The 144,179-nt window shown below is 40.5% G+C and overlaps 1 protein-coding gene across 8 annotated transcripts; it reads left to right on the top strand.

Moving 5' to 3' along the window:
• Nucleotides 1-16,033: 16,033 nt before the first annotated feature.
• On the top strand, nucleotides 16,034-104,507 carry TBC1D32 (TBC1 domain family member 32). 8 transcript variants are annotated; one of them, XM_048492058.1, is made up of 35 exons: nucleotides 16,342-16,821; nucleotides 18,098-18,241; nucleotides 22,088-22,242; nucleotides 24,030-24,191; nucleotides 27,512-27,689; nucleotides 30,711-30,782; nucleotides 32,192-32,317; nucleotides 35,131-35,209; nucleotides 35,315-35,418; nucleotides 35,507-35,568; nucleotides 36,088-36,232; nucleotides 39,444-39,503; nucleotides 41,247-41,346; nucleotides 41,675-41,812; nucleotides 42,426-42,515; nucleotides 42,717-42,859; nucleotides 44,311-44,441; nucleotides 46,363-46,564; nucleotides 47,131-47,204; nucleotides 49,040-49,178; nucleotides 49,497-49,584; nucleotides 50,364-50,482; nucleotides 52,299-52,415; nucleotides 56,564-56,652; nucleotides 61,972-62,094; nucleotides 62,881-62,989; nucleotides 64,679-64,772; nucleotides 71,551-71,676; nucleotides 74,162-74,245; nucleotides 85,299-85,365; nucleotides 89,760-89,875; nucleotides 90,519-90,673; nucleotides 92,109-92,249; nucleotides 97,355-97,543; nucleotides 103,817-104,507. In XM_048492058.1, exons 3-35 carry the CDS (start codon nucleotides 22,088-22,090, stop codon nucleotides 103,934-103,936), a joined length of 3,897 nt encoding a protein of 1,298 aa, XP_048348015.1. In that variant the 5' UTR covers nucleotides 16,342-16,821; nucleotides 18,098-18,241; the 3' UTR covers nucleotides 103,937-104,507. The 8 variants fall into 8 exon arrangements, 6 of the variants coding, with proteins under 6 accessions (XP_048348046.1, XP_048348035.1, XP_048348026.1 ...); XM_048492041.1 differs by having other exon boundaries at nucleotides 16,343-16,821; nucleotides 47,131-47,213; XM_048492049.1 differs by having other exon boundaries at nucleotides 16,343-16,821; nucleotides 18,202-18,241; nucleotides 47,131-47,213.
• The last annotated feature ends 39,672 nt before the right edge of the window (nucleotides 104,508-144,179 follow it).

Raw genomic sequence — 144,179 nt, forward strand, 5'->3', positions numbered from 1 at the left:
TTTTTGTGGGCCAGTAATTCAAAAGGTAGGGCAGAGATGTTAATTCAAGCTGCCACCCAAAAACAACAGCCAAACAAAATGTGGGACACTGGGGATGTTTGCACATGCATGGATACACTTGCAGTGTAAACAGAAAAGACCTGGGCTCATGCACAACAAACTGGAGTATTTCCTCTTGGCCTTCACTTGATTTCTTCACAGAAATGGGCAGCCATGCAAAGGGAGAAACAGGGATAAAATAGACTCGGATTGGAAGATACTGATTATAACCTGGTATAATTGTGCTGTGTGGAAACGACTCTAGTTAATTTACCGAATGTTGTCCAAACCTTTTGTTCCTAGTATGTATATTCTAAAAACTATGCCAACTACAGATGAAAGTAGACCAGGCAAAAAGGAACAGAATATCATTTATTAGCAAGACAAAGAGAAATCTGAAATCCTTCTAGGACTAATTGCAAAAATTGCTCATTCTTGAGTTCTGCACTACAGGCTGAGTAGGCTTTCATCATCTACTGATGCTGATACAAGTGACTGATCCTAAACATGGTAGAAAAACATAACTTTGCAAACTTGTCAGCAATAACTTCAACTGACCTTTATTAGGCATAACAGTAAAAATAAAACAAAAAACTGGACAGAGCGGGTGTTAAAACAGGACATAAAACTGGACAAAGCACGTAAGGTTGATACAGAGGAGATGGTCAAGCTTCCATTATGTCTTTGACTTGAGCACTTCTAATAAAAATTCAGCGTTTTTTCCAGTTATCCTGACACTATTATTCAGCAGGTAAATAGTCTTTGTATGCTCTGAACAACTTTTTCTATTCCCTAGAGCCGGGACAAGTAGGGAGAGTCTACGTAACGCATACCTCGGGCAAGAAAACATAATATGCTCGAGGGTCTCAACAATATCCTGCTTGTCAGCAATAGATCACATTGGTTTTAAATGGTGTACGGCATGCCTTTTCAAGCAAGCCAACACATTTTAATTGTGCATCAGCAAAGACTACCTGGCCTGCTCACTAACTGAGGGATTGGGGTTCAGAGGTAGAGCATCTGTTTTTTATGTACAAGGTGTCATGTTAAGTTCCTGTTGATTTAAAGGGTTAAGTAGTAATTGATGTGACAAAATTCCAGCTGAGACTTGGTGTTTTCTACATGGGGGTTGGGATTTTGAGGTTTCCCCATTGTTGGTGTAGCTGCAGATGAAGGTTAGCAGCCACAGGATTTCCACACAACAGTTTCTCTGTCCCAGTCTCCAGCAACAGCTATCTCCCTCTTCTCGGCCACCAGTGCTTTGTAATTTTTTTAAGACATAATGTTTTGCGTTTTCTTGTTGTTTTTGTTGTACACCGCCCAAAGCCCTTCGGGGGTGGGTGGTCTAATAAGTTTAATTAATTAATTATTATTATTAATAAAAATACATTGACATTACTATAAGTGTCACCTGTTCTTTGAATTCCCAACTTTCACTTTTTAAAAAGTCTCTAGCCCCTTCAGTTGCAATGGTATGCCCTTTTCCTTATATTTCTGCAAGTAAAGGGGATAGAGACGTAAATAAAATAGCTGAGAATTCAGAACATCTACTACACCTATTATAAGGGTATATTTATATAATGTTATTTTAATGCTGACTTTTTAAAATAAAAATAAAAAGCTTCCCAGCAGTTGGGGGAAGAAATGGCTGGTGTGGGGACTGTCAGGGAGAATGGTTTTCATGTGGGCTGAAAAATCCAAATGTCCCTATCCACACTTTACTGAAATCTGATTATTTAAACATCAGCCTTTGGCCATGTCATACATTTAAAGCAATAGAGTATTTCCTGATGTGTCCTCCACATGTAAAGAGTGTGTGTGGGGGGGTGGGGTGGGGTGAAGTTCTGTATCAAATGCTTACAACACTTCTGTTCTCAGGCCAAAATGAAAAACCTGCAATTGCACCTTTGCGTTTCAAAGCAATCTGACTTACAATTTCAATTTCAATAAGCCTTTATTGGCATACAGAACATACAATATAAATACAGTTAAAATTACTAGATAAAACTTCACACTGGATCATAAGTTCAGCTTGCAAACCTCAGCCAGAAACTTTGCCACTGCGTATATCAACAGTCAAGGTCATTTTGTAGTTTAATAGCATATTTACTTTATCAAGCCTCTGTCAGGGTTTACATAGAGTCAATGATTTGAAACAATAAGCTGGATCTTGGTTTCCTGGGTGTAGAAGTGGGCAGCGGAGGATATCGTACAGCATTTGAATCTAACTGCCCTCACAGCAGGGGCAAAGCCTTTTATCGCTTATATGCATCTCGAGTCTCCCTCTATGGAGCTGGGATGGCATAATATTAAACCCAGCCATCGAGTTGTGAGGCTCTTCTATATATTGGGTTGTTTCGCTTTATGATATAGTAGGATGGGGTTTCTGGGTAATAAAATGGAATTGCCACGCTCATTGGCTTACAGGATTTGCTTTGCCAAGCTCTGGCAGTTGCTGATAATCCATCGCTAGGCAGTCGCATTTTCGATGAGTAAAATGTCCTGAAGTACTGGTTAGCATGTTCAGAGAGTCACCGCTATCATAGCCCAATTCCGCAATCTTTGTTATAAATCCGTTGTTAAATCTCATCTAGAGTGATGTGAGTTCCTCTCACAGGTGAGTTGCCCAGTGAGTTTCGTCGGAGCCTTTGATAGCGAATATGCAAGCCAAATTTTAAGGATAAGTTTAACTGTGATAGTGGCCTTCAAAGAGTATTAGCTGATTCTAGACATAGGACTGCATATATAATGCAGTTTGGCACGCCAAAATATTTTCGCTGTATGTAGGAATTTCGTGGAATGATCTAATGGCACTGTTGTTGGGTACATGGCCAAATGGGCACTCCATAAAGCAGTTGTGTTCTCACTCGTGCTTTGAAAAACTTGCAGAGCTGGCATTGGCTGCCTCCCTAGAATGATAAAACCTCCTAGTGGCATTTGCGTTTGACTGGGCCCGAGCCAATATATATTTTTGATGAGTGGACCACGACAAGTTATTGCTAAACCAGAGTCCTAGATATTTGAAATTTTTCACTTGCACAATGTAGTGGCCCTTTATCTTCCAGACTTGTTTTTTACTGCTTTTTCCAAAAACCAGGATCTTAGTTTTGTCATAATTCACCTGCAGATCATTTGTCTCACAAAAGTCAATGAATCCATGCAGGAGTCTTGTTAGACCCACACGAGAAATTCAATCTGACTTACCTGCACTCAGTCAGGGATGTCAGGTGGGAGGGGGGAGTCTTACTCCTCTTCAAGAATCATCTTTAGATCATGTTCTTGATTGGCTTAAAATGGTCAGGAGTCAGTATTCCTGTTTCCTTTAAAGTTAGTGTACAACCATCTGGCACAAGTTTTTTCAAGCATAGGGCAATAATAATAATGGGCCAGAGGTTATCTTGCTGCATCTCTTACCTGCTGCTTTGGTACAGATGCTGATTAGATGTTCTAACTTTTCTGTCTTCATGTCTTTAAGTGTATATTAGGAAGCTAGTTTTGTTATTTTAATTATTCATACTTATTTCTGTTTTATGATTAAGCCTGAATCTATTCTTTAATCTTTTCACTAATGTCTGTTGCTTTTATTGCTGTGTTCGACCAAGTGTTCAAGAGTCCAAACTCAGTTTCAGTTAAACTATCAGAAAGCAATTTGATCCAGTGTCCTTGAATTGGGACAAGAAAAGCAAATTTTCCTTGAAAAGACATGGTGGACCAGAACCGTTAGTTTTTGACATTCCCAGAGGTATATGAATGCACCACAATGCTGTGGGGAAGCAAGAAAAGCATTGAGCTTGGGGCACATAACCAAATGCAAAAGCCATCCTGGAGAAGTACTGTCAGTCAGAGCAGGCAGTGCTGACTCAATCAGAAGCATCTTGAGAAAGGTCTGATTTAATAAGGCAACTCCATGTGGAAGGATAATGCTGCATTGCATAGGGTAAGGCTACTGCTTGTGAACAAATCTTCTAGGCAATCATGCGATATTTGACTAGAACAAAAAATGGCTCAGCAGTAGCAAAGAAGGAAGGATGCTTTCAGAATACAAGCCATATAAGGCTTGTTGCTTTAGAAAAGGAATGGATGATTTTAGTATTAAAGAAATTCATCCTATGATAGGAACAGAGAGGTAGCTAGAATACCTATCTATCAAAGCTAAAATGAAATAAAATCAGAGGCGTATCTGGGCCAGATTGCACCTGGTGCGCACTCTGCATTTTCTGCCCCCGCCCCCCCTTACCTTAGTTCAGTCTGAAAGTGCAGGTTGGAAAAAGCGGCCTGTTCACGTGAGGCTGAAAATGGCCTGGTGGGAACTACGCTTTCCAGGAAACCTTGGGGCTTGCAAAGTCTCCTGGGAAATGTAGTTCCCACCAGGCCATTTTCAGTCTCAAGTGAACAGGCCGCTTTTCCAGCCTGCACTTTCAGGCTGAACTAAAGTAAGTGTGTGTGGAGGGGGACGGGGGGAGCTGTGAGGGGTGCCATGGGGGCAGTTTTGCACCCCATCATGCTCCCGGTGCAATGTGCACCCCCTTCCCCCTAGCAGCTCCACCTCTGAATAAGATTCAGGTCAGGCATATCACTGTCATGAAAATCAGAGAGGCAAAGGGAGTACAAATATAGGAAAAGAAGGAAGAGGGTAGAAGTTCCCTGGGAATAGCAGTCTGAGTAAACAAAGACACAGCAGCAGAATGGACAAGAGCACAGGTGTCAAACTCGTGGCCCTCCAGATGTTATGGACTACAGTTCCCATCATTATGGGAACTGTAGTCCATAACATCTGGAGGGCCGCAAGTTTGACACCTATGGACAAGAGGAAGGATACAGATGAATCTGACCTTCCCCTGTGGGTTATGTGCTTGGCACAAAAAAATACTGCAAAGTCCTTCATTTCCAAGAACAAACCAAGTTAAAATGTCAGACAATTTCAGTGCAGTTTATAGCATCCTCCCTTGCAAATTCTTATTGAGCATCATGTTCCTCATTTAACTAATTCACCATAAGTTTAAATTTGCCATTGCCGAACTACAAAGGAATAGTAGCAAAGAGTCTGAGACTCAGCAACAGCAACGGATCACAATGCAGGGATTACTTCTTGGCATATACACACTATGAAGTAGGTTCTTCCCTAATTCAAGCATTCCCCCCTCCTTTTACCATTAATAAGGGTTTTAGTCATGAAGCCCAAATGCTATAAACATTTGCTTTCCAAAAGAATTAATGGACAGGCCTTATGCTTGCTTTTGAGGTGGCTGGATTCAGTTCTGAGCTTCTGTGGTTGAATGGTACTTTTGAGTTAATACAAGTAATGCTTTAAGGCACATTGTTGTGTTTTTCATTAAAATGGTTTGGTACAAGAACATGACAAGAACAGGAAACATAACAAATACACCTCAGACTCACTGTTGGAAACCACGGCTAATGTTTGTTTCTTCCATTCAAACCACTTTAAGCCTACTGACCAAATACTTGTGTAATACACTACGAGAAAGTCTAGCAAACTTCCTGATAACCAGCAACATTAGAAGGGTAACGTTACACAAAAATTATGAATTACTGCTTTGCAATATTCAATTAAAAACTCTAACTGTGCATATGGCTGAGAAATTATGATTTCTTTATGGAAATTATGATTCTACAGATTTCTCCAGTTTAAAGGAAACCGTATTTCCTCACAAACTTAAAAATGGACTGAGGCTTCACATTATGTTTCCTAGATGCTATCTGGCATTCAGTCAAAGCCTAGGATTACCAATGTCTTAAGGGTTGCCATATGGATCTCTCCTATAATTCCACTTCATCCTCAAGAGACATGTGGCAATTCATATCTTGGCTCTCCCAATACATAAACCAAAAGATAGTTGTAAGAACGGAACCTGAGACAACGAAACCCCCATAACACAGCGTTAGTACATGAGGTGGAAATCACCAACTGTGTATTGTGGATAAGGTTTGATTTGGACTGGGGAGATCTAGATTCTAATCTCTTATACAGCCACTGAAATCACAAGTTGATTTTAAAACAAATAGAGCTGTCCATCTCCAGAAAAGACCTGGTATTCTTCCAGGAGTACAACTGATCTTCAGACTCCAGGAATATCCAGGAATTTTCCAACTCAGAATTGGCAACCCAACTTACAGTGTTGTTATAAGGATAAAATGCGGGGCATGAAGCCACCTAGAGATAATAGTAACAGTAACAATAACGACAGCTACAATGCTTTAAAGGCTGTAGGGCAAGAAACTGTATTTATTTGCAGCATATCATCCTGATAAATCAAACTTGTGAATGTCATATTGAAATGAAAAGACCACATAGTGCCCTGAGAATAATGTCCAAATCATCTTGAACACTAGATAAGAAGATGTTTAATGACAAGTGTAGACCAGTTACCATGACTTCCAAACCGATGTGAATAAATAACAGAAGTAGCGTATAACGTGTGGTTCCACAATTGCTATCTACTCTATCTCTTATGGTACATTATACTTTTTGTGCATTTCCATAACCCTAATTTCATGCTTTAATTTTTGTTCTGCCTCTCTTTTCAGGCTACTAGGTCTCAACCATAATCATGCTTGGATAATGGTGCTGTGCTGTGGTTTCTGGAATCTGGCTCAGCATTTTTTCACTGGCTAATCTTTATTCTCAATCAACAGTAACTGTGTGTCTAATGCAAGAGTATATTGCTATACACTTGGAGTATATAGCAATTTCAGACTACTGAGGTTTGTTTTAAAACAAGCAGCATTTGTAGACCTATTCGGTCAGTAAATGTATTGTTTCCTGATTTAAAATGGAGTTTATTTAACAGAAGTCACTAAAAAAATTCCAAATTCAATTCTGTTTATTCTTTTGAAATTGGCATAGCTCAATAATTTAAAGGTATTGAATATAAAAAATCAGGAATGCTGACACATTTTGTGTTTAGGCTGTGAATCTTCCTAACACAAATGGATTCATCCCAAACCTCTGAACAGTATATTCAAAGTTAAAATTTAAGCAGCATATACAAATACATACTTAGACTCTGCACACAGATCTTAGTAAAAATCTTGGAGTATAAAATGATGGCTTATACATTTTTGATCAACCAAAGATATAAACATTTTTGATCAACCGAAGTCATATGATCTAAAAGTTTCTCTATTGAATCTCAACAAACATAATTGTTAAACGTACAGTATAGGACAATTTTAAACTTTCTGCTTGGTGTTAATTTCTAGTAATACGTATTCAGACATCAATTTCAAACAGTTCCAATGAGGAGAAAAAATGGGATGTGTCTAAAGAAACCAGGATGGATGTCTAAAGAACTTTCAACTGAGCTAAGATTTAAAAGGGATATGTACAAGAAATGGAAAAAGGGAGAAATCACCAAAGAGGAATTCAATTAGCCAGCATGTATAGAAGAAAAGGAGTACTGGTAGTAGTAGTAGTAGTAGTAGTAGTAGTTTGGATTTATCTCCCTTTCTTTCCTGTAAGGAGATTCAAAGGGGCTTACAATCTCCTTTCCTTCCCCCCCCCAACAAACACCTTTTGAAGTGGGTGGGGCTGAGAGAGCTCTGAAGAACTGTGACTAGCCCAAGGTCACCCAGCTGGCATGTGTTGGAGTGCACAAGCTAATCTGGTTCACCAGATAAGCCTCCACAGCTCAAGTAGCAGAGCGGGTAATCAAACCCAGTTCTCCAGATTAGAACACACCTGCTCTTAACCACTCCCCAAGCTGTAGAGTGCACTTGCTCTTAACCACTCCCCACGCTGCTCTTAACCACTCCCCATGCAGAATGAGCTCAGACTTGTTAGAGAAGTTAAAACAATATGAAGGGCTTTTTGGGTTGTGTCCATAGCAAAAGAAAGAACAAGGAAATGGTAGGATCACTGTGTGGAGAAGATGGCAGAATGCTAAGAGAGGACAGAGAAAAGAGAAAACTACGCAACACCTTCTTTGTCTGGGTCTTCTCCCAAAAGGGAAACAATACTAAACCTGGGGAAAATGGAGATGATGCAATATGGGAAATCCAGCACCGAATAGATAAAGAGATAGTATTGGAATACCTGGCTACTCTAAATGAATTCAAGTCTTCGGGGCCTGATGAACTGCATCCCAGGATATTAAAAGAACTGACAAAGTAATCTCAGAACCACTGGCAATTATATTCAAGAATTCCTGGAGAACAGAAGTCCCACCAGACTGAAGAAGGGTACATGTTGTCCTCATCTTCAAAAAGGGAAAAAAAGAAGTCCCAAACAATCACTCAAATCTAATAAGCCTGACATCAATACCAGGAAATATTCTAGAGCAGATCAATGCACAAACAGTCTTTAAGCCCTTAGGAAAAAAAATGCCGTGATTACTAAAAATTAAAATGGGTTTCTCAAAAATAAGTCAAGCCAAATTAACCTACTCTCTCTCACTCAATCTCTTTTGGATAGAGTGACAAGCTTGGTAGATGAAGTGAATGTTGAGGATGTACGACCGCATACCTTGATTTCAGTAAGGATTTTGACAAGGTCCCCCATGATATTCTTGCAAAAAAGCTAGTAAAATGTGGGCCAGACAATGCTACTGTTAGGTGGATTTGTAACTGCTTGACCAACTGAACCCCAAGGGTGATCACCATTGGCTCCTCTTGATCCTGGAGAGAACAGACTAGTGAGGCAGCACAGGGTCCTGTGCTGGGCCCAGGGCTATTCAATATTTTTTATCAATGACTTGGATGATGGAACAGAAGGCATGCTAATCAAATTTGCAGATGATACCAAATTAGGAGGGATAGCTAATACCCCCAAAGAACTGGGTCAGAATTCAAAATGATTTGGACAGATTAGAGAGCTGGGACAAAACTAACAAAATCAATTTCAGCAGGGAGAAATGAAAGGTACCAAACAAAGGCAGAAAAAAAATACACAGATATAAGATGGGCAACAGCACATGTGAAAGGGATCTGGGAGTGTGATGTAGCTGAGAAAACCAGTGTGATTCTGGGCTGCATCAACAGGAGTATAGTGTCTAGATCAAGGAAAGTAATATTGTGGAATGCGCTATTTGGAGGGATAACCAATTTGTTGGATTATTTTTTTAACTTCTAGACTTTGCTTGAGCTGCTTCTTACTGCAATAGTTGTCATTATCTCCTTTGGAGAATGTAGTAGTCCTGTTTCTGTTAAAAGGTATTGCAGGTCATAGGGCACATGTTATCAAATTGAAAATTCTGGTAATCCTTTTTCCCATTTTTTAAAGCCACAGAATAGCAGTATGAGGCTCAGTGGGGTTCCATTGGTCTCTCACAGTTGTGTGAATCTGTAATATATATGGATTTTAGTGGCCTTCATTCAAACTTACATGGAGTCATTAGAAAGACATCAATTGATGCTGACATGCAGTGTTCTTGAATAGCAAGCAACTAAAAGATTAATCTGTCATAGGCTGATTTCCTACAAGCACTCTGGCATGTGGTGGGACAGAAACCCACTGGGGCAAGAAATCTTGTCCCAACATGCTTCCTCTTTGAGGCTCTCTGAGGTATGAGATGTGTTGGGGAAAGATTTCTTGTCCCAAAGCACATTCTCTTGCCCCACATGTGCTTCACACTTTCCGCAGGGCTTGTAATGAACATGGTGTTTTAAAGAACAGGCTGCAGTAGGTAAAAAGCTGATTTATGAAAATTGAGGATTTGTTTCTGGGAAGTAAATTTATTGTGCCGGATGAGCGGCCAGCGTATTTATTGTTAGCCCATGTGATGTATCCCTCTCTTCCATAGCCATAATCTCAGTATTGAAAAGCATTAATTTAAGAAATCAACTTTTTCTCTCCTCAAAGTTATCAATAATGTTACAAGGTTTTTTTTCATTCAGGTGGTATCTGCACTAATTTTTCAACTACTTCATACAATACGCAGTTTGTACTTAATCATGTTTTTGATTTCTCATCCAGTGTATCTAATGCTAGACTAGCTATGAAAGAATGAGCCATACCACCAAGGCTAAGAAGCTGGCAGCCAGTTAGGAGCCAATGGGCTTACAGTGGCTTCACGGCTGTGTCATTGGCAGGTCCCAGAGATGATGGTTATAAATGGCCTCATTGCAACAATGCTGGAAATGCCTGGATACTTTCCCCAGAAGCCACAAGGAAGGAAAAGGGTTCCACCTGTAAACAACAAAAGGAAACAGGGTGACTACTTGTAAGTAAAGAAAGGGAAATGGCAATTAGGCATTACTTCCAAACTGCAGATAGAAGAGGGAGATACTGAATAGTAATCCCTCTTTGCTTTGTCCTGTGCTGAAGAGAAAGCCAGACAGGCATCTGAATGATAATTCTGTGAAATTATTCAGCTCACTAACTGGTCCATTCAGCTATCCAGCTTTAAATAATGTTTTGCAAATTAACAAGTATCTTTAATGCATTAATGATTGATGTTTTGTCAAATTGCTTGCTATTACATGTTTGAGATACCATCAGAAAGAGGCATCATGTTAGGCAATCCCTTAAATGTAGAAGATTAGCTGAGGCTCACCCCTCTTCCCTCCAAATTACCAAAACTAAAGATAATGCTGTGGATCATATTTAAAGAAAAATGAAAAAGGGGGATGTGAACTTTCACAGACATCTATGGGGAATGGCAAAGTGAGTCTGAACTGTCAGAAAATTTATTGAGGATGTAAAGATGCTTTGCAAAGATGCTGTGTATTTCATCTTATTCACTAGAGTAATAAAAATGATTTAAAGTTTTGGAAAGGAGGAAGGAAGGGGACAATGGCTGGGATAAAAGAGACAAGTCATCCCACAGCTTGCTGACTTTGCTGTTAAGGTCTTTCAACAAACCACTGTCTTAGCTGAGGTTTCTAGCTTTCTTTTCATCACGGAGCATAGTACTCTGGATAATCTTTAGGTAATTTTACAATGTGGTACATTTTTCCGTCCCAGGTCGTCCTGAGAGATCCACTGTCCCATCCAGCTTTTTATGGATGATAATCTGAGGCTTAGAGTCATGGAGCCGCAAAAATCTAAGCGAGGGCTGCATTCAGTATTTGCTTTATGAACAATCATCTCTTCAGGCCCACAGCTAAAGGTCTTCAGTCCGATTGGCCCAACATGATTAGATGCACATCCATTGCAACTGTTATATTTTATCCCTGTTTTATACATTATGTCTGGGCAAAAGCCTGTGGAAGTAAGAAGGTCTGTAAAAAGAAAAAATAACACCAGAAGAGGATGTGGGCTGGAGCTAAATCCAGACCAACATTCCATTCTCACTAGAGATGTTTCTGAAGTCTGCACTCCTTTTGGTTATAAGATTCAACAGGTTGGAAAGCCTGTCCTCAAAGTGAAGGAGTCTCAGTTGCCAAATTCTTCTCTGGCTTGAATGGTAAATTGGAACCAGAGAAGAATTCCCCTTCCCTTCCCTTTTCCACCCCACCCTAACATCTCTGCCCTGCTGCTGGCAAGTGATTGAAGAAATTATAAAATGAATTGATCAGATTTTCAGTTTCTTTTTGGGGTGTGGGCAGGAGATGCCAGGGAAAAGAGCAAAGAAGCCCCAGCAGGGAGAAGGAGCTCCAATGGCAGGTGGGAACAGCATGGGTGGTAGAGGCAACCTAAGCGAATGCCCCTCCAGGCCGCAGGTAGCACCAGGCACCTTAAGAGCAGGGGCAGGCAGCGACAGCAAGGGTGGTAAAGCGCAACTGTTTCAGCAGGGGCTGCACCACATGGAGTCTCGAGGGCTCCTCTACCATCTAGTGGGGATGGGGGAGCCTGCCCAACTCGAAGCAGGACAAAGCCAGCAACATCCAAGGAGCGCTCTGCACAGGCCCCCGTGGCCTGAGCACCCGGCGGGAATAAGAGGGCCTCCCTGGGTCAGGGGGAGGGGCATCAGCCAAGGATTCCAGGGCCTCCAGATCCCAGTGGTGCCTCTGCAAGCAGCCATTAGTTAGAGATCTTGAAGGATGGGATCAGTCAACAACCATCAGCCAGCTCCAAGATGCTTAGGCCCCAGGCTCCTGGTGTCCAGTTACGGGGGCAGCCCCAGAAACCAAGCCAACAGTTAGGGTCTTTCCAGCAGCATCTGGGGGGAACGGGAGCAACAGGTCCCAACCCAAGCAAGGCATTGGGCGTACCCGACCCATGTCGCTCTTTCCTCACTAGGAAAGCTATTGAAGGGTAGAGCTGCTTGATACTGCTTCCCCATGATAGCTGCAGGCCCATTATCCTAGTCATGATGGCAGGCCTGTCCAGTCAGTTGTTGAGTATCTGCTCCTCCCAGTTCAAATTAAAGCTGTTCCAGGCAGCCTTTTCCTTGGCCTTCTTTGGGGCTTTTCACTGCAGTGAATTGGTGCCCATGTCTCAGGATGACCATAGCGGCAGGGCCCTTGTGCTGTCGGACCTATGGCTTTGTGGTTCACATCCAACTTCACCAGTCAAGACAGATCAGCATGCATGTGGGACCATGGTGGTCCTTGGGGCTTCCGCCTCAGGGCACTGTACAGTCACAGACACAGCCAACTGCCTTTCCATCTGGCCACCAACCAAGGGCCCCTTCCTTATACATTCTGACGGCATATGCTTATCACATTTCCAGTTTACCAGCATCATTTGAACTTGTTTGGGCCACATGGAGCTCCTGGCATCAGAGTTTGGCCCCCACCACTGCAGCACACCTGCGTTTGCCTGAGGAGCAGATCTGCACCATTGGGCACTGGCACTTCCTGGAATACAAGGGATATGTTTGTCCCTGGTTTGAGAACTAATGTTTCTCATCTTTCAGTTCTTTCAGGCGATCGCAGGACTATCTAGAATGGTCAGCCACAGAATTGTCCATTGGGCTGCCAAGTATGCCTCATCTTCTGGCTGGGGGAGAGACCTTGGCCTCGCCAGCCACATGACCATGTTTTGGATGATGCGTTGATTGGCTGTTTGCTTTGGAGAAGAAGCATGTGGGCATTAAGAACAATACTGGTAAGCATTGTGTTGGGGATCACTAGTCTAAATCAATCTCAGCTCACTACTGACTTGTTGAAAGAGGGAGGGTGATATACAAGACCATGCAATATGCTGAAGTTCTTGATAATGTTATTCTTCTATAACTTTATGAAGACTACTATAACTCTCATGACTAGGGATGTACCCATAAAATCATCATCTCTTTTAAATTCAACTTGTAAGAAACTCTGTGTGGGATATGTAGTTAAAGTATAGTTCCATCTCTAGTTCTTTTTGTGGATGCACGGTTTATACATTTTTTGTAATCAGAATATTTTCTATGTTCTGTTCTTCAGGAAATATTAAAGAAGAAAAATCCCCCCTTATATTTTGTTTATAACTCAACATACAACGCAGGCATCTGTTAAAGTGATAAAAATCAGTGACAATATTAAATTGAGTTATGTGCAATCTATTAACTGAGTTACATACAATCTAATATCCAAAAGCACCATAAGGTACATTAAACCATGAAATAACGAAATACAGAACTGATGTAATTATTCTATGATTTAGTAAGGAAATGAAAGGGTAACACACACAGCATCTAATGACACAGAATGTAGAGGGCCAGGAGCCTTTCAACTAAAATAGCAGCACATTTAAAATCGAACGCTTCTAACTTCTTGATGACTGTATTTGTTTTTACTATATCTGATACCCAGGTGGCAATAACAATAACTGTGCAAACAGTAAAGACTGTCCTCATAGTCTGAAGATCAGCTATAATTCTGGGAGATCTGCAAGTCCCCTGGAGGTTGGCAACCTGTTCCCAGGGCTAAAAACAGTTAAAATTCTCAAAAGGCACAATAAAAAATAGGCTGATTTACTTGGGGTGTTCTGAATCAATAGCAGCAGCCAAGAATGTAACCGTGCTGCTTGTAGACTGCAAAATACATTTGCTTATTTAAATAGCTAATATAGTGTGACATTCATTTATTAATGTCTTTTTGTTAGCATCTTAGGACCCAAACGGTTTTTTTAAGCAAGCAGTCTCCTCTGGAATAAAAATGTCATGTGAAGTAAAGCTTACTAAATGATATTACATACAGCTAAGGCATTTTAGAGGAAATGAACCTACCACAGAAAAATCCATGGCCTAACTATTGCAACATAGACAGTCCTAGGAGAGGATACCGATAGGAAGAGGCTGTCTGATGAGCTTTAATGGTACATAGGTATCATAGAATTATAGGGTTGGAAGGGCGCATGCAGGCATCCCGTCCAATCACCAGCTCAATACAGGATCAGACTAGAGAACCCCAGACAAGTGTTTGTCTAGGCACTGCTTAAAGACTGCCAGTGAGGGAGAGCAATCTAGTCTCTTGGCAGCTGATTCCACTGTTGCTCAACTGTAATCCCCCCCCCCCCCATAATAACCAGTTGGAACATTTCTCCAGAGGAGGAGCTACCAGGGGGCGGGGGTCATGCATTGCACTACGTGCATGCCCGAGGGGACGGAAAATCACCTCCCCTGTGGTGCACCCCCCCCCCCACACACACTTACCATAATTCAGCCTGAAAGTGCAGGCTGGAAAAGCGGCTGAAAACAGCCTGGTGGGAACTGCACTTCCCAGAAGACCTTGTGAGGGCAGGGTGGGGGCACCACCATGGGGAGGGGGGCAGAAAGTGCAGAGTGCACACCAGGCACAGTATGGCCCAGCTATTCCTCTACATTTCTCCCCATAATTTATACCCATTATTGCCAGTCCTATTTTCTGCTGCCAACAGGAACAGCTCCCTGCCCTCCTCTGTGAGATGTGCTTTGATGAGTATGAGATCTCCAGGCTGAGAATGACTTTAAAGGTAATCAGCACTATGAATGGAGTCTCTAAGCACATAGATAATGAGTGTGGCTGATGCAGCACTAAAGTTACATGTTCCAAGCAGCAGATTACAGGCAGGAATCTCAGCTCCTCAATTTGAAGCTTCTGAGATGTCTTTAAATGCAGCTTTACTGCATACTATATTATATGCTACATTCATTTATTCTGCATTAGCCTTCCCTCTTTCAATTTAAAAGTCAAATTTGGAAAGTTATGGTCACTTTAGCTATAGGCACATTTTTATGGCTTCTTATCCTACGTTATGCTTCAATAGTTGAAAATGTATTCTCAGCATCTTCCCTGAGAGCCAATGTAGTATAGTGGTTAAGAGTGTTGGACTAGTACCTGGGAGATACAGGTTCAAATCCCCACATGTCATGAAAACTTGCTGGGTGACTTGGGTCAATCACACATTCTCAGCCTAATCTACCTCACAGGGTTCTTGTGAGGGTAATATGGAGGAGAGGTAAAAGATATAAGCTGCTTTGGGTCTCCACTGGAGATAGATGTGGAGTACAAATGAGGCGGGGAGTCACCCTGACACAAGGTCAGTCAGTTCACTGTCAGGTCTAAACACAACACAGTCAGCCAGGGGAAGGTCCAGGAAACAGAGTCAAACAGTCCAGAGAGTCAAATAACATGGTACAGACAAACCAGGAGGGGGAGAAGTGGAGTAGTTTATGGCCCGCGAGCAATGCTGGGTTGCAGTCAAGGTCAAAGCACCATCCAAAACAGTCAGAACAGTGGCATGCAGGAGTTGTTGAGGAACACGAAGGCTACATCCACCCTTGTAGCTCTCTACTAAAGCTCATTATGCTTTCTGGGCTGCTTGCTTGAGAAGGCTTACTTGCAAGCGAGCAGAACACTGGTCTCTCTTTCAAGGCCACTCTCAGTCTCTGCTGGCAACACTGTGTTACATCTGAGAAATCATTACAGCTATCATTCTTCCTGTTATTCCAGATAAGCCCTAAACTGAGAAGCTGTAATTCTTCTGCTTCTGCTGACATAACTGGCATGGCTCTGTGAGGCTCAGGCAAGTCTTCCTCTGACGAACTGGGGGGGTGTGTGTGTGCGTGTGTGTGTGTGCGCGCGTGCGTGCGCACTTAAGCTACTTCCGAGAACTGTCATTCGACTCGGGAGTCTGTTATTCCAGAGCCTGTTTATATCACTCCCAAGAACTTTCATTCCTCTCTGAGGGCTGTAATTCCAGTACCAGAATGCTCATTTCTAGGGAGCATCTTCTAATTTTGAAGGCTGTTGTTCCAGTACCAGAGCAAGGATCCTACTCCCAAGGACAGTCTTTCTACTCTGCTGGCTTTCATTGCTGTACCAGAATAGCCCAAGGACCATCATTCTACTCCAGGACTTTCATTCCCAGCCCAGAACAGATTTCTTGAAATCCATTCCGCATTTTCACTCCAACTTTCAACAGACTCCATGCAAGTCAATCGGTATTCGTGCCTCCCATTATACCCAATGGGCCTTCAGGGATCTCAATTGGCATTCCTGTCATCTGTTTTAAGTGCATCACACGGAATCCTACCAATACTTTTAAACTACCGGACTCTGTGCAAATACTTATGGAAACTTATTTAAAAAAAACACACACACAAGCCGTCTCCTGGTTAAAGCAGCTTCCACCATCTGCGAGTAGAATTACATTTCTTTCCCAGCCTCTTTCGCACGCCATTCCACGTGCCTCCTCCGTTCGGGGTTTTCTCCATCTCCCCGCCCCCTATCCCAGCTCACACCGCGTCGCTAGTAGCCGCCGTTGCTAGGAAGTCTGCCTGAACGAGTCGGTTGCTAAGGGCCGCGCTGGACGAGATAACTCCGATCAGAGGTCCTGGAAAGTGGCGCTTGTTGGGTAATCGGTGATTTTCCTGCTCCTCGGTGTTTGGAATTAAAGGAGCAACTACGAAAACGTCTTCAAGAGACTGCTCTGAATTCTTTCTTTCAGCTCGCATTAAAGCTTAAAGAACAAAGGTAAGCTGTTTGGATGCATCTCGCATACTAAGTTACTTGCATGAGCCGGTTGGGATGTACAGCCAAGTGTTTTGTAGGGTTACATAGAAGTGAGGCCCACTGAGCTGGATGGAGCGCTCTTCAAAGTAAGTATGCCTAGCTTGCCATGCTAGGTACATTTACTTGGTATCGAACCCTCTTGAACTCGGTGGAACTGGAGTAAACATACCTGCAACCTGGTTATATATCGGGTACACAGTTGGAGAGCATGGGTGCTGGTTGTCTTGCTCCTAACTTTTCTGCAGAGGTGGGGTGGGGGGGGGAGAGAGAAACAGTTCTGAAAAGCGACCCCTTACCTCCCCTGCATCTCCAAATCAGAAAGAAAGCACCTGCTTAGTCCGTTTACAGTAGGAGGTACCTGGCCAAGGCTGCTGGGCAAAGTGGACCTGTCCTTTGCTGGCTGAAGGGAGTCGGACTGGGATAGACTTGCCAACCTCCAGGTAGGGACTGGAGATCTTGTAGAACATAGGTGTCAAACTCGCAGCCCTCCAGATTTTATGGACTACAGTTCCCATCATCCCCTGCCAGCATGATGCTGGCAGGGGATGATGGGAACTGTAGTCCATAACATCTGGAGGGCTGCGAGTTTGACACATGTGTTGTAGAATTATCGTTGGTCTGCACCCTCTCTTGCCCAAGTGAGGTTGGGGTGGGAGGCCGCAATCCTGGAATAACAGCACCGAAGTGGTTGATTGAGGCCCTGCTCGGGGGTAGGGGGTGGAGTGGGGCTGACACCAGAGACACAGTGGTGAGGCTAGTGGACCAGTCCCTGACCACGGAAAAGAATGGAAAGACTGGGGCTTTTCCTGGTGCCCTTAATAGCCAATGCAACCCTGTTAATCATCCAGTTTACATTCTCTTGGGGCCCCCAAAGCTAAAAGTTTTGTAAACAAAATCTGTGCAAGGGATTTAGGATTTGATGGGAATCATTGAGACCAGGGGGCAAAGGGTTCTCATAGAATATTTAATTTTAGACGTATATCTGGGTGTATGTCTGTTACAACCAATAGTACCATAATTTTATTCTAGTGCACATTTTCATGGTCTAGAACCCATTTCTTGTGGCATAATAAATTTTGTTAGTTTTTAAGTTACCTCTACATTTCTGTTTATTTGTACATAATATATTTAGAACTCTTTTGCAGTTGCACTGCACATGTACTTATGCACATGTACTTATGCATGTTTGTGCACTTGCAAGTATCAGCTGTACCTGGTGCTTCTGTCCACATTACAGGGCTTCTGTGCATTTGATGGCTGTGCAACAGCCCTGAGTCCACTGTTTGCGAAGATTCTCACCTGTTATCTTTCTACCCTGTGTGATCTCTCTCTGTGTGAAAGGAACAGGAATCTTATCAGGAAAAAGGTGGCAACTTTGGAGGTATGTTACCTTTGAACTATATGGAATTAAGCGCCTCATTTCAGAATTGTCTTTTGTAATTAATGTACATAAACAATGGTTTGTAATTAATGTACATAAACAATGGGTGTAGGAGGTTAAGAGCTCGTGTATCTAATCTGGAGGAACCGGGTTTGATTCCCAGCTCTGCCGCCTGAGCTATGGAGGCTTATCTGGGGAATTCAGATTAGCCTGTACACTCCCACACACACTAGCTGGGTGACCTTGGGCTAGTCATAGCTTCTCGGAGCTCTCTCAGCTCCACCTACCTCACAGGGTGTTTGTTGTGAGGGGGAAAGGGCAAGGAGATTGTAAGCCCCTTTGAGTCTCCTGCAGGAGAGAAAGGGAGGATATAAATCCAAACTCTTCTTCTTCTTATACATGGGGAATTTTTCACACAAGGAAACACATTAGAACAACATGGAGGAAGATGGGTGTGCCCATTGTTGTATCCCCTGGACTCCTTAAAAAGTAACTCAATATGAACATAAAGAATCACTCTATAACTGGTTAACTGAATGGAATTTAGTTGATCTTACTGTCCTTAGGCATGAAACTGAAAACAGTTAAGCCTAGTATCTGCCCCTCCTATTTTCAGCATAAGCAAAGTAAATCACTTAATGAAGCATTAATGTATTACAGTGAACATTATAGTTTCTGTATGATATATTTTACCTGGTTGACGCAAAGGCACGTAACTTTTGGTACTACATAAGCGCAAATTTCTGCCAGTCATTAAGCTTTCCTTGTATGAGTTTCTGCCAATCATTTTTCTTTTTTTCTTTTGTCCTATACAGAGATGTCTATTAAATGGGCTAAGAAGGTCCTTTGTTTTTCATTCTTTGTCAGTATTGCCAGATATATGAAAACTTTTGCATTTTTATAAAGGATCAGCACACTGTATTATTTCTCTATGTTTTTATATGCAAATATACAAGGAGTCGTTATTGCTAAATGCGGCATGATAGTAATAGATGTTGAATAATGATGCTTTGCTGTAGTTCTGTGTGGTACAACTGAAAGTTCTTGCTGTGAATCCCATCACTCCTGATGTAGTTTTCAGTTTGTCTGTGTTCATTGCAGGAACCTCCAGTGGGTTAGGAAAGGTTTTAAGAGATTGAAGGATTTCTGGTTTTTGTTTTCATTTTGCAAAGAAGAAAACTGCATACCTCCCTGAAACACTGTCCATTTTGTAGCATGGTTAGAAGATTCCAGAATTATTTAGTTTCTTTTGATGAGCAAGCATGCAAGATTTGTAATATTTGTTTATCTATTAGCTGAGCATAGCAGGAAGAAATAGACTGTTGCAGCAAACAGCAAAACTGTTGATACTGCATTAGATTCCCCCAAAAGTACTAGGACAGATCACGAGACTATTTGTAATCCAGCTCTTTTCAATTTAAAAACATCTCTCTGTTGAAAATCAAACTGCTGCTGTTTTCAGTACCTTTTCTATCATTTACTGGAGCCATGTTCTCAAGGCTAGAGAGACATTCTAAGATTTCAAATAACAATAAAAGCCCCAGTGTTCCATCTCTGATTCCCTGGTCCTTTCTGGACAGCACAAATAAGATGTCCTGGCGATGTCTTAAAAAAATTACCTCCACAGTTTTTGTCTGGACAGCATGGACAAAAAAGGTGTCACTGGAGAAAGAGGCTTTTCTCCCTACCTGTCATTTCCTCCCACCTGAGTTTAACACTTTTGCACTCAGCATTTTATGGTGCTTCAGTGATACTCTGTGCCTGCAGCCCCTTTGCTGAAGATTTCCTTGGATGTTTGCTGTGCAGGCTCTGCTGCTAGGTGCCTTTTTCAGCCCAAAAAGTACATGGTTGTACTCTGGTTGTCTTGCTGATTCCAGCAATGTATAGTTTTTCCTTAAAAAAATATTTTTTTTGACGAGCTGTCTTTGAAGATACACAGATACGATGGACTCTGAAATCGTGTCTGTGTATCTTTAAAGACAGCTCATCAAACATTTTTGAAAAGGGAAAACTATATATTGCTGAACTCAGCAGGACAATCAGAGTAGAACCATTTGCTTTTCAGGCTGTAAAGGCACCTGGGATTGCAGAGCAAACATCCTGGGGCAACCTTCAGCAAAAGGGCTGCAGGTATGGAGAATCACTGCAGCACTATAAAATGTCTGGTGTGAGTGGTGGAGGAAACTGACAAGGGAGTGGTAACAACTAGTGGGAAAAATAAGATGTCTTCTCAGCCTCTGAGCTCCACATGGCAAGCAGGAGATGATTTCAGGAAAAAGAGTCCACATTTTAGCAACTTAGAAAAAGACTCCTTGAGTTGAAATAAGGCATCCTGTCTTGGAGGAAAAAACTGTGTGGAATTCCTCCCCAAGACACTTTTTTTCCCCATTCTCAGGATGTATTATTTGTGCTGTGCAGAATGGGCCCCTAGCAAGTTTATCAAGCAACACCACAGCAGTAGGCTTATTTATGCTAATTCAGACTGCTAAACTTCTAACAAGTGTTAAGCAACAACTGATAAACCTCTAAAAGTGTAAGCAACAACTGATATTTTATAATATTTGGTATCTTAGAGAAAGGAGAGGGATACAGGAGTTTCCTCCCACTTCTTCACCATTGAAAGTTCTTAATAAAGAAAAAAATGAAGGTACTGTTGCTACTAAGTTCTCCCTAGACAGAACTTTTGATGACTCTTTATCAAGAATCAGCATACTTTTAGCGTGAAATATTTCACATATGTTTTAAGAAAGAACTGAGAGAGTACAGTTACAGGCCTGTTTTTCCTAAAATAAGGGTATACTTTATCTAGTGATCTTATTTGTGATGATTCAGCTGTGTAGTTGATACTCAGCTTGGCTCCATCCGTGGGTATTTAAATCTGTGAACTGGGGCCAGGAGGAAAGAAAGGAGGTTTTTCTGCAAACTTGGAGGACAGCCCAGGTTTGCAGAAAATCTAAAAGCTTATCAAAAGTGGATTCAGGGGGAGTTAATCCCCACTGCAATCTCATTTTCAGTGCCTGTGCAGAGCCCCACCATTGCTTCCTCTTTTCACTAGCCTCTGAGGTAATAGATATAGGGTCAGGGGGACCAGTGGCTGTGCTGCTGTGTGGAGGCAAAGATACATCTGCCCCTGTTGTTACATGTTTCAGTGTGTCCCATGGGACCAGTTGCATCATTATTGGTGTCAGGCAGCCTCCTGAAGTTGCTGCCAAAATCAGACTGCCCTCTGTGGTTGCTGACCATGGTTGCCGAGTCTCAAAAGGCTGGCACACTGATGAAATCAGCTTACTTTGTGGCTACTGCCATGCTGGGTCACAAAAACCTGATGCAGACCCCAGCAAGGGAACTAGTGATAATGGGACAGAGTGCATGGCTGGAATGAGTTGATAGGAAGGCAGGCTGCAGAAACTGGGCCCTAAAATCCTCCCCAGCTGCTGTAGACAGGCCCTGTGCTCGAGGCAGCATCTGCCCTAGCCAGATTCAAGCAAGGAGTCTGTCCCAGAAAACTCTTACCTGTGGCGTCAATTCAGCTCTAAGAATGTACTGGCCCAAGAGGAGGCCCCAGCTATAGGAGTGGTCACAGTGGGAAGTAAGGTGAGCGGAATGCTGTCATTCTGTACTCCTCACAGTTGCTGCCTCCCCCCTTCCCCCAGGCCTGGCATGATTGCTAGCATTGCTGCCACTCAGATCCTTCTCCCTGCCCCCTCCATTGCACCCCCCACCTCCCAAGGTCAGAACAGCTCACAAGTTCCTTTGTAGGTCCCTACTTGAAAATATTTAACAGCCAGGTAAATTAGAACTTAGAGTGCAGAATTATCATTGTTTTCTTTCTTTCTATCTTTCAAGATGTCTCATTTTTCTATTGAAGATGAAGCTCTTTTGCAGTCAATGCTCAGACAGTTATTGCAAAGTGTCAGAGAGAAAATTACAGGAGCGCCATCAGTTGAATGTTCAGAAGAGATTTTGCTGCATTTAGAGGAAACTGATGAAAACTTTCATAAGTAAGTTTTTGTTTTGTTTAATATAATTAGTGAAGGAATTGCGCTATTTGCCGATGTAGGAAGCTAGCTTATTTGTGAACATATGCATCTTTAGAATGCACTTAGAAACAACTCTGCACTTTAAAATTTTAGAGTTATTAATTATACTTATTCTTATAAAAATGAATAGCTATGGGAAAATTTGAAAAAAAAATGAAGACTAATATTTCTGGTTGCAGCTTGGCTTCATTTGCTGATATGCATAGATACAGTGGCGTACCTAGGCAAACTGGAGCCCTGGGCAAAACCTGAGTTTGATCCCCCCCCATGGGTGGCCACCCTCTCCCACAGTGGCCAAACAATGATTTTTTTTTCCACCAGGTCGTTTCAAAATCACCATCACATTATAGAACATGCCCCAACTCACAAATCTGAACACAGCAATGGGCCATGCCACACAGCAGAAATATTTTTGAAAACATTTTCAAAATGCTTTAAAAATGTTTTATTACTGCTATGAAAACATTTTATGGTGTTGTATCCAGTCCCACCAATTGGGGGGAACAGCATCACTTTCAATGTTAAAAATGGGGACCTCAGATTCTCCATTTAAATCCATGCCGAAGGGGGTGGTTTTAACAACAACAACAACAACCTTTATTAGCCATTGAGAGAATAAAAGAAAGAAAGAAAACAAGCATTGGCAGGAAGGGGGTGGATTTAAAAGGAGAATCTGGGGAAATTTAGGGGATGCCTGCTGTCAGGGATGCAATTATTAAGATAGCAGCACCAAAATTTCAGAGTATCTTTGTGAGACCCTACTGATGATACTGCCCAGGTTTGGTGAAGCTTGGTTCGGGGGGGGGGGGGGCAAAGTTATGGACCCTCAAAGGTGTAGCCCCCATCTTCTATTATCTCCCATTGGAAACAATGGGGGATGGGGCACTCCCTTTGGGAGTCCCTAACTTTATACTCCCTAAACCAAACCTCACCAAACCTGGGTGATACCATCAGGAGAGTCTCATGAAAAATCCCTGAAGTTTTGGTGTTGCTATCCTAAAAACTGCTCCCCCTGCAGGCCAAAAACGAAAAAACACTGAAAATACAAAAAAATTCCGCAAACGAACCTGCAGTTTTTGCGCCCCTCACAAGGGGGCGCCCTGGGCAACTGCCCACTTTGCCCAATGGAAGGAACGCCTTTGCATAGATAGGGTGAATCAGTTGATTAAAATCAAGCTTTTACATTTCAGCAGATGAATTTAAAAGAAATTATCACCTTCCAAAAATGCTTGGAATTCTACAGTCTTTGTTGGCATAAAGTTAGCATGAAGGGTGGTTCTGACTAGCTACTGGTCTGAAGGAGTTATTGCTTGGCCCATGTCAGTAAGCAAACTGCAGTGTATTTTGGCATCGCACAGGAAACACTCAGGCCCCTGCAGATTTCTTCTTTCCTTATGTATAATATCAAAAAGTTCTTCTGAGAAATGTGAAATAAGCCATCTGGCATATTCTCAAGTCTTGCTTTTGTGTGTGTGTGTATGTGTGTGTATGTTTTGTGCTGCCATTAAATGGCACACATTGCAGCCTTTATTAATTTATTTTGCTTCTAGGAAAGTGATTTTCCAGTTTCTTTCGGTCAGTGGGAGATAAATACTTATTGACCCAGATCTTTAGTAATTGTCTGTTGCTGCCTCTGGAATTAATTGAGGATTATAATAGAAGAGAAGTTATATGGTGATGATACTGATGATTTGAAATGCAACAGTGTAAAAACAAGTTACATTTTGGTTTCTGAATATTTGTTACAGCTATGAATTTGTGAAATATCTTAGACAATATATAAGCAGCACCCTGGGCTTTGTAATAGAAGAAGAAACAGACAAATGTACATCTGCACAAAATCAGGGTGAAGGATCTGGCTATGATACACTTGTGCAGCATGTTACTAAAAAGACTCGAGAGTCAAAAGAGTGAGTAGAAGTAAAAATTCAACTAAAACCCATTTTACAGAATTGACTATTTGCCAAGTCAACTTGCTGAACTGTTCTTGCTTCCTTCATTTTGACTTTATAGTTCCTGGTACCACTCTTCTAAAAGTGCATTGTCATTATCAGTCTCCAAGTTTTAATGCTTAATAATTTGTTCATCTGCAGTTTCTTAATGTGCACAGTTGAGGTATCATACAGAACTACTGTTTAATTTAACTGTTTGGTTTGCTATTCACAGTCTTAATCATGTTGTCTTTTGATATCTGAATGTGATCTCTGGCAACACCTTCCTCGGAAACAAAGGCAAGGAAATGAAATCAGCCTTTGATGATGAATCAGTTATCTGAGTGATTGTGAAATCAAGATTCCATAAGAACAAGCCAGCTGGATCAGACCAGAGTCCATCTAGTCCAGCTCTCTGCTGCTCGCAGTGGCCCACCAGGTCCATTCACAGACAAGCTGACTGTAGTTAAAATAAATCATGGTTTCACATTATGTCTCAATTGAGCCAATGTTATTAAATCAATATTTTAAGAAAATTGCTTACAATTGCTAGATCATTTTTGCCTTCACTCTGATCAGTATAGGTTCACATCTCTAATCTCATGCTATATAAACAGACCTGTTCAGGAGGGCATTTTTATAAAGGAATAGGACTGTAATGTATACAGAATGTTTCCGGAAGATCTTTCAATAGAATGGATGGGACTGTGGACTGTACCACTAATATGTAATCTGCCTAATGTGTTTACTTTGCTGTCTCTGCATTGTATTTCTGCTTAGGTAATATCATTTCTTGAATTGTTTAACATGTTACATTTAATACTTACACCTTGCTTCAAATTTCTGCAATCCTAGTCCTTACACTGTTTATTGGATGTCTCTTGCTCCTGTTGATTGGGCTGATTTATTTAATATACTCTGCTTTGGGTCTCAGTGAAAAAGGTGGATTATAAAGAACGTAAATTTTGAAAAAAATGTATTCACAGTTCTGCAGTAATAATTCCATCCTTTCAAAATAACTGCATCTGTGCTGTTTGGTAGAATAAGTCTGCTAGGTACTATAGAGAAATATCATAGTCCTTGCTCATTAAATTTGCAATGTAAAAATGCACGGTTTGCAGAGTAAATTGTGCGTTTAGGATTATCATGGGGAATGGTATGGTAGGGAATATGGTCTGCTGAAAACTAATCCAGTGGGATCCAGCTATTATGCTTTACCAAACAGTTTTTTAGCAGAAAAAATTGTAAGCTTTGCAATACATCAGGAATCTTTAAGAAAATGTGCATAAAGTCAGCAATTTAAAACAGGCAATTTATTGTATGCTAGATTCTTCAGAAATTGCCGTGCTACAACAGCTTCCACTTGCTGTTGACATTTGTCATCTGCACTTTTCTTGATTGTATTCGGAACACTAGCTGTCTAGTCATGATAGTATCTAGATTAGCTAAATTTTTATACTGACAAACATGCTGGTGTTTTATACTTTAGGTATGTTCGTAGTTCTCAGTATTTCATTGCTTTGTTGAAACATAATGGTATGGGAATATTTAACAGAGAATGAAGATAGATTTATGGAAACAATAGGCATTAAACTGGGGATTCTAGAGCTTTATGCTTTTATTTCACAGTGACTGAAATGCATCATTTGATCCATAACTGTGCAAAGATTCCAGTCTGAAACAAGTGTTTGGGTTCAGCCAACAATCCATAGTAGGCGTGCATACTTTCCCTGCTTCCTCTCTTTTCAGCAATCTTTTCTAATCTCTGGCAAAATTATTTTTGGAGTCATAAAGCAGACATTCAGGACAGGGGGCTGCGCTGAGGAGAGGAAGAAATGAAATTGCCCCTCTGCCCTCATCTGTAAGGACAGCTATGCAACCATTATTTTATGTTGGTGTGCCTTTAAAGATCTGTATCAGATTTCAATCCTTTGCATACTGAGTAAAGACTGATTAAAAATCCAATAAATAAACATAGTTAGGATCTATAAGAGTAATTCCAACTCATTTAAACTGAGATACTGTATGAGGATTACTATAATCTGAGGAACAATATTTCCAGGTTACAAAAGAAATGTTAGGAGATAACAAATGTAGGAATAATTTTTCTTTTGTCTATTTAGTTTGATATTAGTCACAACTCCATATCTATATACCTAATTCTCAGTTTGGCTTCATCTGCAGATCATGGCCAGGTGGATAGTAACTATAATGTTGATGGAACTGTTCATGCACTGTAATATTATGAGGATGGATCTGTCCTTGGGATTGGTCTGTGTGCGTGCTGATACACTTTGTGGAAATATCTATAAAAATTAGAGTACCAGATAGTAATGTTGGAAATCCTGGAAAAAATCCAAATTTTTGGAGCAGCAGTGGTGTAGAGGTTAAGAGCAGGTATACTCTAATCTGGAGGAACTGGGTTTGATTCCCTGCTCTGCCGCTTGAGCTGTGGAGGCTTAATCTGGGGAATTCAGAGTACATAGCCTGTACACTTCAACACACACCAGCTGTGTGACCTTGGGCTAGTCACAGCTCTAAGGAGCTCTCTCAGCCCCACTTATGTCAAATCAGGCAACTGTGAATTTGTATCAAACACACAATTATTGGAATCACTTGTACTTCAGATGACTCACTGAAAAAAATCTGGCATCTTTATGTTTTAACCTGCAGACAATGGAGACATACCATATGAGTTCAAAAGGTTTGTGAACCAGAAGGAACTGTTGTAGGAATTTGAGTACACCTGTAATGATGAGATCAATTTTAGGAATGTTTTGACAGTAATTTCAGTGATATGTGGAACAGCTTTGTTCTGTAAAGAAATTAAAAATTTTGCCATGGAAAACATAATTACTTAATCAGTGTTTAATTTCATTTATTATTTTATTTATTTTATTTTATTATTTATATTTATATACCGCCTTCCCCGAAGGCTCAGGGCGGTGTCCATCAACACTAAAACAATTTAAAACATCAAATACATAATTTACAATAAAATATTATATAAAATACTAAAACTACAGATGGCTTCAGCCCCTCCTTCCCCCTCTATGTACCCATGGGAGGTAAATTAATGAATGGGCTAGGGTTTTTTTAATGCCATTTATGTACAGCTAGGAGCAGCAATATCAATTTTGAACCAACTGTACACATATTCTTTTTATCAAGAAAGTACTGTTGTATTGAAAAGCACAGATATTATTTCTTCTAATTAGGCAGTGTCTAGGCACATGAGGGGTTTATTGAGGGTTCTGAACCTTTAAAATATTTATTTTAACATTTCCTTGACTCTAAAGGTACAGAGAAATGATGCATTCTCTGAAGAATGTCATGATGGTGGTTGTTGAATCTCTGATTAATAAGTTTGAAGAAGATCAGATGCGCTCCAAAGAGATGCAAAGGAAAGTGAAAACAGAGCAGCATAGCAGTTACCATACCGATAACTGTTCCGATAGTGATTCTTCCTTTAATCAGGTATGATTAAAAGCCCTGTTCAAGAAATTCTGCTTTCTGGTATGTGTATGTGATTATTCGTATGTTCATCACAGTCTTTAAAATAACAGTTCAAGGGGACAGCTGTCACCTGAGCTTTTGCTGTTCTGGCCCACTACTGCAAAATTTCCCTTTCTCCTCTTCACATACCTCTCTGTTGTCTAAGAGGCAGGCTTGAGATTGCTCTGTGTTTCCATGATCCAGTTCTAATGAAGGCTGTTTTCTCTTTCGGGTTAGTCTCTCTCTGAGGTTGGAAGACCAAAAGGGGTCAAAACAGCACTTGAGCACCTTTATCATAATTCTGTCTTTCCAAAGCTGTATGGCAGGTTGTTTCTTTTTTAGAGAACAAAACCAAAAGTTGCATCAAACTTTTTTATTAGGACCAAGTCGATATCACAAAACTGTGGGCAAGCTTTTGAGTTTTCAGGAACCCATCATCAGACTGGATGTTCAATACAAAACAAATACAACACTAAAAGGGCAGGGATGGGGGGAAATAGCTCTTCCAAGGCATGATGGTGGAATTCGCTGTTGTTAAAAATGAAAAACAGGATGTGTTGCTGCAGGCAAAATTGGATGGTATTGGGTGTAAAAAAGGGTTTTCAAGTTGCAGGGACAAAGGAGAGAATATATGGATATTGTGAATATAAAATATGTATCAATTGAAAAAGCAGCTGTTTGTGAAAAGTTCCCCCAGCACTGAGACACAAGGCAGAGAACTCAGGAGAAAAACATGGTGACCCTGCATTGTGCCTTCTCTGCTTTATAAATGACTTGTGTGTCTCGTTTAGTTCTGCAGAGATATTTGACTGCCTTTTGAACAGTAACCCCATCATTCAACTGGTGTCAATTTAGTAAACTGTTACAGTGTAAAACAGGAAAATGTTTTGGATAATATATTGTTCAGAGGCAGTATTGTTGGTGAACAACATTGTGATATGGATGGTGTAGGAACGGTTGCCTTTTTCTTACTGCTGTTTGGGTCTGATTTTATTGCTTGGGAAGCATAGGATTCCAAGTATTGTGCTTGTTTAAACTCTAGTGTAGTGGTGGCCCTTTTAACTGAGCTGTAGGATTAAGCTATTAAATAGAGATTCATTGTGAAGGCTGTGTTGTTGTTTTTCTTCTATTTCATCAAGAGAGAGAATGTGCTACCTTCAGACTGAACCTTGGATAAGGCACATGGGACTACTTTCTGGAAAGAGGGGGGTGGGGGAGGAATCAGCCCAAAAAGTTTTCTTTGATCTTCAGCAGATCTGTCTTCAGCAGGCCTGCAATCTGAATGCTTTACACTGTCTCAAACTCCCTTCCTTAAAGCAAGAATCTTCATGGCCAGCTAGAAAGATAGTAGGGTTGTTGATCTCTCAGTGGGGGCTGGAGATCTTGAATTAAAACAGTTATCTAGATTACAGAGATCAGGGCCCCTGGAGGAAAAAGCAACCTTGGAGGGTAGACTTTATGGTGTTATAACCCCTTCCCCTCCCTGAACCCTGGCATCCACAGATAACCAGGAATTTCCCAATCCAAGTTGGCAATCCAATAGGACAGTAATAATTCCATGTTAAAGCAGAAGTGCTTCAGGCACATAAAAAGAACATGGTGAAGGATCTGCTATAAGGGCATTCAGGCAAAAAAAGGCATCTTGTGGGTTCCCTCGAAAACCGCTTTCCTCCAGTGCTTTCAGTATTGGAAGACTGTCTGGGAGAAAAGTATCTGGGAGGAGCTGGTACGGCAGGACTGGAGGATTCCTGTCACCTACAACCCCTCTTTGCTTTTAAAAGTGAGGCAGTTTTGTGTTTTAAATATATGAAGCTGCCAGTGTAACATTGCTCACACAGCCTCTGATGTTCAGCTTGGAAACAACTTGTGTTCCCTTCAGAAATATAGTTCTTTATAATCCTCCTGCAGAATATTATAAGATACATGGAGTGAAACCTGTGAGAAATTGTTTTATCTGGCTTGAGCGTGGCATGAATCTGGTTTGTGTGTGGCTTGAGAGCTGGTGTGGCTTAGTAGTTAAGAGCAGTGGACTCTAATCTAGAGAACTGGGTTTGATTCCCCACTCTTCCACATGAGTGGCAGACTATAATTTGGTGAACTGGGGTTGTTTCCCTGCTCCTACACATGAAGCCTGCTGGGTGACCTTGGGCTAGTCACAGTTCTCTTCGAATCTCTCAGCCCAACCTACCTCAAAAGGTGTCAGTTGTGGGGAGAGGAAGGGAGAGGAGTTTGTAAGCCACTTTGAGACTCCTTATGGCTGAGAAAAGTGGGGTATAAATCCAAACTCTTGTATTGCCAGGCATATCACGGTCGTTTTTAAAAATGCTGTTGCAAAATCAATGAATGCAATACACTCCATGTAGGTTAAGGGCTAGAGGGTTGTTCAGTTTAATGGATCTGTATTTTTCCCATTGAAGTTCAGAATACAGATAACTCTAAGGGGACCATAGAAGCACAGAAAAGACCACATAGAATTATTTCACAGTTTATGGTTTCTCATTAACTACAGTATAGCAGTCATACAATGTCCATCGAGCACGTAGGAATACTTCAAATATTTCAATCAGTTGGGAGAGTGTGTGTGAGCTATATGCAGAGTTTTGGACAGAAATTACATTATTCAATTAATGAATCTTATATGAATACTTTAGTTTCTTAAACATGTACTTAAAACTTTCATGTATTTATTAGTAGCACCAACATGAAGTATTTTAATTTTCAGAATAGTCTTCTCCCCACCCACTCCTTCTTCCTACCAGATATTATGACAGACCACTTTATTCCTTTGAGACAATTTTATTTGGCATTTTATGAACAAATCAAGAGTTGCAGGGTTTTTTTTCCTGCACTTAAGCTGTTAAGTTTGCTAATTAAAAATATCCTCTTTAATATTTCTGTGAGATAATAAGAATCTCTTAAATTTTATGTTATTGGCTAATTATTAAAGCAATTAATTCAGTCCATAATAGACTTTACTTAATAAACATTTACAATGCATTACAGAGTTATACTTTCATGAATCAGGAACAATTGCTGCTGCTTGTAGAAAAGCTAGATCCAGCACAGCCAAAAGAGGTGAGTCTAAAAGTGTGTGTGTGGGGGGGTGGGGGGGTAGGGGGAAGGATTGAGTATAGTTGATTCTCTTCTCCAATTTCATACAGCAGGAGTCAGTCAAAATAAATCTATAGACCAGATGCAGCTGCTTTAAAACAAAAAAAGTTAGCCATTTGTTTTATTTTGTTGGAGTTATTTTTTTTAAGTTGGGATGCTGTTCTTTTCTTTTAGATGTGATGTCAGTGGAATATCTTTTCATTATGGCCTCAGGTGAAAATTTGGAAAGAAAAAAATCTTAATGACAAGTGTTGTGACAATTACATTTTTCTGTTGCCTAAAAAAGAGTTTTCCTGGGTCAGACCAGAAGCATTTTAGAACAGCATTCTGTTTTCAGCAGTGAACAGTTGTTATCTCAGAGCACTGAGCAGAACTCCATATCCTGGTGATAACAGTCGTCTACTTATTATCTGAGAAGATACTCTTCTAAGCAAAGAGGTTCCATTTAGCTGTCATATATAACGTGACCCAACCACCATACTTTGCCTAGTCTAGGCTGACCAGACGTCCCGCTTTTGGCGGGACAGTCCCACCTTCAAACAATTTGTCCCGCGTCCCGCGGGTTTTTTGGGGCGCTCCCGTTTCCCACCCTGTCACAGGTTTGTGGAAGTGCAAGCACTTGATGACAGCATTTGGGGATGCGCAGCCAGCACTTGCTTGACACTTGCAGAACTCTGCATTGAACAATAAGTACATTTGAACTGAACATGGTGAGAGCTCTTTCATAATGGCCTCATTGATGTAAGAATGTTACATACATCTTCATGCTGAGACCTAATACATGAGGTTTACATTGCTTATATTGTACTTTGTTACTCATAAGTAGTGTCAATTAGCATGGATTTTACTGAGGCATTGTAACCTACTATATAATTTAATCTTGTTTTCCTGATTGCCTTTATACATATTAGGGTTTTGTGTGTGGCCATTCAAAGATCCAGGCCTGTATGTGCCTGTCAGTTTCCAGATTACCCTTTCAACCAGGGATCCTGTTGAACATCAACTGCCGTGCCAAATAGTCTCCCAACCTCAGGCAGTAGTTATTCAGGGCAGGAGTAGGAAAGAAGGGGCTAGAAGACTTTGCGTGTGTGAGGTGTCCCTTGACTAGCATGTAAACTTCTATGCGAGTGTGGCAGTGAAGAATGGTGATGAACAACAAATCCACCAGGAGAGAAAAGAGATGGCATAGGAAAGGAAAGGGTGATTGTCAAGTATGTGTAATGGGTATGATACTGCTGTAGCTGTTTAATGGACAGACATGGAAGGTGAGTGAAGACGAAGCAGTAAAAATTAAATTCTTTGAGTACTGGTTAGGAATTAGGAAAGGAAGTGTAAGAATATTACACTGTAACATGTCTTTCTGCATGTTACAGGTACATCAGGATGCAATGCAGACCCTGTGTTCTGCACCTCCATCTGATATATTAAACTGTGAGAGTTGGACTAACTTACATAAACATCTTGCAACAGCCCTCTTGGATCCTGATCCCAATTTCAGTGTAAGCCAAATACTGGTTTTTAATTTTGCTTTGCCCATGTATCATTTGATTTGAATTTATTCACTATATTTGTCAGAAATCAATTTAAGGACCTTAAGGAAAATTTCGTATAGTTAGCAGGTTTCTTTTTTAAAAGGTGAAGTAAGTTCTGTGTATTGTGTGTGCATGTGAATTTTCTTTAAAATGGCATTCATTCAGTTATGTATGCCCAGCTTTAATTTTCTTGTTCTACAAAAACACATTTCTCTGTGGATAAGTAGTGCATTCTTATGTATTTGTTGTAAAGATTGAAATAAGGATTTAGGGATGTAACAAATCTTCTGGTTCCCCAGATGGTATTGGAGTCCTGTTCCCAGGCTGATCTGTCAAGGAATGTTTTTACCTTTCACTCACACTGAATAGTTCTAAATGTGATTTTCAATCTAGAACAGGGGTCTGCAACCTGTGGTTCTCCGGATGTTCATCAACTACAATTCCCATCAGCCCCTGTCAGCATGGCCAATTGGCCATGCTGGCAGGGGCTGATGGGAATTGTAGTTCACGAACATCTGTAGAGCTGCAGGTTGCAGACCCCTGATCTAGAAGTAGATACAATAAAATATCATAGAATCATAGAGTTGGAAGAGGTCATACAGACCATCTAGTCCAACCTGCTCCATACAGGATCAGTCTAAAGCATCCTAAACAAGTGTTTGCCCATCCACTGCTTAAAGACTGCCAGTGAGAGGGAGCTCACCTTCCTAAGTAGTCGATTCCACTGTTGCACAACTCTTACTGTAAAAAAAAATCCTAACCTTTTCTTTTTGCTGATTACCCACAGGTGGGTCTGCCTTGCCCTTGCCCCACTCTGGCACAAAAGTTGTGCCAGAAGTGTTCTTGTTTCCTCTGGGGAAAGTGAGAAGCACAGGTGGGTCAAGAAGAAGCGCATTGGGACAAGAAATCTTGCCCTGATTCTGCTCCCAGTGCTTCTGCTCCTGGCACACGCCAGCGGAAATGTGTGTTATGACAAGATTTTTTCCTCCTGGCGCGCACCAGAGAGGAAGCGTGTAGGAACAAGATTTCTTTCCCCAATGTGCTCCAGCTGCCAGCACTGGTGTAATGCCCATTGGGCAAGGTGGGCAGCTGCCCAGGGCATCACCTAGTGGGGGGCATCAAAATGCTGGGTTCGTTTTTGGGTATTTTAGTGGTTTTCCATTTTTGGCCTGCAGGGGATGCAGTTTTTAGGCTAGTGGCACCAAAATTTCAGCGTATCATCAGAAGACTGTCCCTATGCTACCCCCCCGAAGTTTGGTGAGGTTTGGTTCAGGGAGTCCAAAGTTATGGACTCCCAAAGGGGTGCTACCTCCTATCCCCCACATTGGTTTCCAAATGGGAGACTAATTAGGAGATGATGGGGCTAGCAGTTTTGGTGTGGGTCCATAACTTTTGGCCCCTAGAAACCAAACTGCACCACACTTGGGGGGTATCATTAGGGCAGTCTCCTGATGAGACCCAGAAAGTTTTGAGACTGTGCCTTCAGAAATGTGTCTCCCCCACAGCCTGGGTAACCCCCATTGACAGCAATGCAGAAGGGAAACCTCAAAAAAAATGCAGAAACAAAAGATTCTTGGAGGCAGAAATTTCTCTAGGATGTTCCTGCAGGGGGTGCATTTTTTTGGATGTATCAAGTAACTGCACTAAAATTTCAGGGTATCATCTGGAGATGATGGCACCCCCCAAGTTTGGTGCAGTTTGGTTCAGGGGGGCCAAAGTTATGGACCCTCAAAACTGTAGCCCCCATCTCCTATTAGCTCCCATTGGAAACAATGGGGGATGGGGCACCCCCTTTGGGAGTCCATAACTTTGGACTCCTTGAACTAAACCTCACCAAACTTGGGGAGTAACATAAGGACAGTCTCCTGATGATATGCTGAAATATTGGTGCTGATATGTCTAAAAATGCACCCCCTGCAGGCACCAATGTCCTGGTGCAAAAAAAAAATTGGTCGTGGTGGAGTGGCCGCCCATGGGGGGGGCATCCAACTCAGGTTTTGCCCAGGGCTACAGTTTGCCCAGAGCTGCCTCGTTACGCCCCTGGCTGCCAGCACGCAGCAGCTGCCCCTTGGGTAGTCGGCCTTTGTCACTGTATCACACTGGCTGCTCGTATTTAACTTACTGGGCACCCATACCTGAAGATCTTGTTCTCACACTCTGCTACTCAGTACTGTATCCCCCATCCAGTGTGCATGGTCTTCATTTTTGTTACCCAGATGTAGAACTCAGCACTTGTGCTTGTTGAATTGCATCTTGTTCTCATCGGCCCACTTTTCCAGTGTGTTCAGATCTTGTGGAATTCTCTCTGTATCTTCTGGTGTGTTCACTGCTCCTCCCAATTTGTTATCATCTGTAAAATTAATGAATAGTCCTCCAAACTTAATGAGTAGTCCAAACTCCAAAATTAATGAGTAGTCCTCCAAAATTATGAAGCATCTATTTAGTAGTAACAAGGGTAAAAGAGATAAGACTTTCTTTGTAATTGTGTCTCATTTCTTGTTGTCACCCTACCACTTCTGAAAGTTGGAGTACACAAAGCAAGTACACAAACGGCGATGGTAACTAAATTATGTCTAGTATTCATTTATAGATGTGCAATTACATCTGTGATACAATGTAACATTTGATGGACATGATTAATAGAGCAATCTTATGCCGATTTCAGTGGGTTTAGATTGAAGTAAATATGCAGGGGACAAAACTGTAAATTTTGTATGCACTTGGTTGGTATCCTACACATAAATTTACATGAATCTAGCTTTGTTTTTTTTCTTTTGCAGGACAAAGTTTTGAAATTTTATGCCAGGACATTTTCTTCCTGTCCCTTAAATATGACAAGAGAGCTGTACACAAGTTTAGGCAAGTTCATTAAGTCACACAAACTGTCCACTAATTAAATTTGCCTGTAAGTTAATGAAATGTACAATTACATTTGTATTGAAGCTATTATTTTTTTCTTTACAGCAAAATACTTAGAGTTATACTTTCTTTCTGAAGATAATTATGTTCCTGCCATATCAATGGGTGTTGATATAAGTAACCCAGATATGATTAGTTTACTTAAAAAGGTACATATCACCTTTTCCATAGTTCTTTTTTCCAAGTCAAAATGATTTTTTAAATCAAACCCATTTAAAAAATACTTTTTATTTACAGATGCGTTTGCTAAATGAATACCAGAGGGAAGTCCCATCATTTTGGATTCGTCAACCGGAAAAGTATTTTTCATTCAGCAATTGTCTTCTCTATTCTCCTTTGCCATTAATTGCTTCTCTGTGATAAGTTATAAATACTAGTAATTAGTTAATTTAGCACAACATATACTTTCCCCTTTGAACTGGTCTTGGTTACTTTTAAGCATGAACAATTACATTCTACTCGTTTAAAGTATGCTGCCAATTTAACTATTGTGTTTCCATTCATTCCCAATAAATCTTCATAATATTGTTCTGCAGATTGTTAATTTCATAATTTTCTTCTGAAGGTGACTTCATTTCAGTGGCTTACAGAAAAGAATAGCACATTTAGTTTCCGGTCTTTTTCAGCCTATTTTTTAAAGCCTTTGTAACACTTCTTCAGCATGAACAAAGTTAAAAGAATTTTATTTTTCGTTTATATTGTGTTTATCTGGATTATATAAAAAGATGAATTTTGTTATGGATAAGTTTAAAATGTTGATGTAATCAATGGAAATATTGGTTTATGAATTAATAGCTGCTTATTTGAAATCAATCTAGGTACATGGAAGAAATAATGGAGAGTACTCTTTCACTTTTGTCTGTAAAATCTGAACCAAGCCACACAGCTTCTTTAAAATCATTGGATCCAGTGTACTTCTTGGCTCTGGTTGATCTCAAAGCTGTGTGGTTTAAAAAATGGATGGTAAGAAAACTGAAATGTTTTGCTATTTGCATATGATTACTTTTGCTATGTTTAGGGCTGACTCTTCAAGGTCCTTACTGATAATGCCTTGAATTAACAATTCTTTTTAAGCCTCTGTTTTCAAGAGGCAGGTATTAAATTTGTTATTGCAATGTGACACAGTCTAGAATAAAAAAAACAAAGTAGCAATTTCTGATTGGTAGTGAAAAAGATTGCAGATTCTGTGTAGATCCTGCATGTATGGAGTTAGGGGAATTATGGATATGCCCTCCATTGCTTGCTGGGGTACCATGCTATGGTAGTACATGTGGCAATTCAGTTATATAGGTCTTTTCCCCAAAGAAACAACTGTATAATTAATTAAATGAAACCCTAGGTTGTTGTGCTTAATACCATAGTTCTGACTTCCTCTGATGCAACAACATTAGCAAGATATCTGTCCTGTCCCATGCATGTTGAAAATATTAGCCTCACTGCGTGGATTGATGTCTTTGTATTCTGGGAAACATGCATTCAGTAGTAAAAGAAAATGAAAATCACACGAGGTATTTCTAAAAGTAACATTGTGTGAGGGCTGTAGAGAGCTTCCATAGCACATGGTAAAGCACGATCACCAAGAGATAAACTAAGGTGGATTCCGCATGGGTCAAAAACAGTGGTGTGAAAATGGTGTAAACCCTTTTACACCGTTTTAAACCATTTTACACAGTTTTCACACCGCTGTTTGTAGCCCATGCGGAATCTTCCTAAGTGATGGGTTTATTGCACTGGACTTGATCATGCAGAATGGTCCTTAAGCAAGTGATGATATCTGTAACGAACTTGCCCCACCCTGAAGGGCTGGCGTACAGCAGGCCAAAGGGAGAAGGCCTTAGCAACAGCCAGAAAAAGAAAAAAAGGCTCCACAAGGAGAGAACCGACCTGATTGGCTGAAAAAGGTCCAGTAACGTTTGGCAAGAGCTAGGGGGAGCCAGTGGGCTTAGAGCACTGAGAGGAGAGTGGAGTTCTGATCGGAGTCGGTCAGAGAGAGAGCAGAGCAGAGTCTGGCAGAGAGGAGTCTGTCAGCTCTGGAAGAAAAGGATTCTGTCTCAGCAGAGTTGGCTGACAGAAGTCCAGTCCCTGTCTAAGCGGTGTATGCTTGACAGAGAGAGGAGGCCCTGACTGGGTGCAGATTGAAGTGCCCTTCAGGAGCCATGGCGGGTTTTAAAACCTTTACCCAGACCTATCTAGTCCAAAGACCCTGCAAGGGACCTGGGTGAGATTCACGCAGGGTTCCATGGGGGCCTGTAAGACTGTGTTGTTCCACCGGGCCTTTGGAGTGTCCAGCTGCTGACATGGTGCCCCCTTACTGCCCTGCCCCTAGGGCAGTTACATCAGGTTCCCCCCTCATAGTACGAGGGGTCCCTGCACATCAGCAATGGGGGTAGGTTTTAAATTGGGGTCGGACGCCTTTTATTATGTATTATGGTTTTTTGCTGTTTTATGAGTTTTAAGCTATTTTATGGGATGGAGCCTATGTGTTTATATTTGTACGACCACTCCTGTTGATGTTGTAGTGAATGTTGTTCACCGCCCGGAGCCCTTCGGGGATCGGGCGGTATACAAATTAAATAAATAATAATAATAATAATAATAATAATAATAATAATAGTCTGCCTTGCCCCTGGGTGTATCACCAGAATCACCAGTCTGGGAGAAGCCAGTCCAGAGGCAGTGAAGCCATATTAGGACTAGTGGGAGAGAGGGAGGCCAAGTGTGCCAGAATCTCCTGGGCTTGGACTGTGTGTTTGGGTGTGATCAGTGGGTATTGGAGCAGTGAGGAATAGTGTCTGTGTGCGTAAGGGAATTTATTAGTTCAAAGCTAAATCTTCCCTTAAGAAACACCTGCGTGTGTCGGTGTGCATATGAATCTGAAGTAACATCTTAAGACAAACTTATTCTGAAACCAACAAGCGTTAAACCTCTCCAGTTTACCTGAGAAGCCTTTGTTAAAGCCAGCAAATAAACGTTTCAGTTTTTGTTCATTATAAAAACCTCTCCAGTCTTTATTATTTGTCTGTGTGTCTGTGTTCCCCAGTCAGGGTGGTGACCTTGTGGAAAATCAGTATTGAGTGGGCTATATAGAGGAAAATATATTATTGGTGGCAGCGCAGAAAGTAGAACTTATATATGAGTGGCTTTTACATTACAATATCCACTGAAAGTTTTCCATAATAATACTGATCAAGCTAAAAAAAATCTTACTCAAGGGGTTTAAAGTGAAACCAAGTTTTAAGAAACCTGTAGTTATCCTATAGCAGTGATGGCGAACCTTTTTGAGACCGAGTGCAACCCAAACGCCACTTATTTATCGCAAAGTGCCAACCCGGCAATTTAACCTGAATGCTGAGGTTTTAGTTTAGAAAAAAACCGTTGGCTCCCTCTTCCTCTTCCTCCGCCTCACTCGCTCGAGTAGGGGTCAGCCTGCTCTAGCCTCCAGCAAGTCCCTCACACACCACTCTGTGTCTCTCTAGCATCTCTGCCTCCTCTGTGCCCCCACCCCCCCAGGCAGCAGCCACCCAGAGCACAAGCACCAGACCCACCGCTCACCGCGGAGTGCGCATGTCATACTCAGTGGCCAAGGCCAGTCTAGATGTGTGTGTGTGTGTGTGGGGGGGTGATTTCCGCCCCCCACATGACGAATTCGGTGTTTGCATGCCCACAAAGAGGGCTCCAAGTGCCACCTCTGGCACCCGTGCCATAGGTTCGCCATCACTGTCCTTTAGGAAACATCAGGAAGTAGTTGTGTAGAACTCTGTTGGGGAACTTGCTGTGCTTTCAAGTGAATATGTGGATGTTGTTTTGCTTTTAAACTAAGCAACTGTGTGATTGATCTTTTCAAAGTTAAATTCTTTTGAGTCTGATTGCTTTAATTGGGAAAGAGCCAATGGGGAAGGGCATTAAACATGCCTTTGTTTCTAGAATCTTGCTGAAGCTTCCTAATGTATTGTCTAAGCCTAGGGCTTCCTACTAGAGTGTAACAGTGTGTTTTTATTTGATTACCTGTAAAATAAGATATTTTCACTTTGGGCTTTGTCTTTTAAAGAAATGGCATTTTCAATGTAATCTAAAATGTAATTTTTGAAAAAGAATAGGGAAGATTTTTGGTTTTGCTATTAGTTATACGTAAAAGCAAGTGTTCTAATTGGCCTAATTTGTGTTGTAATTTTAGCACGCCTATTATAGCAGAGCAGTGGTGTTAAAGCTACTTGAAAAGAAATATAAATCTTTGGTAAGTCTTGATTTTTTAAAAAGTCTTTGGATGCTGCCATGAAAGAGGGAGGAGGAACTCTTCTAGGGCTTAGCATCATAGTATTTTCTGGCAGACTAGCAGTTGCTTTTCACTTTAGTTGTTCTCCCCCTTTCCCTGTAAAAATACAATGTTAGGGTTAACATTCATTGAAAAGTCCTAGAGAAGCCTTTGTCTTCCCTTCATAGTAAAAAGTATTAGCTTTGTCATACTTTCATGGACATTGTAAATATCACATGTGGCATCTTAAAGGGAAGGAAGAGTGGCCAATCAAGGGATGGCAGCTCAGAGAGAACCAAATAAGTGAGGAAATGAAATTCTGGTGCAACTGGATATACCTTTCCCAAACTGGCAGAGTTACAATTCAATTGATCTGACAGTTCAGCCTGTACATATGCCCAGTATCAGTGCTCTTACATGAACCAACGTAAGTGTGCTTACCCGCCACCTCTTCCATTTCTTTTGAAAAGACTGTGGTTCTGTCTTTCTCTAATGGTAAAATAATTTGATGTTGCTGTCTTGGTGAGATATGTAAATCCTATGTGGTGTAGTTTGATAGTGTGGCAAATGAAGTCAAGAGTTGAGCTTTTCCTTGCCAATTTAGGAAAAAACGATGTGTATATTAAAACAGCTCAGGTTAGTACAGTGATGGCGAACCTTTTCGAGACCGAGTGCCCAAATTGCAACCCAAAACCCACTTATTTATCGCAAAGTGCCAACACGGCAATTTAATCAGAATACTGAGGTTTTAGTTTAGAAACGTGTTACTCAGGAGTAAGCTTGGGGAAGCAACCATGCAACGCTTCAAATGGGTGAATCACGACCCTAAGACGGTTTACTTAGAAGCAAGCCCCGTTACTAGCAACCGAGCTTACTCTCAGGTAAATGATCGCGCCCAGGCTAGCCTAGATGTGTGTGTGTGGGGGTGTGTGTGATCTTCCGCCCCTCCACATGACGGACTCTGTGCATGCGTGCCCACAAAAAGGGCTCCGAGTGCCACCTCTGGCACCCGTGCCATAGGTTCGCCACCACTGGGTTAGTATCATCATCACCATCATCAGTATATCTAATTTTCAGCGTAGCCAAATGTAGATTGGTTGTTGGCGAGAAAGAGAGAAGGGAGCAGAGAAAGGTGAGGACGGTGAGGTTTGCAGAAGGAGGGGAAAGTGAAATAGTTTTGGGGAAGTGATGCAACAGAGAGTGAGGTACCTCCCAGAGGTTCACCGTGCAAGTGTGTCCAGCAGCTCTCAATGCACAGTTGGGCCTGGCAACTAGGCCATAGTTGTCCTTGGTAGAAGCTGTCAGAGGAAAAAAGGTGGAAGAGTTGAGGACAGAGGAGCAGATAGAAGTAGGTTGACTTGTGGGTGGAGAGGAGAGAAGGAAGCAGGATATAGGAGGGGGTGCAGGGGCTTTTTAGGAGAGAGAAAGAGGACATAGTTGGAGAGAGGGAAATCAGATGCTTCCCAGAAATCCTTTCTGGTCCCTGCTTGTAAGCTATTTATCAAATTGCTGAGAATCAGTGAAGCCCCTTGGAAGGTTTGCCTTCACAGTCTTAATATCATAGTCTGCAAAGATTTGTATTTTTTCATATAAACTTAAAAAAATGATTCTAGTAAAGGGCAGCCATCTTAAATGCAATTTGCTAATGAGCTGGAGATGATCCCAAAGAAAATTTGCACAATGCCTGGGATTTGCTGTAAAGCTTCATGCCATTTTATTTCTCAGATTGCTGCGTCTATTGAACAGTGTGTTTGCTACTTAGAAGCTTGTGAATCAGTAGTTCACAGGACTTGCAGGTGTCATTCTTTCTCCGAGTTGCATACTCGTAAGTAGTTTTTCTGTCTGCTAAGTAATATTTACTGACGGTATTTGAAAAGTCTCTTTTCTGTGCATGTTTTAAAATGTATGGCAGTGTGTGATCTGCTTTATGACCAAGAAAGTAAAATACTGTGTTCTAATCAAAACAGTTCTATCTTTTTCGTTGTGTGGATTTTCTCTTTTGAGATGACAAAACCACTTCTTGATATTAATTACATTTTATATTAGCTCAGTTTCCCTTGCTAATATTTTGCTCATTATTTTGTAGCAGTGATAGTTTTTTCTTTGTATAGGGGCAGCATTTTTATTGGCATATACTGTCTTGCTTTTTTAAGGCAATAAACAGAAGAATTTCTACACAGGAAAAGAATTGCAATATATACATTTTGTTCATTCCTTGAGCCTCTTGGGCAGACTACTGATATATAAACAAGGCAGGAAACTGTTTCCAATTCAACTGAAAAACAGAAAAGGTAAGGTTAGATTGCAAAAGATAGGGCTGTTTTCCAAACATTTTTTTTCCAGCTTGACTTTGTTATTGTACATGCCTCTCATTTTAGGAAAAGGAGGGGATTGCAATGTGGGAGACAGGGCCAAAGCATTCGTGATGAAGAAGGTAGATCTCCATCAGTCTGTAATGAGTGATGGGCCATTACACCCATCTGTGATGTGGATTGGGTGACAGAAAGGGATTTAAAATAATTTTGCTGATCCAAACCAGATTCCCAGAAGTGTCCCTAGAATTGTAGGAGGAAAGAAAGATGTGTTCTTAAAAACTTTTTTTGGGCAAGGGTGAAAGACAAGCTTATCAGAACTCATACAGATTGTAGTTGTGCAGATACATAAATATTTTATCAGGAAGTTCTTCTGTCCTCTGTTTCGTATGATTAAAAAATAAACCTTGGATTGGAGTGTTTTGTGGCGTGTTTTCAGCATATATCTGGAGCCACTCTCCTTGCAATGGCCTAATTGTTTAGTCTGATTATGTAATTGAATGAACTGCTGTAATCTGTGAAGTTGCAGAAACCTTAAGGAAAGCTGCATCAGTTTATATAAGCATTTTTTCTCTTATTCATATTTTCATAGATCTAGTGTCTGTAACAGACATTGTTATAATGTTTGTTCAGCTTATCTGCTGTTCCCCAAACTGCCCAAAGGCTCTTACAGTTCATACAGGTAACATTTACCTTTATTACTTTTAATTGGATGTACTGTAGCAAGCTATGCAATATGAAGGTTGATTTCTGGCTGTAATTTAAAATAGTAGCTCTGATAAGAAGGAAGAAATATGTTTTGTTAACTTGGATTTCTTTTCTCTAGTTGCATCAATCAAAATGTTTGCAAATATTTTGAAACAACTTTCATTTTGTTTCCCAGCCAATTATTCCCCAGCTGGCCTCATTACTGATGTGCTAAGAATTCTTTGTGATCGCAAAGAGTGTGCAACTGAATGTTTGTACACTAATACAGTGATAGAGGCACTTCTTCAACCAGTACATTTTTTATTGAATGAAAAAGAGGTATGTTGCTCCTCCTCTAAATTAATGTAAATAAAGCTAGTGTGGGAATAATCCATCTGAAGTAATGCACAGCAGGGTTCTTGCACATGAATAGTGGGCTGAGGAAGTTCTGCTCTGCATGGGCAGATAGATAGGGCTACTGTTTAAATGGGAAGTATATTGGATGTCTTGTTCTGGATCTATAGCAGCACCTGGTCTAAACATATGGTTCTTGTTCCAGCAAAGAACCCAGAACCAAGAGCCTGCATCCATCTCTGTTTTGAGTTGAGGTGTTTGACTATAATGGGAAAAAAACCCAACCCTTTGGGAATTTCAAAAGCAGGCTTGCATCTTCCCATGATCAAGATTTTATTTTGATTTCCAGATGCAATTAAATACTTCAAAGTGTTTTAAATACATTATATTTTAAGATACATGTACACTGCAGAGTAGCATAAATTATATTGTTGAAATGTAATCACCGTGCAAAACTAGTATTAAAAATGAAACATGTTTTTTTTTTTTTTGAGAAGCAGTATGGAGGGAGTCAGTTTCAGGAATGATTTTGCACACAAATGGACTTTGTTTGGGTGAGGAGGAGAAAGGATAGTTATTGACACTTACAATTACACTCCAGTCAATCTAACTTCTTTCTGTTTTAATTTTGTATTTGATTATTTTAAAAAGGCCTAAGAATTCTTTCCTGAAATTAATCCTGAAAAATACTCTTTGATCAATAATTATTAATCCTGAAAAATACTCTTTGATCAACAATGATAGTGTCAGTGTATCAGCAAAGGCTTTCACAGCCAGAACCATCTGGCTGTTGTGGGTTTTCCAGGCTGTGTGGGAGTGGTCTGGTAGTTTTTTGCTCTTCACATTTCACTGGCATCTTCAGAGGCATGTCATGGTGAGATGTCATTTAGGTGGTGTCAGTGTCATTTAGCTAGTGGAACTTTTACAGTTGTCTAAGAAAAACATTGACAGAAACATCCTAACTTCTAGTTATTCCCAATATTTTGGATTATAATGTAAGAATTCCTGATTTTGTTATCTTACATTTTAGTTATACAAGGGCTGTGGAAGAGATTCTGTAATACATTGATTGAGTAGTTATTTCGAGATTCGGAACCATTTAATCTGCAGTATCCATTCTACAAAGATCTTAATGACTTTAAGCAGTAATGCAGTCTGAATCAAACCATGTTTTTTAAAAACCTGTATTTGTCTGGAATTTCTGTACTACCCATCAAGTTGGCAGGTATCTCCTATGAGGATCTATGGATTGGTTGTGAATGATCATTAATAATTTTATCCTTATTCTGTTTAGGTCTATGATCATTTATTAGCATGCTTTACGATATATATATATTTGTATTAACTGGCCGTGTAGTATTTTATGAGTGTCTGTACCAAATACCTAATAAAGATTCTGGAGCTGGAGAAGACATTGATTATTGGACCTGTTTCAGGTGCATCTGAATTGCCGAGAAACTACTCTAATACATATAGCTGATATTTTGGCAAGGATTGCTGCTGTTGATGATGGTCTTTCACTTCTTCTTTATGGAGATGAAAAGCCATCTGCCAAGGACAATAGAAGGTAAGAGTTTATCCTGAAATAACTAAAACAATTTGATGAAATAGCAAGGAATACTGATGGTTTGCTGTATCAATAATAAATTTTGTATATGGATGCCATTATTGGAATCCATGAGTAAATTGCTTGAATACTATATTGCCTATTCAGATGGTCTAAAACTGGATCTATATAATATTTCAGCTTATTGTCTGTGTGATATCTTGTATCTCATTGGCCTTATTTCTGGAGCTCTAGGCTTTCTCTGTGTTCAGTGATTGGCTTTAAGATTGTGACTGGTTTTATTCTTTTATAATTCCTTTTGGTAGGCCACTCCACAAATTCAGAAGCAGGAACTGATTGGAGATTGTAATTGGGGCACCAGTTAATATAGTAAGATGTACTTCTTCAAATACGTGGAAGTAAATAGTCAGCAAAGTTACTTTAGATGTGAAGCGTTCAGTGTGATTCGTTCTTGTTAAGATAGGCAACCACATCATCACTGAATGAAGCTACCCTGATGTCTTTAAGGGCAACTTCACATAGAGTACCTTGTAGTAGTCCAGCCTATCCATCTTATCTGGATTGAGTTTCAGTTCCTTTCCCTTAGCCGCTTGAGCACAACTGGCAGGCACAATTTAGGACATAAAGAGCTGCCTCTGCACACTTAGGGAATGGGAATTTTGTAGCAGGTGTCACCGTCATGCTGATCATAGTTCTTCAAAACTACACCAAATGTAAATTAGCAGCCTGACATCGTGAAGAGCAAGGGTGAGAAGGTGGACTGTTGGAGAGTCACAGATTAAATCTCATGTATCTGATTTCATGTCCTTGGTGGAAATTTCCGAAGTCCTGTTGGAGGAAAAAAACCCAATCCCTTTTCTTTCCATACTGTTTTCTAAACCTTTTCCTTTCATGCTTTCTTTCCCTAATGGTATTGTGTAACCATAGAAAAGTTTTGATTTTTGAGCAATGACTTCAGTGAGAACAACTCCTCTTCAGCATACAGCATCCCATTTAAATCAGTCTTTTCATTATGTATTTAGTAGACCTTGTATGCTTGTCATTCTATACATTCAGCATCCTGTGAGGGAAGACCTTTTTGACAGCACACTAGAAACTTCTACTTTAAGCTCAGGCTTAATACAGGCAGATCAGAAGGTCATAGATTTTTAAGGTCAGATATAACTATATAACAAAACCAACAGTTCCAGGTCCAGACACCGACTAATGGAGAAACAGAAATTAACAGTCTGTACAGCCTTAACTGTTTAGCAATCAGTACTATTGGAGGATATGATCTGGATAGTCCAGGCTGATCCTGTTCCTTTCAGATCTTGGAAATTAAGCAGGGTTGGCCTTGCTCACTAGTTGAGTGGGAGACCACCGAGGAATAACAGGATTACTACATGGAGGCAGGCAATGGCAAACCACTGTTAGTTTTTTACCTAGAAAACCATAAGTCATCTGTAACTTCATGGCACTTTACACACGCACTATTGAATGATATCCAATGCTATGGCTTGTAAAAAGTCATAAGTATGCATATTTGTTTACTGAATTTTGTACCTTATACTGCATTATAACCTGCTTGCCTTGTACTAAAACTGTACTAATACTTGTATGAGACAGTGAATTGTTTTTCGATTTGTAGTTCCACTGACAAAATATTCCTGGTGTGGCGGATTTTAAAAATGACAGCCTGCTTTTTGCCAGTTAGGTGTTAAGTTTTATAAAATAAGCCATTGGATAAGGAAAAAAATGTTTTGATACTTTTGTTTCTAAAGTTATGGAACAACACTGCAGGCACTGTCTTTTTCCTAGACAAGTTTCAGTCATCTTGTATGAATGGATATATTTACCATTACAATGACTAGCTGAAAATGTTTCATCTGATAACAGTTTTACTGAGTCAATGATTTTTTATTTTTTTTATTGCTTGTAGCCAGAGCGGTGCACATACAATAGTTACATTTACAAAGAAACTTCTGGCTGAAGATATTTCAGTCTTGTCTGGGTCTGAGATGTTGCCAGTCCTCAAAGGTGCTTTTATCTTTGTGTGCCGTCAGATGTATAGTACCTGTGAAGGTTTAGAGGTGCTGCTACCTTATCATTTGCATGAATCCATAGTTGAGACTTGGAAAAAGGTAATCATATACTTAAATGTATAAATATAAAAAATGTATATTTATTCCTGATTGGCATTTCTAACCACAAAATTACAATGTTTTATACAATGGAGGTGATACTTTAAAACATACACTGTATTATGTGGAAGTTATAGATGTCCTTTCTGCTGCATGTATATAGTGTAAAGAACTTTTATAAGCCTTAAGCTCCAGCAGTATGAACAAGTTTATTCTTGCAAACTGTAGAATACTGGTGTGATTTTGCTGATAGAAAATGTAGAGATGCCTTTGTGTAGACACTGAACCTTGCATAATTTTGTGTGAAGATGTTTAATGAAGATTAATTTCCATACAACTTCCAGATATGGGTTTGGACCATACTGTTTAAAATGGTTATTGGTTCAGAGTTGTATAAAGAACTTTAAGAGAACAATATTTTTTTTTATTTGTCATACTTCTGAACGGGATGATTTTTTTTAATGACATGCTTAACTATCAGAAGCATGCTATTGTTTGGTGGGTAGATACTAATGTTTTTTTGATCTAGACTTTACTTGGCTTCAGTTTACTTTTATCATTTACAGGCTAGCTTACTTTCAGAGAGAATTCCTACTCCTGTAGCTGGTACAGAGTGTATTTCAACAGTAAATCAAGAATTGCAGAGCTTGTAAGTACTGTTTTATATCCAGGCATCTAAATTCACATGGAGTTAGAAAATATTTTAAAATTGAAAATGTTCTCTGATCAAAGTGTCTTGGTTATTACTACTTAAGTGGAGTTTTTTGAGAGCTTTTTAATTTTGAAATTGACCTTTTCTTTGAAGCCCCTTAAACATCTTCCATACTGAAGCTAATCCTAAATATGTGCTCATAGAATCAATGCATATTCTTTCCCTATTTATCCATCTTTTAAAAGATCTGTCATCATAAGCTGTTCTAAACAAGGTCCTTTGTACGAGGGTCTTTGTACTCTGTAAACAACATGCATGTAGATGGTGCTGCGTAAATAAAAATAACTTTATTTCTGGATTGCTGAAAATATTTTTTTAAACACCTGGCTAGGCTATGTCCTTTTTGATTGGTGACTGGCATAATTTTACAATAATTATGGTAATTTTACCATAATGATGACTTACCTTAAGGTGCAAGTTGCTGTCTGGGAGGGTGAGAGGAGGCATGTCCACATGGTGCCCATAGGGTAGAACAGTTGAACTGGCTGGTGCAAATCTGCTGGCTGCATCATCTGGGCGGGGACAGAGCTGCAGGCTTGGGGAAAGCTATAACGTAAGCCCCCACCAACTCCAGCCTCCTTCGGGTTCCATGAGACTGCTTGCCCACGCATGTTTTGTTTATTGTACTTGCTTTGAAATGTTATTTCTTGTATATAGTGTCTGCTTTTACCTTGTTACAGCTTGGTGGGTTGGTATTGGGATGGATCCTTTTGTGGGGGGTGCCTGCGTTCTTGCCTCCCCATTAACGGGGGCCCCCCATAAGGGGCTTTGAGTGTTATGGCAGGCCCCTAAGTCTCATGCCCATCCAGGGGCAGCTGAGTGGGCCTTCATCCCTGGTGGCAAGCGAGGGCCACTTGGACTCCCACTAACTTGCCACTCCATGGGTCTCCCCAAGCTGGCTTGCTGGGAGGTAAGACATCTAATTGGGTCAACAGGCAAGTTACCTGATGCTCAGGATCTGTCCCATACTGTCCTCTGATCCTGTTGCCTGCAACCAATAATCAGCCAGCAAATTTACCAACTTGATGAGTGCTGCAATTTTAATTAGCCTCTTCCTTTCCCCTCTTTGTATTGGCAACTGGTATTGTCCCGTCTCCCAAAATAGTATTTAAAATGTTCTCCACAACAATTTTTGTGTGTTTTTATCTGTGTCCACTCACTATTTACAACATGAAGTGAAGGAATACAGAACAGTGGCTATGTTAAAAATAAACTTTGAAGTAATAATCCTACAAAAGAGTTTTATGGTTTTATAGTTGTTAATATTTAAATGTATAGATATTTTGTTATACTTTGGTTGTGTGCCACCCTGAGCCCTTTTTGGGATGGGCAGCGTGGAAATTTTAAAATAAATAAGTAGTATTATATGGCAATAGATTTTTCAAATAGGTACAGGATCTAAAAGAGCTTTTCCATAGTAACAGCACTCATACCAAGGAAATGGCAGTTTAGCCTCTGTGTTTGAAGAAAGTGTTCCTAGCAGAGTTAACAATCCAGGAAAAGAACTTTAGATCTTCCGGGGAAACTGTTCCAGTATATAAATATACAGATGCTTTAATAAATGAATTAATTGCAGTCAGATTGTAGATTGGTTGGTGTAGGCAATGTGGAATAGAAAACATTTTCATAACAGAAATCATATACTGGTTTTAATTGAAAAACAGCCATTTGTGAAACTTCAACAATTTTTTTTATCATTCTTGTGAGTTTAGCTTACGTGGGACGGGATGTTCATTTCACTTTTTTATGGTTGTATTTTTCAGTGCTGTGCTGGAAGAGACTTTGTTAGATGACTTGCTAAATTTTGCTGCCACACCAAAAGGGCTTTTGCTGCTACAGAACACTGGAGCAATCACTGAGTGTGTGACCTTCATGTTTGGCAGATTTTCAAAAAACCTCCAGGTACATATAAGCATATTAAAGAATAATTAGAATGTAAACTCTTGAAATGTTCTCCCCACCACCACCGAAATTTGCTTTGCCTGAACAATCTTAATTGACTGGGCCATAATCTCTCTCTGTTGGAGCTTTATGATAGCATCAGAATGCTAGTTAGGATCTAATGATACGTTTGATTACAGAATTAATTGTTTGTTGTTTATAATAACCTGGGGTGTATATAAAGACTAACGAGTTTATTTTCTGTAAGCCATGTGCCACTGCAGCAGTCTTGTATTTGTGACCTTTACACTTAATGTGGGTTATTTTTATTTATGCCAGGTCAATGGATGTGAAAAGTTTGGCTATGGAGCAATTGTTTCACAAGTGGCAGCAATTGCATCAGGAGCTATAGCTCTAGAGAATTCTGGTAATTTTATCTTTTTGAGTTTCTTATAAGTGATCAATAGTTGAACAAACCATAGTAACAATTTGATTGTGTTTGTGATTGATGTCCCCAACTACTGATCGCCTTGTACTATACTATCAACCACACCTTTGCATAGCAAGTTCCACCCAAACACTTACTGACTGGTTCCCCACTTGGGGACATGACAATTTATACCCCACTAAAACATTCCCTTCTCACTAGACACGGTGTGTAACAGACTTTCCTCTGTGATACACCTCTGAAGATGCCAGCCATAGATGCAGGCGAAACGTTAGGAACAAGATCCACACGACCATGGCCACACAGCTCAGAAAACCCACCACAATCAGTTGAATCCAGCCGTGAAAGCCTTCAACAATACAAAGCCTTCGACAATGCTTTGTGCTTTGTTCTTCCTTTGGTCCCATGCTGTTCTTTGTGTGTGTGTGTGGGGGGGGGGGGGTGGTGGTGGTGGTGGTGCAGATACAGTTTTTTAATAATGGAGGAAAGTGTCATGAAGGAGCTTTCAAAGCTATTGTCGAAGGCTTTCACGGCCGGAATCACTTGTAGAACACGGCCATACAGCCCGGAAACCACACAGCACCCAAGCTTTCAAAGCTGTTTCTTGTGGGGTGGGGGGGTGGGGATGTCTAAATGTATTTAGTGAGTGATAGAAATTGTAGCTTCTGGCCAGTATGTCATGCTGTAGGTGCTGCTGTGTATTTTTAACAGAATGTGTATGGTAGAATATTTGTTAATAAAATAAATTATCTACTTAGGATTTATAAAGGCATTTGTTACTGAGCTGTGGGCTATTCTAGAATGTGGAAGAGATGATGTTAGAATTACTCATCCGAGATCAACCCCAGAAGATCCCATTGATCGAAGTTGTCAGAAAGTAAGAGATGATTCTGTGGAACTATGTTTCACAATTTCATTACTCCTAGGTTAATTTCTGTGATCCAGTAATGAAAGAAGTTCTTGCAGAAAGGGGGAGTAGTGTGGGTTGTGTATACAACAACAAGAAGGTGAAACTGGAAGAAATTGTAACTTACAGGAACAGTGTTTTGTTAAGTAGGGTGGACCTAATGAAGAAAGGATTTATGAAAGTGCTTATTACTAAGGAGTTCCAGAGGATGTATGAGGCAGTTCCATGACTTTCTTTTTCTGGGAGTGGGGTTCATAGAATCCAACCCATGACACTTAAATAAAGCAATAGTATTTGATAATTATTTCTTCAAGCAGTGCGTAGATTGACAGTTTAAATGTATGTGTTTGAATGTAGTTGAGTGTTAGAAATGCTATAAGGTAATTTTATAAGATATTTGCTCCAATCTGTGATTCCCTTAAGATTGTAATAGGGCTTTTCTTAGGTTAAAATATTTCCAAGTAAGCTTGATATCTCTTTAAATCAAATGAAAAAATGGTTCTGAATTGTGTAGAATTAACAAACAGATGCAAAATGTTTGAATCCATTCTAGAAAAAGTTATGTGTAATCACATAAGGGTATTTTCAAGTTCATTGAATGTTTTTTTCAGTCAGTTTTATTATCTCAGCCAGAGGCCATAACAACAAATGCAATTACTAACTTCTAAAATAAAGACAATTACCCAGAATAAAATCGTACCCAAATAAAAGGCATAGCCCATGTTTCGTACAAATAATCACTATTTCAGCAAATAACACTTTTGGGGGGAGGAAATTAAATGAACATATTTGAAAAAGAAGTGGTAAAGTGGCTGCTTGTGTAGTATATCGAGAATTGCCATTGCTTTGTGGAGCATTACATTCTCTCCTGCATTTTAGTCTAAATCTTTTTTTCGTTGCTATGGGATTATAGTTGTAACTTTCTTCACTGATTTTTATTGGACTAAGCTATATGTCACACACAGCAGTTTTTTTAAAAAAGAAAAAGTACTTTCTTCAGGATGAAAGAAAGGCTCACTTAGGTTATTTATTCTGTGAACAGGCTTTGATGTGAATGGCAGTGCCAGTGCTTGTCCTAAAGCAGGTGATGATAGAAGCCAAAAGGTGGTAGCATGACTAGATGTGTGGCTGGCTGTTCCTACAGTGTGAGTAAACAGGGGCTACCCGCTATCATTGGCATCATGCCATTATTCAAAAAGGCCCTGCTTGGATGACAGGGCAGTTCTTGCTCTTAAGTGAATTGCACATCTCTGCTTTGCAGATTTAAAAGGTGGGGAAGCATTCAATGTAACAGGTGCTAAAGGCAGTAGCTCCTGATGTAATTCTCCTCTGAGTTACCATCCCTCAGTACTGCCTTGTTTGATGCGCTATCCTCAAATCCCTGCCTTCTGATTGCTAAGCTTGCTAGGGTTTGGTTAATTTCAATAAGTTGAAAGAGGTTGTAGGCTGTCACATTGGTTTAAAACAATAAATTGTAATCTGTTTTCATTCCAGATGTTTGTGTTAGATCTCCTTTCTGCAGCAGGCATGCTACAAATAATTTTTTATCACTTGTAATCAGCCTTGGTTTATTAGATGCTTATAATGTTCTTTCTGTTTCATATAATTTTTTAAAAATGGTCTCAATGACTTTTGTTGGCCCAGTAAGAACAGATGCCTTGTATGTTGCATATTACACATTCTTGACTAGTAAAGTAATAATAAAACATTTTTACTGTAACTTAGATTTTTCAACAAAGCACCAGTAGACATTTTGGCTTCTGCATCACCCTGATTCTTGCCTTAGTTTTTTCTAGCTCTGATCAACCTGCTATCCTACCCCACTGCTTATGAACTGATAGGCCAGCAAGTGATTCCTAACAAACCAGAATATTCTCTTCGTGAAGTTCCCACAGGTATTATAGTAAGTATCTCCTCCCCCTTCTCACCTGTACAATGACAATTTTTCAGTGAATAATTTCCTACAAGCTAGTTTGATATTTTTGTCTCAGCCTGTGATACATTTTGAATACATTCTCAGCATTTTTCTTTCATGCAGCATGAGGGCAGTATATACTCGCTAAATTGAGTGTCATGTTTTTTCCTGCAATCATACAAAAAATGTAATAGTTAAATAATTTTTCCATGCTTATTTTTCATGTGTTCTTACAAATCTCTTATTTCGAGTATAAACCATAGATATGATTATAACATGTGTGCAAATATTGTACATTTTAAAAATTTATTGTTTTAATTTTAAACTTATATTTTTAAAAGAAAAATTTAAACAAACATTATGGCAAAAATGCACAAAAACCATAAATATATACTTTATATTTATACTGTCACACTCTAGAAAATAGATTAAAGATATTAGCTTCCATAGCAAGTACCATGAACAGCATAACAATGGTTATAATATCTAAAACATGTTTAAAAAACCCACAATAAACATTTTGTATGTACTAACTTCAACTCTAAAGTGCAACAACAAAAAAGCAAAGATTTGTCTTCATTATTGACAAGAGATTTTCACTTGTGAAGAGAAAAAAATCACAGTAAAAAGGGAGAAAAAAGCAAGCACAATTCGATACATTCCGTTATTATCATTATTTTTATACAACTTAAACAGGATTGTTAGTCTTTGTTCCAAATATCGCGTGAAGGTTTCCATGACTTATCAAAGCAAGATAGTGGAAGATCTTTCATATATGTGGAAAGTTTGTCTGTGTTCATGATGGTTCACCACTGCTTCAAACCAAGATCTACAACTAGGACAGTGGTGCCGAACCTATGGCACGGGTGCCAGAGATGGCACTCAGAGCCCTCTCTGTGGGCACTCGCGCACAGAGTTCATCATGTAGGAGGGGGTGGAAAATCACCCCCCTCCACACACACACACGTCTAGGCTGGCCTGGGCATGATCCTTTACCTGGGAGTTATCTCGGTTGCTTTCAATGGGGTTTGCTTCTGAGTAAACCCTTCTAGGGTCGTGATTCACCCATTTGAAGCATTGCATGGTTGCTTCACTAAGCTTACTCTTGAATAATGCGTGCCTCGTAGCCAACCATTTTTTCTAAACTAAAGCCTCAGTATTCAGGTTAAATTGCCATGTTGGCACTTTGCGATAAGTAAGTGGGTTTTGGGTTGCAATTTGGGCACTCGGTCTCGAAAAGGATCGCCATCACTGAACCAGGAGTTTTCCTGTTCCTCCAATTTTTGGCCATCTGGATTCTTGCTATCTTTAAGAGATACAGAAACAGGTTAATATTATCTACCTTGGAGTTATCCTGAAAAATGCCTAATAAGTAGTTTTCAGGTAGCATTTTAGATTTTTGGCCTAGAATCTTCTCTACTTTTTTATGAATCTTTTTTCAAAACTTTTTCACTCTCTTGCAACTCCACCATAGATTAAAAAAGGTGCCTATTTTCCCCCCACATTTCCAACAGTATGGAGATAATGTCTTGTCTAGTTTTGCTAATCTTTGAAGTGTTAAATACCACCCATGGAAGATTTTACCAAAATTTTCCTTTAGATTTGTATTTTGCGCAAGTTTATGATGGTTTTTCCAGGTATTTTCCCAGTTTGTATACTGTATATTTTTGCCAATATCTTGGGCCCATTTAATCATTGAATCCTTAATGGTCTCTTGTTCTAAGTTTATCTCCAGAAGCAATTTATATATTTTGCTTATCAGCTTGATGTTGGATTCCCATAAGGTTACATCAAGTTTATTATATGAATGTTCAAAACCTTTTGCACGAAGATTTTTCAGGAAAGCCTCTCTAATTTGTGAGTATGTCAACCAATGGCAATCGTCACTGCCAATTCTAATCCTCTCTGTAGGTTTTAAGACTGGGTTGTTTTTCTCCCATATCAATAAATCTTTGAAGGTTGGCCAATCTTTTTTTCCGTAGCATTGTTGGTTCTGGTCGGCTTCCAGCCGTGAGACCCAGAGTGGGAGTTTTCCATAGAGTTTAGTTTTGTACGTGTCCCAGATTGTAATTGAGGGTTTTCATATATCATGAGCCTTAAAGCTCTTCATAAGTTTTTTAGATGTTGGTCACAGATTTTCATGCAAACCCCAACGGTTGTTGATATAAATCCAAACTCTTCTCTTCTTATTCTCTAGGTTGTCAACTTGGTGCCATTCTTACTATGTAGTGCAAACTCCACTTTTCACTACTCAAAGCTGGTGACTTCAAAATAAACAGTTTTTATCGTTTCAGGGTCTGCTTATGTAACATGTACTATTCGCATCCCCAGGTTTAAAACACTAAAAGAAAAATATGTACAATTTTATTAGTAATTTTTTTTATAAAACAGTAATTAACACACATATTGTATAAGTGAACAAAGGTAATAAATATTACACATAGATCTGAATTGTTTTAATGATGCCTTAGACTGTGTCAGAATGTTGGTCCATCTACGCCAGTGTTGTCTCTTCTGACTAATAATGCTTCTAATGGGCCACTGGCAGGCATTTCCAAGTCCTTTTGCATGCAAAGTATGCACATTGCATTGAACCAGCATCTTAAACTAATGTGATTGTTTCTTATAGTAAATGCCATTGACAGGTCTGGAAGAATTCAGCGTGGTTTTCCCACCCATCTTTAGATTTAAACCACTACTTAGGACTATTAAAACCATCCCCCTCTCTCTTGTAGAGTGAGGACATATCACAGACATGTTACAACCGAATTAGCCATACAGTTTGCAAGTCTGCCTAGCAAACTGTAAGAGATACAAAAGGGGAAAAGGAAGAAGAGAATCCCACAGGAGATATGTCTTTTAAGCTCAGTTGTGAATTTCAAATATTTAACATGTTTCTTGCAGGGAGTGAATCCTCTGTCATGTTAAAAGCATTTGCTTCTGGAAAGGAAGTTGAAAAAATATAACCATTTGGGTGTAGGCTAAACTCCAAGGGATCAGTTCTTGATGTGATTCTATCCATTCACTCCCCCCTCCCACACAATCTGTAAGAAAGTGGCAGGTGTTCCTCTAGGCCCGTGGTGGCGAACCTTTGGCACTCCAGATGTTATGGACTACAATTCCCATCAGCCCCTGCCAGCATGGTCAATTGGTCATGCTGTCAAGGGCTGATGGGAATTGTAGTCCATAACATCTGGAGTGCCAAAGATTCGCCACCACTGCTCTAGGCTTCTATCCAGCCTGTAGCTCAGCAGAGCTGCAGCATTTGCGGACAGAGTTGACTATGAGCCATTTTGTGGTGTCAGAGTATTTGGATGTAAGTCTGACTGTAAAGAGTTTTAATATGCTGGCAAACTTCCATTTTTTGCAGATCCCTAGTCTCCTACATTACTGAATCAGCATAAATCCTCTTGTTGCAGGAAATAAGCAGACTTCCAATTAAGGAGAGAAGGCTTTTATTGAGAGTTGCTTCACTGTTTTCCCTGCTGTAAATGTACATATAAAAATAAATGTCCTGAGTATTAAATACACAGAAGTATCTGATAATTTATTTTTATGTTTTTTTGCATCAAACAATGACTTTTGGATTCGAGTAGCTAACTGTTAAATGGGGAGAAAACAGGGTTTGGGGGGGCTTTTTTTACACAAGAACCATTTGCTGTATTATTTCTGGTCAGTTTAATAACTATTTGCAAGGAAATTTAATAACCAAATCTATATCTCTGATGTGCTTTCTCTTTCTGATCAGGTATGTCAAAAACTTTTTAAAACACCCCCTTGAGGAGGGTTGTTGAGGATGATGCGGTATAATTCTCCAAATATTGTTTATTCCTGCCACGCTTTTGATGTTGGCTTTTAAGGGTTCTCTCATTGCTCTTAGGACTTCTTTATCTTTTCTGAGCTTTAATTCTGATAAGGGGTTTAATAGTTTTAATAGTTTTAACTGATGCTTTTATGACTGTTGCTGTAAAATAAAGTTTTATTTTGGTTATTTGGCTTTTAAATTGTAAAATGTATAATAATATACTCTGAATATGTTCATATAAAGTTAATATATAAACAGAGTGAATATTCAAATTGCTGGTAACAAATTTGTGAAAGACAGTAAAATGGTAAATATTTATTTATTTTTCTAGGATATCATTGACAGACTTATAATTGTCGATACAGATGCTAAAATTCATTCATTATTCAATTATGAGCAGTCACACATATTTGGTCTGAGGTAAGATTCAGTTAAGGTGTAATATTATTCTGTCTTATCTGATACATACTGTTCATCAACATTCATGAAATGAAAGTTATGAATCCTGTTAAGGGGTGTAGAGCTCTCCAGATTAGAGTCTATCACTCGTAACTACTGTCTTTCTCTGATCTCCATTACAAGTTGCTTACAGATTGCAGTATTATTTGATAAGGATGAAGTGCACATACCTCTTCTGAGTTCTGAACACATGTAGCTGACAATTGATCCATCTAGCTTAGGGATATGTTCTTGCATTGGCTGTCCAGGATTTCAGGCAGACAGAGATCTCTCCTGAAACCTGAAGCCTGAAAATCTTTAACTGGACATGCCACTTCCTTCTGTCCCTAGCCTACCCATATCCTTGCATTTTGGGTCCTCTATAGCTGTTTCTGGTTCTCTGAATGGGAAGGATGGAATTCTTTAGATTTTGAAGGTTCTTGATGGGAATTGTTTGAGGTATTCTAAACAGAATTGATTGGGATGGTATTTCACAGCTGCTGAGCCATGCATAATCCTTGATCTTATTTATTCCTGAGGTTGTCATGTCTTCTGCTTCCTGGTTTGACAAACTTCCAAGTAACAAATGGTTCTGGCCAGTGAGGAGTGGGAAATTTTCCCCCTTGCTCTTGTCTGGCTGTGTTCTATAGTCACTTCTGCCTTTTGTTGTAATATCCATCTGTTTCCTAAAACCTGTCCATCCTTTCTGCCTCGGAATGGATATTAATGTTACTGAATGGAGGCTTCTTGCTATTGTTGATTATTCTTTCTGAGTGAGACAAGCCCTTCTTGTGTCAACAACTCTTCTTGGGAAGATCTCATTGACAGTTGTTTGGTGGGATCTTTCTTATGTGTGCCTTCCCTCTGAGTTGATCTCCTTGGATAAAAGGGGCCAGATCCATCACTGAATAATACATGTGTAAAATTAGATTAACTTAATTATCATGAAAAAGTTTCCACATCTAGTTGTAGTTCTAATTTTTCTCTATTCAGAAGCAATGAAATATTTCATACAGTAGAATTTAGTATTTGTGTTCAGTTCAAAACATTTCATATTTATCACAGTAAATCACTTAAATGTTTATATGAATAATGATAAGTATATTAATATAGTTAAATATCCTCAAATCACAAACAATTTATGGTGACCCCTCAAGGGGTTCTCAAGGCCAGAGATGGTTTGTCTGCATGGCAGCCCTGATCTGCATGGCAGAGGTGGTTTGTCTGCTTTTGTCTGCATGGCAGCCTTGATCTTCTTGGGTGGTCTCTCATCCAAGTACTAACCATGACCAATACTGCTTAGTTTCTGAACTCTAATGAGATCATTCTAGTCTACATAATTAGAGTAGAACTCATCATTGTACTTTTTCTCTAATTTTTTTTCCCCAGTGACAGAATCCGATTATAAACTATACATTTCATTGATGGTTCTTGATTCTAGTGCACCGTGATTAAGATAATCAGAATGATCATAGTAAGTGTGGCACTCTCAAGTGGCAGGGCCACATCCTTCCCTTGTTCACCGGCGTGGTCATCCAGTGCCCTTGTCTTCCCAGAGGAGATCTCACTAACTGCCTCTCCCCTTGCAATCCCAGCTTTAGGAACTGCTGGATGGGTATTTCATCCTTGACACCTTTCCCTGCCTCTTATGTCATCTATACCTCCCCCCTCTCTGGTTCTCCCTAACCAGGACCTCAGGGTCAGGAGCAGGCCTGCCCTTCCCTCGCCGTGTTGGCCCTATACCCTACAATTCCTGCACTGGCTGTGCCTCCCCCAATACCTTTCTTTGGCCCCTCCTTCCTCTCGTCAGAAGCTGAGACTTGGTCCATAGCATTGAGGCCAACTCCCTAGCTGTTTCTGCTTTCCTGGCTGCCCCCAAACCCTGGCATGCCTCTCCCAACAATGTGGCTTGCTCCAATGGGGTCTGTTGCTTCTGGTGTGCTCGTGCCCACAGCCAGACTGCTGAACTCCACTGCCAGACTGCTTGTTGCTTCTGTCCTCTGGCTAGTTGTCATTAGCTTGCATGCATTCCTTTTAAAAGTTAAAAAGTGGTGCCATTTTAATTAGGACAAATTACACAAAAGAAAAACTGTCTAGAATATTTTTTTGCAGTTGGAAATTTAATTGTGCTACCATCTCTAAATAGCTGAGTAGACAGCTTATGGAAGGTTTAGCCCCATAACCATGGATTTATAAATTGAGTTCTATAAAGAAACCAAGATCACAATCACAATCCAATGTTTATGGATGAAATGTATTCAACATTGCTTCTGAATAAGACATACAGGTGACTTGTTTAGAAAATTAAGTGTGTATGATTTGAATCAAATTGGGGTTAATTGTAAAAAATTCCAGTTTGATCCATTTTGTCATATCTGCTTAATTTTTCAAAACCGGTCATGTGCATGTCTTATTTCTAAACAAATCTCAATATATTTCATGACATGCTCCTTTGCACTCATGCAGAAAACTAGTTTTCTAGACCTCAATTTATAAATCCATAGCTATAGGCTGTGAGCTTTTTGATAAAATGTCTACCCAATTTTTTAATAAGCCGAAACAATTGTGAACAATGTTGACAAATCTGTGTTTAATTTTAGGTTGTGCCTTAGGTGCTGCAAGGCTTTCTCTAAGTGCAGCGGGGATTTAAATTGGATCCTCTGCTTTGAAAATAGATTATCTGGATTAAAACTATTCTGTTCCAGTAATCTTTGCACCTAATATAGTTATCATAATTTTCCCTGTTAAGCATTTAAGCAGGTGAGACGGCTGTAATAAGAAACCTTCCTTTGCAGATCAGGGGAAGGGAGCTAGGACTCCTGTTAAGTTGTAAGTGTCCCAGAATATATTCATCTTGATCATTGGTTCTAGGGCTTTTGTTTTAAGTTGTGTGCATGGCTTCAGGCAAGGTTCAGTAGACTTCCAGAGGGAAATAAAAGAGAGGAAGATTGATGCTTAAAGATGGTGACTTTATTGTCCTAACCAAGATACAGAGTAGCAAGAGGAGAGCAGTCCAGAGTAAATTCATGCAGCCAAAATACCATAGCAGCTTGTTTCAGTGTCCAGTTCAGATTCATTTACTCCTATAATTAATGTGCCTTCCAATGTGACAAGACCAGAAGAAAATATATCTGGGAGCAGAGAAGGGTATGGGGTTGTCCCAACAGGAACATGAAAAATATGGAGGGTAGACAGAGGAAGGGGCTTGGGTAGATTTATGGAGGAGAAGTCGATTTATGGCTACCAATCTTGATCCTCCTTGATCTGAGATTGCAAATGCCTTAGTGGACCAGGTGCTCTGGAGTAGCAGCAGCAGAAGGCCATTGCTTTCACATCCTGCATGTGAGCTCCCAAAGGCATCTAGTGGGCCACTGCGAGTAGCAGAGAGCTGGACTAGATGGACTCTGGTCTGATCCAGCTGGCTTGCTCTTATGTTCTTATGAAGGAGGTCTGGATGGAAGGAAGGGATCTCTATATGGAAGTTAGGGAAAACTAGTGGGACCCAGTAAGCAATAGCCAGCTGGCTGAGAATGTGAAAGAGAATTGAGTAGGTCAGATCTAAGAAGCAGAGGGTAAGAGAGATGTATCTGGGAGGGCCAAAGGGAGAAATTGTAAAGGTGAGATATGGTTATTCTCTGCCTGTCCTGTAGAAGGGAAACTTATTGCATTCCTGTGATGGGAAAAGGTCTGAGAATGGAAGTCAGATCAAAGCAGGGTGTTTCAGGGAGCCCCTTATACACCATTTTTCTGGTTGATAGAAATGATTGGGTTTGTGAGAAATGATGACTCTCATGAAGTATTTTAATGCTGTTGGTTAAGACCTCTTGTAGGGTGGCTCAGTTGTCTACAGATGTAAAATTTCTGGAAATTTTGAAACTACTTGGGAAAAAAATTAAACAGGAGAAAATTTATTTAAAAATTAATTTTAATTTAAATATTCCACAGAGGAGACAGGGGGTAAGAGGGGACTATAAGAAACAAGCCAATAAGAAATGTAGATCCTTAGGTCGCTGGTTCGACTCTTGGTATGGGGACCCTGGTAATTACTCCCATGGGAAAGTCCAGGTGGCTTTATCTCTATCTGTCAGCAACCCTGGGCACCTAGACTCCTTTGTAACTCTGTCTTACACTCTCTGGGAAAACAGGAGGGGGGATCCTTTGGGGAATAAAGAGGGGTGCTGAAGCCAGGTCCAGCAGAACTGACTTCCTGTAATCTTCCAATAAACTCTACTGATCAACGGATCCAGAGTCTGTCTATTGTTTCAAGGGTTGAGACATAACACAATGTTAGCAAGACACACAGTGCTCAGCTCCAGTTGCTTTTTGGAGCTCTGCTCTCATTAGCTGCTGTGTGGCTCTTCTATTATAGATGTCATGAGTATAATCATGACAAGCCATTCCACAGGTCTGAAAGATGTCATTAAGGGTCTCAGTGATAATATGAATATAAATAATGAAGTCCACACCTGAGAGCACTCAGCCTTGAAGAAGACTGCAAGCAGGTTTCTATGACTGACTCTTCTCCTCCGAAAGTCTTTCCATCATCCACTAGTGCAGCAAATATCATTTCTGTCCCAAAAACAAGACTGAAGCCTGATTGAAATATGTCAGTGGGTGATTTCTGTACTCACTGTGTCATCTTTCGATTAGTAATTAGTGATACATTTTCCTAAGTGAAACTAGTGTCATTTGTGAAATAATAGTGAAGACAGACAGGCTAGTTAACATAGCGGTTGTAAACCTAATGAACAAGTGGAGTGTTCATATACATTTGAGGGCTTCTGATCTCCTTCCTGAATAGCTACCCACCATCTCTGAAAGTCATGGAAACTTCAAAGTACGCTAATGTAGTGTTCCGAGCTGCTATCAGGAAAAAGGGTGTTTACTGCTAGGTGATAGTTGTTCTAGTGATTATTTTATTACATTCATGTTCAAGAGGTCACCATATCATAAAATAAATGCAATTGTATGCAAAGGGAATTTAATGTTAATAAAGGTAAAATTAAAGTTGAGTTGTTATGATTTCCTAACACGTGTTTGTTTTTCATAAATCCATGTAATTGAGCTTATGTAAAAACCAACACATGTTCTCTTTGTCCAGCTTCTCCCAGTGAATAAAAAAAAATCTATTGACATTTATACCTGTTTAGGGTCATGCTAATATGCAAAAAAGACAAAAGTAATTGTCCACTGTTTCCTTGTTTTATAGCAATTTAGAAATAAATTAATTTGTAACAAAATAGATTTTTTTCAGATTAGTAACTAATATTCTGTAATTTCTTATTTTTTTGTGCCCTACAGGTTATTAAATGTGTTATGCTGTGATCTAGATATACTTTTACTTTTAGAATCTCAGTATAAAATATCAGAAGTGCTGTTAGATGCTCAAAAAGAGAATGCCATCACAATTTCTGATAACACTCGGTAAGTAATCATAATTTAAAATATTATTATAATCGCAATTTGTAACTTGTGTGTCCCTCATTCAGAGTTTCTTAACTCACCCATTTCTATTTGATGGACCGAAAAGTTCTGTGCTTTTGTCTAGAACCTTTAATGGGTGTCTTGAGAATTGTGTAACTGGAACTCTCCTTCCTTGCAAGGGATTACTACATGTGAAGGAGATGACTTGCTGCCTGTAATGAAGACTAGAACCCTATCCTTCAAGTCAGATGTTGTTTGATGGTGTTGAGTTTCATCACTTCAGCCATTCTAGAAAAAATTAATTGACAGATCACAAATAATTGTACATTTATGGCTAAATACATGCAATATGAAATGCCCTGGCTACATAGAAAAATCCTAAGTTTGATCACCAAAGAAGCTTCAACCTAACAGGAATGGAAGCACTTCTATATCCGTAATATCTTTCCAATGATGCTCTGTTTCACTTAATACTCACTCTTGGCATCTGCTATCTCTTAGAAGTAAGTGGTGATATATTTGCCCAGGTAACATAGTGCTCTCTGGTTCACTAAGGGTATCATGATTGTATTATATTATGGACAGCGGAGGCATGGAAAGGATTATGCATTTTGTATTTGGTTGCAGCTCCATATTTACTTCTTGTTACAGGACTTGGAAAAAATTGTCAGAAATATCTGTGTTAACTGTCTAACTACCCTGTGACTTACCCATCTCCTTGAGCACCGTTCTTCTTAAAGTTATTTCAAAAGTAATACAAAAGTAATTTATTTTATTTTATTGCAGAGAGTTTATAATTGATGGCTTATCCGTAGAAAGAAACCATATTCTTGTTAGAATAAATGTTCTTGGAGGACCAACAGAACGGAACTTACCTTCAAGAATACTGCATAAGGTTATATATATATGTTTTCCAACCTCTCTGCACGATACTGTTAAGAACTAATAATCAAGAATTGCCTTGAATTTGAGGAGATATAGCAAGATAGACATGTTTGAAATAATTAAAAAAACAAGTAAATATTTACAGCCTTTGCCTTCTGAATTAAATAAAATAATTGTATTGTACTATAGTGCTCAGTTTATATCAAATGCTTGATATTGTTTAGTTTTAGTTCCTTTTTCTTTTTTCTTCTAGAACAGTTCTGTTGATCATCTAGACTTATCGTTTTTATACCATTTGAATGTTATTGGTGATACCAGTCACCTAAAGATCTCATTAGCATTCCATTGATGAAACAACGTTTTAAGAGTTTTCCAGCACATTCCCAAGGTGGGGGGGGGGAGTGCTGTGAAAGTAACATCACTCTGGCATAAATGCCACTTGTGTCATCCCAAGGCGCATTTATGGCAGCTCCAGGACATATATGCCAGCCCTGGGGAGCAGTGTGGGAGTGCAATGTAGGGCAACTGCAGAGATGCCATGACAGCTCACCTTCAGCACAGGGGCTCATGCCAGAAGGGACATTCCTTGGGATTGGACTGTTGTTAGTCGATTCCCCAATCCCTTTTGAACTAAGAACTGCCATTTTTTCAATGTAAAGTTACACCAGCCAAAACCACGGCACAGCCTATAGAGCTGCGTTATTGGATTGCGAAAAAGGCCCCCTCATCTGCAAAGCTTTGCCTTGACTGCCACAGTCAGCTCTGGAACCTGACCCAAGTGGCTGGTCAATGCAGCAGTGGTGGAAGCCAACCCAGCTCCCGAGCAGCAGCCAATAGTAGGGCCCATGCCCTTCATAAACATCTTTCCAGACATACACACAACAAATAAGGTGTGTGGCATGGGATGCTGCTGCCTCTTCCTCTCATCTAGGAACCCCTTCACATGGGAATGTCAGAATGCCCCATGTTACCTTGGTGCCTTCACCATCTTGGTGCAGGTTGGGGGGGGGGAGGGGCTGCCAATGTGTGCCTGACAGATCTTTCTCCAAGAGCATGCTTCCCATGTCAACACAACTTCTTTCTAGACCTCCTGATTGCCTTGTGATTAGGCAAGTCCTTCATAGAGGGAGGGTTTAGCTATCATGGGGGTCTGAGTGCTGTTGTCTGGGGTATTATTTCCTTCACTCTGGGTTTTGGACTGTCTCCTAACAGTGCCACCTTTCCAAGTCTGGGGACTGGCCTTTTCCTTTGCCGTTCTGGAGCTGGCTGCAATGCAGCCAACTGCTTAGGAGGTGGCTCAGCTGTGCTGTCACTGTACCCCCTCTGGATTGCAGTTTTCTCCCTTGTCTGCTGCTGTGCTTTCCACAGATTGTCCCTGTCACAAAAATGAAATTGGAATTGTCAGTACAGTATGACTTGGCAAATCAGTGTACCCAATTTTAAATAAAGTATTTTTCTAAAAACAGTAGTTTTCCTGTAAGTGAAGAGGAGAAAAGTTAGTTAACTTTTCACTATTTATTTTTAATTACATAAAGTGTTGGCATTAACTTTTACTGCATAAATTCAGTTCGTTAGGTATGACGGTAACAGGGCTTTGTATATTTCCCTAAGCTGCAAATAGTGAGATTAATTGGATGACTGAATGAAATGGATAAACTCTCAGTACAGTATTAATAGTATTCTTGATTGTACCCCTTAGGGTGATGATCCATATCCCTGGCCAATGTTTTCATCATATCCTTGTCCAATGTGCTATTTTGCTGGATTTCCTAGAAAAACTGACGTGAGACAAGGTACAAATGTTGGTTTACTAGCATGATGGTCTGAAGAGTCCAGAAAATGTATAACATGGAATTCGATTGTTATCTAATGGATTTGTTAATAGTAGGCTTCTGTACTTGACAACTTCCACAGTTCTGCTTCCACAGTCTACTTTGTGCATTCATCAACAAAATTTAATTAATAAATAAATAAGTCTTGGGAAAGTGGAATGTGGGATTTTTTAAAATTTAAAAATAAACTTTATTCATCATATTTCAACAAGTAACAATGCCAAAATGATACAGTCACTAAAATTACATTAATTAACTTCAATTAAATAAAATGTTCCAAACTCGATTTCCCCTTTGGCTTTAAGAAACTAACGTATTCCTATTGTCTTCAATCCTACAAATTCCATTCATTACCATATTCCTTATTGATTAATTTTTTGATCTTTTTACATCCCCACCAAAGGTGAAAGTGGGAGCCTATCTTTTTTCCACATTTCCAACAGAGTTGGGAATAAGATTCTTCCACAAGATCTTGGAAAAAATATATTATATGCAAAATGGGAAGAAACGTGGAAGAATCATCAAAAGTATACACTAAGTATTGATTTAAAAGAAAACTTCAGTAAAGTTTTCCACAGGTGGTATTTAACCTTACTGGCGAAAATAGATAAATCTTATTCCCACTTTCATCTATAATGGGGATGTAAAAAGATCAACAAACTAATAAGGAATATGGTAATGAATGGATTGGAATGGGGAAAAAAATTCATATTGAAGTGCAAAAGATTCTGGGCCTAAAGTTCAAAATGTTACCTGAAAACTATTTATTAGATATATTTCAAGATAATGGACTCATTGAAAATATGAATCTATTTCTGTATTTGTCAACGGTGGCAAATAAACTTTATTCATCATATTTCAACAAGTAACAATGCCAAAATGATACAAAATGATACAGTCTCCAAAATTCCATTAATTAACATCAACTAAATAAAATGTTCCAAACTTGATTTCCCCTATGGCTTTAAGAAACTAACTTATTCCTGCCGTCTTCAATCCTACAAATTCCATTCATTACCATATTCCTCATTGATTAATAGGTCAACCAAGGATACACAAATCTTAGAATATATTAAACTGAGATCAAAAACAAAATCCTCTAAATGTATGACTACCAAAGATAAACTGATTGGTTATGCATTTTTTTTCATGTTCCTACTTCTGTTTTCACTGGAAGATGGGTATTGAGCAAGTATATAATGGTTTTGATATAATTATGCGGGAATCGAATCAGAAATTGATAAATAAGATATATAAACATTTATTGGAGAGAGCTCGAACAAAAGACCATTAAATATTTGCTGAATGTAGTCCTTGTTTTCTACAGGCTATATTTTTCCCCAGAGCAGATCTTTGTGCAAAACTTGTCAAAATTGTAGGTAACTGGGTCTATTGTGCTGCTGCTTATAATGTAAATCATTAGGCTTAACAATACCATCTTTGTTTAGATATTATCATCTCTGTTTACAGATAACTTTATGAGTGTTCCTTGAAATTAATCTAAGCAGTTTAAGATTTCCATAATAAAAGCAATCAGATATTCTATATGAAAATCAAATAGAGAACTTTGGGAGCAAATTAGTATTTTACAGAGAATTTTTTCAAAACTCAAGACTTGTTTTAGAAAAACTTGTTCAGTATGTAGTGGAATCTTTAATGTATCACCCTATGATACATCTTGGAAAGCATTGTAAAATCTTGGGAAGCATTGTAACATTTGCAAAAATAAAACAGAAAAGATATGTTAGGTTTTTTAAAAAAATATGCCTTATCTGTACATGAGTACAGATAAGGAGCTTAATAACTGGTTCTTAGCAGAACAGGTGGGGGTCTAGAATTTTCTAGTTTTATTATGTTAAGAAATCCCTTCCCACCCATCTGAGAACAGATGTGGTGGAAGAAAGCATGCTTTAATCATCTTCTGCCTTCCACACAGCAAGTCCTTGAATTTTAATTTTGGTTCAAGAAAAGATAGATTACTGGAAAAATAGTATGATGTTTGCAGTTGTACCAAAGAATTATGAATGCCTTAGCTATCAATGGAGAGAGACAAATTCCAGAGAATTCTACTAACTTTGTGAATCTGCTACGTCCAAAATGACAGTCTTGTGGCAGCTTAAATACTTAACTAATTTATTTTGGCACAAGTTTTTCTGGAGCTAGAACCTACTTTGTCAGAGCCATTCTGCCATATTGGAAGAGCTGCTTGGCAGTTCACAGTAAGGTTTCCATCTGTTTACTGTGGCTGAGCTTCTGGAAATTCATTTATTTAGGACATTTTCTATAAGGTCAGAATGGCTTATAACAAATATAATACCACTTAACATAAAAATAATAGGATTGTATGAAGTAAGTTCTCTGCCAGCTGGTGTTCTGGAAGGTAAACAACTTGTAGAGTAAGGTATACTAAAGAGTGGGGTATGTGCATTATAGTGATGGTAAAGAGCAAGATGCTCCACACATCTGTCTTAAACCCTCAAGCTTTCTGTGTTCCTAAAAATGTTGTCCTGCAGAAGTGCCTAGAAAACATGGCAATGGTGAATGCAAGTCATATGGTTCCCTGATGGGCTAGAGACCCTCTAGCACTGCAGATTATGTGACTGGTATAAAGGCTTTTTTTTCTGAGCCAGGGAGAGATAAAACGAGACAAAAAAACTGAATTTGGTTTGCACTACCAGACAAATGAAGAATCCTATTGGTATAATTACTTGGCATTAGAATGTGCATACTAAATAGATTAGAATAACTGTGCTTTGAAATGCAGTCTTGCATTGCTCTGGATTGGTCAAATGAATTCCAGTGCTAGGAAAACAACTTAAGTATAAATTATTAAGCCCCTAACTATTTTAAAATGCATGTTCTTCAGGAAAACAAATAAAACAGCAATTGTAAGTGATAATTTCTTTTAGAGAATTAAGTATTAAGTGTAATATTAAAAAGTTGAAATGAAGCAGAAATAACAGGCTGTTTAAAGGAACAAAGAAGGAAATGCAAGTTTTAACTCCAGAAATCAAATAGCATTTTTTCTTGCTTTGAATTTTGCTGAATTTGCAAGTGTGGTAACAAAAAAACCCATCAGAGGGTACATTTAGTGATCTTGAAAGCAGTTATATTTTTTAAGCCTCAGTTACAAGCTCTATGTAGCTGTACAGAGTTTAGACACTTATGTACAAAAATCACACCTTTTAGTTGCAGAAGTTCTGCGAAGTTCCACAGTTATGATATTTTGCGTGCCGATGGTGAGACCCTTCCCCGGCAAATAAACACACCAAAACAGAGTTTGGAAATGGATTGGGCTGCAGCCCAATTAATTTAACTGGTAAACAAGATTGAACACACAAGAAGCTGGGCAGACAAACGGGTCGCAACATCATGCTGTCCCCAATCTCCATTGGGGCATTGTGCATGAAGCTGGGAGCCCCAGGGGTGAATACCCCCAGCTTCAACCCTTCCTGCTGGGTATGGAGTTGACCGCTGGGGCTCACCGGCTTGCCCACTGGCCTGCTGCCCCACCCCTCGCCTGCTGGGTGTCGGCACCAGCTAAGTTTGTCAGGGGGACTCCGCGTTCTCCAGATGTTCAGGAACTACAATTCCCATCAGCCTCTGTCAGCATGGCCAATTGGCCATGCTGGTAGGGGCTGATGGGAATTGTAGTTCCTGAACATCTGGAGAGCCGCAGGTTCCCTACCCCTGGCCTACCGGCTTGCCTACTGGCCTGCCCCACCCCCGCCTGCTGGGGTGTCGGGCACCAGCTAAGCCTACCGCAGGGGTAGGGAACCTGCGGCTCTCCAGATGTTCAGGAACTACAATTCCCATCAGCCTCTGTCAGCGCAGCCCGGTGGCCATGCTGGTGAACTGATGGGAGTTCAGGCTATCTGGAAAGCGGTTAACCTACCCGGGCTTGCTTACTGGCCTGCCCACCCCACCTGCTGAGTGTCGATTTCCAGCTAAATACCCGGCACAGCACCGGCCCCTTACCCCTCGCCCTTTTCCAAGGGCACAACCATGGAGAAGACCAGCCGCCTGGCTCGGCTTCTCCCCCCAGATGTTGCAATTCCCGTTGCCAACCCGCCGGGCTGCGACAAATACAATTATGAAGTAAGTATAACAATTCAACTATTAACCATTGAACTGAGGGTGGGTGGGTCATGCCGCTCTTGAGCCTCGGCAAGCCAAAAAGGCTGAGGCTCGGGGTGTGGCGCTTTTATGTATTTGGTCCTCCCGCCTTTCTTGCTTGGGCCAATCATTGCAGCTCCCTGCAATTTTGGCACCTTTGAGCTGCAAGCTCCCTTTTCTTTGCCTTTTTGCTCACCCCTGCCGCAATGGCTGCCACCGTTGAATCAGTGGCTGCTATTTATCGTTCAGCTATTATGTGCCAATAAATCCATCCTTTTAAAAAAAAGCAGGTGTTATAATTATTTAAACCATATAAAAACTTTATCTTGCTTAGAAGTCACTTCTCTATAATTTGTTGAGTTGTGTCCAGATATCTTCTAATTGCTGATTTGCACAAGGTAGGTACGGTCAGTGTGTCATGCTTTCATTTTTAGTGCTTCTCAATTAGTACAGGAAGAATATTTTATTGACTTATGTGGCACCCTCAATAGACAGGACAACCTTCTGCATCTTTTTCACTGCAAGGCTTTCCAGCACCTCAGGTCCTTCCATGGACTCAGAGATGAGGGAGGACTTACCAAATACCTCTCCCTCACAATCCATACAATTCCACAGCCTTGGGAATGGTGGACCCAACTTCCTCCTTCATATGGGCCCTCTCTTCTTATAGGGTTTGTCCTGTCCCTCTAGCCCCATCTGACAATCCTCACCTTTCCTTGGCTGTATTGCCTCCTCTTCCTGTCCATCACCCCTGAGTCCCACCTCCTTCCCCGGCACAACTCCTCCTTCCTCCTCAGATGCCAAGGCCTGGCCATTAACAATTGGCCCAGTTCTGCTCTGGCTGCTCTTTTCCATCTCTTCCATTGGCTTGGTTCTCGCTTCCTCAGCACAGGGGTCTGGCTCTGCCCTATGCTGCATGAGGATGACACCCAGCTTGTGCCTCCTCTCCTCTCCATTGCCTCTGTCTCCTCCTCTTCTTCTTCATCTGCAGCCTTTTTCTGGGCAACTGGCTCTTGTCAACTGCAACCAGCACAACTGCAAGTGGTCAATGGCTTGTTGTTGTACCTGGGGGGAGGGAGAGAAGTGAGGTGCCTGGTCGGGGTCCCTGATGCGGCAAAATGCAGCAGCTGCTCCTGATCCCTCCCACCTCAGCCCCAGTGATTCTTGGCTTGCCCAAGTCTCAGGAAGCGGGTCCCGCCCTGGAGGCAGGGGCAGCAGCTGTCTCAGGACAGCTTTCATAAACCAGCTTACAAATCCAAGAGGCATGGATATGTTTGATTCGCAGAAGACTCTGTCTTCTTTTAAATGTCACAAATAAATCATGACTGGCTTGTGACAGAAATAAGCTAGGAAGTTTTCCTCTTGCCTGTTGTGCTAATATTGATGACTTCTTATTTAGACTAACTATGGTTTGTTGTGATGACCAAATCACAGGCTGTTTAACAAATTATAGTTTCTTCTTATCTACAGACTAAGATGGCTTATGATTTAAAATCTGATCTTTAAGCAAGAAACAAACCAATATTTGTTAAAACACCTAAATGCCAACCAGGAAAGCTTCAGTTGTGTTGTACATTGAGGGAATAGAGTATATTGCTCAGTCTCATTTAGAAGAAAAGTGACTTGTTTGTAACTTCTGAGTTCATTCCCTTCGTGTGACCAGTGTGAAATAATGGCTAGAATATTCATTTTAACAGGCACAAGCTTGGTTCAAAGTTCTGTTCCATCATGAAAATCACCAGCTGATCTTAGATTAGACAGCTAATCCATTTCACAAGACTGTTGTAAAGATGCAATTAATCAAAGATTCCATATATTCAGTAAGAGTTGACATCTTTTTGCAAAATATCAGTTTCTGACTGGTTAAGTTAGGCTGTTGGGTAATACAAAGCCAGCAAATTAAAGATAAGCATTTCTTGAAGAGTATGTTTTATAAGCATTTTCAAGAGCCTGTATTGGAATCTATACAGAATGCAACTCCTTTTTGATCCAAATGGTGGAAAATACACACACAAACCACATTCTTCAAACTTTATTGAAGTGCTAGAGCTACCTTTTGTTCTGTTTAGTTTTTAAATTATGCATCTACGGGCCTTTTTGGACAAATCTAACAAGACATCACCTGAACACATACCGTTTGAAGTGGTTTCTGTAAACATGGCAGGACTCTTCTCAGACATAGCTATCCCAGTACTTATTGTGGCTCCTTCAGTGAACTATGTTGAATGATAGTGGAAATAACTGCATGGGGCAGAGTCCCTCCTTTTTAGGTTGTTTTTTTTTAAAAAAACATACTTAACGGGAAGCCTTTAGCTGATATTTCAAAGGAATATTTTAAGGAATTTTATTTATTTACTTAATTTATGCCCCACTTTTCTCCTCACTGGGGAACCAAAGCAGCTTACATCATTCTCTCCTTCATTTTATCTTCATGATAGCCCTGTGATGTAGGTAAGTCTTTGTGGCTGGCCCAGAGTATCACTCAGCAAATTTCGATAGCAGAGTGGGAACTCAAAACTTGGTCTCTCGCTGATCCTAGTGAGAAACTCAAATTACTATACCACACTGGCTTTTTAAAAATAAAGTTACAGTTTTCATTATAATACTTTTGCCTTTCTCTTAGATGATGATGTAAGCAAACTTTTATCTGCCCTAAAGAATCCAGATAAACAAATTGGATGGATTGCAGATACTCAAAGACAGTTTTGTGAAATCATAGAACGAAAACCATATGTTGTGAGTGGAACAAGTAAGTATATAGATATTTTTTTCCTCAGATGAAAATTACTTTAAAATCATATTTTCTTGATGATTCCATAAATAATCCGAGGGCTTTTGTAGGAAAAATATAAACCAGTTTATCAGATATGTTGGTATGACTTTAATCCTTTTTGAGGATTAATTTAGAACTATCAATTATCTTCTATTTTCAACTGGGTATGTGTGAATATGACTGACTTCTTTTATGGCTGCCCGCTTTTTTTTTTTATAAATCCTCTCCTGCCTCTACATTAGCTATAGAGAGGAAACACAGCATTAGTAACACCATGTTTCCCTTGTAACTTATACTTCCACCATAAGGAATGCTGTTCCAGGGGTAATTATGAAGCACACTGATGATCTAGGATCTTGGGGAAGAACAAAAATTACATTAAAAATGGTAACTGGAAGTCAACCAAAGTTGTTTTCCTTTGTATAAATGACTGCCAGGATAACCAACTTGAATTATAACAGCTTTTAAATTAGATTTTTGTTGCATCTTTAGCCTGGTAGTATTTTTATGCCTGCTGTTTGTCTAGCAATTTTTAAAATGTATTTAGAATAGTATTCAAAATGTATTATAGTTTAGCATTCACACCATCAATTTATGTGAGTACTGCCAGACTCTCCTTGGCTTAGATAATGTAAATCATATGTATCATACTGAATGCAAAGATATGTAACCACTTCTTCAGACACTATTAAATATAAATATTAATCTGCAACTCCTGATGTTTAAAATTAATGAACTTGTAAAGGGTAAGAAAGGAATGTCTTTTTAATATGCCATATCAATTACCAAAATGCAGGGCATATTATTTGTACTGGCAGCTCTATTGTGACATATGAAAATAATTCTGTGATATTTACACTTTGTTAACATTGAAGTCAGAAAATTGATAAATTCTTTTGCTACCAGCAGCTATAGAATAAGCTAAGCACCAAATTCATAAAAGCATATTAGCAAGCCTGGAGATAACTTTATTTCAGGATAATCAGTTCATGTGAATTGTTGGCTCTTTATAATTTTTTAACTTGCCAGCACACCACTGTTAAAGCTGAAGCTAGGAAATATACATATATCAATTAACAGGGGAAAAAATAACCAAAGAACAGGGAAATATCCACAGGAAAGGGCAATTGTTACAGGTTCCTCCATGCAGACACTACTGATGCATTATTGTATTTTAGTATTTATTTATTCACATTATTTACAGTCCATCTTTCTGAGTGTCAAGGTGTATTATACAGTAAAAATTACTGCAGTCAACAGGATAGGCTGCACACCCACCTGCTTCTGCTATTTGCTTGCTTGCTTGCTTCCTTCCTTCCCACAATGTCTTCCTTTCCTTTCTTACAGAGTCTGTCTTTTAGTTAACACAACAAGGGGTGCTCAGCACCCCCCTCCTCCCAGACTTTGCTGACCCACTGTGGAGGCTGCACTGGGGCAATTTCAGTGCTTGCCTGGAGCACCATTTTCTGTAGTTTCGCTGCTGCTGATGGGCAGCCAGTGGAGTTATTCTTTCTACCTCCTAATAATAACTGAGCTACAGAATTCTGCACTAGTCGGAGTCTCTCAATTGACATAAAGAGCATTGCAGTAGCCTATCCTTGATAATACTGTAGTGTGGGTGGAGGTGGCCAGATTGGCCAAGTCAAAGTAGGGGGCCATCTTCAAAGTTCAACTTGGAAGAAAGTATTTTTGCAGCTGCATTCATTTCCTGCTCCATTGGTAATAATGGATCCAGTCTTAAGTTCTAGGCTCCTAGCCATGTCGACAAGGGCTAACTGGACCCAATAGAAGATGGAATAGCACAAAGATCATTTTCCCATCTAGCATTACACCTTTCTTGTCAAAATTTAGTTTCAATTTGTTGTATGTTGTCAGCCTGTTGTATGAAAACCAACCCAAAAACTATTCTCCTTTTCAGGGCTCTTCTATTCATTTAAATTATGCTACTTGCATAGACAAAGTATCCATGGAGAACATTTAGGGCTCTGAATAAGAAGAGCATACAACTAGGAAAGTTTGCTGCTTCATCCACAAAGGAATACAAATTCTAAAGTACATTGACCTTTACTACAAGATGAAGGCCATACTTTCCCTTCAGCCTGTGTGCATAGAACAGTGTAGACAGATACAGCAATCTAATTACATCTAATTTTCTTTATATTAAAACTGTCCAATTAATTCAGGAGTAATCCTTGCAGGACTGAAAGATAACAGAAGACCCCCTTTCAGTTTACACTGAAATAGATTGTTAAAGAAGCCATTCAAATTTAACTTTAAGTTAGAAATGTTGTCATGAATACAACAGCAGAATGTGTGCTTTGAATTGTTTTTCTGTGCAAGTGTGAACAAACACATGGTAGTTTAAATGACTTTGGCTCCCCAAATACATTCATTTTTTCAGGGGAGGTGGTTCTAATTTTGTATAATGTTGTTTTGTGATAATCATTTTGGCTTATTTCAGGTTTGGCAGAATTAATTGAGAAGTTTGTGTTTCATCTCTCCAAAACACCATCAGAATGTTACTTTATTGACAGAGAATATGAAGGTAAAGCTGCAGCATGCAAATTTTCTTCTGTTTTTAGTTTGATAAATGACGGCTGCCAAAAGTTTGGCCAACAGTATGACGGCTGCCAAAAGTATGAAAGTATGGCCCCCCCCCCCCCCCCCCGTCCTATTATCGGCTAGATTATTTTGCAGTTGTCATAAGAACATAAGAACATAAGAACAAGCCAGCTGGATCAGACCAGAGTCCATCTAGTCCAGCTCTCTGCTACTCGCAGTGGCCCACCAGGTGCCTTTGGGAGCTCACATGCAGGAGGTGAAAGCAATGGCCTTCTGCAGCTGTTGCTCCCGAGCACCTGGTCTGCTAAGGCATTTGCAATCTCAGATCAAAGAGGATCAAGATTGGTAGCCATAAATCGACTTCTCCTCCATAAATCTGTCCAAGCCCCTCTTAAAGCTATCCAGGTTAGTGGCCATCACCACCTCCTGTGGCAGCATATTCCAAACACCAATCACACGTTGCGTGAAGAAGTGTTTCCTTTTATTAGTCCTAATTCTTCCCCCCAGCATTTTCAATGGATGCCCCTGGTTCTAGTATTGTGAGAAGGAGAGAGAAAATTTCTCTCTGTCAACATTTTCTACCCCATGCATAATTCTTTATAGGACTTCAATCATATCCCCCCCCTCAGCCGCCTCTCACTCTCCCAAACTAAAGGAGTCTCAAACGCTGCAGCCTCTCCCTCATAGGAAGGTGCTCCAGTCCCTCAATCATCCTTGTTGCCCTTTCTCTGCACTTTTTTCTTTCTATCTCTTTCAATATCCTTTTTTGAGATGTGGCGACCTCAGAACTGGACATTAGTACTCCAAGTGCGTCAAGCACTTTCACTGCTTTATATAAGGGCAATGACAATCTTTTGCAGTTTTATTCTCAATTCCTTTCCTAATTATCCCCAGCATAGAGTTTGCCTCCTTTTTTTTTCACAGCTGCCATGCATTGAGTTGGACATTCCCATGGAACTATCAACTAAGACGCCCAAATCCCCTTTCCCTGGTCTGTGACTTGATAGCACTGACCCTTGTAGCTTGTATGTGAAGTTTGGATTTTTTGCACCTATGTGCATCACTTTGCATTTTGCTACATTGAACTGCATTTTGCCATTTCTGAGCCCACTCCACCTATACCTTTATCAAGGTCCGCTTGGAGCTCTTCAAGCAATCCTTTTGTGGTTCTCACTCACTCCCTACATAATTTGGTATCATCTGCAAACTTGGCCACCACACTTACCCACCTCCCCTACTTCCAGGTCATTTATGAATAGGTTAAAGAGCACTGGTCCCAAAAGCGGATCCTTATAGGGGACACCACTCCCTACATCTCTCCATTGTGAGAACTTCCCATTTACACTCCACCTCCCCTTTTGCTTCCCCTGTTTCCTCACCCAGTTTTTAATCCATAGGAGGACTTCCCCTCTTATTCCTTGATTGCTGAGTTTTCTTAATAGTCTCTTGGTGAGGAACTTTGTCCATAAAGCCTTTAGGGAAATCCAAGTAGACAAATGTCCACTGGTTCCCCTTATCCACATGCCTGTTTTACACCCCTCAAAAGAACTCTAGTAAGTTTGTAAGATATCAGGATTTGCTCTCCCTGCAAAGCTTCATGCTGACTCTTTCCTCCAGCAGGTCTTGCTTTTCTACATGTTTTATAATTTTATCTTTAATGATAGATTCTACTAATTTACCAGGAACAGATGTCAAACTGACTGGCCTGTAATTTCCCGGGTCCCCCCTAGATCCTTTCTTAAAAATTGGTGTGACATTGGCCATCTTCCAGTCTTCAGGGATAGAGCCTGATTTCAGGGATAAGTTGCATATTAAAGTGAGAAGATCAGCAATTTCATGCTTGAGCTCTTTAAGAACTCTTGGATGAATGCAATCTGGGCCAGGAGATTTGGTAGCATTTAGTTTATCAATGGCTGCCAGAACTTCTTCCTTGTCTACCACTATCTTCGCTAGTCAGGAGAGGGAAGTAGACACACCAAGGCCTCTTCCACTGTACTATCTTGATGTTCATTTTATCACGTTGGTCACCTTTGGTTTTTCGGTCGGAAAGAAAGGTGAGATATCAGTATAAAATCTACCACCCTATTATTTCTGTTTATTAATTATACTGATATTAATATTCTCTGTTACACAGATTTTGATGTTGTTCAAGCTTCTTACTTATTTGTATATGTATTTTACTTGAATGAATAATCTGCCTTGTTTGTTGCAATAAATTAAAATCCAAAATGAAATGCAGCTTTACATTTTTCAATGGGCTATTTATTTAGTTCTTTAGTTATAATATTTATCAGATGTGTATTCTTGAACCTTAAAAGTACTATATAGTGAGACAATATGGCACAAACTGTATATTCACAGACCTTGGGAACGTGGAGTCTAATATGATGTCCCGTTTCCCAAATTTTTTTGTAAGGAATCAGATGAATTTATGCTTAATGAGCCAGCAAACTACCCAGTACAGCTGAAACATGCATACCCCTTGGCCAGGTTTCTAATCAACAGGGAGTTTGACAGTTGTCTAGCCTAGCTTCCTAATGAATAGAATCAATGTGTTATATGAAAATTGTTTGAGGACAATGCATTGATATTCAGTGTTATCATGTTTCTGGAAATGAGAAATTGATTATCTTAAACTACAGTAGCTTTTAAAAATCCTTTGGTAGTTGAAATTAGAATAACACAATTCATCCAGCTGTTCTAAAATCCCTCAGGATTTCCATCCATTATAAAATCTGCAAATCTGGAAGATCAAATTACTTTGGGTTTTCGTTTTTAAAGATGAGGGAGAATAATAAGCTAATATATCACCATTTATGCACTTGCAATTTTTAATTGATTAATTATAATCAGTTACAACTGTTAACTCTGTACTGCCTTTCTGTGTTGGCACAGATGAAGCATACGCGTAGGGCTCCTGAGGGAAGAATGCTGAAAATCCAGCTTCTGTCCATGACACAGTGTATGAGCAGGCTGTGAGTGCAACATGTTCAAGCCAAGTAATGATCACATATTTTAAACTACATATAACTTTGAGAATAATTCTCATGTACAAAAGAACTGTTTCAAAAGTGACTATTACTATGGGAATCATAAAAAAACTCATCTTTTCCCATTTTTACTTTGGAGCCAGTTAGTCCCAGGGGTACTACTAACGATCGTGTAGTGCTTCTAGCACTTTTTCTGCCACAGCAACATCTTTAAACTGCTGTGGTGGTAGTTGTTGTGGGTTTTGCTCCTAATGTTTTGCCTGCATCTATGGCTGGCATCTTCAGAGGGATGTTCTGGCCAGATGTGGTTCTCTGTGTGACACTGTGGGGTGATTATACGGCAGGGTATATATTTTGTCCACTTCACAAGGGGTGAGGAACATTTTCATTTGTTAGGGTGGATGTCATTTATAGTTGCATTTGCAATTATGTTCACAACTATATTGGCATTTGCACTTGCAACTGCATTTGCAATTGTGTTTGTAGCTGTATTAGCATATGTTTGGGTGGAGCTCATTTGCACTGCCTTTGAATGTCTCTGGTTTTTAGGTTTTGTTATTTTCTTAGTACTGGTAGCCAGGTACTGTTGATTTTCATACTCTTCCTTTTTTTTGAAATTGTCCTGGTATTTGTGGATTTCAGTGGCTTCTCTGTGTAGTCTCACATAGTACCTGTTAGAGTTGTCAAGAATTTCTGTGTCTTCAAATAAAAGCCTACGTCCAGCTTGGTTTAGAGCATGTTCAGCTACTGCTGATTTCTCAGGTTGGATTAATCAGCAGTGCCATTTGTGTTCTTTAATTCTTGTCAGAGTGCTCCATTTTGTAGTCCCTTTGTTTACTTGTCCACAGCTGTATAATTTGCAATTGACTCCTGGTCTCTTGCCCTTTGTTGACTTTTATTTTTCTGGTGGGTCTGAAAACTGTTTGAAGGTTGTGTTTTTCCATCAGTTTTCCCATTTGATCAGTGATCTCCTTGATGTGTGGTAGAAATACTTACTCAGTCCTGTGCTTTTCTCTCATGTTGATAGGCTCATAACTTTCCAGATGAATTCTAGCAGTCTCAGTGTGTACCATGTAAGATGGGAAGGGAAAGGATCAATTAGAATTAATAGGAAGCAATAGCATGTAATCCGACCAGCCTCCTTACCCTGCAGAGTTCATCTAGTGTAAACTTGGTTGGAAACCTCATATTTCTGTATGAGACTACAGACTTAGGTCTAGTTCTGAAAAAGTAGCTTACCTATAGTTTTGATCCTTCAGAGGATTTCCACAGAGGGAAGTTATTTCTGTCTGTAGAGCAGGACTTCCTCATCTGCCTTTGTATAGCCCAAAATTCCTTCTGTTGCATTTGTGGACAAGCAGACCCTTAGAACAGCTTGTGCAGAATGAATGAAAAGTCTGCAGAACATGGAAATAAGCAGAAAATACCCATTTCCATCTGTGGGAGCCAACCCTGTGTCAGGAATGCACCATTGCAGGCTATAGGTGGGGAAAATGTGGTCAAATGTGTATGGAAATAAAACTAAGTCAGGAAAACCTCCTGGCTAAGATTTGTCTCCCTCAAATGCTGTTTTCTGTTTGCTAGAAATCTTAGTGTGGAAGATCAGTCATGCAGATTGACATCTACCTATTGAAACATTGCAGTTGAAACACATGTTTGTTACAGTTTGTAATAATTTCTTATAAAATAATCCTTCTGAACTGGTTTGGAAGACATCTCTATTTGGAACCATGGAAATTTGGATATGTGGTATGCCATCTATGGTGGCTGTTGGGTGGTGGTCTATAGCCTCCTTGTCATGGGATAAGGGAAGGGGAAACCTTCAAGCCAAACCAGCAATTTCTTGAAGGGGGTGATTTGAATCAGCATATCAATGGAATGCTGAAGTTAATTGATCAGCTGAAGATAGCCAGGTGTTAGGTCTCGAACCTGAAGCCAATAAACGGACTCTGTAATATTGATCAGTAGTGTTTATTGGTGAGGCATTGAAGCACCAAAGCTTGGCAAAGCCAGTTCTGACAAACCTGGCCTTTGCTATCCCCTTTATTCCCCCTTCCAGAATTCCCAAGAAATTGTGAACAACAGGCCCAAAGCTGAGGCGTGTTAAGGTTGATGGCAGATAGTAAGATAAAGCCACCTAGCTTCCTGCCCCCACAAGATAACAGATGCAACTCTGTTTTTCATGAAACCAGGGTGTCAGGGGGAAAGCCTAGTTATCTACAAAGCATGCAAAACCATAAATTAAAGATCAAGGAAAGAATGTCCCAGATGGCAGAGGTAACATATAGCAGGCTGGTTACATATATCTTTTAGCAGCCTTGGTTTGTTAGTGTTAAGCAGATACAATGAGGTAGGAATGCAATCCCTCTGACACCAGGAAAGTTTTGGATGATGACATAATATTGCTTTTGCATATTATACTGCCCAAGAATTATGAAAACTTGGTGGCTATAATGCAAAGCAAGGAAACTTGAATTTTAGCAGAAGTTGTGAAAGAATCAAGAGAGGAGAGCACTAGAAGGAATTGCGTTCCAAACTCAAGTGATTTACATGCGTTAACTATATGTAACAAGAGATCTTTAAGATGCCACACACATGGCAAGATAGATTATTTTGTGTTTTGTGGTTTGAATTCTGTGCCTGGAAAATGGTAAAGCAATCAGCATTGATGTGATACTGAATTATCCATTTGGAGAGATTATTTACAACATTGAACATTCAACAGCATTCTACTGAAGAAGTATTTATGAAAACGCTACATTACTCCAAACAACATTATAGAATGTTTTTCCTCTGAATACTTCGGGTTCTAGAGAAGGAATACAGCATTATTCAAGTCCCCGTTAGGGCAGCAAGGACTGTCATTAAGGGAATTGTTTGATTCTTACATGTTTTGTATGGTTGAATGCGTTGTATGTTTACACTGTCTTAGATAACTGGGCACTCTTATCATTATTTTTTCCTCCACTTAGTAAACGATGTAGCTTAAGAAATATTGTATGTGTGTCGATGGTTGTGGCAGCAGGTCTGGCGGTTTTTCACATTTATACTTGTCTTTCTAGCCCCAGAACATTCTGCTACTCTCAGGGCTGTCATTCCAGTCCAAGAACACTTCTACTCCCAAGTGCTGTCATTCTCCTCTGTGGGCTGTCTTTCCAGACCCTGAACATATCTGTTACTCCTGGGAACCATCATTCCATTCTGGCAGCCATCATTCCAGTCCCAGGACGCTGCTGCTACTCCCAGGGGCCATAATTCTACTTTGGGGGTGTCATATCAAGCCCAGAATGTTTCTACTACTCCCACAGGCCATCACTGTACTCTGCTGGCCATCACTCCAGTTCCAAAGCAGTCTGTCTTGGCCCAGAGAGCTTAATCCAAAATCCATTCAACATTTTCATTGCCATTTTTATGTTGTAATGTGTTTCATTGGAGCTCATACAAGTCAGTTGGCATTTCTGGCTCCCATTTTATCCCATGGCCCTTCAAGCCTCTCCCATTGTCCCTAAGAGGCAAACCTTTCCTTTGTTGTAATATACCCCACAGCTCAGGGGCGTAATGCCCATTGGGCAAAGTGGGCAGCTGGCCAGGGCATCACCTTGTGGGGGCATCAAAATGCAGGGTTCATGAGCACATACAAAAGTGGGGTGGGGAGTAGCATTAGCCATATTTTAGAAAAATCCTTTTTCTTGTTCTTGAGTTTGGCTCAAGTGACTATAATGTGAAACATAAATGGCTATTTGCTGCTAGATGTACAGAGACCACATTTATTGTGCCATAGTAAAGTATACTGTACTTTCTTTGAGACATGGCTATTAAAAGAATATTTCTCAGTTTGTTTTTATTATGTTTTATTTGCATTCTTGCCATTAGATTACATTATGTTTACTGATGTCTGTAAAACAAAGTGAATTCCTTTTGTTTGTTCATACTTTAATCTTTCTTCACTTTAAAAATTTAGGGAAAACACTGCGGAGTTATTTATTAATGGTCTCTTCAGCATGAGTTATTAAACTACCCTTAAATGCTGAAAAATTTAATGTCATATTAGAATATGAACAGTGTGCTACCTACACGTTTTGTTTAATTAGATGCGGAACACATCTTGACCATTATTTTTCACTTCCTTTTCAGTAAAAACTGAAATGTTTTTGAAAAATGGTAAGCAGTTTAAAATTTGACCTTTTGTGTTTTGAAATTGCTTCAGTCTTGTTCATGAAAACCTTTCAGTAAAGATAGTTTTGCTTCTCTGCAGAATAGTAGCTAAAGATGCAAATACAAGAAGTAAATGTTATAGAAGGTGCAGAATAGAATACCTTATGTACTAGGAAAAAATGTTTTGTTATTTTTCCTCCTGTTTGAGATCTCATGACATTTATGAATGCTCATAACTTTTAAACCAAAATACTATTTAAGAACCTGGTGTGGGTGTGTTAACTCATACACACATACACACAGAATGCGAACCCCTGAAAACTTGTGTATTTTATTGTCCCACTCCACATATTATTTCCTCTTTCTCTCTTACTGGCAGCCTTCATGTCCTCTCCATACCAACCAATCACCTCCTCAGACCTCCAGTCTTCACATTTATATATTATTTATTTAATTCATTTGTACTCTCCCTTTCTCCCCAATGGGGATCCAAGCAATTTATAGCATTCTCACCTCCTCCATTTTATACCCACAAATCCAGTGGTGGGATTCAGCAGGTTCACACCACTTCGGCAGAACCGGTTGTTAAAATAGTGCTTGTAAACAACCAGTTGTTAAATTATTTGAATTCAACCACCGAAACCGGTTGTTAAATTATTTGAATCCCACCACTGCACAAATCCACTGTGAGTGACTGGACTAATGTACACTGTGCATGATGGCATTCATGATGGAGCCACTGTCAAATAGTTGTAAATCACAAGTGGTTGCTACTGGCCTTGTGTGAATCATGCAAATCATGTGATAGTGAATCAACTGTTGGCTCCTGCCAAGCCTGGTCCTTTTGACGCCTCCTTTCAGGAGGGGAGCAGGAATGGACTGGGAGGCCAAAATAGTCCTGGAAAGTAACCTGCTCCTTCCACCTGCCTTATACAGGGTATTGGTTGTGGTGGTTTGGCATACACCACAGTAGCTACTAATTGCATTTGTTTCTTAAAGGTACAAATCCCATTTTTGTTAAAAACCCAATTTAAAAAAATATTTCAGATTTTTCTATAAACCTGGAGCTTTTCTTGGTTTTGTAGAAAAGTCTGTCTTGTCTTCTCCTTCCTTCAGTCTCTTGATTTAAGTATCCAGAGATTTTCAGTGGTTCAAATGAGATATGTTGACAAGTGGGGGACCCACAAGGACTGGCAGGGAAGCATCTCATTTTCCCTGTGCCACTATTTCCTCTTTCCTTCCCTAAAACTTCCTGTAGTCTCTCCCCTTTTGTTGCATCCTTCTCTCCTTCCCACACTAGCTGATCTGCTTTTTCAGATTTCCCTCCTTCCTTGCAGCTGGCAGCATCTACCTCTGTCTAGATATACTAAAGGCCAGTTGTATAGTGCTGGCCCCCAGGTCTGGTCTAGTTGCACAGTGTTGGCTGCTAGGTCCAGCTGTGCAGTTGGGAACTCTGAACTTGTGGAAGGCACTTCACTTTCTTCCATATCTTCCTCTCCACATTATTTCCCCTTCCCCTCCTTCTAGCAACCCCCATATCTTCACTGTTCTCTGTTTCTCTTTCCAGTCACCAATCAACCTATCTTTTCTCTATCCCCCATCTTCAGCCTTATTTATTATTTATTTACTTCATTTATTCCCCATCTTTCTCCACAATAAGGACTCAAAGCATCAGTTTTTCTCATCACCTTATCTAATGAGTCTGATTTTATTTAATGGCATTTTATTTCTAGCTATCATGGAATTTAGGCAGTATAGACCTAGACTTGCTTAACTTCTGGAGCGTTACTGTATCAAGTGTCCTCACTCTATTTCCTGGCCCTTGGGATTCTAGATTCACAGTAAGCCATTACTGACTATGTCATAAACTATAAACCACAAACTATAGTTTCCACTATTCCCTCCAAACAAAAATTAAACAAAGCTTATATTTGACAAAGATCTAAGAGTATTTTTTTTAAAAAAATAGGCTAATTGGCTTAGCATTTTGCAAGTAGTCCTTAAGAATTTTGGACAGTATAGGATTCTGTGGTGCTAGAAAAGAAATATAGAATACAGAGAATAAACATTCAGGACTGTGTGATAATTATGTTCAAACATGTGGCAATGCTCTGAAAAATTAGTAAGATATAAAATTAACTTGCATATTTCACAAAATTTCATAGATTGACAGTTAAATGTTTACAGTTAAAAGTTAATGGAGCTGTTCAACTGTGCATAAAGGGATGGATATTCCCAGATCTCCTGCTTTTTGGAAGGTAGTTTGGGGATCCATTTGTGGTGAGGGGTGACAGTTGAGAAGACAATGGGGAAGATGCAACACGTCTAATATTGATACTGAAATGTCCCAGTATTCCTCAGAATTCTTCAATTACTGTTTTCCCATGTACCTCTTCATGCAGCTTTTTTTGTTGGCAGGTGTGTGGCACTTGGTGGTGGTCGAAAAACTGGCTAAAAGTAGATACCAGGAATATTTTTCAGTTCTGTATTAATCATGTTAAATGTCTGAGTTCTCAGTGCAATCTCAAGGGGGAGGAAGTAGTTGCTTTGTGACCAAGGATTACTTCTAAGAGGCTTGCTGTGCTGACATTTCCCCTGTCCCTGTATAAGTGGTATGCAGCTCAATTGGCTGCACCACTGATTTTGCTGGTGCATGTCAGCACCAGCATCACATAGCATTCCCAGCCCAAAATGGTGCAGGAAGCTGACTGAAGCCAGCTCCATCCCCAGGAATGCCCCTTTCATCATTGGCTCTTGTACCAGAGGAACACTGGCTCCATTGCTGCATTGAGTGCCAAGGAGTCATGCTGCTGCACAGCTCCACAGTGCCAGCATATGGGCCTCTGTGCCCTTACACCAGTCTAAGTGTCATTTACTTCATTGCCAGAGTCACATCACCTCCTGAGGGATTTTTCTCACCCTTCCCCAGGATTGTGCTGCAGTGTTATTTTTAATGGTCAATTGTTGTTGTACCACTTCAGCCCAAGTTGTCAAGAAGAATATAACTGGAATCCTTACAGACATATAAATCCATTCAAAATTAAATATAAATTAGGATACATTAAATGTAAGGTGTCTATGAAAATTGAATTAAACTTGTTCTGAGCAATTTTAATTCCTTCCTGAACTGTGAGATTATTCTTTAAATCCTTATTAAATTAAGCATCTAAGGAGCTTCAGTATAGCATATTTATTAATTCTGTTTAATTACTATACCTTTTTGTGACAATCACCTTTTTGTGTATCACCTTTTTGTGTATCACCTTTTTGTGTATCACCTTTTTGTCAGACTGACAATTTAGAAGTGTTACCTTTTGTTACAGAAAATGATTTCTTATACAGAAAATTGATCCTTTGAAGCTTTTATCATAAAAGCTACTGAAGATATGTTAATAAACCAGGTTTCACATGGAAAATTAAATAATACATGTAGAATAAACAAATGACATTTAGTGCATCATTTCAATCACTTTCACACTCCCTTCACACTTTGAATAGTTGAGCTTCCAATGATTCAAACAAATACTAGTTTGATCGCTGTCCTCTTGTTGAAATAGTTTGGGGGCGAGATTGTCACAAATCCTAAAGTATCTTAGTTCCTTGAACAGTCGCCTTGAAACTATTCTGGACATCTTCTGTTCCTAAAGCTTGTCCAAGAAGCGATCTGAAAGGTAGCCTTCTCTTGAAAAATAGACTGACTTCTTCCTTTGACCTTTGTTTGTTTGTTTTGATTCATTTGTTTTTCGTTCATGGAGATGATGTGTAGTATTTCAAAGCAGCCAAATGCTTAGAAATGTAGATTAAAAGGTGAAAAAAGATTACTTCTGTTTCAATTAAAGCCATCATTATATTACAAGCACACATTCATCCTCTTTCTTCTTTTGTTTTTAGCTGATACAAATGTGACAACTAAAAGCCCTACATCTGTACAGCAGCTTGGCATTAAGATGACTATCAGGTATGCATCATCAAAATATTTTACTAGAGGATTATAAACCTACAGATGGGAACCTGCAATGATTTGTGGGATGCATCTCATTTCCTCCTCTCCCACTATTTCCTCTTTCCCTTTCCTGAAAGTACCCATAGTCTCTCCCCTTTCTTGCTTCCTTCTCTCCTACCAACCCAACAGCCAACCTACCTTTGTCTACCCATATGTCTTCAACTATACCTGCCCTCCACAGTTGCTACCTAAAACAATCATGGCCCAATTGTGTTGCTCCAGCCACTGGGTAAGGCCCATTTATGTGGTAGCATACTCTCAAGGACTTGTGGGGTGGCATGGCAGTTTCCCATGTCTCCCACTCCCTGCGCTATTTCCTCTTTCCCTTCTCCTGGCAATCCACATATCCTCTCTTCTTTTCCGTCCTCATTCTGTCCTTCTCAGCAATTCAGCAACTTACCTTTTATCTTCTTCCCATCTTCAGCTATATTTATTATTTATTTATTTCACTTATACCCCACCACAATGGGGACCAAACCTGTAGACATTATTCTCCTCTCCTCCTTTTTAATCATCACAACTACCCAGAGGTGTACCTGGTGAAAATGGCACCCAGGGCATGGCCGGCTCGCCCGATCCCCCATTCATTTTTGCATTCTCCATTTTGTAGCTCACCGATGGGTGAAGAAAGTGGGTGGCAAGTGCCCAGGGGTTCCTTGGTGCACACTGTGCGCACCAAAACCTGTCTTTCTCCAACCCCTGGGAACCCGGTGCCCACTCCGTGATTGCAACCAACCAGGGAGTGGCCTGGAGAGCTTTTTTTGCATTGATTTTTTTGCAAAAAAAATTAGTCACTATTTTATTATTAAAAATTATTCATTATTTTTTCTCCTCTCTCCCCCTGCAGGGAGGCCGGGGAGGGCAGGGCTCAGTGACTCAGATGGGTGCCGCGGCGGCAAGCTGGCTCCTGCCATCCCCGTCCAGAAAGCTACTGTAATACCTGCCTCTGCAAAATATTTTTTAATCTTCCTTTAGTGAGTAAACCTATTTGCAAATTCAGTAGAGAAGGCTATATTAAGCAAAGCATTCATAGCTATATCCTTTTTTATGTGTCTTTCCTGAATTGCACCAATGTATCCAAACACTGAAGAACCACTGACCACCATTCCAGAATGAGCAGAAGTACCTTTGGATGTAGCTCAGGAATAGTATTACAGTGCAATCCAGATGGGGCGGGTGAGCAAAGGCCGCTGTTCTAATTGCCCCATAGGACAAACAGTCTCATTCCGCACGGTTGTGCAGAACAAGTCTGCAGGACCGGGGCCAGTGTTACCGGGCTGGAATGCTGGAGGAAGCCAACTATCATGAAAGCTCCACCCCCAGGAATGCCCCTGCCCACCTCGTGCTGGCATCCAAGCAGACACTGGCATTGTTCTGCAGCTGTCCGGACTTCCAGGTTTTGCCTCCGTAGAACTGAAGGGCAGCCAGCTGCCAGTGCCTCTGCTCCCTCTACCAGCAGGAGTGCTCCTACACTGGCAGAGAGGGCAAACATGTTGGGTGGCCCTGCGCCACTCTCTGGGAATCTTCAGCCCCTCCCAGCTGGATTGGGCTGCCCAACTATCTGTAACAGCTTTTCATAATGTGCAGTATGAATGATATATCTGTATTTTAAAAATAGTCGTTAACTAAAGTAGAATCACCCAGTGTAAATCAAACACCTCAAACTGTCTAGTGAGATGAATGATGATGATAATAGTACCAAGCTTGGGTGCTGTGTGGTTTCCGGGCTGTATGGCCGTGTTCTAGCAGCATTCTCTCCTGACGTTTCGCCTGCATCTGTGGCTGGCATCTTCAGAGGATCTGATGCTGGGAAAGCAAGTGGAGTATATATATCTGTTGGAGTGTCCAGGGTGGGTGGAGAAACATTGTCTGTGAGTAACAAAGAAGGCAACCAGGTCAATAGTTGAGGGCATCTGAATAGAAGTATGAGTAACAATGAAGACTATAGCATGGGAGTAACAATGGAGATAGCAAGGTCACTGGTGGGAGCATCTGAATAGAAGTATCCTGGCCTTTGTTTCTTTTGTCTATGGTCATCCTGTGTTTGTGTGGAGCTGGTTAGACACTGTCTTGACTCTAGTATTTTTCAACACTGGCAGCCACTCTATTCAGATGCTCCCATCAGTGATTTTGCTATCTCCATTGTTACTCCCATGCTATAGTCTGTTGCCAATATTTCACATTAATCATGTAGAGGACTAACTTGTTTCGAACAATGATGTTCCATTCATTAGAGCTGTCAATATGTTTTCCTTCTAAACCTCTAAAATATATTTTATTTCATTAGAATGACTTTAATGATTTTAAGCCATCAATTCAACATGGTTAATAATTTCAATGACTTACCTATGCACAGGAGAATAAAACAGAGGCAGAGCAAAAAAAATGTATTTACAGAAAACCTTTAGAAGAACATACTCAAACTCTACAGTAACATTTTAAAATACTTTCTGTAATAATGAACTCAAGGATCATTCTTACAACCTGAAGGACTTAAAAATTGTGCTTTTAAAAGTTTAAGAGTAATACTTGAGTTTCATTTGTATATCCAGATATACACAAAGAGGACATGAAGAATGAAATGGATTCCATCCCCAAATGTTGTAGTGCATATTTTAAAGCAGGAGATACAGAAAACAAATTGCATCATACTTCAGAAATGGGCTTTAGAGTTAGTTTTTTTCTGTGGTAATCTACCATACCTGTGCTATCAACTTGCTTTAATACAAGCTTGAGTGATATGAATAATTATAGTTTCTTGTGAACTGTAGGAATTTGTGAAATGTGTCCATTTATTTCCACAGCATGAGGATAATGCAAATATGGATATTGGATATCCCTGGAAAGTTATGGCTGTTCTTGATGGCAGCTTCTATTCATGTTGTTTTCTTGGAAGAAGTCTCCCTGAAAAAAGTAGTGGCACAAACTGATGCACATTATAATTGTGGGCCTGTTCATATGAGTTTTGACAATTTATTTGGGGAAATGTATGTGCTCAATGGTTCAGTCTAAGACACATTTTCCATTCCAGTTGTCACTTTCCTTGATATACGAGTAGTTGCTGAATGTGACATTGGAAGGACCTTAAAATTAGATCTGGACAGCACGTGCATGGACACTATTCAATAAATGGTATCTAGAGGCCAAAAAGGCAATTGTGTCTTGTTTACACTGCATATTGGCTTTGCCCATATACCGTGATGTAACTGTAGATCCATTGACTTGAATCTAGAGCAGTGATGGCGAACCTATGGCATGGGTGCCAAAGGTGGCACTCGGAGCCCCCTCTGTGGGCACGCACACATAGAGTTCGTCATGTGGGGGTGAAAAATCAACCCCACACACACACGCACACACATCCATCTAAGCTGGCCTGGGCCATTGAGCACAACGTGTGTGCACTGCGGTGAGCAGGGAGGACTCGGCTGGTGGGCCTGGTGCCTGTGCTCCGGGTAGCTACTGCCCGGGGGGGCACAGGGGGGGCAGAGATGCTAGAGAGGCACAGAGCGGTGCGCGTGGGACTTGCTGGATCCTACAGCAGGCTTGTCCCTGCTCAAGCGGATGGGGCGGAGGAAGAGAGAGTCAACCGTTTTTTTCTAAACTAAAACCTCAGCATTCAGGTTAAATTGCCGGGTTGGCACTTTGCAATAAATAAGTGGGGTTTGGGTTGCAATTTGGGCACTCGGTCTCAAAAAGGTTCGCCATCACTGATCTAGAGCATTGTTTTTGTGGGCAGAATGTTTTCTGTTGGCAGAGCTGTAGCCTGAAATGCCCCCTGCCCCTCAGGAATAATATTTGGGAGGAGGAGTCAAAAAAGTCACATTCCATGAGTAAAAATCCTTCACTCATAGAAACGCTGGTCTGGATGTAAACTACTGCTAGCTGTGTATGGGTAATGATTATACATATGTACGTACATACATACATACATACATACATACATACATAGTATTGTTCTGTTGAAATGTTTTACAGGCTAGGATCGAAAGAACTGCGATCCCAGTGGGCTTTTGTGACTTGTTTCTTTTAAAACAGCAGCATCTCTATGCTACATGGCAAATTAATTTAAAAATTGAGAGGAGCTTTTAAAGCCATTTGTTACATGGATTTCTGGGCTATTCAAAGAAAAAAAAAGTAAAAAATGCCGTTAGAGATAACCCAGATTTCTAGCATGAGCCAGAGCAGCTCTTTGGAACCAGGTCACTGTTTTACATAAAATGTTAGTATTACTGTACTTGAAAAAAGTTAATGAAGTGTTGGATTATAGACCACACTTGTGAACATCTGTATTAACATTTTAAAAAACAAAAACATATTTTATTTCTATTTAAAGTTGTCTTTTTTTTTAGTTATGGCAGACGTCTGAACCTTCTGAGAGAGAATGCTGAAAATGATCTATGCCAAGTGTTAATGCAATGTGAAATTTTTTTAAAACAACAACAAACACCTGTAAAGTCATCACTTCGTATCCTTTTCTTGGCCAAGTATTGAGTCATCGTAATTGTCAGTAGCTGTTTGTTTTCTTGAATTTAGAATTTCTATGCATATTAACTAAAAAGGAACATATTTGTATAATAAATATAAGAATAGCATAACGTATTATTTACTGTAAAGGTTGATTTCTCTGAAACTTTTGTACCCAGTCCAGATAGGGAAGGATATGTTATGTGGAACTTTCCCACTTATAGTGGCTTCATCCCAGTGTGGAAAGGAGAGAAACATTCTGTACAAAACTTTTGCTTTCGCCAGTGAACTGATAGGAGAACTTGTATGTGGTCACATACTTATTATATCCATTAAAGTATTCATAATTCCTTGTATGATGGAAGCAGTCACCAAGGTTGACAGCAAATAATAAGCTAAAACTCATAGTATCAAACTACAAAATAAAAACAGCTACAGAGAACAGGGATGAATAATCAACGTTCACCAACACAGCCCAATACAAAAACCACATCATTCAAACTAGGGGAGAGCCCCTAAAAACTCATTGTTCAAATACCAAGGAAGGGTTTCTGGATTGGGATGATGATTTTTTTATTATACTCTGACTTTCTGACTTCCAGTCTTTTCTTTAGTCATTGAATTTTCTTAACTTGTTTGTACAGGCAGTCTTCAGGGAGGATATGTGAGCTATGACTGGTTTGCATCTTCAGTCTTTCTAATAATGATGGGAAACAAGGATAAAACATTAACATTTCTTCGACAGTTCTCTCATCTTCTAGTCTCTGCATTCCTTTGGATGCCACGACTACATAGTTCTGTAAGACTTCAAAAGATGTTTCATCTTGACAAGATTACTTTGAACATTTTAAATGAATTTTATTAATACAGAAGCTTTGCTTAAAAGAATCATTCACTTAAATGTTTTCGGACTGAATATTTGCCCTGTAGAATTTCTTCCAGAAAAATACAGGTTTGACATTTACTCAAATAGCTATCTGATAGTCAGCGGGCAGAGGGTGGAAACAGACTGATGGCAATGGTAGTATTATTGAATTTTAAATTGAACAATAAAATGTACTTTATTAGTAGTGTTAAATTCTGTGTGTAGGTAGTGAGAACTATCGAATGGCCTTTTTATTATTATTGCTCTGGGCTAGCTAATTCTTTAGATTATTAGCTTTGTTTTATGTTAAAATCATTAAAAGACACAAAATAGCAATGCTGTACAGGAAAAAAAAATTAAATTGGTTTGTAGTGTTAGTTCAAACTGTGACCTGAATAGTTTAGCATTTCAAACTTTCCTTAGCTACGAGAAAATTCATTTGACATGAAAGTTCATGTAATTAAATACCTTGTGTAAATTATTTGTAATATCCTATCATATTCTTTTGTTAAAGCTAAATTTGATTATATATTAGAGAATAGTGTCACAAAAGTTTACTTATACATATCAACAATACAGCCAGTATCATTTCCCACTTATGACATGTCAGCATACCAAAACTTCAACAGATGTTTTCCATGTTTCATCTTCCCTGTCCTCCATTCATGTCTCAGAGATGAGAAGGAACATCTTAGGGTTGTCCCAGTCCAATTTTTTGCCCTTTAAATTACAGATTTGAAGGGTTTAAAAAACGACAACTATCCATTATAAGCCTTGTGTACAAATAGGCAAGCAGCATATAAATATTCAAAATAAATGCATAATAAAAACTAAATCCTGATCTAGGATTTCCTCAGCACTGAAAAGAAGAAAAGAAGTTCATGCCATCAAGCTGCAATTGACTCATGCCTATCCCATCCATGGGTTGTTCCAGGCAAGGCTGGGGGCAGAGATGGTTTGCTGTTTTCTGCTTCTGCGTGGCTTACTCCTCTACTGCCTTTCTCCGAACAAGTAAAGTTGGCACCAAATATTGTGCACGATTTTGACGAATACAGATTGAGGTGTACTCACAGTACATAATTTTATCATCTCTGCTTATAGCTTCCTGACCCTCCCCCCCCCGCCCCCCCCCAAAGCCAGTCCTCAGGAATGGTGTGGGATTTGATTGGAGGCTACAGCTGGCATGGAGAGTCTATTGTTGTTCTTGATACTCACAAACCATGCTTGGGATCTAATATTCACTAATGTACCCCTAGTATGTGCGTACTGTTGTTATAGCGTTGTTCTATATTTGAATTTACGCTGAGAGTATGCATCATATTCTTTCAAAAGTTGGCTAATATTCTATATTATTGCTTCATTTTGTCAGATTCACCTGCCTGTTGACACAGCAGCATCTGGCATTCATCCAGTCTATTTTTGCAGCGCACACTACATTGAGATGCTGCTGAAGGCTGAATTGCCCCTTGTCTTTTCTGCTTTCCATATGTCTGGCCTTGCTCCATCACAGGTGATGTCTTCTTTGTAACATTCCTTTTATGATGGCTTTCCATACTAATTTATTGTTTGCCTTTTTCAATAAAATTCATGTGTGTGTTTTTTAAAGCAACACTAAAACAATAGAACTAGTTTTTCAATTGGCTTCAGCAAGCACAATGAGCAATATGTATAGCTGCTGCTGTTTAAATTACAAACTTCATAATGTACCTGTTCCAGTTGTGCTAGACAATTCAGAATGAAGGCTTACTTGTCAAAAGGACGTGAGAGAATAGTTTTATGGGCAGAAATGGACTATTAATTTGTTATATTTGCTGCTAGTGAAGGCTTAGCAGGGAACTCTGCAAATGAGTTTTGAGACGTTCCCATTGCCTTCATAATAATATTAATTGTTGAGTATGTCAGTGGGACATGAGAGAAGATAATTATTGTGGCTGCTGGAATAATTGTGGGGTAGGGGTTTCAAAAGGTCTGGATGCCATGATCTTATTGTGTTTTTTATGACTATGTATACATTATCAGACACATGTTTCTGCTTTTGAGTAAACCTCCATACAATTGGTTGTATTCCTTAAAAGCCAGCTGTTATTCCTCAGTTTGTTAACATTCAGGTGCTAGTTTTGCTGTTGAACCTCCCTAACTATGTGTTGGGCCCAGATTCCTGTGACCAAAACTCTACTCATGGCAAGGATATTTGCTGGCCATCTCTTCTTTCTACAGCCTGTTGCACTTCATGAAAAGAAGTTGCTGAAGATCAGAGGATGTTGGGAATTGTACACAAACAAGGGAGGTTGCAGCTAGAAGTGGAGAAAATGCCCTTTGCTATTGCATTTGAGGGGAAGAGGAATCTCCACTGATACCCTTCTATACAATGCAGCCTCGTACACCATCTTTCATGTTGTTCTTGAGAGCCACCTGGTCCCTCGGAGTGACTTTTTATAGAACGTAGAGAATGCAGAAAGAAGGAGAAGGTGTTGATTATCCTCCCTTTGTCACAGCTTGGTTATCTTAACCAAACACATATATAACATTAATTTGTTTGGGGGAAAAAACCTTAAATGTAAAAAAGAAATATTAATGCTTATAAAGCATTCATTCTAAAGCCAAGGGATTAAAAATCCAGTGCTTTTGGCTGATTCAGTTTTGTAAAGACTTAGAGGCTGATTAACAGAAAATTCATAATGCATAGTTAAATTAAAATATGGTTACAGTGGAGTTTAAACAGATTGATTTAGCAAAAAAAGGAATAGTTATAAAAATAGGAGTTTTCCAAAATCCGTTTAATGCCTATATATTTTGACAGGAAAAACCTACCATTTATTACAAAAGTGTAGAACACCTCTTAAATTAAAGCACATTAAATACATACAAATGGTAATTTTGAAAACTGTTAAGAAGAAACATTTGTGCCTCCATAACAGCTTTTCTTTTCAGTTGACTTTTATCAAAGCTAATCCTTTAATAGAAGCACAGTCACGTGTCAGAGTTGAGGAGAGCATTCCTATCTCACGTCTGTCTTTGCCATTGTGGAGAAAGGATAGTGCTTCAACTTTTACCTCAGAAGTATTCTTCATAGAAATGGCGCTATTCAAAAAATGTTCCAAATGTGGAATGAACATGGCTCAAGATGAGCATGAGAAATGACTTTTGTGTCCTAGAGAGAGTCATGTTTCCGCCATGTGCCCATCCTGCCACTTTTTTACACCAAACACTAGACATAAGTGGACTTCAAGACTTACTGCCACACTGTTGAAAAGTCTGTCCCATGGCAAAATCTTCAAAAAGGGCTCATATGCTTTTGGTCACTTCAGTTCCTATAGTTCCGTCTGAATCGGCTCCTGGCTTGGCTTTGGTGACCAAAAGCACTACTTTGAAACTCTCAATTAAGAAGGTCAAAAAGAAAGTTAAAAGTACCTCTCAGTCGAAGCCATTGTCTCTTTGACGACAAGGTTCGTCGCTGATTCCCCAGTTTATCCAGCAGATTCCCCAGTTTATCCAGCAGAAGTTTCCTCTCAGTGTCAATCACCATCATCTCCATGACACTGAGGCTTTTTGCTAATGTGTCCCAACCCAGGTTGTCCAGTTCATTACTTGGAGGCTTCCTGTTGACTGTGATCATGATCTGTTTTTCAGTACCAAGCTGGTTTCCATCGAATCCATCTACTTGATGTTGTCCATTGAATTCTCCACTGGACTGGAGAATTGTGATCGGAGATCACAATCGTGATCGGAGTTCAGGAGCTGCTCAACGTTGAAGCTCCCACTCCCTCTCTCTTCTCATGGACTACTGTCCCTTGTAGTCCAGAGATCTTCTGTTGTCTGAGAATGCCTTCATTGATGTTTAACAGACACTTTTCTCCTTCCTCACAAGAGGATGTCTTTGAGATTCCCCTGCTTCCTTCCAATCAAGGCCAGTATTTTATGTTCATGCATTATTCCTCCTGTCAGCAGCAGGGTTATACTCTCACCCTTGTCAGATCTCCTGTGCATGCTGTTTGGGGATGTATATGCCCCCATTCTCTCATTTGGATATGTCTCTTCCCAGAGTCCCTTCTCATCTTCCTGCTAAGTCATCCATCAAACAGTCTTGTTGTCAATTCACCGCATCTCCATCAGGATCCAGACAGTAGTCTTCCTTTTGATTCCGATGTTGAAACTGATGACACCTCCAAGCTTTCTCCAGTGTCAGTGATTTTGTTTCTGTCTCTTCAACAGACATTGTTAAGCTCTATACCAAGCAATTGATTCGAATGGTGAAGCCCTGGGCATTTCAGAGTGTCTGTGCTAAGTCGTATCATCATCCACACTCCCAATTCCCATCCCGATCCATTCCCCAACAACAAGGGAGTCATTCTCAACAGAGGCAGGAGACAGGGTCAGTCCCCAGGGGCACACTATACAGACGAAAGCAAGTGGCATGACTACATGTGTCACAATACAGATTTCTTAACAGGTTGCTGTCGTCCCATGACCGGTGGTTCATGAACACCCAAGACCACTGGGTCCTTTCAATAATAAAGTTTGGCTATCATTTGCACTTTAAATCTCTCCCTCCTTCTCCACCTTCTCCACCTTCTCTTTTCAAGTGCTCTTTACCCCTGCTTGCAGCTGAGATTTTGATGCTGCTCCAGAAAGGTGTCATTAATCAGTTCACTCCACCCTTTTCTGAAAAGGAACGTTCTTCCAGATATTTTATTGTTGATAAGAAGGATGGTGGGAAGAGATCTATCCTGGATTTCAGACATCTTAATTAGTATTTGAACACACCAAAAGGATGATTTCCCTTTCAAACACCCCCCCCCCCTTTATTGTCTGGGGACATTTGCTGTGTGGTCCTAGACCTCAAGGATTCCTTGTAGCTGTAGTTGCCTTCTTAATGTCAAAAGGTGGTGCCGTTTATCCTTACCTACATGATTGGCTGCTTGCCTCTTCTTTCTACCAGTTGATCTGGCTTTCACCTTCCAAACTTTAACTATCCTGTGTTTGGTAGTCAACTCAGAAAAGGCCCATTTAGACCCTGTGCAGACCATAGAGTTTATTGGGGCAGTTTTGGTTGCCATTTCACAAAAAAGTATATTTACTGCTTCCATGGTTCAAGACCATTCAGTCATTAGTCACTTTTTTCTCTACTGATTGTAGAAGGCCATATGCATACAAAAGCTACTGAGATTCATGACTTCCACTTCTCTAGCTCCCCATGTCAGGTTGACTAGGAGATGTTTAAAAAACTGGTTCCTTAGGAAATTTAAGCCTTCACAACATTTGTAAGGTGGCAACCTGGTTGGATCCATCCACATTTCTCTGGCATTACTCCATTGATATGGACTCCAGGAGAGATTCAGCTGTTGGACAGCATTGTTACAGTCATTGTTTCGTTGAGAAGCCCACACCACCTCCATAGTAAGGGGAGGTGTCCTGCTTTCTTATGCTGAGCTGCAATGAAGATATGATGAAAACAAAGTTTCACTTACCTGTAACTGTTGTTCATCAAATGTCTTTTGTGCAGGCATGCATTTGTCCATGCTTTTCCTGCTGTGGGCTGTTATTTGCCTTCTTGTTTTTCTTCTATGGCATCGAAGGGAGAACTGAAGGAGGAGTGGTGTCCCCACCATAGTCACATGACTGTTTGGGAGTGAAATCTGCCCACTTTCTACTCTGGATGGGAGTAGGGTAGCACTCCAAGTGCTCTGAAGCTTTGAGAAGCCTTCTGGTCAGTTTTCCATGGGCGGCCTGCGCCTGCACAGTCCCATTCTTGCCTGCTGAGAAGACAATAGATGAATAACAGTTACAGTAAGTTTAACTTTGGCATGTTCTCCACGGGCTGGTGAAGCAGCTGCACACTGGCATACATGATGCTGGTGGAGCCCCGGGATCGTTCGCATGCTTCCATGCGGGCAGCTCTGGAGCAGCCACAGCCCACCGAGGCACCTCCGTTTTGTTTTTAAACTTACCTTTCCCTCACCTGCACAGCTCTGCAGGGATGAGGGGACACCCCTCCATGCCCATGGCAATGCCTTGGGGGTTAGAGGCCAGGAGGCATGTCCCTTCATCCCCACGGAACTGTATGGGGAGAGAAGGTAAGTTGAAAAACAAAATGGAGGCTCCGGTAAGTGCTACCTCCCACCAAGTGCCATTTGCACAGCACCAGGTGCAAAATGGAGTTTGTGAAAAAACTCACTCACCGAGTGAGTTTCACAAACAATGTTTCCCTGCCGGGTGGCGGGGGAACGAAGCATGGCGCTGTCTCGTTGCAGAGGCGGCAGCCATGCAAACTGTGTATTTTTGTGCAGTGTATTTTTGACCCGTGTGGAACAGGGCTTGTTTTACTCTATCAAGCACATGTGTCTATAGCAGAGGGGAAACACTGTTATGCAGCTGTGAGAGAAATAACATAACTCAGAGTGAATCCAACATGAGCTACCTAAATACAGCCTGGAATTGGTAGTTTCACTAAATGGGATTTGTCTAAGCTGAGACTGTTCTGTTCCTTTTTTTGTTGCTAGTGATGACAGCTGATAGAATAAATGAGACTTTGAAAAATCATCAGAAATCAATTATGTTGTGAAGGATATTTGAGAATAATTCATTAATAGGTTATATTTTGGAACTTTTTTCTAGATTTGCCAGCAGTGGCTAATGCAGTGCTTCTGGAATTATATGGACTGGAATGATATCTGCCATTACATTGCCATTTGCATTTTCCTTGGCTCCGACTATCAGATATATATGTGCATATCTGTGTTCAAGCATCTACAGCAAGAAATCCTTCAGCATACACAGAACCAGGATCTCCAAATTTTTCTGAAAGTAATTTCTAAAAATTCTATCTTTCATTTTCAATAATAGAATAAAGCTAAGTGTTGAAATCAGTGCTCTGGGAAGATCAGTAGCAAATATTTTTAAAATTTATAATGCTACTAAGAAAATCAAGCTAAAAATGAACATCTGTGTTCTTTGCAAATGGTAATGAAACTATTTTCCTCTGGAGAAAAAAGTGCATTGGTAATATAAAGTAGTTTCTTACTAATTTTATTCCATTGGGAACTCAGGATAGATCCTGAAGCCTCTTCTGATTATGCAGTTATTGCTAAGTACCAAATCTTGATGGAGATTCAATAAGATGCCATGTTGCTGAATTTCAATGACATCTGGCTGACCACTACTGCAAACAAAAAATTGAAAAATGTGGATATTATATTTGATTCAATGATACATGTGTTTTATTTTAAATGATAAATGGGATGCAGCTTCAGGAAAACACAAAGAATAACACCCTTCCCTCCTGTATGAGATCTTCCCTAGCAGTGCAGGAACTTGCAGAAGGGAAAGGAATTTCTGCTTCCTCTGTGTTTCTGATGGCTTCCACACTTCATGTCACTTTGTTCCCAGAGGACCCCCTCCCTCGACCCTGTATAATGCCTATTGTTCATACTTCTTATCCTTACAATAATCTGGTAAAGTATATCAGTATGACCATAGTTGCAGATGCAGCCCTGAGATAGTGGCTAACCTGAAGCAATGACTTGATGATAAACACAAAATTCAAAGTTAGTGGGGGTAGAATTTTTGAGCCACAACTTAGTATTTTAGTTACTTCGCTATACCAGCTCAAAGAAGAAAAATCAGGACAGAATTTCATTACTGAGACTGTTGCTAGACTGGAAGATATTTCTAATTCAGTACTGAATATTTGGTAAACGAAGAGAGAGGCTATATCTTTGTCAGGTGATCAGACTGTTCTTCCTAATTCCCATTGTTCCTATTGTTGTAAGATTGATATTTTATTTTGTTTGTTTGTTTGCATTATTTATTTAATTTGTATGTTGCTCTTCCCCTTAGGGGCTCAGGGTAGTTTCCAAGATATAGCCTTAACCTTTAAGAAGAATGTGCACACTGAAATTCCAAGCTGGCTTTCTGTATCTGAAGAAAGGGGTGGCTTGGAGCATTCTGAATATTAAACTTGATAAGGAATGTTTGACACCCATAACTTTAGAGTCAAGGATTATTTTTATATAAACTACTGGCTTGGAAAATATTTAAAAGAAAGAAATATCAGATTAATAATTGAAGCATGAGATTAACTGCTGTCTGTCCATAACAGCCATTTTGTATAATGTGTGTCACCAAGTATACTATTAATTTAAAATACTTGACATTAATTTTAAAACAGTATGACAGACCTATAATCCTCATTATATAGTAGGTGACAACGGACAAGAGCTATGCTTCCTCCTAATAAAATGAATGTTAACATCTGATGACAGGACATCAAAATTAAGTGGATCTTAAGACACACAGGCCAACTTATAGGTCAAAAATGATAAAACTCTCATTAAAATTGCAGTGAACAAATTTAAATGGAACAGTAGGACTGATTTTATTATACAAAAGAGGAAAATAAATGTTTGTGAGGAAAAAGGAAGTTTTTAATTGATGTCCTCTGTCAAAGTATTTTAGATTAATAACCAGACTTCAACTGTCAGAGCTAAGAAATATATTCCATAACACTCTACTTGAGTTAAATTGAGATCGTGAGAGTTGAAATTCTTGCTCTGTTGGGGGTATTAAAAACCAAGAAGTCTCTGGGTCCTGATGGCATACCCCAAGGGACTAAGTGAGATTGTTAATCTGCTAACCAGAATGTAGCTTGTCAGTAGAATCTGCAACAGATTTCTGTCACTGTACTAGAAGAGTGGAGAACAACAAATGTTACAGCAGTTTTTTTAAAACAGGGCCAGAGGGAAATTAGGAAATTACAGGCCAGTTAGCTAATGTCTGTCCCCAATAAATTAGTGGAACCTAGAATCAAAGTAGAATCATTAGGCTCATAGGGGGACAAAGCTAGTTGAGGAAAAATCAGCATGGCTTCTGCAATGAGAAGTCCTGTCTCACCAACTTTTGGAGTTTGAGAAAGTCAATAAGCAAGTAGATAATGGTGACCCAGTAGATATTATATACTTGGACATTTAAAAGGCTTTTGACAAAGTACTTCACTGAAGACTACTGGGTAACCTTTGCAGTCATGGAATAAGGGGCTAGTCCTCGTATGGATTTAAATTTGGTTAAATGACAGGAAGTAAAGACTAAGAATAGACAGTTCTCTCCGTGAGGTTGCCCAAAGAGCAGTATTTAATTTGTTCAGAAATGAAGTAGGAGGTGAGTAGTATAGTGGCTAAGTTTGCAGATAACACAAAATTATTCATTATGATAAAAACTGAGGCTGACTGTAAAGACCATCTCCACAAATTGAATGAGTAGGGAACAATATGGCAAATGAAGTTCAGTTCAGGTAAGTACAAGGCAATGCATATTGGAACAAAAAAAAAATCCCAGGTTTGAGTACATGCTAATGGAGTGTGAACTTGCTGAGACAGAGAGAGGGAAAGACCTTAGATATTTCAATGAAAATATCAACCCAGTGTGCTGAAGATGCTGGGGATTATAAGGGATTGCAAATAAGACAGCCAGTATTATAGTACCTTGTGCAGCTCAGTGCTGTGGCCTCATGTGTTGTGCAGTTCTGCTCACTGTATGTCTAAAAGGGTATTTCAGAGCTGGGGAAAGTACAGGGCAACCAAGATGATTAAGGGGCTGTAGCACTTTTTCCTATGCGGAAAGGCTCCTATGAGGAAAGAGTCTGGGATTTTTCAGTTCAGAAAAAAAGCGACTAAAGGAGGGGGGATAAATTATAGAAATCCATAAAATTATGCATGGGGTAGAGAGAGCAGACCAAGAGAATTGTATCCCCCTCTCCCAAAATACTAGAACTCAGGAGCATTCAATGAAGTTGATGGGTAATAGATTCAGAACATACAGAAAAGTATATATCTTTTTTCTGATGAAGTGATTAAAATGTGGTATTTGTTGCCAGAGGATGTAATGATTGCCACTGGCATAGATGGTTTCAAAAGGTGTTTAAAGATTCATGGTTGGCAGGTCTATCAGTGGTGATTAAAGAAAATCTCCACATTCGGAGACAATAAACCACTGAATACCAGTGTGCTGGAGTCAACATCAGGGGAAGGCCTCAGCCTTTATACCTTGCTATTGACCATCTAGAATAACTGATGGGCCAACTGTGTGACACAACAAGCTGCACTTGATGGACCGCTTGTTTGATCCAGCAGAGCTTGTTTGTATGTTCCCATTCCTGTTGAATTTCCTCTGGAGTAAATTGCAGCCTCATAATGAAAAGTGTTGAGTTGAAACTAGTGGTAATTTTCCACCACCAGGTAACTTTCATCAACTTGCCACTTTGACTACGAACTCCCAGTTCACACTTTTACGTAGTTCCTGTTGCCTCCCCCCCCCCCCCGACATTAACCAAAAAGCATTTCTGAAAGGTCAATGGACTGCTCTGGGGGGTGGAAAGTAAGAAATTTCCATTTCATTGACAGAAGTGCCTTCAAACAGTGGAAAATTACTGCCAGGTCCAGTTCCTTAATTGAAAGATGTGCTATGCCTGAATAATATATCATTAAAACAGTAATATATCATTAAAACAGAAATGTTTTAAAGTTAAAGGCCTTACAGTGCAATCCGGGGGTGGGGGTGGGAATCAGCCTCTGGATTCAGCGCAGGTTTCTGCTGGTGTAAATGCTATCTTTGGAGCACTTACACCTCTGGAGGGGCAAATCCTCTGGTGCCCACCTGCTGCAGTGCCTCACAGTGCCCCACTACAATGCCTGGCCTCACACTGGAGCTTGCATGCTGCTACAGCTATGCCAGCATTTAGGGGGCATTCTGGAGGGCAGGGACAACCTTAGTCGGCCCCCAGACCTCTCTGGGCCCCTGTACACTGGTAGATATATGCCACGATTTTCGCAGCATATCTCTGTTCTCCCCTATGGGGTAGTTGAATGTTTTGGGATTTTAATTTTTTCCCAGGCTTCCTATGCTACAGGAAAGCCCTGTGGAGTGGGCGGAGTGGCATTTAAGTAGTGCCATCCATGTCTGCCTCAGTTCTGGATTGCGCTGGTAGTCATGCATGGCCATTTGTAGCTCCAGATGTGTATGTGCATGCCCTTCTTCATTAGCATTAGCCAATTTAATGAAGTCAATTCTAAAACAGCTGTTCATCTGGATTGTTTTGATGCATGGTGTGACAGACCCCCATATCTCCTTAACTCTTCAGGCAGGGAAATGACTCACTGACCTGGCTTATCAGATTTCCCCACCTTTACCCTTCATGGACTGAGACACTTCAGAAATCTAACATGTATAATTCTTGCACTTTTATCTTCCATTCTTCTATTGGTGGTATGTTAGCTGATTTCCATTTCTGTGCCAATATTATTCAATCCACTTTCAGTGCACTTTACAGCTGTACGGACTAGCAAAATCCAATTGCAAACAATTGTGAAAGTGGCTTGAAAGTGCATTGTTCTGCATGTGCGGAAGGGGCCTTTGTGTATAATTGTTTTCACCACAGCTCACACACTGACATTAGTAGAACCAGTCACCCAATTTGACTGTACTACTCCCCTCAGAGATGTTATGCTTTAAAACTCAGTTCAGGCACAGTAGCTCTTAACACCAGGAACTCTAAAGACCAAAAGCCTCTAAGATTGTTCTGTCATGGAGTTAACCTCCTCTCCCTCTGCATCATCTAGCCATCAGTCCAATCAGAGTGCAGGATGCCACAACCAATCAGGTGGCTTTTCCTGTTCCTAAGCCTTTATGCCTCACTTTGAAAGTAAACAATATTTTCCTTTAGACTGACCTGCACTTTTAACAACACACATTTCTTTGCAGTCCATCACACATGGATTCTTGCTTCTCCATATAGATCTCTCTTTTCTGTATCATGACAATTAAATGCCATTCACTCAAATAAATGGAAGATTAACTGGTCATTACGCTTTATAAAATACAAATCTCAAATAGTTAAATAATGACTGATGACATTGAAATCTAATATCCTGAATCTAAGAGCTAGGCTTCCTTTTACTTTATCTCTTCTTGCTATCCCCTGCATGGGGATCGCTGCCATCTTCCCAGGAAGAACAAACTGGATTACAACTCCAAATTAATAAACATACAAAAGAGGTCTATTATTTAGTGGGGTAACTGTGGTCCCTGTTGTTCTAACACAATGTATGTTTTCATAGCTTCATATGCAGTACAATAATTCACAATAATCCAATAATTGTCAGATTTCATTAGGTAATTAGCATACAAACTTAACATCAAAATGGCCAGTAAGCAGTTTTGTACATATCTTTCTCATCAAAGCTGTAAAGCTTTCCCATCTTTTTGGCATTTTATACAGGCCACCTAGAGCTCAAAGTAGTTCAATAGGCAACTGGACAAGTCCAATTCTTATCAACTAGATAAATGTATATTTGGAACAATATTTGGTTTTTCTTTTGCAAAAAAATTTGCAACCGATTCTATACCCAAAAGGTGTGGAGTTGTACTCTTACTTCAGTTTCATCCATCCTGTTTTTTTGGTACTTCTCAAACTCAGAATAAACCTGGGGACACCCTTCTGCAAAATAAAACAAAATTCAAGTCTTAACTGCACCAACAGTGGAAGGAATTCAAACACGTAGGGTTTTTTGTTTTAGCCTGGCAGAATAATATAGGTGAAACTTGTCTGCTATATGTAATAAAAATTACAAACTATCGGTCAAAACAGCTACCACTAATCTTTACTTAACATGAAGGATCATTTTATTCAAAACAAAATATTTTGTGACATGCAAGAGATACAATGAAACATCAAGACTGCAAAAAAGTTGTTTTCAACTTCCACTGACAAATTGTCACTTACTTTATATTCATTTAAGGCTTTCCAGTGATGTATATTAATAGACCTAAGAAACATATTCATTCTGAAATACTCATTCTGTTACCAAATGTATAATTGGAAAAAGGTGTCTAGAAATAAGTGTGCCAAGTTTCTCACTTTTCTTGCAATGTGCAGTGTTCTGTTTCCATTGTAACATGACAGACTAAGGGCCAGTGGGGGACAAAATGAAATGAGTTGCCTTTGGGAAAAGCTAGAAAATATTAGTTTGATGGTGTGAAATCATTTTTTCCCTCAGTTAATAATCATTCTCTTTGTGCAATGTACAGGAAGAAGCACTTCATGGATTTCAAGTGAGTGATTACTTCAGATACATGGAACGTTTGGCTTTAACGTACAGACCAGTACTACTAAGAGACATGAAGAACATTAGAGTGCAAAGCACATAGATCAAGCAAATGAGTATCTCATTTCACATTTTAGTTATGTTCTTAAGGAGTCACTGATCGTTTATTTTATATACCTCTCTGTAAAAATGCATTCATTGTAAATGTCCATGCTGCCAAATCAATAATGAGGGTCTTCAGCATACAGCTTTCACAAGATGACATCCTCTAAATTGGATCATCTGAAAATAAAGTGTTTTTTTTTCTAGCTGGGCACCATAGCCTTGTTTATACTCTGCTTCTGAACCTGCCCTTGAATTACTTAAAGGTCCTGCTTACGTTTTCTGGGAGAAATTTCCATATTATTCCATTCTGCGTACCTCCAGTTCCTACCTAAAACCTTTCAATCACTTACAGGTTTGACAGTAAAAACAGTAATCTGAATAATCCTATAAATAACTCAGCCATTGTTAATAGTGATGAATAAAGGCAGAGCTTCTTTCTCGCATACATCTAGACTAACCTTGCAAGGTCAGAGAATAGTTTGTTGTATATATTCAGTTCCTCCTCCTTGAAGCACAGCAGGTCTCCCTTTCTGTTACAGAAACTTTAAATAAAGTTGCTTTTACCAATGCTTTCCTTCTCCCTGAAATTCCTCATATTGTTGAAATGAATAAATTGAAACCATTGTTAATAAATTGTGAAGATATGATGTATTGATGATGGATTAAAAATCTAGGAAGTGGTCTTGGTCTACAAATTCAAAAGCAAAAATTTTATTATGACCTACCAAATCTCACTAGTCAATGTGCAAGCTTTCAGGTTCTTCGGAAGTCTTTAACAAAGTGGTAACAGCAAATGCTTCCACACTTCTTATATGATACATTTTATTAAACAAAACAAACCAACTGAAACACTTCTTCATGCAACGTGTGATTGGTGTTTGGAATATGCTGCCACAGGAGGTGGTGATGGCCACTAACCTGGATAGCTTTAAAAAGGGCTTGGACAGATTTATGGAGGAGAATTCGATCTCTGGCTACCAAGCTTGATCCTCCTTGATCTCAGATTGCAAATGTCTTAGCAGACCAGGTGCTCAGGAGCAGCAGCAGCAGAAGGCCATTGCTTTCACATCCTGCATGTGAGCTTCAAAAGGCACCTGGTGGGCCACTGCGAGTAGCAGAGTGCTGGACTAGATGGACTCTGGTCTGATCCAGCAGGCTAGTTCTTATGTTCTTATGTTCCTGTGTTATGCTAAAAATGAAAGCAAATCTACTGTATGGCTCTTAGTATGTGGCATGGCTGCACTGCACCTGTGCCATCTCCACTGCAGCTATCCCTTGTTTGCACTGCCTCCTTCTAGCTGTGAAGACAGACATATGACATTTATAACGGCAGTTCCGAGTGAAACTGAAGAGGTGAAAGGAGCCACAATTCGAGTTACCAAACTAAAGGTGAGGCCTGGATTTTCCCCACAGTTACAATTGATCTCCAGTTTACAGAGATCAGTTGCCCTGGAGAAAATGGCAGCTTGGGAGAGCAGACCATACAGCTTCATAGCTCCACTGAGTGCCCACTCCAGGCAATACCCTAAATCCTTCAGGTATTTTCCACAATGGAGTTGGCAACCATAGGCCCTGTGGGTTTTTCAAGAATTTAGCACTTCAGAGTGATGACTGGATGCCCAACATAGCCTCTTATCCTTTCCTATAAGTAAAGCTTATGTAGAACAAGCAATTATGCATTATTCGCATAATGATTCAGGTTACAAAATCTGGAACATGGTATAGGGGTAGAACACTGTTTTGTTTTGTTTTTTGGTATGAATTCACACAAAAAGGAAGGTTATAGAACAAAATGGTGCTGTTTTATCCCCTGCACATTTCATTGAAATGGTGAGAAGCTAACTCACCTATGTGACTAACTACTGTTCCCTAGCCAGGATAGCTATTGCAAGCTAACTGCATGGCAGGCTGTCCCCTGCCCACGGGAAAGAAAGTGTGGAGGGAAGGCCCAAGGCCAAAACAACCATATTTTTGCTTGTTATTTATAGGCATAATTTCTAATAGCAATGGCGGGAAATAGAAGAAGAGAAGAGTTTGGATTTATATCCCCTCTTTCTCTCCTGTAGGAGACTCAAAGGACCTTACAATCTCCTTTTCCTTCCCCCCTCACAACAAGCACCCTGTGAGGTGGGAAACAGAAGATGATATTGTGGCCTCTCTGGGCCTCTCTGGTTATGTATCTGAAATAGATTTCTTCCCTACTCTGGTTTAAACTAATATATACATATTCACAGTGATATGAATAGCATGTCCCAGGTAATGTGTCTGTAAAAGAAATTGAAGAGAACTAAGGGGCACAAATTGCAGCTATCACAGCTCCCATCAAGTGAGCACACTGTCTTTTCTTTGATGGGGTAACTCACAAATTGCTGCACAAGAATGAAGATTTTTATACACACATAAATGCACACAGTAAATAGCAATGACAGCTGAAATGTCAAAAAGATTTTTTTTCTTTCTTGAAAGATGTATTCATATCTTTAAACAAACAGGATGTCTTTGACAACCTTTCTCATTTCCGTAGTAGATAGCATTTAGATTGAATGGCTGAGCAACTACATGATATTGCAGATCTTTCTTCAGCATCCTGTCTATTTCTGCTGTGTGATTCTTTAGTCTCTGATGCTGCAATTTCACTAGAAATATAATGGTTACACCATCAATCCAAAGCTTGAGTTTTGGAACATCTTTCCCAAGGAGACAGTCACATGAATGGGCTGATGCTTGCGAACTGTATGGGCATCATTTGCAGGGAGGACTTAAAGGTATTTAAAGGCTCTTTGTTTCAGGATACCAACAGCTGTGCTTGCAGATGTATTAAGAGAATCTCCAGATTAGTCCCATTTTTAATCTGTAGTTTTCCTTTTCCAGTTCTTTCTATAATTGCAGGCATGGTTTTACTTCCTGTGTAATCTCATGTTGTGTGCTACAGTACTCTATAAAGCCAAGTAAAACTATATGAAACCCTGGAGTAGCCAGTTTCATCAGTTTCTTTTAAAATATGCAATATATATTTGGAATGTCTCTGATCTTGCAGAAAGCAGGCTTAGTTTGCAAGCTTTTTAAATCTTTAAATATTTGGGATGTGGTGCTATGCTTAACCAAATTGGTCCCTATGTCAGGCCTGTCACATGTAGCTGGCATCTGTACATGCAGAGCTGCACACATGTACCAGGATAATTATTTGGGACTGTTCCTGTCTGTTGTAGACATGGATCCCTTTCTACAGCAATATGTTTGGTAAGATCAGAATCTCAAATTAAAAAATCTCTTTATATCATACAATGCTAGAAAAAATAAAATACATAAAACATTTTAATATAGCAACTCAATCTTACCAATGCTACCCTTAATTTGTTGTTTAGTCGGGATGCAAATGGGAGATCTAAAAGAAATATGGTGGGGAAAGAGTCATATGTAACCTTTCTTGAAGAATGGTGCACTGTGGTCAGAAGATGCAAAAGCCCTAGGAGTATAGCAAGCCCAAAATGTACAACCACATATTCATAACAAGAATCCCCCACACTGGAATCTGAGATACTTCCTACTGGTGTGATGTATGTGAAATGTAAAAATAGGCATTCTTGAGGTGAAATGTGAAAACAGGCATTCTTGAGGTCTAGGATGGAAACCACATTCCTTGGCACAAGAGTGGAAAATCATGTGAAGATACCTCTCTGAACTTTGAAACTTTACAACCTTTATTGAAGTCTCTAAAGGTCTAAAATTGGCCTTTTTCTTCCACTTTTCTTATCAATCAAAAATATCTAGAGCCATATCCAAATATTGCCTCAGAATCTTGAACTCTCTGAATGGGTGCCCTTGGCCAGGAAACTGTTGACTTTCTCAAGCAACAATGGGACAGGAATGGACAGGGGCAGATCTGGTCACTTTAAACTTGGGGAATAATTAAATTCCAAAAAAATAACCATTATAATAGAAATTCTAATGTCTGCCTATTTATCAGAAAACAGGCAAAGCCTATTCACAGAAAACATGGCTTGACAAGGAACTATTGTTGCAGCTCTGATCTGGCCTTTGTGGGGCAAACTATCAAGTGGTGGTGTTGAAGAAGTGTTTCTGTTCCTAACTACCTGCTTCAGTGGGCTGTGTGTTTGGGGAGCAGGGGACTTACATTTTGTTCAAACACCTGGCCCTTATCCATGCCTTGTGTAATTGCCCAATCTTTGTTTCCGCATTTTCTCCATCTTTCCTCCGTTTTCAAAAGGATTTTAAAAAATGGTTTCTCTTTGTCATATCAAACTAGCAATGTAACATAAAAACTGGGATGGTCAACTGGATCAGCTTTGTCAATTTCATATTGAACTAGCATTGTAACATTAGGGCAGAGAACATTTTGAAGCAGGGGGTGATTGCTTCAGCAATACAATGCTTATGATGCTAGGGCAATTAAAAAGAGTACTAGAAGTAATTGCTGCATGTAATCAGAGACTGTTGCAGTAATGATAATGCATTGCTGCACATCAAATTTGGCCAGAAAAATGTGGATTTTTGTGTGTGCAAGTGAATGGACTATATGTTTCTGTTCTTCCAGATAATGGTGTTTGCTCCAAGGGTTGTTTTGGTTTCCATTTTGGGTTAGTAGTTCTCCATAATAGAAATGGAGGCTGAGACATTTTTGAATTGCCGCTTCAAAATGTAACTGCACAGTAACACTAGAGTGCCTGTGCAGCAGCAAAAAAAGGGAGAGGGTTCTTCTACATCACGTATGACATCCTACCATCATCAGGTATAACACAATTTCAGCAGTAGCATGGAGAATAAATGCAACTGAACAGACAAGAGGGAGAATAACCCAAAATGACAGGGGAAAGGAGGAATGCAGAATGATTTCAGAGAAAATGTTTCCAAGACATGGGGTTTGACCACTGGGGAAAATCTGTGATGAGCTGTGCATGTGGAAAAGGTCTCAGTAATGGCTGTTAAGCTTTGGTGTCATAAGAAATCCACAGAATGCAAGATCTATATGTTTCTATGTTTAGATCAAATCCATTTCACAGAGTGATGTCCGTGAGGGATCTTGAATGCTGCCTCTTTAACAGGTAATCTATACTTGAGAGTTGGACTCAGGAGTCAATTCTTTCTTGATAAACCCTTCTGTTTAGGCTCTGTCATGCACCACAGCTTGATCTGCATGGAAGCTTATTACCCTGGAGTGTTTAGCAGTTATTTCTTTATAACCAACTTCTGTCTAGCTCATTGATATTTATGTGGCTGCAATTAGCTGCATGTCCCTACTTCAGATGTTGGAGGAGAAGAGTTTTGAAGACTGTGTAATAGCTTGGCCAAAACCTTTCCTAAACTACAGAAGAAATATAATTTATTGAGATAAGAGACTAGTATTGAAGTAGAAAGCTCTAGAAACTCCACCATCTTTGAAAAAGGACAAGAAAGGCAATAAAGAAAGGATGGAAATGTACACAGATGAGATTTAGGTGAGTGCACCTTTATCATAAGGTAGTGTTTTGATGTCAATAGCAGCCCAGTCATGATTGAATATGAAGTCTGAACTTTGTGTTCAGTTTGTGTTATACCACATCTAAATTAAAGTAATATCGAAAGTGCCATGTCTCTTGTGCTGAGAGCCATCTCCATCTTTAAATTGGTTTCAACAGAAAAAAAAATATCAGCAAAGCAAATGCTTTGAACCTGTTTGCATTGCTTCTGGTTCTCATCCATTTATCTTTGTACTGAATGATGAAGAAAAAAAGAACAGGAGTTACAGTTACCACAGACTGTCCTTTCAGCATGCATTAAGTCTGGCAAGAGACCTGGTAATTCCTATTAGCACTGGGGATAGGTGCATGTTGACCATTTTTGCTTCAGATAAAGGCTGATGGTTATGGATTGCCAATTATGTAACCACTGATCATCACATCTACACATAATATGGAAATGGCATTTCATCTCAAACATATAAGTAACATAACAGCAAACTGCACTTACAGATTTTCTATCTCTAATCTCAAGGACACAAGTTTAAATAGGCCTATAACAATCCCCAGCATTGAATTACAATGTAAGTATCCAGTGTTGATGCATTCAAAAAATATTCTAATACGGAATGCCTTGAAAGTCAAGTTGTGAATTCCATTCTTCAAATATTAAGAAAATGTTATAAGTATATATAAGAGCTGGAAAAGCTATCACTCTAATGCTGGTATAAGATTTTTTTGTTCCTATGTGTAGAAATGGCACTCTCCTTTCATCAAGGAAATACAAATTATTACTTTTCCATCTATGTTTACTTAAACCCCCACTAGCCACAACATTCACAGTAAAATGAAACCTCACTCAGCCCCCTGATCAGAATTGTGCTGTGAAGAATTCACTTTGGAGCTGAATTTGTTTGATGGAATGATGGAAGGCCATTTTATGGTTTCTTAAATTAATGACTTTCCGTGCAATCCAGAACAGATTTACTCCAGTCTAAGTCTACTGAAGTCAATTGAAGACTGGAATAACTCTGTTCTGGATTGCACTGTTTGGCTTCTTATCTTTGAAGAATAGCACGAGTGATATTGTACCCTAGATACTATGACGCTGTGATGGCTTTTTCCCATGCCTTTGAATTTCAAAAGACATATCGGAGTTGTCTTCTCCGACCTCACTAGAGAACATTTTTGTATCTAAAGGCTTGTATACGATTACAAAATAGATGGCCTCTTGTCCAATCTTAAGGCCAGAAACATGTAAAATTATTGTATTGTCAAAGTATTTCATGGCCAGAATCACTAGTGGGGTTTCCAGGCTGTAGGGCCGTGTTCCAGTAGCATTTTCTCCTGACATTTTGCCTGCATCTGTGGTTGGCAGAGGTGTAGCTTGGCCATACTGCGCTCGGTGTGAAACTCTGTGTTTTCCGCACCCCCCCCCCAGCGCCCCACCCCGAACACACACACTTACTTTAGTTCAGCCTGAAAGTGGAGGCTCAAAAAGTACACTTCTCAGGAGACCTTGGGGTTTGCAAGGTCTCCTGGGAAGCGTAGTTCCCACCAGGCCGTTTTCAGCCTCAAGTGAACAGGCAGCTTTTCCAGCCTCCACTTTCAGGCTGAACTAAGGTAAGTGTGGGGCAGGGGGTGTGGAGGGTGTGGGGGTCATTTTCCACCCCCAGGCACGCGCCCGGTGCAATGCGCCCCCCCCTCCCCACGGTAGCTCCGCCTCTGGTGGCTGGCATCTTTAGAGGATCTGATGGTAGTAAAGCAAGTGGCGTATATATACCTGTGGAATGTCCAGGGTGGGAGAAAGAACCATTTGCATTGGTTAAAAGTGTGAAGGATTCAATTTGCAAGTGTAATTTCCACGTGTTAAGTGGAATCCATCCATTTTAGCATGTGTATGTAACACTGAAGTTGCATCATCCAATTAGTGTAACATGATTATTTATTGCATTGATATCTCACCTTTCCTCATGGAACTTTAGGTAAGAGATGATTATTTCTAAAATATCCATATCCAACAGCACAAATGTTAAGTGAGACCTGATTCATGTGACTGTGTATATATTGTGCTATTTTGTGATGGTGTATGTGCCCACATCTCACTGATGCTACCCGGCTTCTTTCCCCATATGCACTGTTGATGGGAACAATTACAGAAGTAGCATAGCCCATGCAGGATAACATCCCTGTGTAGGGTTTGACATTTTTTTTCAAATGGAAAAGACACAACATTGTTTCTAAAGCTTTCATATAAGTGATATTTTGGAAAAGAGAAGCAAAAAAAAGCTCACTGAACTTTGTCATATGTATGAGCAGACTGTCCCTACTGGAAGGATGTCAGAACTCAGTGGTTTGAAAGTGTATGAATCAGCAACTGAGGAGCAATTGCTACAAAAATCCCTTTTAAGGGTGGCAATTAGCCAGTTTGGTCACTGCAGTTCCATTGAAATGCAACTGCTTTGCACAGAGCGATGTTTTGCTTTCTGGTGATGAAGACCCAGGCTCTTTCAGTATATATCTGGCCTTATAGCTGCAGAAAATGAGCACCATACTGCACATTAGATCTGTTCAAGGCAGACGAGAGTCCCTAATTGGTAGAAATATCACACAGAAATGCAGTGAGAGAAAAATCTCTTCATTGTTTGCTACTCAAAAAAGGACAGCTCAAACACTTGTGTGGAAATGTGCCTCAAACGTTTATTTTCCCTATGTGGACTGTGAATGGTCAATCAGTCAAATTATGCCAATTTAGGATATACATAGTTATTTCCCCATTACTGCCTGAATTAATTTGCCTATTTATCAGTTGCTTATTTGTTGAAATTATGGAGTCAATAGGGTTTTTATAACTTTCTCGGTAGTAGATATCATGTATGGTCTAAAGGCAACCCAGAAGTCTAACCTTTTTTCTGGGTTCTTCTAAATAAATTATTTATGGTACATGCTTACACTTAGATGCATACCTGCCAGAGGAACATGTGGGGTCACATGTCCCCAGGCACCACTTATTTAATCACATGGGGGGTGCGAAATCGGCCCTACATACTCCTCACCCCTCCCTAGTACCCCAGGCAGAAAGACAGTGTGGAGTATGGGTGCGTTCTTGGGGGGAGGGGAGTGGAAAGTGCTCTCTGGACACCCAGGGAGGGACACCTGCCCCTGATACTCTGCCCCTCCCTCCCTCCCTGCCTGCCTGCACAGAGCAGAAGAAAGTCCAGAGGAAGCCAACTGGGGGGGTGAGAGCAGCACCCCTCACCTGCCCGGGCAAGCAGCAGAGCAATGGTGGCTGACCAGCCCCAGGTCTGCAGCGGGCTGCTCATCCAGCCTTCATCATCAGCCAAGTGGTGGCAGCGGCAGTGGGCAGGGTGGGAAGGTGGCGTGGGAAGGTGGCTCAGGGGGCCCCCTCATGCCTGGGTGCCAGCTGGCCATGGAGAGCCTAGGATTCCCTGAGTGTGAGGACAGCCCCCACAGCTGACAGGGAGACCATAAGTGGGGCCAGGTGGGGAGGATGCAGGCAGTGGTAGGATTCAGCTGGTTCAGCCTGGTTTTGGTGAACCGATTGTTAAAAGCCCCCTTGCTCCCCCTCCCCTTGGAGAAGAAGCGATGGGGCTTTTAGCACCTTGGAGCCCAGGGCAGGGAGGAGAGCCGAGCTGGGCAGTGCTGGGTGTGTGTGGAGCAGAGAGCTTCAGCTCAGCACTGCCCAGCATGGCTCTCCTCCCTGCCATGGGAGCCCAGGGCGGGGAGGAGAGGCAAGCCAAAGCCCTCTGCACCACCACCACCCCCATGCTGTCCTGCTCGGCAATCTTGGAGCCAGCCTGCCACTGCAGTGCCTGTCACTGGCCTTCCTTCAGGCCACCTCCTGCCCTCCCCAGGCCCTGAAGGAAGGCTGGGGGGCACAGGGGTCACCCAGGTGGGCACAGTGGCACCCACCTGTCCTCTTGGTTTGACCTGACCCTTCAGTCAGAGCAACCGGGATGAATGGCGGCCCACAGTAGGCTCCCTGGATGCCCCTTGGCCTGGCCTCACCAGGCTGCCTGAGACTGCTGCCACCCTCTTCTGCCTGCTAAGGTAAGTGGGGCATGGGGGCAGCAGGGGATGTGGCAGGAGGGGGAGCGAACCAGTTAATGAATTTTTAGAATCCCACCAGTGGACAATGGGGGGGGGGCAGAGGTTGGAAAAACCAAGTTTTGCCCTGGGCAACGTGGGGGGTAGAAAACTCTGATCTTGTCTCGGGCACCATTTCCTGCCAGTACGCCTCTGCTTACACCCCAAGCCACTTAGCTGTAACAATTAAAATTTTACATGTAAAACATCTCTTGCATTCAAGGGTATTTATTTGTCCTGTGAGCTACATGTGGAATTGTACTAAGTAATGTTTATTTTCACAGTCAAAGAGCCTCATCCAAAGGTGAGGGGCTGAATCCATTTGTGAGCGGTATGCCGCTGCATGGGCAGATTTGCCCTCCCTGGGGCATTAACCCCAGTGGAAGTGGAATTTTGTCAGCATGTGGCCATTGCAACCCTCCCTGGCACTGGAATGTGATACCATATACCATACACCAGCATGCTAGTGCCCCTACTGCTGCTGCATAGCAGCATAGCAGGAGTGGGCTGGGGATGAGGCTGGGGGAGGAGCCAACATGAGTCAGCTTCCCCCAGCCATTTGCTGTATTACATCAGTAGACAGGGCCTCTGAGGTATGGCACCACAAAAGATGGTGTAAATCTATTATGGCTTTCTAGCCTTTCCATGCTCTGGGAAGCCTCTTTGGGGAGGGTGGCCCAGCACAGCCATGGCTGGGTGCATGGTCCTTTGGATGGGGCTTCCCTTCTCTTTGACCAGTTGTTAAAAAATATCTGTCTAGTATTGTATCAAATTGTTTTCATTTGAACACACACAAACATTACTTGCTGCAAGTGATGAGTAATGAGCACCTCTTTCACACCTCTTTATCATCTTATCTGAGGAAATTCTGTGACTCTTAAATCTGAGTGATTATCATTACAGAATAAATTTATGCTTCAGTGCCCCTCCCATGATGTTGCTCTTTCCCATTGTCCAAGTCATTAGGCACAAGTCTCTTGTTGGAACACAGCAACACAAAATTTGAAACGAAGTCAACTTTTTTTGTGGTGGGAAATGAATTTTTCAGTAAACCATATACCCAAAAAGCAAGTGAGTGGAATGAGAGACCATCTGTCTAGATTACTTTAGATTTATTCAGTTACTCTTAGGAAATTCATTCTGCATTAATCCAAGGGACAAGCTTGAAACCACAGTTCTTTGATACATAAAGTTTTTGAAGAACATACTGAAAAGGAAATGTAATGAATATTGTTGCCAAATCATTTAGAGCCAGGAATGCCACATTTGCCCAGGGAAAATTCTTGTCTGATTCATTATCCTCCCTTTAACTATTTGCAAAATCTAAAGGGGAGGGTTGAAACTGCACCATAATGTGTTGTTAGATTGGTTACTAGATTCTAGTCCTTTTAACGATCTTGCAGCTGCTGCGGTAGCTGTTGCTGATTTCATAGGGATTTTTTTCTATGCCTCATATTATTAGCACATGACTAGACAGGCTTTATCTTTGGCTCTTCCAGTCTGTTAATTGGTCAGCTTACCCAGTGCATCGCACTGGAAAGTCACCCTTAGACCTCCCCTGAGGATGTCTTTTCTTTTAGGAAAATGTGTCCTCCTAATGGAAGGCAGAGCTAATAGGTTTTATTCATTTGTTATGTCTGGCAGAGAAGCTGAATATACCAATATTCCAATGTGGGTTACATCAATTTCAATTTTCCTTTTAAATGTCATCAGTTTTGACCTCCCCCTTTCCTCCCAACCCATGGCATTGGCAAACAGGTTTATCATAGAAAAAGGGAAAGTCCTATTCCCTTACACACACCAGATGAGAAATAGTTGCTGCTTGCCAAATAGGCACTCTATGTATGGTGCCACTAACTTTCCTCTTTGACTCTCGTATTTGATGTGAATGGATATGTTATGTTTTTGAAAGGGCCTTTAAACCATCTGGATACACTAGGATGTAAGTTTCAGAGAGTGGCCATGTTGGTCTGCAGTGTAACAGCTTCAGGGGTAGGGAACCTTTAACACTCAAAGAGCCATTTGGACCCGTTTTCCATGGGAAAAGAAAACACTTGGAGCCGCAAATAATTTTTGACATTTAAAATAAAGATAACACTGTATATATGGGGTTTTTTACCTTTTACTCCGCGCATTCTGAGAAGCGCATGGATGCGTCTGCCCTGCTGCCTGCAGGGCGGGCAAGGATGGGGCCAGCGGCTCACTTTGTGGAGCCGCAGTGCAAGGGCAGAAGAGCCGCATGTGGCTCTCGAGCCGCAGGTTCCCTACCCCTGAGCTAGATCCAACATAGAGACCAACAAGATTTTTTGGGAGTATGAACTTCCCAGACTCCAAACTGAGGAAAAGAGCTTTGATGCTCAAAACCTCATACCTCCCCCCACAAAAGTCTTATTAGTCTCTAAGGTTCTTCCGGACTCAAATCTGGCAGTTTGACTGCAGGCAATCATGGCTACCCTGTGAAACTTGTTTTCCCATCCATCCCTTGGATCCAGCCGACAAGGGCCAATTATTGCTGCATGGTGGAGGCAAATGTCTGCCACGACCAGATTTGTTGTATGGATGTATTTTATCTAGCTCCATTTTCATGTTCCATTCTTTCCACAGTAAGTCAATCCACTTCTAGTATCATTTTAATTTTGCTTTGCTATCAGAGCGAGACAGATTTGCCAGTGGGCACAGTTTTGCCCTGGACCTCTTCACTCTGCCTGCAGCCAGCACACCTAGTCTTACCCTCCCACTCTCTTGCGCTGCCTTACATGCTTCTCCCTCGCCATCCTCCCTGTTGCCAACTACTTCCCACTTCCTGTCCTGTCTTATCATTTCTATTACTCATGGCCTCCCCACTCCTGCATATCTTTAAATCTTTAATTAAAAAACAACAACTTTATCAATAGATTTATAAATCAATACTAACAATAAAATATAATAATAATAATAATAATAATAATAATAATAATAATAATAATAATAATAATAATAATAAATCAGTCCAAATACCTGATTTGCCCCTGCATTTGATCAACAAACTGGGATGTCTCCAACCTCACAGTTTTATACGCAAGCAATCAGTGATTCCAGACCACACCAGGAAAAGCCTGTCAGTCTTGATGCTTGAGTTTACAGCACACCGGGAGATGGATGATTGTGAACCTGGGGAGATTAGGAAACAGCAGTTCACATTGCCCTTTTGCAGTTTTGCACTTTGCACACTGCCACTACTCCTCCCTCACTTCCCGCCATACAAGACAATCAGTGTTTGTGCAAAGTGTACAGGTGCCATATTCAATACCTTTTTTGGGTAGTTTACCATTTTATGTTGATATGTCAATCAGTAGATTTATAGATTGAAAAAAGATCTATTGATAAGATTAAAGATAAAAATTAAACCACACATGCATAATAGAGAACCCGTGAAACATCGCCCCCATGGGATGCAAGGAAAAAGCCAGCTGATTGGTAATTTCTGGTCTGCAGCAAACAGGGTGGTTGGTAGCTGAACATGCCCCCAAACAAAAACTTCCCAGCCAATTCTCTTCAAAGTCACAGGAACCTTGCTGTACATAATTGGCCAAGGTTAACACTAGACTTGGTGATTCAATAAGGCTGAATCAGCAACCCCTCCCCCAAGGCCATATTTTTTTGGGGGGTTGGGGGGGGGGTAAATACCAAGAACACTCAAAAAGCCAAGCCAAATAGTTATAGATATTTGGATTATTGGGTTTTGGACATTTGACATTTCAAGGACCTTTGTCACCATGTCTTATGGCAAAAAAAAAAACCCCTGAAAAAACTGGAAACAATTCTAAACATATTGGAGAGTCTCTGTAATGTTCCCCTCCCCCACAAGCAACTTACCTTGGCTGAGCCTTTGGTAGGCTCTGGGGACCTGGTTAAAGCTTCCCCTCCTGCATTGCTGAAGAGAATGAATTGTCTTCTGCCCTCTTCAAGCTTTGAGTGTGATTTCCAGGGCAACAGGGAAGCATTCTCAGTGGCAAATAGGAAAGGTTGCTTGACATTCTCTGCTAGCCAGTGATTAACTCATTTCTTCCATCAACCACTGCTTTTGGCTGGTCAAATTCTGGAGAGACAGTTTTGAGTGCCTAAGAAGGTCTCTTCAAGAAGGAAAGGCAACAGGGGGGCAATAAAGTCAGCAAAAATGAGAAAAAATCATAATGAATAATGGGCTCATGATTCATTACACTCAATCAGAAATGTAGCTTTGGACATCAATCCTTCACTGAGAAGGTCTGAAAAGCAGGCATATAGATTTTCACAGTTTCCTGAAACACTTGAAGATCAGCATTCTGTCATTTGCAGAGGCTGCATTTTTGAAGAACACTATTAACATCCTGAAGTCCAGCTGCCAGTTATAAGACAGAGCAGTCTAACCATCCAGCTAAAAGTTTTTCCTCAGTAGTAGAAAAACATATGAGAAGACTGGGAAGAATAGGAAAACATAAGAAGAACGTCCTTCTCAAAATTCTCTTATATTCTGGCTTGATTAGTTGCAATATTGGTTTTAACAATTTATTCATAGTACTGACTATTGAGATACTTCTACTCTTAAAGATTTAGTGAAATCAAGGAGGTTTTTCACCTTTATGAAGTTAAAAGTTGACCCTGCCTTCTACCAAGAGTAAGCCTTTTCCTGAAGGCCTACTTCTGTGGGATGATTAGGAATTCTCTCTCTCTCTCTTATCCATATAGACTTACGATCACATTCTTAACTACGGCACATTTTATATTGCGACTAAATAAACCAATACACAAACATGCATTTCAACTACATCCCTTTCTTCAGTCAATCATATATCAAGGGTAAAAAGAAAGAAGAGCTAGACAGAGATCTTTTGGTTTGCTTGTGGATTTGACAAATAAGGTTTCATGATTACTCAGAATGACTCTTGAAAACCTCCATTATTTTATTCACAAGGGAGGAGAAAGAGAAAAGTCCCTGGTTTTGCAGTACCAGTTTTGGCAAGCTGCATTAATTTCAACAGTAACTAGTAATCATTACAAGAATCCAGGGGTGGGTAAACAATGAATAAGACCTTTGAAGGAAAGTATGGGAGGTAGATTTTCCCCCCACTATAGTTTTAAAAAGAAAAATCCTCATGTGCTAGGATAAAGGAAAGAAAGCCTACTAGGTCTTCAGTAAGCTCCTTGCTAGTAGCCTTTAAGCCAGGGGGGCTATAGTTCAATACATGTCACTTGTACACATACCAGCAGAACAGACTGACAGTTCTATAAAGAGATGAAGGGAAGGGGAAAACTTTAGAACACTGTGCTGTGAATCTTATTGTACAAAGTTAAAGTAAGACCAGAGATTGTGTGAGGTATATGTGTGAAACTTGGTACTTGAAACACTATCTGGGAAAAAAAATGCCTGCATTGGGCCCTAACAGTTGCTCATCCCCCCCCCCCCCTTATCTAATGTTAATGATGGATAGCCTCCTATCTCAGCTTTAGCTGGTCTCCAATTATATCTTTGACTGGAAAGTGACTCTTTCAGTTAGAATTTTATATGGCTTAAAGGCAGTGTTAGCAACAACAGATTATCCAAATGAATTTAGATAAAGCATAAAACAAAGGCATTCAACATAAAGGGCTGTTATCAAACATTTTTTGGAAATTCCATTTAATCATCATGGCTTGGCTTGCTGAAAAAATTCACAAAGAATCACAATTGCCAAGCCTGTGCTAAGCCTGACTTGTCAGGAAAGGGCAGGGTATAAATTAAATAAGTAACAAATGTTCAACTGCTGTGCACTGTATGTGAGTTAGGTTTCAGATCAATTTGTCCTTTTCTTACTGTCCTCCATCCAACTTACTTAAACTGCCCAGTGTGGTGCAGTGGTTAAGAGCGGTGGACTTCAATCTGAAGAACTGGATTTGATTCCCCACTCCTCCACATGAATGGCAGAATCTAATCTGGAGAACCAGGTATGATTCCCAGCTCCTCCACATGATGCTGGTTGGGTGATCTTGGGCTGGTCGCAGTTTGTTCAGAATTCTCTCAGTCCCACCTTCCTCAAGTGTCTGTTGTGGAGAGAGGAAGGGAAAGGAGTTTGTAAGCTACCTTGTGTCACCTTACAGGAGAGAAAGGGGGGGGGGGCTTAAATCCAAACTTCTTCATTGTTAGATATGTGTCATTTCATTGCTTTTTCTCCTCCATAGTTCTTCTATGGCTGATTATCACAGGTGGCTCTGCCCCACCCTTTCCCTGCTCTGGCACAAAAGTCTCACCAGAAATGTTCTCACTTTCCATGGGTAAAGCAAGAAGCACAGGCAGGACAAGAGGAGGTTGGGAAGAGAAATGTTGTCCCAACGTGCTTCCTCTCTCTGCACGCCACTGGGAGAAGATTTTTTCCCCCTGATATGTTTCCACTCCTAGCATACGCCAGGGAGAAAGTGTGTCAGGACAAGATTTCTTACCACAATGCACAATACAGTGTATGGCAGCTGCCCCATTGGTAATCAGCCAAGGTGTTCAGTAAATATCAGAGTCAAGCTACAGAATGAATTTTCTGGCTAGTCAGGTATGGGTTTCCCAGACCCACTTGCTTTCCCTGCAACCATACAGCAGCTGGGGGAAGGTCACTTCAAACATCAGTGGGATCCCAATTAATCTTGGAATTTTGATATGGTGGGTAGAGGGACTCTCTCTCTCTCTCTCTCTCTCTCTCTCTCTCTCTCTCTCTCATACACACGCACTCTTTTCCCAAGGTAAAATGGTCCTGGCAGGGAGTTATTTACATCAGTTTGGAACTGCATGTGCTTGGAATATACCACATGTGGATCAAAAGTTATAAAAATAATATCCAACCAGGCCATTTGATCACCAGAAAAAAAAACACACATTAGGAATGGTAGGAACCCTTCCTTCCCCTTCACACTGCATTTCTAAGCCTCATTAGGCTCCTAGTGATTTTTAAAATGATATTTCTACCAGCTTGTAGTATGGTTATGGAGAAAGTAAATTGGGCTAGGAAGACCAGGCATGGCTTGCCAAACAATGGTTTGGTCCTCAGTTGATTGCAAGACAACTCATTTAAGTTCAGGGCAGTCAAGGTGATTTTGCTTTAGTGTCAGTGTGCCCAGGCAACCCTTGGTTATTTTTGTAATTAAAAAAATTAAAAATAATGTTTAAATTGATGAAGGTAAAATATGCTACAACTCGAATATGTGAGAAAATGCTCTTGATTTGGACAATTCAGGAGCCACTGACAAGCAAGAGATCAGATTCTGAATCATATTAAAAATCGACAGACAAGTATAAAAGGCTTGAAACCTTCCCCTCCCCCACATGAAATTCTTAATTTAATTTTAAATGATTGGCAGTTTGATGTATTTCTACACCTATGCTGATGCAGCAATTCTCCACCAGATACTGAGCACATGATATAAACAGGCCACTGAATGTTCAACTCCCATGATGGCAACATGCGGTCATGACACAAGTTGGACCAGTGGTTTTTCAAGTATGTCAACTTTTGGCTAACTGCCATTGATGGACCTATCCTCCACCAATTTCTCTACTCTCCCTCTTAAGACAGCTGCACCAGTGGCCATCACTCCACCCTGCAGCAGTGAATCCCACTGGTTAATTACTGTTTGAGTGAAGAAGTGCTAGTTTTGTGCATTCTGAATTTACTGCTCATCCACTTAACTAAAACCCCATGAGTATTATGAAACAGAGCGACAAGGGAAGGGCTATGGCTCATTGGTAGAGTGCCTGCTTGGCATGCAGGAGAACCCAGATTCAGTCTCTGGCATCTCCAGTTAAAAGAAAGACAGCTGTGAATCACCCACCGGCTGCGGTTGCCTCTGGGGGTGGGATGGGTGGAGCCAAGGTGACCGCTTCCGCTTAACTGAGGGTGGAAGCGAAGCCCGGGCCATGTTGGGCAAGGGCTGACGTCACCAGGAGGGGAGGGCGGATTGACTCTTTAAAGGGGAAAGCCCTCCTTTGTTCTGGCCATGTGCTTCGGCCAGCCGGCGATTTGCCCACCCACCTCCCCCTGGGTTCATTCGGTTGTTGCATGTTTCTGTCATAGCCGTTGGGGCATCCGCCCATTGGAGCTTCGCTATGAAGCAGACAGGCCAGATCAAGACCCATGCTACACCTCACACTTCTGTTTTGGTTGGCTAATAAAATGGCTATGGCCAAAATGTTTATCCCAGTAAAGAGTCCAGTGTAGTTATTGGAGAGGATTCACCCTGGTGGTTCCCACCCTCAGAAGGCAACCAGGTGATTTTAAAGACCCCTGCATGAGACCTGGAGAGTCACTACCAGCCTGGGTAGACAATACTGACTTTAATGCACCAATGGCCTGATTCAGTTTAAGGAAACTTCTTGTGTTCCAGAATATCCACTATCTCTAACCCCTACATAATTTTATACATTTTTGTCATGTCCTCTTTCCACCACTTTTCAAAACTAAAAAGTCCTAAAGTCCTTATCCTTTCTTTGTAGGTAACATGCTCCAACACCTTAATCCAACACCTTAATCATTTTGACTGTCTTTTTCTGTACCTTTCCTAGCATTACAACATGCCTTTTGATATATGACACCCATTCCAAATATAGCAGTACTATAGATCTTCACAAGGCGATTATGATGCCTGGTTTCTTTTCAATCTCTGCCCTAATAATTGCTAACTTAAATTTGCCCTTTTCACTGCTGTCACCCACTGAGTTGACATTTTCATTGAGTTATTCACCACAATCTGAAGATCTCCTTGCTTGCAAGTCACCACCAGTTCAGACCACATCAGCTTATAAAGTCAGAATGGTTTTCCCCCTCAAGTGCATCAATTTATGCTTACTTACACTGCATCTCTTTTCTTGTGCTGACTGAATGAGTTGTTCATGTGCACAAGTGACCCACATCTACATTGCGTATATATGCACAATCCATGGAAAAGTATGGCCAAGGATTGGTTGGCACAGCTTTTGTCAAGTAAAGTGATGTCTTTTTATGAATTGGCTTTCATGGATACAACTTACACATCACCTCTGGAATAAAGCTTTTCATCTGAGCCAGTTCACATGTTCAAGTTCAGGTAAACATTCAAATGTACAGTACAACTGTATAGACATCAAGTTCCTTACATGCTAACCAAACTGGGCCTACGAGTTACTGAGATCAGAAGTGGGTGACTAAACACTGCTTCAAAGTTTTCAAAGAAAAGTAAAACAAAATCAAACTTGAACTCTGGCACCATTTCTCCCTTGACAAACGGTAACAAGAGCTCAGTTTTTATGCATCTGCTGTAGCAGGATCAATAAGCAAATTAGCAGCGAGGTCAGCCTTTCTCGAGCTATTTCCACCACAGAATGATACTTGTATCTTTTCCAGCATTCAGAAACTGGGGTGGGGAAGTAGTGGAGAGACTTCTAAAAGTGTTGTTGTATTTTGCTAATTGTATTGATTTTTGGGCAATGCACCTCCAAATTAACAACCGATTGTTACCAACACTTTTTCACCTTTGTTATGGGAAGGGCAGGGTGTGTGTGTGAGCCAATAAAATTAATTTAAAACATTCTAATACGCCTGAATCATCAGAATGAACTGCTCAAAGAAAGATTAATATCCCAGCCCCTTTTCAGGGCTGCTGCTTTTAGTACTGGATCAGTGACAGACGACAAACAAATTTTCCGTAAAGACCCCATTCAATCCTTCTAGCCTATTTAGCACTCTGTTTTATTTTAAAGTCATTGTTTATGTGCTTCACTTTGCTATCCTGCCCACAATGATTAGCTCCAGTCCAGAACTGAGTTGTAAATCAGCCACCTAGCAGGCTAGATCAAGGTGAACTCTCTGCCAAAGATCTGATTTGTGGAGGTATCCTGCTTCCACATCATTAAGTCAGCCCAGGCTTTTAAATTTCTCCCTACCAGAAGAAAGCATTATGCAGTCTCAAGTTGTACTAAAAGAGACTTAGACATTCTATGCCCCCTCATTGCTTTAATCTTGTCTTTCTGGTCCACTGTTGTCTATGGGGACAAAAAAAGGGGAAAGATTTTCAAGATGCTGTAGGCTAATATTGTATGTTCAATGGGTCAGAAAAAGATTGACATTTCAGTTCATGTTGTTGATTGGTGGAATTGATCCCATTTCCGCAGATACAAAGTATGATTGGGTATGTAGGCCACTTAGGCTGATTCTTGGTGCTGCCAGAGTGACAAGCAAGCTAATCCCTTGTGTAAGGGTAGTAAATGTCACCCTCTGAAAAGCTCAACCTTCTGATAAAAGGCAGAGATGAAATGCTTCCATTTTGCTTAACAACCTGGGTTTAAACAATGGGACTTTTTACTGCATGACTGATAGACAGCAAGACTCCTATTACAGAATGTCACTGCTGATGCATTGATTGGGTGCAGTGAATATCACACTGACAATGATGAGACACACTGGGCTAATAATTTACTGCTTCACTACTATGTTTTCTAGTTCCAGCCTCACTATGAAATGATTCTCATCACCTCTCTGGTGGCCCGTCTTAACACCTACATCAAGCATCGGTGTTCTCTGGGAGTAGTTATTTACGCCGGGCTTTTTCATTGAAGTCTTCCCTGCTGAAAAATCATGTCTCAATCTCTTGTTAAAGAGACTGAAGAGGCTATGCACTGTGAGAGAAATAACTTTGCTGCATTTTATCTCCTCATTCAAAAATCCCACTTTCTCCTGTCAGAAAGAAATCAAGAGTTGAACATGTTTAAAATAGGCAAGGGTCTTCCCCCCACCTTTTCCATCATTCAAGTCTAGCAAGCCGTAACAGAGCTTGACCATGTCATACTACTATTGAGACTTATTTTCTCCTATTCATGCTAGCATCTTTCAAAAGACAGAAAATGGGGATTCCTGATGATGCCTTATCTGCATTCATTTGCAGATAGGATCTTCTCTGATTTACAATTGTAGGTCTTTTGTTTTCTTGGGATAGAAGAGATTTATTTCTTACTCAAGTATTTATGTCCTAGGATGCTCAGGACATTGGGGTAAAATTGACCACTGATCCTAGATAGGTTTAGAAAAAAAGCAAACACTGGATCATTGCTGGCACCCAGGGTGACATCATGATATTTACTAGGAGTAAAGGGATAAAAATGATTTCCAGGGTTTTTTTTTAAGTGCTTGGACTGCAATACTGTGAAAAGGTTATGAAGGGTGTCTGAAATAAAAATGTTCTGTCTGTAGCATTAAGGCAGACCCATTCCATGACCCTAGGTCAGGGTCTCTAATTCTTTTTGAGCATGCATCCACCTTTGGAATTTTGGCAGGGGGTGATTGCCACAATCACAAACAGGCTGCCAACTATAACATCTCCAATAGCAATTCTTCAACAATTCAGGTATAAGCTCTTTTTAACAGGACTTTTAAAAATCTGGACACCCAATGAAAAATGCTACTGGGCAAAAGCATCCTGGTATGATTGGGGCAGCTATTTCTGAACAGACACTTCCTGCTAATTCATACTCTATGTCGATTGATGACTCATACTTGATGCCTCTTGAAAGGCAGCTAAGTTAGTGAGGTAGAAGAGATCCAGAATTGGCTCCTCACTGTAGGGAAACAGGTGCTTTGAGGAAGAAGCAAAAGGGTGCCAGGAAATACATCAGGCATCCCTTGGGCTTGTCAGCAATAGACTGGGAAACACCTGGAGATTTTGAGGATGGAGCCTGGAGAAGGTGGGATTTTGGAAGGGGAGGGACCTCAAGTGGGCATAATGTCATAGTGTTGGTCTACACAAGTGTCAGCTCCAGTTCTGAAAGAGTTAATGATGCTGTTTGTTAGTAAACATCAGCTAGATTAGCATAGCCAAAGGGGCGTTGGGTAACTAGTTACCTTCTTTAATGAAGTGATCCATTGATCATCATTGCTAACTATTGATTGTCATTGCTAATATTGCCAGAGACTGTGCATTTCCAAGCACATATGCACTTGATAGAATTTCTCCTGGGATTACAGCTGATCTCCAGACAGCAGAGATCAGTACTCCTGGATAGAATGGCTGCTTTGGAAGGTGGATACTATGGCTAAGATTGCCAATCTCCAGGTGGTAGCTGGAGATCTCTTGCTATTACAACTTATACCAGAGATGGAGATCAGTTCACCTAGAGAAAAAGCCCACTTTGGAAGGTGGATTCTATGCCATTAGATCCCATTGAAGTCCCTCCCCATCCCAAACCCAACCGTCCTAAGGCTCCACTCCCAAAGTCTTGTTAGCCTTGCCCTTAACACCCCAATATATATTATTTCATAATATTTTCCTATTAAACTACATAGGCAGAAGCCACCTCTCATATTTTTGTGTGGTTAGCAGAGTGTCCAAGCTGAAAGCAGGCCCCAGGCAAAAGGTCTGTTTGCAAGATTAAATCAATGGATGAGTTACTCCTGTATAACCTGGAGGTCTCATTTTGTTTGTGGGCATGATCTTGATTACCACACCTTGCTATAGAAACTGTTAAAGACAAAGAATATGGAAAGCCAACTTGCTATCAAACACTGCACTTCCTATCTCTTCTGGGAACCCAGGTCAGCAACAAATAGTTGTTCCTTTGCATTTCCTTCCCTTTGTCATGACTCTCCTAAAACCACTTACCTTATCCTGATCTAATGTCTCTGTCAAATCTGAATATCCTGGGCAGTGACTCTCAAGAGTTAATCTGCATGGAAGCCTTTCAGCGTTTCCTCGTTTAGCTTAACAAAGCAATTTTGGCCCCATTGTCCCGGGTGTAGCAGTAGATGAGCTGACTAATTACCTCAGCACCCCCAAACCCAGCACAGATGTGAAACTTAGTGTGATTGGTTCCTTTCCCACCAAGGAACAACCCACCTTATAAAAGTTTAGTTCACCTGCAACAGTTTGCTCTTACTAGCCTGTACCTCACTTGGTCTGGTCAGTTTGAGACACGATTTCGTCCTTCATTGGGTTTCTGTGCTGGCGTGGAATCCCTGCCTTCTACTTCTACTTTTCTAAGAATCGTTAGGTAACGTATTACCCTGCAACAACCCCCATTCCCTTCTCTATCATCCAATCTATCTTTCAAACCTGCTTATATCCTAGGAAACTTGAATGTATGTGCTCTTGTGTCTTACTGTGTGTATGTATTTTTGAACCAAATTTATATAAATATTTTAAACTCAATTTGGACTCTTGCATTACTCTGTGGAATATTCATTGCCAGAATTCCTTCCCTGTAATATACAGTCTAAAAGATCTCCTCTTGGCCCCTCTTGCTGCCAACGTGAGTGCTCATTCCCCTTTGCTACTTTTAAAACCATATGTGTGCTGTTACACTTTTAGCAGCTGGTGGAGATTCCCTTCAATAAAACCCTTAGCCCTGTTAGGCCAGTAACAGTTTCCAGGTGTTTTTCAATCTGGAGCTGGAAACCTTATCTATAGCATTCTATCCAGATGACATTCTACCCAGCTTCCCCTCTCCAAACTCATCCCTCTAGGAGTCTTCCCAATCCAGAATTGGCAACCATATCTCTCTGCCAGATATTTTCAAAGATCTGCCATTTCTTATTCACTATTAGCATTGCCAGTGGGAATAACTGAAACCCTTTTTCTTGTTCATTCCTGCTCCTGAAGAGCATGATGGGAAGGAGTAAAAAGTTTAAAGGACTGTCTCAGTAAGACAGTCATAGAAATTTATTTTGCAGAGGTGGACCCTTCCTCTAGCACAGTTGAAATGTTACAAATAAATTCAAAATGTCCATCAAAGCCTAAACTTACATCAACATATGCAAAACAAATGAATGCCTTGCAATTCAAAATGTCTTCCTAGAAGAAAACTCTCCAAGCTTTCAAGCAACAACAAAGATATTTCATGCAGTGACAAGTTGCTGCTTACCACAATGTGTTGTGTTATGCAGTAGACCTGCAAGTGCCAGATAACAGTGGGAATAATTGATTATTTGACATTTTTTAAAAGCCCATTACAAAGAATAGTCTGTATGAATAGCTGCAAACTGCACGTAGGCACCTTTTGCTACAAGTTCAAACTTTACATTTCAGGACTGCAAATAAGTAGCAAGCAGAGGGGGAAAAAAGCTTATCTTTTCAGCAGTCAACTTTCCATCAAGCTTTTTAAGTAACAGCCTGGACTTCATTCTGAAGTCACAAATTGATTCCAAGCGAGGAGATAGAACATGTCTGTCCTCTATACATCCCTCCATTCCTAACAGATGGCAGAAATCTAACCAGCTACAAAAATTGTTGCAGCTACTGCAACAAACAAGAACTGTCCAGTAAGGCAACTACATTTAATTCTCCAGACAAAAGAGTAATCCTTTTCCCTTCTATGCACTGTGCCTGATTCAAGTTGGTGAGTATCTGATGACCTCTGCCACCATCACTAGTACAGCCAAAGTAACCTTGCCATGTCCTTTATTAAAAGGACATTATTAAAATATATAAACTGTTTTGAGCACTGCTAGGTGATAACCAGACACAGCCAGCAGCAAACAACACAAGTGAAAAGTGAAACTAAAGCAAAGCCTTTAACCTTAAGGGATCATGTTAAAATAACTGTACTATACAATAAGGGTCAACAAATTCACATCTGCCCATGATATTAAAACTTGTAAACTGTAAACAAGTACAAAAAAGTTATTTAGTGTTGTTTGTAATGTTACAAAGTAAGTAAACTTAAGATCCAACTGTTCTCTGTGAGGCAAAAAGATGATTTATTTACCACAGAAGAAAAACCACCTGATCTTAACCGATGCAGCCACTTAATCTCTAAACTTTTCTTCATACTCTGTTTAGGATCCTGAAAAAAGAGAAATCAGCAGATCCAACTGAAAACTACTTTTTCCCTTCAGATCTAACAGGGTACATCAAACAAGGATCTGACACCATAGCTGCAAATCTGGTTATAAACTACAGTTAGCCTTAATTATGGTTTTGTGTGACACACATACACTTTACATTCTGGCTTATTTTGTACCTATGTATTAATTCAATTAACTATATTGTAATTCCAGGAGATCTCTAAATACTGCCAGGAGGTTGGCAACCCTAGATAGTAGCCTGATCTACACCATTCTAGATAGGAGGTCTAGAATGAAAAAGAGAAGCCGGCTGCTCTTTTTCAGCCAGCTGAACTAATTTAAGTTGGGGGGGGCAGGGTGCACAGGGCAGTGCCCCCTCCCCCTTGCCCCCCTGCCAGGTCCAGCAGAAGCTCTTCAGTCAGCTGCAAAGAGCAGCTGGCTGCTCTTTTTCAGCTGGCCGAACTAAGGTACGTGGCAGGCTGGGGTGCCACTTGTGTGTGTGTGTGCGCTGCGGGGTGAGGCCCAGGCACCATTTTCCCCCTACACCTCTGTGTGAGACTGATGTTGCCCCAAAGCAAAACTGACCCATTCATGGCTCCGGGGCACTTAAGTTGGTTAGTCAGCTCACAGAGATGATCATATCTTGGACATTCAGTGAGAAGCTAACTTTACTTGAAGGTGTAAAGGTAGAGTATAGAAATGTCTTGTTTTACCACTCCATTAAGTAATTCTGTCCCGCTGAGTTTCAGGCCTTGCAGCTCATTTGCTTCTTTCAGCCACACAGGAAGCTCCCCAGAGAGCTCCTTCTATCGTAAAGATTTCCATGTCAGAGTGAAATGCAAAACTTGCTGAAACTCATCAACCTGGAGCTAAATTAAATGATGAAGGAGGCAAAGTCTTTTCATCTGTCACTTAATCTGGGAACTGCCAGGGCCCATTATCTCTAGTGTATAACCTGACACAGGCTGACTGCACATATAAGGATGCTAAAAAGCCCTTGTTAAGACTGAAAGGCTGCAAAATAAGATGTGGCATCATGTCCTTAAGCACATAGACACTTCTACTCCTGCCTTGCCATTCCCCTTTTGTCATCCACATATATACTGATGGACAGAAACTCTTCATAATCACTGCAAAAGGGCCACATGGTAATATATACCAGCTATACACTGCTGCTTTCAACACAGGAAGCAGATCTAATATTTTTGCAGGGCACATTGTTAGAGGGCACATACAGAGAAAATATTACTAGGACTACTCTGCAAATGTACTCAGGACTAGCTTCAGGAATGTTAGAAAAACAGTTATGTAACTGGGCAGCAAAAGACAGCTGGGCTGATTGGCTAGTGCCAGTAACATCCCAATCCACATTTCATCTCTTTTGGAAGAATGATTTTCTTAAAAAATGAAAACATGTTTTAAAACAATTATAAATGCTATAGATGTTCAAATAGGACTCTTAAATAAAAAAGGCAGACAGCTTGCTTGACACAGAGAAGGCAAGAAGAGGAGAGGCAACCAAATGCATTGGCATTCAAACTGTTAAATACACTTGTCAGTTTCAAGGCAAATGAGTATGGGGAAGTTAGTATCACTATACTGTGCTGTGCTATTAAAGAGTATGCTATGATAACTTCTCATTTTACAATATATTGGACCTCTGCCTGATCAGTGCCTGTCTCTAGAAGAGACAGCCTGCCTGAGAGTTCCATATAATATACATTACAAAAGAAAGCAGCCCTTAGTTACTTATCTTAAATTGAAAAGAAAGAGAAAAAGAGCAGGGATGGGATACAGGTGAAAGAAAGAAAGAAAGAAAGAAAGAAAGAAAGAAAGAAAGAAAGAAAGAAAGAAAGAAAGAAAGAAAGAAAGAAAGAAAGAAAGAAAGAAAGAAAGAAAGAAAGAAAGAAAGAAAGAAAGAAAGAAAGAGGTTTGTGGGTGGGTGGGTGGGTGGGTGGGTGCGAGAATATGGGAATTTTCCTGTAAAAAAGTGGAGTATTAATTTATGCTCCCAGGGCCAAATAATGCCTTAATTCAGCTTTGGTTGCCAAAACATTTTTTTTAAATAGTAACTCAACAGAGGAAAATCATCTTGGGCAAGGATTTGGAATGAATAAATGATTGGCAGAGTGTTAGAATTTGCTCACCTCTGCTGTTTCTCCATTCTAAATTGTCCATTCCAAAATTCATTTGAAGTTTAGCAGAATGCATCTGTACTGTACATTTTAGTTCAGGCTGGTAAATATTCACAGAAAATTCAGCGAGTTGGTGAACTTACCTGTCAGATATATTTTACCTCAAGGTTCTATTTGGCTAACATTGTGATAGAAGCTGTCACGGCATGATACAATCACTTTGTTCTGAATGCTGATCCTTCTTGCTCTGTTAAGGTGAAAAAAACCTGTAACCAACTCAGAGGCAAATTAAAATCTGAAACAGCAGAAAACAACATAGGATAGTTGCCACTGAAGGATGTCTTGAATGGGAAATTTTTGTACCATGTCTTTGTAGGTCTGGAATGCATACAGCAATGTACAGGCAATGTTTACATAGTCACCTTATCTCTGGTAGACAAGACTTTATATCATAATTCCAACACATTTCAGTGGTGGTTGTTTCATTTTGGTTAAAAGGCTTCAATCTATGAAAACATTTTTAAAGCAGTTAGTTCTGTTCCCTCTCCAGCAGAAGTATTAGGACTATGGACCAAATCCAAAAAGAGTGTTTTGGGATTATATTAATGCAAAAACCTTTGAGACAAACATGGATTTATTTCCATAAAATATGAATTATGAGAGAGGTTTGTGAAAAATAAAGGACCATTCTAAATAACAGGAATTGTAAATTGAAATGACCTTTTCAGATCAGATGATATCCCAGCAGGGTAAATGAAAGGCAGCCCACTCTGTTTTTGGGTAAAACAGAAGTACCAACAAAAAAGCTGTACAGTGCCACCTATATCACAATTTAGCAGGTTGAAAACCACAGTGGGACACATCAAACAAATGGTGCAATTATGTGGGGTCTACCCGTTACAGTTGGATTCACTGGAAAGTTTGGCTGAGTGAATCATTCTCCACCATTGCCATCTTTATTTGTCCTGAAAATTCTTTCAGGGGACCTTTATGAACAAAACTGTATGGACAGCTGCAGGGTAAATAAGGAATCAAGCCAAATAATGTTTTTCTTTCTCCACTGGGACTGGCTGCTACTGGCAAAGGTGGGATAAGGACTGACGTGGAATAGAAAAGTGGGAGGAAATGGTTAACCCCTTCTTTGTTTAAAAATCCCACTTCTGCATTTCTAAATAGTGGCTGGTGAGAATTACCGCTTTTGGATAGAGTATGTTCTTAAGTCTTGACACTGAAGCACTCATTGCAGGCATTATATATATGCTTTCTCTCTTTGCCATCAAGTTACATCTGACTTATGGGGATCCCTGGTGAGATTTTCAAGGCAAGAGACTTTCAGAGGTGGTTTGCCACTGCCTGCCTCTGGGTCATGACCCTGGCATTCTTCAGTGGTCTTAAATTTAAATACTGGCCAGGGTGACTTTATTTAGCTTCTGAGATCTGATGAGCTCAAGATAGCCTGGGCAATTCAAGTCAGGTCATATACATATCAATATATATGAGTTCTTTTATTTACATTGTAAGTCACCTTGAGTTCTACAAGGTGGAAAGGTGGCTAATTAATGTTTTAATTAATTAATTACATTGCTCACAGGTACATTTAATGAGTCAAGGCTTAAAGGCTCTCTCTACATAGTGCTTTTCTTAGCATGCCTTATTTTCAATGAGAAGAGTTTGGATTGATACTGTGCTTTTCTCAAACAAAAGAAGCCTCAAAGTGGCTTACAAATTCCTTTTCTTCCCTTCCTCACAGCAGACAACTTGTGGGGTATGTGTAACTGAGAGAGTTCTAAGAGAACTGTGACTAACCCAAGGTCACTCAGCAGGCTACATGCAGAAGAGAGAGAACTCAGTTCTTCAGATTAGAGTCCACTGCTTTTAACTACTACACCACACTGGCTCCCCAGGTGATACTGACCAAAGTAAAATTAGGTCTTGCCTACCTGCCTAAAAAGAGAATGGAAAATTAATACCTATAGAAGGACTCTTTCTGCCTGCTGAATTTATTAGAGTTTCTCCTAATTTTATTTATTTTATTTATAGTTTGCTTTTCTTATTGATTTTCAGGGTGGATTACATAGTATAAATCAATGCAATCAATAGGATGTGATAATAGAATGAGCTCCCAGTGAAGGAGTAAAAATCTGTAGGAACAGAAGAACATAATGATGCCAACCTGGGCATCTACTGGAATCCTACTTGTCCCGATTGGGTCTGGCCACAGTAATTCATTTGATGGTCACCTCCAGACTAGGTTACTGTAGCTCACTCTAAGTAGGCCTGCCTTTGAGGCTGACCTGGAAACTACAACTAGTCTAAAATGCAGCAATGTGGCTCCTTGTCCAGACACTATTCTTCTATTTCTACAGGTTTTTACTCCTTCACTTTATAAATATTATTGCACAGTCTTCAGATCCCAGATGTTTCATGGGCAGAACTATCTGGAGACTTTTGGTAACATTGGCTTTGTTTATACCAGTAGAGCACTGATGGAAGCACAACTGCATGCCATGTACTCTTACAGAGAAGCAAATCTGTTCCCTCTGCATCAGATCCACAGATAGATTCTGCCCCCTAAAAGGAGTCAGACAACTCACTATTGCCCTCTGTCTTCAAATAAAGACACCACACAAGATTCATGGGTTCACCTGGGATTTCTTCCAATTAACCACTGACCTAGCCTTATTGAACCTATTTCTCTGTGTAATGAGTCGGCAGAAGCATACTAGCTTCCCTATGTAATGAGTCGGCAGAAGCATACTAGCATTAAGGGCAATCTCAGTCTGGCTCTAAAATGAGGATGCATAAAACCATCTTTAGCTTATCTTAGCCTGCATATAATAGTATGTCAAGGGTCAAAAATTCGTGTCGATTTGACAGCAATCTCACAACTTTATGCATAAGTTTAAGAAAGAAAAAATCTGAAACATGGCAGAACATCTGTCTTCTTGCTTACACTTCCAATCACCTCCCTGTTTTCAAGTTCTAAGCAAGTAGGAGGTCTGACAGACTCAAGAGGTAGGATAGTACAACCCACAAGTGGAGTTCTGCTTGGGAACTGGAACTGCCCTTCCTCTCCCACTAACTGTGGTGGTCCCTTTGTACACCACGAGGTGCAATATAGAGATCTGCTGCAGAAGGGGGAAACTAATCAGATGCCCCCTGCTTCCATTACTGGCAATGCCCTTGCTCCTGTTCCCTTTGGAACTTTTGAATATGTGTTGCTGGGGCAGGGGAAATTTCTCTCACAATTCTCTCTTTCCACCCCCCTCCCTAGGTAGCTCCACAAGCACAACATCATTTTGCTGAAGTGTCTTGAATAATGAATAATGGCTGTACTTTGTAATGTTTTTACAATGGCAAATTACCGCTCTAGGTGCCAAAATGCAGCATCAAGCATCCTTGAAACATGCTTCCTTAATCTTTAATTCCCCTTGTAATGGAATTAACTAGAGCTAGCCATAAGTAGTCGCTTTAAAACAATTGTGGGAAAGAACACTAACTCATCAGCACAAGGGCGTACATGATTTATGGAGCTTTCACAGGCAAGAAACCCCAGAACCCAGAGTTAGCCAAAGGGCAGATTGATAACTAGAATGCATAATGAGAAAATGTAGGAGGTGTGATGTGTTAATATCTTTGTCTCTGTAGACCTTATGCTAAGGCAAACAATGAAATTCAGGATGTTTGAACAATATTGAGAACTGTTTAAAAATGGCCAATTGTTCACCAGCAGTGTAGCAAGTGATTACAACTGGAGTGCTGAATAAGTTGGTGAGAGTCTCTGGAAGCACATTAATTACTCCCTAGTTTACTGTTGTAACCAATCTCATTTATCCAACTATGTACACAACTATATGACCAATGGCATACCAGCAGAAAGTGGCGCCAGGGACAACAGTAAAATTGCCCCCCCCCCCCCCAATTGCGGCAGGAAGGCAGGGGGAGGGACAGGAAGAAGTGCTCCCTTCCTCTGGCATATCAGCTGGCTTTGAACAGATGGGATATCTCTGAAATTGGGGTTTTAAGTTGCAAGTTCACCCTGCCTTGAATTTGGCCAGAAGGAAAATGGTGTTGGCAAATTGCATGCCGCATTCTAGGGTGCCTCTCTTCTAGAGAGAGCCCTGGAAGCTGCTAATCTACGGAAGGTACCAGAAAGTGAGTGGGGTTCTGGCATGGAACCTCCTGGATGAAGGAGAAGACTACCAGGTGATTGGTGCAGTGGGGCACCCAATGAGAGCCACAGAGTGGACTGGGGTATACCAGCAGGGGCCCTGTCCACACCCACCCCTGCAGCAGCTGCACCTCAGGAGTACTGTTGTGGCCCACAGAGGCCAGAAGCTCCACAGTGGCCAGCGGTGCATCTCCTCTAAAGGGCTGCACTGTGTCAGGGCAAGGACATCTGGCCACTGGGGAGAAGCCTGTTTTATCCCAGCCTCCCTGTCCCCATGTTCTCAGAGCTCCACAGGGAATCCACTCCTGCTAGCCCAGGGCCCAGGATGCACCAGTCTAGCAGAGCCCCACAGACAGGGTTCTGTATTTCTGTGCAGTAAGAGTTGGTCCGTAGAGGGCCGGTCAATCCAATGCTTCTCAATGGGAGGTAGATTGGTCTTCCAAGCTGTAAAGTACTCGCATTTGTGTCTGAATAGCTATTGAGATAGCTCGTCAATATTTTTTTTAAAGGAAATGATATATTGCCAGAATCAGCAAGACTAGCTGAGCACAACTAGGTACTTTATGGATTGAAAGGGCACCCAGGATCAGAGCCTGCAGAGCAAATGTCCTGGGGCAACCTTCAGCAAATAGAGGCAGGGGAATTCCTTCAGGTGCACACAAAATGTCAGGCACATGCTGAGGGTGAAACTGACCAGAGAGCAAAACAGTTGGGCAGGAAAAATAAGATGCCTTCTTATCTTATGCATTCTGCATAGTCAGCCAGGCAGGAGACATCTTGCAGACAGATTACGGGGGAAAGATACACTTTGAAGCATTCTCCAAAAAGATCCTTGAGCTAAAATAAGACAAGAAAACTGTTTAGAGTGCCTTTCCAGAATGGCTATTTGAGTGCCTTCAGGATGTCTTATTTAGGCTGTGGGGAACTGACCAAATTCATACTTTTACTTTAAACATTGGGTGCTAGGAATTTCTGAGTGTGATACTGTGGATGTTTATAGACTCAGAACCTAGTATACTACTATAAGTATCAGTGCATAATTTTTTTCTGTACATAGGGCCACTCCCCACTTACCTCGTCTGAGTGCAACCCCGCAGCAACCCCTCGTAGAAAAGCCTCCGTGGCTTTTGACCATGGAGACATTTGTTCCCCACTCATTTTCCATTCAGGAAATACCGCAGGGTTCCACATCAAGAGTCAAAGAGGCAATCAAGTGTTCTGATTGGCTGGCACGCGTATGCGTCATTTACACGTGGGAGTTGCAGCCAGCCGAAGGCGGGGCTCCATTTTGATTGGTTGACCAGAAAAGTTGGTTTGGATAAGCTGAACGCATTGTTTTGCACATGCTGACGTCACTACCCATTGTTTTGCACAGAATCAGCAAGACTAGCTGAGCACAACTAGGTACTTTATGGATTGAAAGGGCACCCAGGATCAGAGCCTGCAGAACGCATTGTTTTGCACATCGTCTGCACATGCTGACGTCACTACCCATTGCAAATTGCTTGGGCAGAAAAACGAAAGTAAAAATCGGTTTCGGTTTACAGCGCCGACAACCCTGTGTTCAGCGGCACTTTGCCAAGCTGCAAAACCCGAGCAAAAAAAGAGCTCGAGCAAAAAAAGAGCAAAAAAGAGCAATGTTGGCATGTCTTGTTGTGCACACGTCTCAATTTCCGAGCACTTTCTGATGGGGACACCCTCCCTAAACAAAATGGCAGTTCCTGTTTCCTGATTGGCCGGAAGCTGCATGTCAGAGCGAATCAGCCGCGCGTAAACAGCCGAGGTTTCCCACCCCCCGCGGCACCCGCGGGGTTTTTGAAAATGTTGCTCTTTGCAGAGGACCTAATTTGCCGCGCGACAAGGAGGTGGGAGAGCAGCAAATTAAGGGCAGCTGCGCAGTGGATGCTGGTGACGTGGGGAACGTCCATCCTCCTCGTGTCTTTTAAAGAGGTGACCCCGCGGCTTATGGTGAGTGAGGAGTGGCCCAGAGTCTCTCTCTTTTCCTTTGTATGTTATGTATAGATGTAGTTTACATGTTCAATGTAATATTAGATGGTTAGGGCACTTTAAATTTGATACTTCCTTCACTGCATTAAATATTTGTAGCATTTCCTTTTTGGAGTTGTTTTATATTTATGGTTGGTTGGTGATAACATAGAGAACCAGTCTGCATGATTTCTGCCTTCCTTTTCAGCAGGAAAGTTCATGAGAAGGAAGTCTCTGCAATCAAGTATTCCTGGAGAGAACCTGATCCAGACTGAAAGCTATGTGTATGGTAGAAGGGAGGGAGCTCATGGAGCTCTCCATCTATACCACTTCAATAAAGCACACTGTCAAGCAGGGCTATAGGATACAAGCTGTACAGCTTTCTACTGAGTCAAAGCATTTGTCTATCTCTCCCAGTATTCTTTTCATTGACTATCAAACCTCTCAGTGTCCTTAGGCAAAGATGTTTGCCATCCATCGGCTTGTTCAGATGGAGAGGGCCAGTATTGAATTGTATGCACTGATCTAAGGTGCCTTTCCTCTTTTGATGAAAGGTAAGAAGCACTTGAATAGATCAGACTGGGAGAACCATTGGAAGTGGTCTACTTTGAAATAGCAAGACTTTTCAAATTCTAAATTAGTTGGCAACATTAATTTTGCTCCAGCAATTTATGTCAGTGCTGCTTCAAAATTGATGCTCATTAGCAAATTGTTGACTAGAAGAATATGTGTGCATTCATTAAACACACACACACAAATAGGACTTTGCCATAACCCCAAGTATACCGTGGCTAATTGGGCCTTACAACTGCCTTATGAGTATATGAAGCAATTATCTTAATTTTAGAGATGGCCATAACCATTTGAGTGACTCCTCTAAGGTCACTCAGAAGCAACAAAGGGCAAAGGTCAGTTTATTAGTCAAACTGTCTGTCTCCCATTTCCGCAACTAATCTACTGCATCACTCCAGGGATTGGAAATTATATGGCTTTGGTTACTTGCCAGAAATCAATTACTGAAAACAAGAATTCCAGGGAGTCTGCACAAATGGTTGTTTTGCAAACTCCATAAGTGCATCACCACCCCCTAAAGGAATTGAGATCAGGTAAAACAAAAATATGATCTACCAATGCAGATTTCTATTATTTAGGGAGAAATATCCTTTATTATGGACTTATACTGATCTCTCAACATACTGATTGTATATAATTTATTCTGTATACTGGTTCTGGTGGGTTTTCTGGGCTGTGTGGCCGTGGTCTGGTGGATTTTGTTCCTAACATTTCGCCTGCATCTGTGGCTGGCATCTTCAGAGTGTATCACAGAGAAAAGTCTGTTTCACACTGTGTCTAAGTGAGAAGGTAAAGTTTAGTGTGGTATATTGTCCATGGCCATTTCCCCACTTTGAAAAGAAAAGTGAGGCTTACTGGGCTTCGTTAACCGCTGGTGTTTCTGAGCATGCAGTCATGCTCCCCACTGCCCGCGCTCTGTGCGGGGTTTTGCAAAAGGCACCATTATGAACAGGGGCAGAAATGACACGCGCTGAGGGGTCCCAAGGGCGGCAGAATTGGGGTGGCTGCGTTGTCACTGCTCCAGTAGTGGGGAGTGCCGCTGGACCCTGCGTTACTTGGAGCAAGTAGCGCACAACAAAAGGCAAGTGGGGAAATGGCCCATGTCCCAGGGTGGGGAACCAATCATTAAGTGTTTGGGTGGAACTTGCTATGCAAAGGTGTGGTTGAGTGCATTGTATTGCAGGGTGGGGTTATCAGTCCATTTTTTAAGTACTAGGAGCCAGGCTTTGCTAATTTTTAACGTCTCTTCTTTCTTATTTAAGTTGTCCTGGTGTTTGTGAATTTCAATGGCCTCCCTGCGCAGTTTGACATAGTAAGCTTCTAAATTGTCCAGAATTTCAGTGTTCTCAAATATAATATTATGTCCAGTTTTGTTTAGCACGTGTTCTGCAACTGCAGATTTTTCAGGATGGTTAAGCCAACAGTGTCTTTCGTGTTCCTTATCAATGGTCCTGAATGCTGCGTTTTGTGGTTCCTATGTAGACCTTTCCACAGCTACAGGGTATGCAATATACTCCTGCAGAAGTGAGGGGGTCTCTCTTGTCCTTTGCTGAGCGTAGCATTTGCTGTATTTTCCTGGTGGGTTTGAAGATGGTCTGAAGGTAATGCTTTTTCATCAGTTTCCCTATTTGATCTGTGATTCCCTTGATGTATGGTAGAAATATTTTTCTGGAGGTGGGCTGTTTCTCCTCAGTTCTCTGGGTTTTTCTTGGCCTTAAAGCTCTTCTGATTTCTGTAGTGGTATAGCCATTACCCTGCAGAGCCCAGTCTAGATGGTTGATTTCATCAGGGAGGAGATGAGGTTCACACATTCGTTTTGCACGATCTGTCAGAGTTTTGATTATGCCCCTTTTTGTTGGGGATGATGATTGGAGTTTTTATGTAAATACCGGTCCGTGTGTGTTGGTTTTCTGTACACTGTGTGGCCCAATTGGTGGTTGGGTCTGCGAAAGACCAAGACATCTAAAAAAGGCAGTTTCCCTTCTTTTTCAGTTTCCATGGTAAATTGCATGTTTGGGTGGATGCTGTTAAGGTGGTTCAGAAAATTCAGCAGTTCCTCCTCACCATGGCTCCAGATTGTAAAAGTGTCATCCACAAATCCGAACCAAGTTGTGGGTTTTCTGGGTGCTGTTTCGAGGCTTGTTTCTCAAAATGCTCCATGTAGAAATTGGCTATCACTGGGCTGAGCGGGCTTCCCATGGCTACTCCATCGGTCTGCTCATAATAATAATTGTCCCATTGGAAGTAGCTGGTTGTTAGGCAGTGTTGAAATAAAGCTGTGATGTCATCTGGAAACATCTCGCCGATGAGTGCAAGTGTATCTTTCGCTGGAACTTTGGTGAACAGTGAGACAACATCAAAGCTGATAAATCTGTCACTAGGGTTGAGATGGAGATTACTAATTTTCTCGATGGAGTGGGCTGAATCTTTAATATAATGCGCTGTGTGTCCAATGTGGCTTTGTAACTGTGAAGTAAAAAATGTTGCCAGTTCATATGTGGGGGAACCAATCGCATTCACAATAGGTCTGAGTGGGATGGATTCCTTGTGGATTTTGGGGAGTCCATATAACCTGGGTGGAAGAGCTTCTGATTTGCAGAGTCGTTGGGGTGTGTCTGGTTGAATGGAGGAGCTCTTTATCAATGTGATGGTTTGGTGAGTAATTTTCTTGGTTGGGTCTTGTTTTAGTTTTTTGTATGTTGTGGGATCCAAGAGTTCTCTGATTTTTTCTTTATGTTGTTCAGTCCTCATGATTACCATTGCATTTCCCTTGTCTGCTGGAAGTATGATGATTTTTGGATCTTTGCTGAGAATCTTAATAGCATTTCTTTCCTTTTGTGTAATATTGCTGAAGGGAAGTTTTGCTTTTCGCAATAATGCAGTTTCTCCTCTTAGTTCCTCTGCTTGCTCTTCTGGAATTTGCTGAATGACTGATTCTACGTTTGCAATGATGTCTTCATTATTCAGTTTGTTTTCAATGGAAATATATTTTCTGCCTTTTTTTCCTCTTCCATCCAATTGGGATGAGACTCTCAGGGGTTGCACCCCTCACCCATGTGCTTTTTCTTGTCAAATTTTAAAGAGGTTGGAGAAAAGCTGCCCACTTAATGGACATTAGGTTGAATATTCCAAGACAGCAGGTAGAATGGCAGATACTATATATCAGAGACTGCAGCCCCAAAGTAAACTTTCAAATCAAAATCCCAACGTTACTGAACACCTTTTATTAGGACTGTTCACATTAGCCCAAAACAGAGTGCATTTTTAATCACCAGAGCTCTTCATCAGGTTGAATGCAAACAATTAAATCCACAGTTTATTTGGCTTCCATGGTTTTTCCGGGCTGCGTGATTGTGGTTTGGTAGTTTTTGCTCCTAACAATTCACCTGCTTCTGTGGCTGGCATCTTCAGAGGCATGTCACAGTAAGATGGGTTCAGTTTCTGGAAGACCTGAGCCTACAACCTGGCACCCAGATTGGGTAAGACCCAGTGGTGGGATTCAAAACATTTAACAACCGGTTCTGCTTAAGTGGTATGAACCCTTTTTACAACCATTTTTACAACCGGTTCTGCTTAAGTGGTATGAACATGCTGAATCCCACCACTGGTAAGATCCCAGGAGTCTATAGGGGGCAGGATCTGAAAAGGGGAACTATTGGTTGGCTCTTGGGGGCTGTTGGTTGGCTCTGTTGGTTGGCTGTTTTGAGGGCTTCTGTGTCTGTTTGCCATGAAGGATGACAAAGGGGAATGATGTTAAATATTGCTGCAGAGGCTCTTAGGGAGGTATGCCATGCATTGTAAGAATCTAATTAGTAACTTTTGCTTTGCTTCATTTGCTTAGTGCACATATATCTGTCTTATTACCTTGTGGAAATAAAGTTGTCTGCATATTTCCTTACCCACCTGTTTTGGCTGCTTGACATGCTACAGTAGTACAGCCCAGTGGCAGTGACAGGAGACATCACAAAAGATAGAGAGGCATAATTTTTACCCATAGTGGTAACAGAAAAGGAGGACACCACTTGAAACTTCAGTAACAATCTTACCATAGTTCAGAATGGGAAAAAGACCCACAGCAGCTCTTTGCTGGTATTGCTTTTGTATCCAGGCTTTATAACAGCCCAGCTTCAACCCCAGCTACAAGTGGTAAAACTGTGCAAGGGAGGAAGGATTAAACCCATGTCCAAATCAACCTCTTCCCCAAGCATGATATAACTTTAAAAATGGCTGGAAGATCTGATCACAGATCTTGCAGTGTTTGATCTTGTTAGGCCCTTAGAGACTGTGATGAAACATGGGGAGAAGCCAGAAGAGAGATTCTGGTAGGGATGAAGAGCTTTTCACAACTAGGTTCTGCTGCTCATTATTAAAATTATCACATACATATTGTTTGATCTACTTGTTCTCCTTGCGAAGCCCTGAGAAATGTCTCTTCTGAAAAAATTCTTAAGCCAGGAAAGAATTTTCAAATATCCCATCAAATGTAATATTTCATAATTGCTGCTCTTTTTTGACGCTTCTCTCTCTCTCTCTTTGGTGTCAAGATGTTTTATTGCATAGGTTCTTTGAAGTGGCTGACTGGAAAACTGATCCTTTTTTGTTCAGTGATTGCTTAGTTTAATTCTTCTAAGCTTCACCCAGCTCTTCAGTGAAGTTCACTGGTTTGTCACCGGGTGTTCATTATCCCTAGCCAAACAAGAGAATCATGTATACCCGCTGTGAGCGCCTTAGAGGAAGGGTGCAATTATACTGTGATACTCTGATATGGGAGCTTTTAATCTTACTTTTATGATCTAATATTGTTTTTAATTATATATTTATTTGCTTCATTTGTGTTGGAATGTAGCAATGTGTTTTGTACAAAGAAGAAGAGGAAAGAAGACTCTGTAGGGGGCAGAAAGCTCTAGTTAGGCAGAACTGTAGGGAGAACACCTTCTTTCTGAACAAAACTTTTCCATGTCTGTCTGCAGAATGCTATTCTTAGTTTTTCCCGCTCAGAACACTCTAGAACTTTCTCAGATAGCAAGGCTGCTGGTCGTATCGCTTCTCTTCCTATTCAGTTTGTCAGTTCCTTAAAAAGCATTGTTACCATGTACATATTTATTCAATTAGTTTTTAATCTACATTTTTTATAGTCCAATTCTCTCATTAGAACTCAAGGCAGATTGCACAAACGATATCAATACAATCAACACATCAGAGGTGAAGTAGAGCATAAATATTATCATGACACATAAAAACAAAAAATTGCACAGCAGGAACCTACTTACAGCAACAGATAGCACAAACTATGCAAAGTGGTATAGTCTGCAGTCCTCAGCCCTTTGCCCCAAGCTTCGTTTCCAACCAGATTGTTTCAGTGTGAAATCCTGTTTTCTGTGCAAAAAAATCCTCTTGAATAATTTAGCTGTACATAGCTTGCAGAAAGCCAGAAGGGTGGAAGTCTTCCTGGCCTCATCAGGAAGACCATTCCATAAAGTGTGGGCCACAACAGAGAATGGATGTTCATCAACCCAGTTCACTGTCCTGACCTTAGCATAGGCATTCTACCAAAAATTTACACCCCACCTTTTTCCTTAATGGGGCCCCAAAGTGGTTTATACAATTGTCTACTCCATTTACCTTTCCAACAATCCTGTCAAGTAGGTAGGGCTACCAGTTCTGGGTTGGGAAGTACCTTGAGATTTGTTGGGTGGAGCCTGAAAAAGGCGGAGTTTGGGGATGGAAGAGATTTTAATGGAGTATAGTGCCATAGAGTACATTTTCCAAAGTGACCATTTTCCCCAGGGGAACTGATCTCGGTTGCCTGGAGATCAGTTGTAATAGCAGTAGCTTTTCAGCCACCATATGGAGGTTGGCAACCCAACAAGTAGGTTGATTAGCTGGAGGTGCAACAAGTTTCCATGGTAGACGGGGGGGGGGGGAGGGGAGATTGAACCTGGGTCCCCTTGGTCCTAGTCTGATCATCTAAGAACTATACCATACTGGCAATTTTGTTGAGAAGAGGATCCCCCCCTCCCCGAAAAGTGATAAAGAAATTTAATATCTCACAATTATATCCAAGGAGATATTCTCCCGAGTATTTTACTATAGAATTAAATCAAGCTGGAGCAGCAAAAGTTCAAAGTGCATCCATTTACATCCTGCCTAGGATTTGTCGATCTCTATATTCACATAAATACCACAGATTCCTTCCAGCATGGTATAGTGGTCAAGAGCAGGTGCGGTCTAATCTGGAGAACCAGGGTTGATTCCGTGCTCCTGCTACTTGAACTGTTGAGGCTTATCTGGTGAACCAGATTAGCTTGTGCACTCAAACACATGCCATCTGGGTGACCTTGGGCTAGCCACAGCTCTTCGGAGCTCTCTCAGCTCCACCCACCTCACAGGGTGTTTGTTGTGGGGGGAGGGGAAGGGAAAGGAGATTGTAAGCCCTTTTGAGTCTCCTTACAGTAGAAAAAGGGGAATATGAATCCAAACTCCTCTTCCTCCTCCTCCTCCTCCTCCTCCCTTCTTCTTCTTCTTCTTCTTCTTCTTCTTCTTCTTCTTCTTCTTCTTCTTCTTCTTCTTCTTCTTCTTCTTCTTCTTCTTCTTCATTTCAGACTTGAATTACTCCTCCTGATTCATCAATATATGGCATAAGAAGTTAAAGACCTGTGTGATGTTAGGGGGTTAAGAAGTAATTAAAACAATTAAGGGATAGCCCCAAGAAACACAGACATGCCAAGCTATTTTCTGTTGCTGCATGCTATGATACTTAGGCAAACAAATAATTGTGCCCAGTTGTGCAGAGGTTCCATCTGGTAATAACCACAGAATATGTCTTGGAATTAATATGGGCCACAGCCCTTTTATTGAGGCAGAAACTGGGCAAGCAAAAGGAGTACATCCGTTTTATGGCCGGTCACCACCCTGGCTGTCCCCAGCACCACACCCAAATCCATATTTGGGAGAACGGGAGGTACTGGGCCACCTGGGGTGTCAGGCTCAAATTGCAGAGGCGACCACGGGGAGGACCAATGCGCAA

This window comes from Sphaerodactylus townsendi, linkage group LG01 (genome assembly GCF_021028975.2).
Source record: "Sphaerodactylus townsendi isolate TG3544 linkage group LG01, MPM_Stown_v2.3, whole genome shotgun sequence".
Lineage (NCBI taxonomy): Eukaryota > Metazoa > Chordata > Lepidosauria > Squamata > Sphaerodactylidae > Sphaerodactylus > Sphaerodactylus townsendi.

Excerpts from the sequence above, each read along its gene's own strand:
- TBC1D32 (XM_048492041.1), top strand. The coding sequence starts at position 22,088 with ATGTCTCATTTTTCTATTGAAGATGAAGCTCTTTTGCAGTCAATGCTC. Across the intron at positions 50,483-52,298 it reads TTGATCGAAGTTGTCAGAAA|TTTTTTCTAGCTCTGATCAA; the intron begins GTAAGAGATGAT and ends TTCTTGCCTTAG. Across the intron at positions 89,876-90,518 it reads ACCTGTAAAGTCATCACTTC|GCAGTCTTCAGGGAGGATAT; the intron begins GTATCCTTTTCT and ends TTGTTTGTACAG.